Genomic DNA, 112,803 nt, shown 5'->3' with positions numbered 1-112,803 from the left:
GGCAGTGCTGCGGCCCAGGTCACAGCGGTGCCAGCCGCCTCCTCACCCGGGAGCTGCTTCTCAAGCAGGGCCGTCAGAGCAGCACCTGGAAGAGAAACCCCGGTGCGGCTGCGCCCAGGGCTCTCCGGAGCGCTCCGCTCGCCACCCCAGCAGCGGTCACCATGAAGAGGAAGGCACCCGACGCCAGCGAGAAGGGTGAGGGCACCGTGCCCGGCCCAGCGCCCAGCAGGGCCGGACTGAGCGCCTTCGCCCTCTCCCCTGCAGCGTGCGTGCTGGGCCGCCGGGCCGCCGTCGGCGCGGACGTTTGCGGGCCCACGTGCCGCGGGCAGGGGCGGTGCGTGCACGAGTACTGCTGGCGAGCCGCCCCCGGGGCTCCCGCCCGCTGCGCCCAGCGGCGCTGCCTCCGCGCTCCCGCCCGAGCACCTGCACTTCCCGCTTTGCAGTGCCTCGCCAGCGGGCTGGAGCAGCGCGGCACGGAGCAGGAAGGGATCGGCGGGGTCTTTCCTGCGGCCATCAAACAGAAAATAGAGAGCGCAGCCCAGAGGGCGAGCGCTGGGCAGGGCCGTGCGCGGAGAGGCTCGGCAGAGCTGTGCCCGCGGCACGGCACGCAGGTGCCCGTGTTTCCGGGCCGCTCCGGGCAACGCTCCTGCGGCCAGGAGCTGCGCGGCCGCCCCGTCCGTGAGGCAGCTCTGCGGGCCGGCAGCCGGCCGGGCCCAGCTCCCGGGGCCGCGGGGCTCACGCAGGCCCAGTGCACATCGCCCACGGGGCTGCCGGGCTCTTTGCAGAGCTGCTTTGCTTGCGGCGAGCGAAGAGCCACAATCAACTGCCGGGGAAGGGCTGCAGCCGCAGCTTCCACCTCCCCTGCGCCTCTGGCAACGGCTGCGTTCAGGTAAGGGCCGCCGACCCTCGCGCCGCAGCCTCCCGGCCCGACGACCCCGCAGCAACGCCAGCCAGTGGCTGCCAGAGCCGGAGCCGGGGCGCCGAGGGCTCCTTTGGGCCCCTTTTGCCCTCCTCTGCGCACCGCGGCAGCCCTCAGCGCTTCCTGACCTTGCCCCTCTCTCCCACGGTCACCCCAGGTCCTTGTGCTCGGAGCACCACCCGGGGCAGGCGGCGGCAGCGCGGCACGATGTGGAAACCACCTGCATCATCTGCATGGAGCAGCCAGACCAGACGCTCTCCTTCGGCACCATGGTGTGCCCAGCGTGCCAGGGGGCCTGGTTCCACCGGGGCTGCACCCAGGTAGGAGGGCTTCCAGCGCCCCGGGGGCACGGCCAGGGCCCCCCAGCAGCACTGCTGCTCTCTCCCCCACAGGGACAGGCTGTCAGCGCCGGCTGGGAGTGCGTCCGGTGCCCCCACTGCAGGAATAAGAGAAAACTTTTACCACAAATGTTAAAACTGGGGAGCCTGGTCCCATTACGGGGGCTTTCCCGCTGCCCTCGTGCCGGGCTCCCGAGGCCCAAGGGCCCAAGGGCCCCCGAGGCAGTCCTGGCCCGCAGGGCTCCTGCTCCCCCGCGGAGCTGGGAGTGGGGCAGGGCCCAGGAGAGCAGGGACGTCCTGCCGGCGCCCGACGCGGGGCGCGCGGGAGGCTCAGGCCTTCCCCTCCCTTCTCCTGCAGAGCGCCTGCCTGGGAGGAGGCCGGGCGTTACGCGGAGCTCTGCGAGAGGCACAGCCAGTGCGACGCTGGCCGGTGCCTGCGCCGGGAAGGCAGGGAGCGGGCGGAGCAGAGCGGGAAGGTCGCCAAGGCTGCAACCGGGCAGCTGCCGGGGTGGCAGCAGGTGCCGTCCTGGTGGGAGCGGGTGCTTGGCGCGACAGCTCTGCCGGGCACCACCTTGCTCCGCTCCCGCAGCCTCGGGGGCCTTCCTGGCATCTCTGCCAGCCCCGGCTGCCACGAGCACCGAGCCACTTCCTTCCCCAGGCCGCGGCAGCTGCTCTTGTGCTCCTTGTACGCGTCCAAGGGGACGCACCGATGCTGCTCGGCTCTAGCACTGGCCACAGACACCCGGGAGTGCGATGGGTGCGCCGGCGTGGGCCCCAGTAAGAGGCAAAGCACCCGGCTGCCCCCGGGCTCGGGCCAGGGCCAGGCAAGGGCTTGGGGCCGTGCTGCTGACTTTCCCACCTCCCCTTACAGCCCCCAGCGCGCAGCCAGAGCCGTCCGGCCCCAACAGCAGCAGCGAACCAGGAACGGGGGCGTCCTCCGGCCCTGCGGCACCCTCCACCAGCTGAGAGTTGGACCCGGCGAGCTCCAGAACCAGCAGCCAGGACGGATCAACATCATCCTCTGGCTCTGCAATGCCCTCCAGCTCAGAGTTGGACCCGGCGAGCTCCAGCACCAGCAGCCAGGACGGATCAATATCATCCTCTGGCTCTGCAATGCCCTCCAGCTCAGAGTTGGACCCGGCGAGCTCCAGCACCAGCAGCCAGGATGGATCAACATCATCCTCTGGCTTTGCAACGCCCTCCAGCTCAGAGTCCGACCTGGCGAGCACCAGCAGCCAGGAGGAAGCGGAGGCAGCTTCTGGCTCCGTGGCTCCCGAGAGCAACCCCCAGGCAGCAGGGCCAGGGCCAGAGCGACGGCCAGGACGCTCCCGTCTATTCCGCCGGGCGCAACATCCCTACAACCGGCACTGAACGCCCTGCGGGACGAGCCGTGCGCCAGCCCACCCTGGCACCAGCACCCTGCCCCTGCAGAATAAAACCGCCGCCCCCTCTCAGCTGGGCTGGCAGATGACGCTTCTCTTCCTCGGCTTCCTCTTCCGTTGCCTTTCTCGGGGGCTGGTTCGGGGCAGGCACCAGTGGGGCTCTTTCCTCTCCGGCTGTTGGCAAGACCTTCCTCGGGAAGTACAGAGTGCCAGGGGGCTTCCTCCTCTCCAGCCTTGGCCTTCTTGCCTCTGCCCACAGGTTTCTTCTCGGCAGGGCTTTGCGCTTGGAGGCCGTGGCTGAGGATCACCTGCAGGGCCAAGGCAGGGTTCATCTCGGCAGGATGTAGGGGTATAGGGATATTTTTCTAGATCAGTATTTACTAATATCTTATTCCTAATGGTGTATGTACTATCCTTATGGCTCCAGAAGGAAGGCAACTCTTACGACCAAGTGTCAGGATAGGAAAAAAAAAGGAGAAGAAAGAGGGAACTTACCTATTTATGTACTTTCTTTTGCTTATTTCTAACAGCCTGTTTTCACAGAAGGACATTTTGACCAGCTAAAGAGAAAACTGCGGCGGCAGTCCGGCACCCTGCTAGTCTCAGCGCTGCTCCCTGGGCAGCAGCGTGTCGCGCTGAGCACTCCCTGCTTATCTGACCGGGGACACGCGATCGGACGTCGTGGCTGCTGCCTCTGCCCGCTCCCCCACGCAAGTACGACGAGACTCGGTTTGGTCCAGTTGCTGACGCCACCCAGCTGCAGGCAGAGTACAGAAAACACCCTACGCTTCAGCTCCGCGCTGGCGCAGCTCCGGAAACATCCCTCTGCAGGAGCCAGTTAGGGAAAGCTGCCGGACTCTGGCCCTCTTCCTCCAAACCACCGACTACTGCGGACGTGCCCAAGCCTTTGGGATAGCCCTGGTCCCAACGCAGGGACTGTAACCCGCAGCCTGGTTCCCTCCTCGCCACAGGACAGCTGGGTACGGAAATGTCCGTCGGTGGGCGTGGGCTTACCTGGCTGACGGTCAGCAGGCGGCCCTGGCTCTTCACAGTCATCAAAACAGCCTGAAAATGTCCCTGGAGGAAACAAGAAGCTCTTGTCAGTGGAAGAGACTTGCGCAAGGCTCTCAGTAAGCATCGCTTGCTGGCATCTTCTTCCCCAGCTGAGCAGGCCCCCCCTCCTCCAGGCGCAAGACTCCTCTTCAGAAGTTTGGCGAGAGAGCAGGAAGGACGGGGAAGACGCCAACCTTCCCTCGCCGGCCCTCCCATTGAAGGCCTGCCGTCACGGCCGCGCTGCACCAGGGCTAGCGCCGCACCAGGGCTAGTTACAGTGCAGCTGGGGGAGCTGGTTCCTCCGTCCCGGGGCGTCTTGGGCAACTGCGCTGCGACACCAACGTTGACCCAGGTGCCGGCGCAGAGCCCAGCGTTAAGCAGCCCGGGCGGCAGCCGCAGGAGGGCTCCCGGGAGCACCAGCACATCCTCCTTGCCTTCCTTCCCCCACCTTCACTTTTTTGCTCAGGACATCTGGACAGGGTGATAAAAGCTGTGTTTAGGGCGGCATGCGGCATGCGCAGTAGGAGGAACAATCCCCCATGCATGCAGCGCTGCAATAAAGAATGCCTGCTTTCTGAAACTTCAAACTAAGTTTTAGGGAGTTTAATTTGGGCCTGATTTTATGGCAACATTTTGGAAACCCAGATGGGACAGTGTCTCTGAATCTTGACAGATCTGTGGGATTGCAGGACCTCCAGCCGGCACCGAGGATTCTCAGGGAGAGCCTCTGATCCCCGGACCGAGGCATTCAGAACAAGACCCCTGGGAAGGTAAAGGCGTTCTTTCATTGACTTTTTGGATGGGTTTGAGTCCCCATCAGTTGGTTGCCTGCCTGCAAGGCATGGGCAAAAGCCACGCAGGGTTGGGCTATAAAGGTATCTAAGGGGTTCAAGTCCCCTAAGGGGTTCGAGTCCCCATTGGAAGGGGGTCGAGTCCCCAGCAGATTGAAAAAGGGGTTCAAGTCCCCAACAAACTGGGAAAGGGGTTCGAAGCCCCAGTGCCTGTGGTTTGTTAGTTTGGTAAAGGGGCCCAGAGCTGGTATTCTTCTTATGTATCATCTGGTTTGTTTGATTACAGTTTTGTTTATCAGAATCACAGTTCTGTTTCACGTTTTGGATCTGTGATATTGGTTAACTATCGATCCCAAATCAAATAGGTGCCAGATCGTCTAAGGGTGTTAAGGGCAGTATTTTAAAGAAATCACCTTGAGGATGTGTCTTGAAATAATGGAAACAGATTGCCGGAGCCCTGGGTGGGCTGGCGACAAAAGGATATTGCAATCAGCGGTGGCCGCCGCATAAATGAGACGATGGGCAGAAGTGGCCTGTGAGCAGTTCTTTGGATTATAATACGATGTCACAACTGATGCTGTTTTTAAGAAGGGAAAGAAAAAGGAGCTGCAGAGGGGGTTGGAGTCCCTGTTGGGAAAAAGGCGCTGCAGAGGGGGCGGGAATCCCTCTCAGCAGGAAGCAGAGGGGCGAGTCTGAGTCCCTCCCCTGCCGCAGCTTTCGGAAGGTGCAGCCTGACCAGCGTAAGGCGCACGAGCAATGGGAAACGTCCCCGGCGACGCCCTTAGCCGAGGTGCTGGAGAAGGGGAACACGACTGACGGAACGGCCGGCTTGTCAAATGAGCGCACAGTTACGTTACGCCAGCGAGATCGGCAGTTTGCAACAGAAGATGGTACTCCAGCACAACGGTGGCCACTGCAAGGGACTTCTGATCAGGAAAATTAACTTTTCTGCAATATCCTCTAGAACACAGGTTTCCAGCTCAAATGGATTACTGGTATGTTTGGGATAACTGGGCATGAGAGCATCTGAGCCAAGAGGGAGGGAGGAAAGGAACCCCACCAAAGGTAACGCCTGTACAGGCAGAAACTTGTACCTCAGACCATGCTCCAAAACTTTCTGCATATTTCATATGCCTGACAATCTACCCGTCATTCCTTCTCTTCCTCCTCCTAGCTCTACTTTCATGAAGTCCCAGAGTATGCAAGCAGCATAGAGCACAACACAGACCCCCACTTCAGTGAGAGGCATCTAGTTGGGGTTTGCATCAAGCTGGCTACAGGTTTTGCAGTTGCGCTTGTCTGCTCTCTGGCCAGGCTGTTCAGCAGCTCTAAAGGCAGGCTCTACAGCCGCTGCGGCAGCGTTAACTCCTGCCAGGCTGTGGAGCACCGGCTACGCTGGACACTGCCTGCAGGGACACACACCTGCTTCCACCTGGTAACAGGCTCGTGGCCAGAGAGCCATCCTAGCACTGGGAGCAGAGCTTGGGGAGGCCCCAGCTGACCAAGCGTCTCCAGGTCTGCCTTTCCTTGGGACACACAGCAGCAGCAGCTGGTCTAGTCAGCCCTAGACCTGTCAGGCGCTCAGCACTGCTTCATATGAAAGTCTGCAAGTTATACTCCTGGATGGCTTTTGCACTGCAGAACAGAAATGATAATCTGTTCCCAGTGCTTGTAAGAGTTCCAGCAACATGAAGGAGCACTCTCACTTCATCTCCAGTGCCTATTGTGCCAACAGCCCGAGTGGGGAGAGGGGAGAGATCTGGAAGGGGGGAGGGAAATGGGACCAGTTGACTCAGAGAGAAAATGGGAGAAGGATTAGGGGGGAAAGGCAAAGAGCACAGAACCAAGAATCAGCAGGGAGGAAACTGATGAAGACCTCGGTTTTGAGGATTGGGTGTAGACTGAAACAGAGATGAACTCCTCAAGTGTTTGGTACTGGAATTGGCTGGGCACTGCAACTTTCAACTACTCATCCAATTCCATTGTTATTAAGGGAGAGGCAAAAAAGGAAGGGAGTAGAAGGGTCAGCACGACAAAAAGCGTTGTGGAGTCCAGAATACAGTTCAAGATTTCTAGATGTCAGTCTTCATCTTCTGCCGTCAAAGATCTGTGTTGCCACATGGCTGAAATGGAAATGTAAAGGTGGAAAAATGGACTTCTTTACCCAGTGCAGTGGTCACAAAGGTCAGTGATACACAGCTCCCTTGCACTAAACTTCTTGTGAGCGACCAACAATCCTCCTTCACTTTTGTCTGCCTAACTTGACACGCTAAACTTAACTTCCAGATATGCCAAGCTATCTTGCAGCACTGTTTCTGATTGACAGCTGAAAGAAAGAGGAGCTCTGAAGTGAAAAACTGCACCTGATTCACTGATATTTGTGAAACACTTATGCCACTACAGGAAAGCTGCAGGGAGAAACTGATGGTGTTTTTCCCACACCAAGCTCCTGAGGTAACTGGGGCACAAGGCTTTTTCCTCATTTAAATAAACAAACAAAAAAGGCAAAAAATAAATAGGTAAGTAAGTTCCATGGATAGCAAGTACACTTCAGAGGTAGGAGAGTGCTCTAGAAGGCTTGAAAAGCAAAAGCAGATGGAGCCCAATAATTTTCCAAATGCTAACTGTGGCTTTCAACTGATGTGTTTTATGACATGTATTGCTACGTTTGATTTATTCCAGTGCAATGAGCCATGACTGCAAAAGGAAGCTTGTGCGTATGTAGTTCAGCTTGGGCTCAGCCTCAGAACCTAAGTCAAAACCTAGGTTCTTATTAGGGAAAACTTCTGTTTTAGAAGCAAGCAGTTTGCTGTCCATTTAAACTATGCAGAGGCACAGTCGTATCTTCCACATTATGTCCTTCAAAGACAACACAGAAAGCACAATTTTTAAGTTTCCATTTTTAAGCTGAACACCTGCATCAGAGCATCTTTACAATAGCAGTTTTCTCTTTAGCTGGTCAAAATGTCCTTCTGTGAAAAAAGGCTGTTAGAAATTAGCAAAAGAAAAAAAAAAAGCACATAAATAGATAAGTTCCCTCTTTCTTCTTTTTCCCTATCTTGACACTTGGATCATAACAGTTGCCTTCCTACTGGAACCACCAAGACAGTACAAATATACCATTAGGTATAAGAGCAACTGCATTATATACAGTCCTCACTGATGAATACTGTACCAGAGGTAACTTTCAGCCTAGTCACTGACATGCTCCCACAAACTTCAGATCTAATGTTTCACCGTTAAGCAGGCTAGAAAACAAAAAACTCTCCAGGACTTCCCTTCTCCGGTGAGACACTGATCCTGCAAACAGAATCCAGGATTGCTATGACTGCTGTGGCACCTTCCTCCAAACTTGTGTCTGTTAAAAGGTACATGCATCAAAGAAATCTTTCCCTGCAACCCTCATATTGCATAATTGTTAGAGCAGCAGCAAAGAGTAGTAGAGTACCTGTAGACAGCTGAGCCTAAATGCAGAGATGACTTTCCAGATGCAATATGGGTGAGTAAACACTGATCTAGGAAAACCCTGAGCTACTTTGTCCAGTTTATATAATGGAAAGAAAAATCTAAGATGAGAGCAGTTTTTGTTAATCCAAAGCAATCTAATTAAATATGAATGTTTCTATGTGCCAAGAGATTACCTAGGCAATATGTGATTTACTTCTCCCCCACAGGTCCTGTTGTAAGACTGGTGTCTGATAAAGCAGAGAGAAAGTGGTAGCAGGATTTTGTTTGTTCAGTCTAGTTTATTTAGAAGAACTAAACAAACATTAAATAGGTGGCACAAGCCTAAATGCAATGAACTATCCACTGCTGCATATGATTTAAAAAACAAATTATCAAAGAAAAAAACCAAGAACACCTTAAGTGGATGATGAAAGAATATACTGCCAAAATCTCCTTAAACTTTTATCATAAACTTGTGGATCATAACTCATCTTGCAGGGATAAAATCTTGCACCTACCATTCCTGTGGCAGTAATGTTTCTTTGATATGAATATGCCTGAAGAATTCAGGATATTGGCCTTGAAATGTTTCAGCTAAAAGTCATTTTTTTCCATCCTTGCCTCATACTGTCTTTCAGATCGTTTCCTGCGGTAAACATCATCTGCAAAAAAAAAGACTATATTAGCAATTTCCAAGAATATGATGGTATTAAATGTGTCTATTCTCTCAAAATTTTTCAGTGCCAATTTCCTCTTGCAGACACTGACAGGCAACCGAACATTAAAGTCAACATGAATCATTTTAACCGCTTAAAAAAAGCTCATTCTTCCTCTCATCTGCGCTAAAGTTCTTCCCCTGGGTCTTGATGAAATGTTCTTACAAGAAAACTAAGTTTCCAGTGTGATAGTGTCTTTTATTTTTAATTATTCTCTTGGGAAAATAGACAATTGCGAAACTAACTGAAGCCAACAGTAAATTATAGACACAAAGTCCGATGCCTATGGTGTGCTAGCTGCTAGTGTGCTTCACTGTTCTATCTTTTCTTAAAAACAAAGGAATATACCCAACTTCACTCTTCCTAACCATCCTGCTTGCCTCCCTCCCCAGCTCTCCCCTCCCAAATATTCAACCTTAAAGGTGAATTGTGCTAGAGAGGCAGAATCTGGAGTGTCAAACCCTAGACTGGTGGGAGAATTGGTTGACTTCCTGCGTCTTTAAAGTCCTCCAGGTCAGGACATCACATCAGACCCGCCACATCATTCGATGTTTGTCCCCCCCCCCCGCATCTTCTTCAAGCAGAATCCTCTACATTACGTTGACCTCTAGAGGTGCTGTGGGGCACAGGACTGGAGCAGAGCCCGTGGCTGACGCAGGACTGCCAGAGCCTGCGAACGGGGGAGGGCGGTACGTTGTCCGAGTTGTTTCGGCAGTGAGCAGAGCGACGCATGCGAAGGCGCCGCTGCGCTGCGGCCCTCACTTACAAAACGTCTCCTTGCCAATACGGACGTTAATCATGAACCACTCCATCGCTCCCCCGAGGAGGAAGAAGAAAGGCAGGAACCGGTAAACGCCGAAGCGCCGCTTCCCGGGCACCAGCTGCAAGAAGCGCTTCACCTTCGGGCTCACCACCATGACCGGGTCGGGACTTCAGGAGCTGCTCAAAAAACAAAGTGGCAACAAGAAAGCGGGGGCGCGTGGGAAGAGGAACGCAACGTAAAGCAGCCCCCAAGGCGCCGAGGCCGAGCTACGCCCGTGAAAAGGAACCCCGGCGGCCGCGGCGGCGAACAGCGGGGCGCGCAGGGCCGACCCAGCTCCCACCGCGCCGCCGCCGCACCTCCTCAGACTCCCAACGGCCGTAACCGCCCCCGCCTCCCCCCCCCGCCCCGCTCGGCGGGGCGCGCAGCCAATCAGCACAGCCGCCTTCTGCGCGCGCGACACCCCCCCCCCCCCCCCCATCGCGCGCCCCTCACCTCCGGCGAGAGCGGCCGGGCAAGGCAGCGCGAGCCCCGGCAACAGCGCCGCGGAGGGGCGTGCTCGGCGGCCACGTGACGCCGCCTCAGGCTGCCCGCCGCGCTTGATTGGCGGGGAGCCGCGCCGAGGGGCGGGGCACGGCGCGAGGGGGCGGGGCGGGCGGGCGCCCAGCGTGCTCGGGGCTACCGCCGGGGGCACCGCCCCCCCCGCCCCGCCCTCCCCTTCCCTCCGCGCCCGGCGCTGGCGCTGGCGGCGCGTCGGTGACGGGCAGCGGCGCCAGCGGCCCCCCCGGCCCGACGTGGCGCCGCCGCTCCGCCCGCCCCGCCCCGCCCCGCCGCCCGGGCCCGCCCGGCCCGGCCCGGCCCCCTCGCGCGGCGCGGCGCGGCGCGGTGCGGTGCGGCGGGCGGCGAAGACCCGCAGCGCAGCGCCGCGGCCGAGCGCCGGCTGCCCCCGAGCCGGGCCCATGGCGGCGGTCGGCGGAGCTCTGCGGCAGGGCGGCGGCGCTGCGTCGCGGCTCCTCGCCCTGGCCGTCTCCTGCCAGAGCTGCCGCGCCAGGAGCGGCCCGTGCCCCGGGGACGGCGGCCACGGCCAGCCGCCCGCGGCCCCCGGCAGAGCCCGGCGCGCCGCCGAGCCCGGCCCCGCCGCCGGCAGCCAGCCCGTGGCGGCCGAGGGGGCCGACACCAAGACCTACTTGTGGGCCCGCTACCACGAGATGAAGAAGCTGGTGTATGGTAGGAGCCGCCGCTGGGCGCGGGGGCTGCCGCGTCCTTCCCCTCCCTTTCCCTGGGGTTTTTCCCCCCTTTGCCTCTTGGTGCCTCTCGGTCCGCGGCGGTGCCGCCTGCGTGTCCTGGTGGCTCCTGCCTAGCGAGTCTCTCCGGGCTGTTTCTCGTCCTCGGAATCGGGCCCTGGTCTCCCTTTGCCCACCAGGGACTTCCCTGTGGAAAGTCACACGCTTCTGCTGCTCGGTGTTTCAGGACGAGGAGCGCACGGGGGGCTCCTGCACAGCTTCGGGTGTCGCCGGGGTGGATGGCCTCACTGGAGGGCTGGCTGCGTTGTTCTCTAGTTTGCCATTGACTGGCATAGAGAAATTTAGCCGGACTAGGACCAGCAGTTGTGCTGAGGGGTCCCGGGTTCACCCTGAAAGCCAGTGCCTCGAGAGCGAGCGCGGAGAAGACTGATGCTGCAGCTGCTGGGATGTTGTTTGTGCTGCAGGTGTGAAATGGCTTTTTCTCATACACACGTGTTGTTGCTCCTCTCACTGAGATGTTACTTAGATTCATCAGGTGGGGGATCTCTGCCACCTCACTAAGCAGGGAGGAAACACATGCCGCTTGCTGGGTCTGCCCATGTGTAAAAATAGGGTGGTGGTCTTTCAGGCAGCAGCAGATCTTTGCTGTATTGGATTCTCAAGATGTGAGAAGCTGGCTTTGATGTCACGATGACAGGGAGCGTTTTCTTCTTATTTGTCAGTTCTTGCAATGTTGAAGGTAAGCACCGCAGAGAGCTGGCTACCGTGACTTTGCCTCTACTGTTGAACAGTTCTCTGTTAGCTTTTTGCTTGTGTCAGGCCTTGGTAAGGGAAGGCAGGCAGTCATCAGCCTCTAGAGGAACCATCTTGCTATTTGGAGATTGGCATATTTTGTCATTGATTCCTCCCCAGCTCCCAGTACATGAGATTTGACCTAGAGTCTAGAGTACTTTGTGATACACCAGTGTAAAGGAATTGGCTGCTGATCCATTGGGATCTCAGTCTCTGGCTGTTTTCTTCCAGCTTCTGCAGGATGTATGTCCCTTTGCCCGATCCGCTGAAGGAGGTGCAGTGTGTTGGCAGAGTACTGCAGCTTTATGTTAAGTTCCAGCTGTAAGACTGCGTTGTGGTTTTAGCCCTACAACTTGAAAGAAGTTCCAGCTGGCAAGACTTGCAGTGCTGTTTGGACCTTCATAACCTCAAAGCCGTTCTTCTTTTTCAGAGTGGTATAAATGCAGATAGGTTACTATCATCATCTCTTGGCAAAATGCTCGCTTTATTATGCGACAGATTGTAGTGTCTACATTCACACAGTTACAATTTGTTGGGATGGGTATGGTAGAGTTATTTTTATTTCTCTGGATGGGGAATTAATCGGCAGGACTAAATGCAAGATGAAGTTAGATGAAGTAGCCCATTTGCAGACAGGGCAGACTCTTTGCAAGTCTTCAGGTGATTATGTGATGTTACATGATGTTACCTACGGAGGCTCTCATTTGTTTAAGTAATAGCTCCCCAGACCAAACTTTCAAGACTGTGCTGTTATTCAAATTTTGTCAAGAAAAGACAAACAAAGTTGGTCCAAGATGGTTTCAACTGCTGTTTTGACAACTAAACTGAATCGTGCCAAATCTGGCATCAGTCCATTCCTTTGTTATCCTTCCTTTTCTACCTTTGGTGTAAAAGTGAGCCTCTGTGCTTGGAATAGGAATTTGAAAGGTTGGTTGTGTTGAAAACATTGTCGCCCCTTGATCCGTCAATATCGAGTTTAAGAAGATTCCTAAAAAAAAAAAAATCTGTGGTGCCCCTGTCTCTGAAACTCCACCTTTCTGTTTTGTCAGTTACTGCTCTCAGTTTTGGGAAAGATGTCCCTGTCGGTAGAATTTCTTACATATTTTCAAGCCAGGTCTTGCTTAACAGCCTGATTTATAGAGCAATTCTACATTTTTGCACAGAGCAGATTCCAGTGCTAAATCCCGCTTGAGCTGGATAGGGAAAGGTGTGTAGGGAGAGAGCATCCTGGGTGGAGGGTAGAGCTGAGTGGTGGTGCAGGTTTGGCAGCAAGAGCTGACGTGTCAGAAGTTCTCAGCTTTGCAGAAGTGCCCTGCACTGTTCTATTCACTGTTCTATTCGTCTTGAATGTGGTGATACGAAAAACGTAGCTATGCCAAATGTGCTGTTTATCCCCTCTATCTTTTGCAAGACTGACTCTTAAATTATAACAGGAAATGAAAATACAGTCTTAAAAATACTGCTTTCACTTACTGTGATTCTTTTTCTCTGCCAAAAGAGGCAGGGAGATGGCGTAGTTCAAGACTTACCGTATTTTTGTTTGATGATACCCAAAACATCGAGGAAGGGCGTTACATTTTATTAGTAAGCACTGTCAGAAGTTTTGCAGTCTAGGAAATGTACAGCGTTGAAACTCAATGGAACTGGAAAGCAAGTGAAGATTTACCCTGTGGAGAAATGAGTAGTTTTTTTTCCAATGTCTTTTAAACTTGTAACTAGCCACAACAAATCAGATTTCCTGAGAAACCTTTAAAATAATTGTTAACTTCTTACCTCCACGTGGCAAGCTTGAGTGAGGTTGAATGTCAGAACTGCTGAGAACGTTGACAAGTTTGCAGTAAAGATAGTGTGAATTTGGTTAGGCGTTGGTAATCCTGAGGATGTAGGTTAGAGCTGCTTCTTGTTCTTTTTGGTTTACGTGGCTCGAGAGTTATCTTTGCATCTAAATCAAGTTGCAGGCCACCGTCAGTAGCACGTGTCCATCGCATCGGGTACAGCAGCGAGAGAAGACGCTTCCGTGCGGCCGTTCCACTGGCGATTCCAGCGTGGTGGAGAGGTGGCTTTTGCAATCTAGCACATTTTGATTCTGAGCGTGTTCCTTATCTCAAGCAGGCATAACGATAAAGGACGTAGCTCCCTGCCCTGCAAATCGCTTAGTTGCTGAGCACGGTTTACAAGTCATAGCATGCATGGGAGATCAGAAGTAGCAGCCAGTCCTGGAAGTGTGATCAGTTACGTTAACTTCCAAATTCTGCTGCCTTAAACGTAAAGGCCTTTGCTTGTGAAGAGTGGTTGTACAAGCGTTTGTGCAGTGCCTTTGTGAATACAAAACATGTCATTTTTGAATAAAATGGTGGATTTCTTACTATTACTTCTGGTTCACATAGATTTCATTTGAAGGAACCTCCGAAATGTTCAGGCATAATTGTTTGAATCGAAAATGGTACTCCAAAGGAATTTTCAGGGTACTTTTAACACTGTTCCTCTGTCATTTAATGCTCTTTACGTCATACTTCTGTCTGCCTAGGCAAAGCCTGCCCTGCTGGTGGAGGTGTCTGTTTTGGCTCATCAAGATATTCAATAGGCATTGCTGTGAAAAATCACAAAACAACACTTCAAAGGGCTTGGAAGTGAGAAAGAGAAAACTGGCTGTTTGTCTTTAGAAAGCAAGTATGCAAAGGAAGTTTTGGATTTATGAGGGAGACAGAGAATTGTGACCGTGTGCTTTTTAGTATTGCTCTTTTCCAAATGGTAAATGAAAACTAGTTTTACAAAGAAGTTAGTGCAGATTTCTGCTACATTAGACCTCCGGGAGTGCAAAGGGAGTGAGAGATGGTATAAATTGCCTTTTAAATGTGTTATTCTTAACCAGCATGCTGGATCTGAGACTGAGAGAAAAAGAGCATTTCCTGTGTCTGTACCCCTGAGAGCTCAGTAAAGCACAGGAAGCGTTTGGCACCTCCTGGACTGGATCATTTTTTGAATCAGAAAGGGCCATGGAGTCTCTTGAAGTCTCCAACAGTTGTTCACCCTTAATTACCTGCATTTGTTCCCATCTCCGCTGTCAGGCTGGGGATTGAGTGTTATTGCTGTGCAGCAATTGTGGGCTATTGCCTGGAAAGAGGCACTTGGGCTGTCATGAAGAAATGCCGACTTAAGCAGCTGATTCATGCTAGCAAAATGAAGTAAAAGATGTTGTGTGGTTACCTTGCTTTTATGCCCAGGCATAAAAACGATGTGTAATCATACATGCCTTCTTGTGGTCTGGCTTCGTTGTTGGGTTTCATCATGCGTTGTAATTGTGAGGGAGCTGGACATTGCTGAGTGCTATATATCTGCATGCACATGCAGATGCTTCCCTAAAACAACAGCAGAGTTGCAAATGAGAACTAGTTGCAAGCAGGCAAATTCCAGGGGTTTGTATCTGTTGCAATAGCTCTTTTTTTTCCCACTCCTTTCTCAGATGTATGCACATCAGCTCTCTTTTAGATCATACTTCCTGGGTAAAGTGCTGAGTAGACAGTGACTAACTATGTGATTCTGTCTCCCTTTCCAGTTGAGATTCAGATGGAAAGAGTAGTTGGGAATAACACTATTTTGTAAGAACCCAAACTTTTTTTGTTTTTTTTTCCTCTTGCTGTGATTTGTCTTCTCTCTCCAGCAAAGATCTCTTTTGGTGGCTTGGCGGGGCAAAAGCTATCTTTCTTGAAGAATAGCGTCTTTGTTGGGTTTTAGAGGGTGTTGATTTTTTTTTGTTTGACTTGGTGATAGCCATGCAAATTAAGGCAAAGATCCCTGGCAGATTACATGCCGAATCTCTCAGCAGAGCAGCAGTGTCTGAGTCTGAAGCCCAAAACTTCCTTTAGCATTCAGAATTTGTAACCCATAAGGTTTAAAAACATAAAACCATAAGGTTTAAAAACAAAATCTGTATTTGATTATCATTTGAAACCTGGTAAAGAAGTGCTGATGGCTGACTGTCCATCACGGCAGCATTGCACCCAGCTTTTCTGCAGCAGTTTGAGCCTGTGGAAAAGCTGCATAAGAGAGTAAAGAGAAGGCTGAGGGGTGACCACTCTGTTGCCTTCAGAGCTAGACTGTGAAATTTCTGGACAGAGAAGGATTTTGACTCGACTGACTGCGTGAGAGAAGATTTGACAACGGATGAGTTCCAACTGTGTCCATGGCGGAGTGAAATGTTCAGAACTGGCAACTCACCGCGGCACTTGGAACGTGTCCCTTGCGTCTCCCCAAGGTGTTTTTTAATGATCGGTGTGTGCCTGTCACATCTGTAAAAACAGCTAGCCACCTGGATACCTTGTGTTGGTAATGCCATCCTGTGAAAAGAATCCCTATGAGCATCATGATTTGGAAGTAATCCGAGATGGCTGCAAAAGAGGGAGTCGTTTCTAAGGAGATTCAATACGACAGGCCTGCGTCCTGACCAGCTACGTGCTGTGCACGTGTTCTTGCAGATGTTGCAAGCTGATGTTTGTACTCAGCCAAATATATAGCATAAGCTCTGGATTGCAGTGAAGAGAATCTTCTCTCCAGGATATCAGTGACTTTGCAACTGCTGCAAGTTAAGGTGGAGGGTGACTGCGTGGAAAGAATCAGCTCGTAGTAAGCTGTTTGTAAGCAAGTCTGTGAATTTGTAAGAGTTTGGTTCGGTGATGATGATGTGTGTTAGGAAACATAGCAAGGAGACACCTTTGTGCAGTGCTGCAGGAAGGGTACGCAGGGAGCACGTTCTGGTTGAACCAATGACCATAAAGCGTTTTTGCTAGAGCGTGCATCTTCAGCTTTTAGGGAGACCAGAGAGAACATGCTGTGTAAGTTTGTAGCAAAATGTCTGAATGGGATAAAATCAACTGGGTGGGAGGCTGCTGGAGAACAGAGGCTGGGTAGGTTTGTGGCCCTCAGGGAACATGACTTCATCTAGTGGGTCTAAATTTACTCCATAGATCATAACGTGGTGCAAAGTTACTGCTCCTGGTTCTGACCACGGATAAGATTTACTCCATGTGCTTGGCTAATCTCAGACAACCCTTTCCTTATGACAAAATCATTCTGGTTCTCTCAGCTTTTACAGATTGCATTTTTGCAAAAATTGCAGCTGGCACATTGTTGTATCTGGATGTGTTTTGTGTCTTCCGCAGGGAGGGACAGGTTGCAGGCAGTGGTGTTTTGTGCTGCTGGCAGGCTGTCTGAATGTGTTGTCCCAAATCTGTTAGCAAATGGCGAAGGATGGAAGAGGTTGATCTCTTTGGAGAGATACAGAAGCAGCAAGTGGGGTGTAGCTGCCATAATGAAAACTGCTTTCGTTAGGGTAAGAAAGCACTGCACGGTTGCACTGTGGTGTGATTAAGGTTGTGTGTTTTTCCTTGTGAAAAAGAAAAGTGATGCCCTTCAGGCACTCCATTCCAAATCACAACATGCGCTTAGAAAAAGATCTTCTCACAAGTTAACATCAGGAGGTGAGGACAGGAAGTGGAGGTCTATTTGTTTATGGTGTAGAAAGCATTTTTGATGAGAGGAGGAAAGTTGCTATCATCTGAATCCTTTTATGTTTCCTATCTTTTACAAACCCAGTGGAAAGTGCTCTCTCTGACTGTGTTTGCTGTCCTCAGCCCCTTCCAGGAAGTTTGCCACCAGCAGTGTGACTGAAAGAGGGCTCTTGTTCTTGTTGTGTAGGCAGTAAGTCAGTCCTCCTGCCTTAAAATACTACTTTCTGGTCTTACAATTCCTCTCCAGTTGGTGTGGTGAAATGCAGTTGAAGTCCAAAGGAAAGTGAACTAGGAGAGAGGCTTGGATATGTTTTTGTAATGCTGCTTTTCCCTGAAAAATAGGTAATATATATCTGAATCCTCTGTTTCTTTGGTCACCTCTTTGGATTAGTCCTCCCAAATGTACTTTGGATTTTTTATCTAAAATCTGTACTGTTTTTAAGTTCTGTAATAGTTCCAGCCCTTATCTTAATTGAAAATGAGTGCTATTGCTTTCTAATAATGCTTGTTTTGTTGTAGATTCGGATGAAACTTCATTTTATTAGCAAGGAAGTGTTAAAGAAGCTAGTACAAGGCTTCTTGCTAAAAGCCAGAAGTTCAGGAGGGCAGGCAAAAACCCAACCCGCCGACACTATGGAGACTCCAGAGACGTCTGTTCTTTTCCCATGGTTCAAAGACAAAATTACCTGTCTTTGAAGGGGGGTTGGGGGGGATCGCTCCTTCCCTTCGCTCTCCCTTAATGTGGCTGTGAGCAGAGCATCCATGACAGGGATCTATTTTTATTGCTCTGTCTCGTCTTGCAATGGACAGCGCTCTCAGAGCAGGAAGCTTGAGGAGGGGGTCTCTTCCTGCCTTTCCTGTTGTAGTGTGGCTAAAGCTCTGAGCTCCCTAGACCAGCTCTGAGAAAGGATATAAAGGTACTTCAGCTGCTAGGTCACTTAACCCTCATTTTCCCTGCAGTCCAGGGAGCGAAGCATTATTCACGAGCATCCTGAACAGGATAACTCTGTTCTAAAGCGACAAACTGCATGCGTGGACCGAGCTGTTTCCACCCCTGTTTATCAGAGCAAAGCAGATAACTTGTTGCTATCAGTGTTACGTGCTCCAAGAGTGGTTTAATGTTTTTCACATTCGTGGGGCTTTGTACAAAACTTTGCTTTATCCTGCCTGTAAAAAAAAACCAAATACCCAAACTGTAGTTGAAGGATTGCTCGGTGAAGTCTAGCTGCTTCTGTGGGAAACAAATGCCAAAAGGCAAACTTGAAAATTTCTGGTTTGAAGCAGTCTAGGCTTCTTTAAGAGGAGAGATGCTTGTTTGTGTTGTTCAAATTCTAAGAGAAGAGAACGTGTTTTTCTGATGATATGCTTCATATTTTTTCTGATGATATGTTACAGCTGCCTTTCACATAGGTGAGCCTGTTGAATGTGCGGCTGCTGAAAGCTAGAAATCTGACGGTCCAAAAGGCCTGGTCTGCTCTGTTTTATGTAGGCCAGGGGGACCTGGGAGACATTGCTTTGTGTCAGAAGATCAGTCTTAATTAAAGCGGTTAGCACAGTCACCAAGCACAGCCGGAGGTTTCACAGTGCATTTTCTCATGGGGAGGAATATTTGAGCTACTTACGAGCAGCAGACTTCGACAGCAGAACTGTGGTCCTTTGCTGCTGCTGTATGGTACTTCCAGCTGCTGCCAGATTCAGAACGAAAGTTTACATTTCAGTGATCTCTTCCGTTCCTCTAACCTCTCCTGTTCTCCCCTTTAGATCTCCTTCCACCGGGGGTCTGCAATCTCCTCAATCCAGCCGCTATCTACGCTAACAACGAGATCAGCCTGGGAGATGTTGAGATCTATGGCTTTGACTACGATTACACATTAGCACAGTATTCTAATTTACTACACTCTATGATTTTCAACACTGCCAGAGACATCCTGATAGAACAGTTCAAGGTAATGATCTACCGAGAATTTGCTTTCAATCTTATCTTTGTGACTCCCCAGACTCATTTGTAAAGTGCAGCATTATCCATGTGTCGATTACTTGTTTTATTGAGATAAAAGCCATGTTTCACAATCTTTGATTGAAGAAGTTTTTGCCTGTATACAGAATTAATCTCCTTTGGGACGTTTTGCTGTGCTCTATATTTCTGAGGTTTTGTATATATGGAGAAGGAACCTTAGTCTAGAAAGATCTGCTCTATTTTCCCTAACTAGGTGCACAGAATTGTGGGTTTGAAGTATCCAGGCTGGATAAATATGAACTGTGGGCCAGCACTGAAGGACTGGACATGCACAGGTTAATGTGGATGATGCTGTATACCATGTCCTATAATGAATACCCTATTTGCAATAGGTGACTGCTTATGCATTTTCTTCTGGTCGTATCTTTTTTTTTTTTTCGAGAGGCTCTGCAGTGCTATTGCTTTGCCACATATATATATTGAATGGAGCTTACCAGAAGTCTCCTCACTGCCTGATGGTATCTGTTATGTTTTTCCCTTACGTAAGAGGAAGCATTTCTGGTGAAATGTTTCCCTTTTTGCTGTAAAGTTTTTAGCTGATCCTTTACGTCTTTTTCCTTGATCAGTTCATGCTTGTTGTGAGAAAACGTGTAGGCCTAAGTCAGGTCCCCAGGCAAAATATCTGTGTTGATACTCAGTACTTACGTCTCTGATGATATTGTTGTTATGTGTCTTCTCAGTATCCAGAAGGGCTTGGGAAGTATGAGTACATTCCAGGGTTTGCCATACGTGGACTTCACTATGATGTACAAAAGGTAAGATATACTAAGTTCAGCCTCCTGGGCTTTTTCTTCCGTTACGTGCATGTATTTTTAGTAGAAATTCAGTAGAACTGCTTATAGAAACTTTAATCACAAAACTGTCAGTGAAATGCATCGTCTGAGTGCCTGTATCTTTCATTGTGTGGGTCTTATCGCAGCCTTGGGAAGCTCATAAGCAAATGTCTTTTGTGCCCTCCTAGCCTCTAGCACAATGGGGCTCTTCAGTGAGGATCTCTGGTAAACATCTGTGCCCATTTTAAAGCCAGTCAGTTATATGCACAAACTACGTAACCCAGGAGGCTTGCACAAGAAAATCAAGCTTGTTTGTGTGATCATTTCTATTTTAGGGGATATTAAAAAGACAAACCTCAGTCCTGTATTTACAACCAGTGCTTGCTAGGAGAGGCATTATGTCTTACTCTAATGATAGAAATGACTTGTCAGGAGAATGCTTTAGGAAGTTATCTCTTTTTTTTTTTTTTCCTCTCTTCCCCCCCCCCCCCCCCCCCCCCCCCCGCCCTCCCCTTCAAAGAATAGGAGTGCCTAGAAAAAGATCCAGGCTACTTGAGATGCATACCTAGGAGCACAGGCAAGCAAAATGCAAGCATTTGTTTTAACCCTTTTTCAGTTCTTTGAAACAATTCTATAAAAGCTTAATGCCCGGTAATGTCATGCTGTCTGCTGCAGCCAGGCAGTCATCTGGGAGCTGTAGAGCCAGGAGCTTGGTTATGGAGAGCTTTGAGCAAATTCAGGGAAGTAGGCAGTACAGGCTAGAGAGTTTATGCTACTCTCTAGTAAGGAAAAAAAGAGAGAAAGGAAAAACTTTATAGAGATTTCCCATGTCTTCTGTTCTTGCTGAGGTGACAGTAAGGCAGCAAGACCATTCATGAGAGTAGACCTCTGGTTTTGCAAAATAATTTAATCTAAGAGAAACTGAAGTTGTTATTTTTGTGTAAATCTCTGACTAAAATATCAGAGGAACACGAAGGTACTAGCGTAGCCAAGCAAAGTGCCCTTTGAGTGAGTGGAGGATGAGAACCATCTGTTCTCAGGATCAGATTTTCCAAAACGCACAAAAAACTGGCTACTGCCTGGCTACTGCCTATCAAGTAAATCTTTGAGCATTATTTGCTCGCACCCGCTCACAAAGTCGTGGGAAATCTGCTCACAGTGTAACAAACTACGCTTACGTGGTATAGAGATGCAAAAATGTGAGTGCTCGCTCTGTAGAATCAATTACCTTGCACTGTGGTAGGAAAGGGACAAATAGTTTTGATGCTGTGTCCTCATTTGATTTGTAGAGCAATACTAGATCTAGTGTGAAGCTGCTTTCTGTGTGGTACAGAACTTCTATTATGGCTTCTGAATGATGGATGGGGAAAAGGGAAGGGATGACTCATGAATAGAGAGTCTGATACAAAAGCTGTGACAAAGCTCTAATGTTACTGGCCTGGTCTCCTTATGAACTTAGCTTAAATGTGTGTTGAGGAGAGGAAGAAGTAGTGAAGGGGAGGGCTCCTGCATAAAGAAAATGACTAGGCGTAGCTGCACTCAAAGCCAAAACTTGTCTCCTTAGTTGTGCTTAAGATAAACGTGACTGCATATAGATCTCTTGTGCACACAGAAGCTCCTTTGGAATGTTTGTGCTTTTCGAAGGGAGATAACAGAAGATTGTCTGAGTCACAGAAACATTGTCCTATCTGTTTCTTTTTCAACTGCATTCCTGCCCACTTTGGAGTGTAACAGGCAGGGATATTTCAACTCATGGTAAGGTGATTTTTTGGCCAGAGGGCCTTATAAAAACTCACAGTGTGGACAGGCATGTGTAAAGGCAGATAGGGATTTAGGGATAAATGCAGCTTAAAATAGATAGTTGTGTGTTGTTTATGTTGAGTTTTATTTTCTTACTGTCATTTGCTTGGAACTTGAATCTAAAATAAACTTTAAGTGTTAAGCCCACCTAACACTGTCAGTAAATATTTTTCCTTCTTCACAGAGTCTTCTGATGAAGATTGATGCTTTCCATTATGTCCAGTTGGGGACAGCATATAGGTCTGTCAGTTTTGCAAGTCATTTTTTAAATGCCCATATACGAAAGGTGGATTGCTATATTTGAATGTAGGTTCATGACTTCCTTTTCTTTCTTTCTTTCTTTCTTTTTTTTTCTTTTTTTTTTTTTTTTAAGCAGAGTGCAATCTTGTCTGGCTTATCCTGTTTCCACTTGCTTCAAGTGCTTACCTTACATATAATTGCAGAGAGTTACTTTTCTCAACAGTTTCAAGCCAAGTGTGGGTGGAAAGAGCTGAAGCTTTTTGTAATGGTTAATGACACATCCAATCATGCACTCTGCTTGGTGTCAGGGTTGCAGCTACAGCAAGTCTGGGTTAACATCTCTGAGTAAGCTGTAAGCTAGGAAAGAACTCCTCCATCCATGGTCTACGTACGGGCCTGTCTTCTCAAGGCAACAGAGTGTCCCAACAGTGGTATGCTTTGCTGTGTCACAAAGCTAAGAGGAGAGTGATCTCGATGTGCAAATAAAAGTTTAAAGCAGTGCAGATATGTCAGTAAAGTAGTGGCATGTCAGAATCTGGGCTTAGTTTAAGGCCTAGCTTGACCTATTTTTCTTCTCTTCTGTTATTCTGCAAAGAGAACTGGGTGTGGATTGGAATTACTGGCTGGAACAGTGCAAAGCAAAGAGACTGTTTCCACAGACTGTGTCCAAAAAGTTGTGGGACTGGACACTGGGAGAACACCCTGCCCCTATGTGATGTGCAGTTGGTGCATAAGTAGTTATTCATACGTATCTATAGCAAAGCTCCTGAAAAATACTGTGTTGTATTTCCTGAGCATGGAAGCCAGTGGATTTTTTCTTTAACTCTGCCCTTTGCTGTTAAGCTTCAGTTACAGAAAACATCCTAAGAATATTAAAAAGGGAGTTTCATAATCTGAAGGAATTGACTTCTTTGAGTGCTGTTTTTTATGATTCTCTGGTCCTACCACGTATTTCAGTGCAGCTTCATAAAGAGATTATTAGGGAAAACTCATTTAAACCTTTTTTTCCTAAAGTTACATTTTTAAGTGTCCTTCCTGAAGTGTCCTTTTCCTAAAGTGTCCTTTGCTTTCGAGCAAAACTTAGGTAACTTTTAACTTCTCAGTACCTTGATAGAATATAAGTAAGGAGAAAGGGAAAGTTGCTGACTGGTTGAGTAAACAGTTTGCTACATCCAAAAATTGTGCAAGAGGAAAACTGGCAGCTGTCAGAAAACCTAGTGTTCGTGAATGGTATAGCTTGTAGCCATATCATAATTACAGTGTTTTGGATGAAAGAGTGATCTATGTGGAATGATCTGCTAGCAAAGGATTTTTCTTAGGAGAACTGAATAGGAAGGAAAAAACAATTTGTTCATGTATGAAGAATCTTGAGAAAAATTAGGAAGCTCTTTTCCTACATCTTTGGATTTAATAGTAATGTAACTTGTAGAAACAACCTTTCCAAAACTGTAGTTACCCAGTGCTACCAGAATCAGATCATGATTCTGCCTATTTGAGGGGCAGTCCCCTTGAGAGACTGACAGCATGCAGAGGGAAACCTCTGTACTGAACTCTGTGCGGGAATGGAGAAAAAGCTCCTCAATTAACTTGAAGGAACAAACAAGGTATCTGAAAAATGTCTCAGAGAAGATTTTATGTGAACCTTTAGAATGACAGAGCTGAGTCAAACTCTCTTGCACTCTCTCTTGTGCCAGAAGTATCTGAATTTTAGAAAGGATCCTGTTCATCCCATCTGCTCTTTCTCCACAGTTGGTAGCTCTGTGGGGTCTAGTGATTATTGACATACTATTTTTGTGTTTAGAGGGCTTAAACCAGTGCCTGATGAAGAGGTAATTGAACTGTACGGTGGTACACAGCACATCCCCCTGTACCAGATGAGTGACTTCTATGGCAAGGTAAGCCCTTCAATGCTGTGATGCAGCGTCTCTTTTTCCAGCTAGGAAAACAAAGTGAATTGTATGAGCGTGTAAATGACTTCCCTTGACTCAGAAAGGCATAGTACCTAGCGAACTGCAATCTGTGTTTTGTTCTAGTGAGAATTTGCCCCAGAGGTTATTTAGTAGTTTAGCATGTGAAAGCGCTATCCTATGGGTGAAGCATTCCTAAACGACAGGGCTGTTGGCCTAGAGCTGAGCAGCTGGACAGCTTGCAGCTCTGGTGTCTGCAGGGAGAGGTGTGTGTGTGTGTGCTTTTCCTTTATGAAAATGATCTCCCCCACAGTCCTCACTGTTTGTAGGGTTGGCATCCATGAATACTTTTTTGAGGCAGGAAAGTAACTGTCACGGTAAAGGGCTGGAGGAGATGTAGAAGTCATTTGGTTGCCTGGACTGAGGAGGTTCAGGATTTTTCTTCCTCAAGTGCTTAGTGTGGTGTTGTGGGCAAGCAGGGATTCACATCACTTCCCCCCTGGACTTGCTTTGTTTCTAGTCCTTTGTAAGTTTAGTTGCCTTAAAAGAAGCTGGAATGGAAGGAAAAGGGCAGGTTTCCTCTGCTGCTACTCTTTGAGCGGACAGTGTGAAGTCCCCAAAAAGGTCACACTCTGAATTCTGTATTTTTCTTGGGAACAATTAATCTGACCAATTGCCTTCTGGGTACATAAATACACTGTTTATAGATCAGTGTTGTTTGAAGTTTGGGATATTTCTGTTTAGAATTTGATGTCTGTGTGTAAACTGCACTTGATTGGTCCCTGCTGCACAACTCTTCTTACTCCTAGCAAATGTGGGATAACGTAACCTTTCTTTTTTAACAAATGTAAGCATGAAATCTGCTCTGATTTGTGGCCTGTTGTAGGAGCAGAGGCTCGTGCTAAGGTGCCTTTCTGTGCTTATTTTTGGATGTTATAGCAATTACCTCAGGTGTTTTCTTCTGACTTGTAGTTAGTACCTGACAGAGTCATATAAGACTTTGTCAAATGGTTTATATTGGCCTGGTTTTGTTGGAGCAGATGGTGAAAGAGCCAATGGACACTTGCGGTTGAGTGGGATTATCATCTGGAAAATACCCTGCCCTAACTCATGTTCCATAGCCTACTGAGTCGAGCATTTCTTTGCATCCTTATTTAGTGTACTCTCCCTGTGCGAGGACGGGAGGGAGTTTTGTCATGCTTCAGGGGGCCAATTTGGCACTGCAGGTTTCAGGTTTAAAAGTAGTTGTAGAAGGAAAATGGAAGAAAACTGTATTTCAACAGCCTTTTGTGTGCAAGTTGTCTGTTCTCTAGAGAACCGTATTATGAATAGGTCACTTTATAGAGCAAAATAGTACCTACTGAAGTCTATCCACTTCCTTCCTGGATTTGATATCTTTACTCGGTTATTTCAAAATAACCTTGGGTATTGAAAAATGTCACAACATTTGGCCATGGAAGTAAGGATAGCAGTTTATCCTTTGAGAGGGAGTCTGTCTCCGTAAAGACACAATGAAGCCCATGAGCAAACAGGCGGTTCCCGAAGAGAAGGGGGAAGTGTACATCCCCAGACGTCAGGATCCAGCAGTGCCTGCTCGGTCTGTGCCACTGACGCGTGGTGGGAAAGCATCGAAGTTCGGGTGGTTCTTGGTGTGAGCAGTTGCAGTGCAGTCGCTGTGGTGAGGCTTTATTAAGGATCTTTGACCCTTCCCTTGCTAGTCTGAGTGCTGCCTGTGTGTGGGCAGCAGGAGGATCTGCCAAGCCAGTGGTTTCAGGCACCATGGCACAAAACAAGTAGGACTGATGTAGTCAAAGAGTGTAAATATTCTCCCCTAAGGCTTTTCTTGATCCTTTGTTGGCAGGAATGTGTGGACAGCTACTGACATCGAAACACCTGCAGCATGTAGGCGCAGATCTTGCCTAGGATTAGACAATACAGCTAGTGCTTCATCTGCTGGTGTGATTAGTACTGGCCTGTAGTGAAGATGGATAATTTGTGGGTGTTGTGGAAAAACTGTATGAGGCATTCTTTTTAAATTTATGGGTCTGGTTTTCATTGTGATTTGTGCTGATCTGTCTGCTGTAGGGAAGTTGAGGCTGATAATGGGAGGGGGAGAAGCCAGACTTGCCTTGTAGGATGATAGCACAATAATGAAATCAGAGTCTTAACAAACTAGGGGGTAAGTCTTTGCTGTAAGCATCTAACACCTGGCTGTCTTCTCTGCACTTACTGTCTTGAAAGGTGGGAACAGGTCACTGCTCTGCTCTACTAAATCCTATACCTTGTGATTTCAATAGAAACTGCCTTTCTGTGTGCCCCGCTTGCTCCTTTCCCAGAGTCCCTGAACAGGGATGGGGAAAAAACAGTTGGCTGTTTTCTGGAAGTTTTGCACTTTCTGTTGAAAGAAGCATTCCCCCTACCAGTCGTACATCAAAGTAGACAGGAATCTGTTGAAAGGATTTATCAAATATTGCTAAGCAGCCCACCATGGCCCAAACCAGTGGGTGTGCTTTGTATTCTCTTCTGCTGTAAGTCAAGCTGTCCTGTGCGGGATTGATGTAAACTGTATAATCCTCAGGAGAGCAACATCCCTTCTGACAGCATTTTTTGGTGACAGACTGCAGGCAAAATGTTGTTTGTTACTTCTTTGCCTTTTTACATCTTCTTTCTTACCCAAATTTGTGTTGTCCCAGTATTATGTTCGAGTACTACTGCACAAAGAAGGCTAGTCTCTTGTTCTATCCTTGCAAGACCAACTAAATGGGCGATGTTACTGTTGTTACATCCTGATGCAGCAGCTGCGAATATTTGGCATTAGGCAGCATGTGCCCGCTGTCAGCTCAACCATGTGTACCTTCTGTGATTTCTTGGATGCTGCCTTCATGTTTGTTTTTCATGTAGCTATAATAAATGCCTTCTAATATGCCAGTATTATCCTGGGGAGTTGTGACTTTGTCAAAGTCAGTCATGAATTGCCAAGGTTTAGCTCAAAGCTCAAGTGCACAGGCATGACTTGACTGGGTTTGCTTCCTGTAATGGGGTACTTTGAGAGGCCTGAGTATTTCCCAAATTGCTTTTCATGTACCAGGTTTAAATAACTTCCCTTGGCTGATCTGGCACTTGAATGATGAAGGATAAAATGATTGATTTCAGCTTCAGTTCTCCAGCAAGACTCACCACAGTCCTGTAGACAGGTAGTACCTACTGAATAAACAAGTTTTTTTTTATTGGATGGGCAGTCTGGAGCCAAATTTGGCTGAGGATATCCTGAAAGATTTGTGATTGATAGGCAATGAAACTAGAAATGGATGGAGAGCTGCAGCCTTGCCTAATGCAAGGTGAGTTATTACTTGATCAGAGTTTAAATTCTCCATTTCCACTTGATTGCTAGCTAGTTCTAAAGTAGGCTGAAGTCCACACACACACGCGCACACACACGCGTGTGAACTTTCTTACTCGCTCTCTGTTTCTTCTTTTTTGGCATGTGACCACTCAGTGTTTTTCCATAGCGGCCCAGCGTCGGGCAGATTGCTGTTGGTAAACTGCTTGTTGAAGTGATTCTTGCATTACTCTGAAACCTCACTGGAACATGGTTAGGGCAGCTTTGATGTCAGTGCCTCTAAAATCACAGCCTTGTCTGGATGAGCAATGAGGCATCTCCAGCAAGGGATTATGGCTACGTCTGTAGTGGAGCATTGCCTTTTGGCACCCTATAGTAATGGCAGGAGGCTGAGTGGGAAGCAAAAGACGTGGAGCTGGAGTAAAAGTTAGTGTTCTGGGACTGACTCTGCTTCTTCCATCCCTGCCGTATGGTGTTAATAATACTGGATTTGTTTAATGATTTCTGTGAAGGAGAAGCCTCTCTCTTATCAAGAAGTATTAATGCATTAGGTTAGTACTTTGGCAGAGAAGAGAGGGCCACCTGCTGAGTGGCAGGGGTTTCCCACATCAGCCTTGTTCTTTTTGTTAGCCTGGAATGACTTCCCAACAGTCGTGAGTGATGTGGGTTTGTTGTTGTATAGCATTTTTGTTTAATGCATCTTCTTCATTTTTTGCTTTCCAGGGTCCTTCACTTAAGCAATTTATGGACATTTTTTCTCTTCCTGAAATGACGCTGCTCTCTTCAGTCATTGATTACTTCATAACTCACGGCATTGAGTTTGACCAGGTCCATCTTTACAAGGATATATCTGTGAGTAAAATGTCAACTGCCCAGTAGCTCACATCAAATTTGTGAGCTCTTCAACTTGTTAGCACAGGTGAGCTCTGTAGTACTTCAACCTAAGGTGCTGTTCGTGAGTAGTTTAATATGATAACTGTTGTCTCTTTTGATTAGGGCATTATCAGGGAATATTCAAAGCTGTGTTTTCAGGGCGTATTGGGTCTCTGTCTACACTGCAAAGTTGGTGTTTGCTCTACGTATCTCTTGCAGGCCAGTTAGCTCAAAGATCCTTCCCCAGCAAGCATGTCACAAAGCTTGTGTAAACGTTTTCCAGTTCTGTAGACTTCCAAGCACTATGTTTTCCTGCAGGACCATGCATTGACCATGAACCAAGCAGTTTGCTTTCTACAGCGAGTGTAGTGAAGTACTTCCCCTTGCCTACTCTGGGAATTCACTCCTTTCCTTTGTGTTTGGAAAGCAGTCTGGTCCTGTTGGGATGTTTTCCTGTGCATGACTGTGGTTTTCAAAAGGCAGTTATTCCAAGACTAATTGTGCCCTCCAGCCTCCAGGTGTTGAAAGAGTGGTATTGGATTATCAACACTGTTGGGGGTGCTGTTTTATTTCTCAATGTTATAGGCAAGAAGGAAGTACTCAAGATTGCCATCCTGGATGTATTAACGGATGATATATCTTTCCTGGTAGCAAAAGCAAACGACAGCCCTTTCTGTATGGAAAGGGGGTTTTGATATGTACCTTATGGGAATTCAGTGGTCATCCTCTGGTAGTGACCTGTACATATGCAGTCAATCGTCTTGTGACAGAAATGTTGTTACATGTATGCTGCCTTTTTGGTGATAAGGATTCACCCTGTCAGCTTTGCCACAGCCAAGGATTAGAGCTTAGGTTTTGGCCTTCTGTTAGTGCTTGATAAGAGTGTACCAGCTGATTTTCCCTTGGGGGCAGGGGAAAATGGGAAGAGGAGATACAGCTGACTTCAGAGGTCTTGTGTCAAGAGTGTTTCCTCACCTTTCTTTTGAGATCAAAATGGTCTTGATCCTAGATGAAATCTTGAGAGCAGAGGGGTGTTTGCTATTGCCTAGTGTGTACCTCAGTACAGAGCAAACGGTATACTCAAGACCTCAGTCTCCTAAGTGCTAATCCTGGCATTTCTCTTTGCATCCTTTGCTGAGGAATGTAGTTATTCCTGAGGAGTGACTGAGGTAGGCAGAGAAATGAGGTGTGACGGAAAATCCATGCCAATGCTTGAAATCCGTATTGGAGCAGTGGCAGGAGACTGTCCTACACTTTTATCAGAATAGTTCTTGCTTTTTCTGTACAATGAGGATAATGATCATTTTTGCAAACTCATCCCTTTGCAGTGCTCGATAGAGCTATGCCTTCTCAGAATAGCAATGCAAGTGCAGAGAAATGGTTTGTGGACATGAGCACAGATATCCTTCTGTGCCTACACAGACAGGTTTCCCAAGAGGACTCGTGTATGCCAAACTGTTATTACAACACAGACTCCCAGTGGGTAAGTCATGGCTATACTCGATACTGTCTGACACTGTCAGTGGTAATCCTGATTGCTATGTGTTTGAGAGCAGCCTGAGTGTTAGTGACGCGGCACTGAGTCAAAAGCGCGGGCCCTGAGGCAGTGGTGAAGGTTTGAAGCGGACATGTAAACTGTGTCATCCTGTTGCACCAGTTTGGCTGCTTCATATTTGACAGCAAGCACATGCAGTTTACCATGCCTTCCTTCGGGGAAGTTTTTGAGCCCTGTTTGGAGCTCCCTAGGCTATCAAGATTTCGCCTGCAGGAAAGTTAGTTTTCCCCCATTTTCTTTTTTTGTTTGGGGATTTTTTTATTTTTGTTTTTGTGGAGTATTTTGGTTTTTTATTTAGGGAAGGAGCAGACCGGAATCTCTTTCTGTGCTGCAAAGGTAATTTTGACAGAAATCAAAAACATTGCTTGCTTTTAGTGCCAGGGCTGGTCAAAATTAAGTTGTTTTCTTGCTAGTGCTTTTGCTTTTTGTTTGGTAACTTAGCCCAATACAGTAGTCTCTCAGTAAATGAGCTGTGACCTCTGCCTGTTCATCATCCACCAAATGGTGGAAACAGACTCCTAAAACTCTGTTTGTTTTGAAAAGGTCCCTCCTCCATCTTTGTCTCCCATCTAAGCTGTAAATGCTTTTCTCTCAGTTTGGAAGGAAACGATTTTGAGATGATCATGATTTTTTCACCACAGCTATCACCACTGCAGTGAGACTAGGTTACTGTGTTGCACTGGGTGCAAATATAACTGTATGTTGTATGCAATCTCTGGAGCAATGTGAGTGGTGAATGTGTGAGTCTTCTCTGAAAAGGTGACTTTTGAAGGAGTGCACGTAATGTAAAAGTGATTTAATCCTGAGGAAAGGCAGCCATTTGTTCTTCTGTCTAAACTGTCATGGGTGAAAATGGTACCCCTAAAGCATATGTACATACTACAAAACATGTTTCTGTTCTGGAAATGGGTTTCTGTATCTGGCATATCATCTCTTTCGATGGAAACTTGTGAAGAATCCTAGCTGGAGATCTCCAAAAGAGTTTTGGATCTTTGCCTCTTGGATGGAAGACAGAGGATGCTGGATGCCCTTGACAATAATCGGTTTTATTTTGCCTCCTGCTTGAAAAGCGGGCCGTGTTGTTTTCGCAGATAAGCCCGCCAGCACTCCTAATGGAACCTTCTGTTCTGTCCATGTCCATTAGCTATCTCAGGGCCTGCTGTTGCAGCCTGTCTTGGCTAGTGGGAGCTGTAGTGGAATCACAGATGCTCACCTCTCTGCTGCCTTTCACCTCAGCCACACTCCCATTTTCTGAGTCACATTTAGTAGAGCTTCCCCAAGCCTAGAGAGGAAGAAAAGCCAGACAGAAATGTCTGGACCACCAAGGTTTTATGGCAGTAACCAGTTTTGGAATTACACTGTCTTGATTACTGTGACAGCAATGTGTTAACATATCCTGGTTTCCAGGAGTGGGACAGAAATTATTCTTGCTTGGCTAGATTTTGAGGTTTTTTCCTCCCCTTTTACTGCATCAGCTAAGCTAATATAGCCACTGCATTCTTTTTTTTGGCATGGTGGTGAGCCTCATTCTACAAGGTCCTCTGCTTGGTGTTAATGTAGCTTTTCTTCATTCAGCAAGAAGAGGGGATGTGTCGTTACTGTATGTTCCTCAGTGGTTGCAGTAGGCTTGTGTGCTGGGAAGCAGGAATGCTATATGTCAAACTGAAACTTTATTTTTTCCTTCCTTTTCTTCAGGATGCTATTAAAGATGTGCATGTGAAAGGAGTGATGTACAAATGGATTGAAAAAGATCTGGGTGAGTTAAGTGGAGCTCTGGTCCCGAATCCATTTTTATGTCTTGCTGTGCTACATAAGATAGCTATGTAGGTTCTGCACTCAGTCACAGGAGTCAGGTAGACAAAGAAATTAATGAGATACTGGGTCATGTCATGCCTAAAGATAGCTAAGAGGTAGAGTGGCGTTTGGAACCAAATGATACCTAGGTTCTGGTGGAAGATCTTTTTTAATGGAGGAAACAGTTACCTCATTGCTTGTGTTTCTTTTTCCTTCTGCCTGCAAGTGAGAGGTGATGGTCTGTCTTGGCATAATGTGAAGATGCAAAGACATCATCTGGGAAGGTTTCCTGGTCATTGAGAGAAGCGAGAGCTCCTAGTAGCAGTAGAGCCTTGAGTGACTGTGCCTGTCCACTGTGACATTTGGGTATCAACCTCTTTCTTGTCAGCCTTTTTCAGTTACTTAGTCTTTCTCTTCCCTTTAGATGAGTTGATTAGGATGAGGAAGGCTATTTTGTCACAACGATGGTTCACTACCAGTCTGCCTGAAGTGGACTGATGGGAATGGCGTGTAGCTGAGCCTCAAGGCTTTTGCACTGCTGTTACATAGATGCTTAGGTTTGGTTTGGGTTTAACGAAATGTGATCATGACCTACGCCAAAATTTCTTGATCAGTGATGTCTGTTTTATTCCAATACAGAAAAGTATATTCTGCATGGGGATGAAATCTATGCTGTCCTAAACCGATTGGTGAACCACAACAAGAAACTCTTCCTCATTACAAACAGTCCTTTTAGCTTTGTGTGAGTATTGTTATTGTGCATTGATGGGTCACCACGGCACAACAAGTGCATTGCAGTGCAGTCTCTCACATGAGCATTTGAAAGTTGTATACTGGAAGTTCCTGTGGCGGTAATGATGAGACTGCTTTTTGGGAGTTGGTTGTGGTGAATCGTGAGCCCCACAGCTCTCTTTACACCAATGACTCTGGCTGTTTGAGGAAGCTATGAGGCTGTGGCTGGCCACAATATTACTGAGCCACCACTTCATATTACCTCCAGTAGCTTGTGCTGTGTCACAGAAGTACAGGCTTTTCTGGGCTTCCCATGGTAGCAGGAGAAAGGGAGGGACAGCTTGAAATGGTCAGAGTACCACAGCAATCCTCTACACAATCAGTCAGCGTTGGAAGAATTGTTTTAGGGCTGACTGTGGTAAAGATGCAGTGATAGGTCAAGTACATCGAAAAAGATTGCTGGATGTGTTAACTTTTCTGTTTTTTTGCCTGTAGGGACAAAGGAATGAAACACATGGTTGGCAAGAACTGGCGGGATTTATTTGACATGGTCATTGTACAAGCTGACAAGCCCAACTTCTTTACTGATCGGCGGAAGTATGTGTCCCAAGATGATGATACCCTACTGCATATGGGCCTGAGGTTTTAGGCCCTTTCTCTGGATTAAACAGTTCCTTTTACCTTTCAGAAAAGTAGTATTTTTCTAAGCATAATCTAGCTCCACAGCGCATCCAGCTCTGTCAAGGGTACTCTCTGAGGAGATATCTTGGCCAAGACAAACCTACCAGGCTAGGAATAACATGGGCAGTGCCAAGCAGAAATTATGTTTCTAAAATTGGCCATCTCTAGTCTCAACTGTTTTGTCATGGCCTGGGATTAACTTTGATTTTCAGAGGTATTAATTATGTGCTTAAATCTTTAGAAGGAAAATGGAAAAGACCAGAGAAGCGGAATGGTATGTATGAGAGCTGACTGTTTCTTGGCACTAGGTCTGGAGAGCGTGCCAGAATCTTTCCTTTTCCTGTTACCCACAGAAAATAACTGGTTTATTTTAGTTACTGTACATATGCTGTCTTGTAATTAGCAGCTTTGGAAGCCTTTGTACATAATGACTGAGTTTTGTGGTAAGTAGGAGCCGCCAAGAGACTAGCTCATAGGCAAACTGTTGTCTTTGCTTTGTTCTTTGGATTATTGGCTTTGGGGATTTGTGTCTGCTTTGTTACCTCTATTCATGACTGACCAGGAATTATTGTATTCTGTCCTTCTTTGTGTATTTTCTTCCCCCACCTTCAAGGCCACTAGCATAATTAGGAATAAGGCTATGAAATGGCTTATTCTATCTGTGCTGACTGTTGGAAAAGAAACACCCGCTCAGTTCTAGGCATTAGTAATGCAATTGCTCCATTCCTAAGATTGGCCTATGTACGTTGTATGAGACGCACTTAAGTGCCGGTGGTCCTGAACTTCGGAGAGCCCTTGCATCTATGGCCTAGCAGTATTTCAGAACATCGTTACGTAGGGAAGGCCAGATAATATTGGTTATAATGCTCTGGATTTTCTCAGAAAGCGAAGGCAAAGCAGAACACAGTTATGCTATGAGTGCAGTTTGTCTGACTGTTTGTTTGTTATCTGAGCTGTTGTGGAAACTGTCACATATCTGTGTTCACTGACTAGGAGAAGGTGTTTTGCTCTGACATGATTGTAGATGTTAGTCACCAAAGTTGAAGGGGAGAAAAATCAGATATCATTTTGTGCTCTGAGGACAGTTGCTATTTTGTGACTGAAATTTGACAGGAGCATCATAGAAGGGATAGGTAGCCAGCATATGTAATATGACTCTACTATTGCAGATAAAAATATATTGAAGCCACTTCTGGAAAATGTAGAGTTCTGTAAGGGACTAGTTTACCAGCCATTTTCTGCACGATAATCCTGTTGTCCATGCCACAGGGAAGTGGTTTTCCTCACCGAATGGCTTCAACTGCTATCTCAGGTGTTTATTTCCCTCTTACCACCTGCAGTGATGCAGTGGTAATGGAGTTTCATTTCAGCCTGGAAAATGTCAAGAAGAAGAAACCGAGCTTTACTGATCTTGTGGGAACCTCAAGTCTGAGAAGTGGGCTTGGTGCAAAGCAGGGAGAAAGGATGCACTGCCTGTTACAGGGAGCCTTTTGGCTTGTTCTGAAAACTGAGTAAATGTGTGTAGTGTCCCGTGAAGGTCCATTTGAACCTGGTAAAGGTTTTCTGCATGGGATGTGAGGGGAAGTGTCTTCCAAACGTGGCCTGGAGCTATGATGCACCAACCCTGCAGGAGATAAAACTTTATGGCTGCCTGGTACCTAAGGTCCACTCATGTAATGAACCAGTGGAATGACAGGGCACATAGATCCAAGGTGAGGGGCAAACCTTTTGATGGTGAGATGTAGTGAACTGTGGAGTGCTTTTTCTGAGGGAAAATGCAGGTGTGCATTGGAGACCACTCATAATTTAAGAGGTCTCTTGCATAGACTGGTAGACTGTAGAGCTGGTGGGGAAGGCAGAGTTCCCTCTGTCCTATGGCAGCTCAGGATTCTGCAGTATTTCTCCTGGATGAGACCGTCCACTGCCTGCTGCAGGAACAGCTTTTGGTCTTGGAGCTCACAGCTTGGACCTCCTGCCCCACGAGGAAGCAATGGTCCCATCTAGCATAAACCTCTATGGGGATCAGAAATCTTAAGCCTCATTTTTTCTTCTGTCCAAGTGGAAGGTAACAAGGCAAGCCCTCAAGAACAACAGGAGTCAGCTGCCAAGATCATCATGGAGACTGTTCTCCATCTGCTCCATAGGCTGCTCTATTCTACTAAGACATTCCACAACCTGTAGCGCTGGGCAGAAGCCAGACTGAAATGGGACGGAAAGCGTTTCACAGCAAAACCTTCTTCGCCACAGCATTTTCAGAGGGAGTCTTTTTTTTTTTTTTTTTTTTTAACCTGCTATCTGAAAAGCAAGAAAAGTTGTTACAGATATTGTTGTGAAATAGTCAGTGAAAACATACTGAAAATATTTTTTCCTCTCTCTGACTTTCCCTGAGAAAAGAGTGCAGAAGTCACTTCTCACATAATGCTTTTATTATGAGTTGTTACATAGGTGAACAAGTTTTCTGATTTGAGGGTTATAGCTGCTGTAATGATTGCCAAAAATCAAAAGAAGTTGACATCACCCCCTTTTTTTTCCAGACCTTTTCGAAAACTGGATGATAAAGGCTCACTGCAGTGGGACAAAATAAGCCAGCTGGAGAAAGGAAAGATCTACAAAGAGGTAAAGTGAAAATGACCTAGGTGCATAAGGTATATGAAGCAAGAGTCTGAAATGGTGTGTACTTGTAAGATGCATGTTTTGGGAGTCATTGGAAAAGCCTGGAGATAACAGAAAAACAGGAAAATCAGACTGAGGGAACAGTCTGCAGACTGTTTTTTTTTCTGCAGATCACTTGTAGATGTTTGACACTGATGTGTGAAAATTGAAAAACAGAAATCACTGAAAAGAGTGCTTGTGCTGGCCAGTGGGAACAGGAGGTGCCCTCTGCTCGTGGGCAGAAAGTTCATGCTGGCCCAGTGTGATATTATCCCCACAAATATTTTCAGTTTGTCTCTTGGCATTGCTTGGTGGAGCAATAAACTTGGGATTTGTGTGTCTCTGGAAAGTCCTTAAGCTTCTGCTGGGATGTCAGCATTAGGATATCAGGATATCTTTTTGTATATCAGAAAGCCCTGCCAGGGGCTGTGTTGGCTGTCAGCATGTGATGAACTCACCTCCAAGAACAGTCAGATACATCTCAGGCTGGATGTAGAAAAGGCTGCTCTCCTAGAAATCACAGCTTATTACAATCACAGGAGGCAGAGCTGGAATGAGGTATGACAGCTGCCTGGTAGGGAAACCTTTTGTCTGCAGCTCTGAAATGGTTTCCTGTGCAGCCTCATGTGTGGGTGAAGCTGCAGAAAGGTGTGTAGCTGGAGTGATGAATTCCTCCCATCTCAGTTGGGTTTGGCATTAGGGTTGGAGGGTTCTTCGGGTAGGGGCAAGAGGGGAAAGGGCAGGGCGAGGTAGCCTGTGGTGTTGGGTGCTTGCCTTTTTGCCCCAAAAGACCTTTGCAGAGCTGTCTCAGTGAGGCCAGGCTTTTTCCTGCTGCTGCCCTTTGTGTGTGAGAAGCAGCAGCCAGGGAACATCCTCCACGTGTGGAGCAGGGATCAGGCCCAGTGTACCCCATTTGCTCAAGTGTACAGTCAGCTAGAGACCTAAGGAGCTGTATGGCCCAGTATGGCCAATAGCTGCACATTTCCCTTAGCTCTCCGGACATCCCAGACCTGAAACCTTTGTCTTGGACTGGCTGCCAGAGCTGTGCTCATTGAGGGTAAGAAGGCAGGCCCCTCTGAAACGTGATGGGTGTGCAAAGGTCTTTCTTTGACACCTCACTCCAAACCATCCTCTGTAAGGAAGGGAGAAGGGGCAGGGCTTTGTGCTCCATGCTCTTGAGTAGTTGCCTTGACCTCTTTTCACTGTCCCTTTCTATAAAGATGGAGGTTTTTGTACAGGAAAAGATTGTTGGTAGCACGATTTTAGTTTCTTAGAAAGAAATGGTCTTCGTAAGCTAGGAGAGGTTTTGTGCTGGAGTGGCTTGTGGAGGAAGGAATGAAGAAATAAAGGTAATCAAATAGGATAAAAAGCCTCTCATCCCTTCCTGAAAGTGAAGCATGTCCGAAGGATGGGCTGTTATTCTGGGAGCTTGCTGCTTCAGGGTGTTCCTCTTACAGCTGGTCTGTCTGCTGAGTACATGTGCCTCTTGCTTTAGGACGGTTTGTTCTTGGTTATGTGAGCTGTGGGATCCCATGGGAGGAAATTGTTAGTGAGGTCACGGTCAAATAGCTGGGACCTGACCTGCAGTAGAACAGTAGGTCATGTCCTTGAGTAGCACTGCTGGGAAGCCTCTGACCTGTCCAGTGGGTCAGTCAAAGCACTTTATTCATGTCCCACCCTGTGCCAATGGCTAGAAGCTGGGAAACATGCGAGCAGAGCTCAAACAAAGCATCCCTGCCATGGGCAAACTTTACCCAGGGGTTACCAGTTCCGCTGGGGAAGAAGGTGCACCTCAGCCATTGAGTTTAATAGTATGGTGCTGAATTAAATCTTGTTCTTGGCCACCTGCGTCTTGTTGCTCAATCAAACTATGCTGCACTTGGGAAGGGGAAAGACGAGGGAAGGAAAAGGGATGGATGGGATTTTGAGATCCTCTCCAGTTCTTCCTCGTGATCATGTTCCTTCAACTGCATCAAGGCTTTTGCCCAACTGGTTTGTGGGATGTGACAGAGGGTGTATCCTGGTCATAGTCCACCATCTCTTCAGCATTCATAGTCTTGGAGTGCCACATTATGCTTCTTTCTGGCACGCTTTAGAGGCAGTAGACCTTGTGCTAGCTTTGTTGCTACAGGGTCCAGAGCTGACTCATTTCTCTCTCCTGAAGCATAGCTGTTTATCAGTTGTGCTGTGGGTATCCCATATGCATGGGACCTCAGGGATCAGTGTTTTGCACTGAAGACTGGGAAGTTAAGTGATGGTCCTCTAATCTGGAGTGTTTTCTCCCTGCTTCCCGACAGACATAGTGTTTTCTGTGTGTGGCGTGTGTGTACTTCCCTTCCTTCCTAACCTGTGATCTCAGAGGAGAAGATGCAGAAATAGAGATGAAAGGGAGAGCTGGTTCCAGGAGCTCATATAGCAGATCTGAGGCCCAGCTGAGGTCCAAGCATGGGTTTCCTGATCAGCAAGCCCACTGCTGTTCGAGATGACCCAAGTACAGCAAGGGAAGCATCCTCTTCCCAGTGCTGTGGTCCGTTTCCCTGTTCTGCTGGCAGCTTCTTGAGCAACCCTCAAGTGAGCAGCAGCAGTGCTGCTTTCACTGTGTCCTAGATAGGCAAAACCTTGCCTGGCCCTGTGTTTTTGTGCTGTTAAGAAGTCTGTGCAGCCTTGGTCCTGTTGCAGAAATGGGCGGCCCTGCGTCCTGGCTCTGGGCATCCTTTGCAATGCATCCGTGTACGTGGTATGTTGGCAGTTGCCAAATGCAGGGCTGCAATTTGTTGTGGGAGCTGGCTTGCACTGTTGGCCAGGCATCTTCCTGGTGTGGCTTTGAAAGGGGCTCAGAGAGGCAGGTCTTATTACAGAGGTTTTGTACCTGACTGCAGGGTTGGTGCTGTTGCTTAGGCATGCTAGATCTTCCCTGGCACGGAAGGAAACTGTGTGCTGGCTGGATAGCTTGTTGTCGAGTGGCTTGCAGGTTTGCATCAATCGCTTGTGCTGGCACTGTCCAGTCCGTTCGTATTGAAAGGGTGTTTTGCTTTCCTAGTGGGTCTTGTTTCCATCATGACTCATGTGGAAAATTTGTGTGGAGGGTGAAAGGGGGGTTCCTGAAGACTCCTTTGTATGCAGATGGATGTTTGGAAAGCCTTGCAAGCTGCTATTTTGCTGTGCTAATTTAGCTAGGTGCTTTGGGGTTTGGTTTGTTTTACTTGTGAATCTGCCCAAGCCTCCTGGTTTTTTGGCTTGGTTGAGCAATTCCTGGGAATAAGTGAGTATTCGTAATCTTTTGGGTTGGAATGGTAATCAGTGATGTTAGAGCAGTCTTAAGTGTCCTTGAGTGGGAAAACCTTGCATGATGGTGCTCACCTTGTCCGTGATGCATCCTATGAGGTGAAAACATTGTCATCTAGTCCAGAAGCTTCACCCGGGTTTTTTTCTGTCAATTGCTTAGGCTTTTCTGATCGAGATATCTTTCATTTTTGGGCTCTAAACTGTCTTCTTTTGGTGTCCTTTTTAATTCATATAATTCTCCCTTGACTTGCTATGCTGTAGAATACAGAACTCCTTCCCCATTACTTGCTTATTGGGATAACAAGAGTTTTTCCCCTTCTTTTTTGTTTGTGTAGACTCTGCATGTCTGAGGAAGGCTGTGGCATGTACAGGGGAGTTGTCACATGGGAAGAAAGTGGGGAAGGATTAAAAACATGTAGTTTTGAATGGTGGGGGGATGAGCAGGTTGACGTCTCATGAGGGTGCGCGTTTGCATGCAGTATGACAGCGTGCTGTGAACTCAGTTGCACTGACAGTGCTGCTGAGGTGGCTGCCTAGTACCGGCCAGTGAGAACAGAGGCATCTGTCCGGTAACCACATTCCTGTCTGTGTTCCCTTTACTTACAGGGTAATCTCTTTGATTTTCTAAGGCTGACTGGTTGGCGTGGATCAAAGGTACTCTATTTTGGCGACCATCTCTACAGTGACCTTGCAGTAAGTAGTAAAGTCTCTGCTCTCAATGCTGCTTCCATGTGATCCCAACAGGGCTTTAAGTCTTGTGCACCATGGTGCATCAGAAGGATTTGGGAGCCTGTGTCCACTCTGAGGATTTTAGGCAGTTACTCATAGAGGATGTATCGTAATAGCGCATGTTGCCAGACACCTGCATCTTTGTCCTGAGACCTGGAAAGCCTGGATCATCCAGAATGTGTGAAGGGAGAGAGCCTTGTGGGAAAAGCTGAAGGGCAGAAGGAGCAGGGTACCAGCAAGGATGGAGGCAAGCTTGTTAGTGGAAGTGCCAAGTGGGAAGAAGCAGTGTGAGATAGTTAGGTGTTGTGGCAGGAGAGCAGTGTGAGGCAGCGCTGTGGTTCTTCTCAGTTGATGCTGAGGAGCAGGTGTAGCCAGGTAAATGTAATGAGCATGACCCAGGATGTGCCATTAGGATGCCTGTCCCCTGGGAATCTGTAATGTGAACAGACCGCTCTTCTAGGAAATGCAGTTGTGTTTGGCTTTGTTTTTATCTTGAACTCTTGGTTGTTTTCTCCCTCTGACCTCTAGGACCTCATGCTGCGTCATGGCTGGAGGACTGGAGCCATAGTCCCTGAACTGGAGACGGAGATTCGTATCATAAACACCGAACAGTACATGCACTCCCTGACCTGGCAGCAGGCTCTGACGGGACTGCTGGAGAGAATGCAGGTAAACAGCACCTGTCTGAGTGGAGCGGGTAATATGTCTTCCCCTTCTGAGCCTGAGATTTGAGCTTGGCCTGGGAATAAGAGCATGTACCATCTTGCTTATGTTCTCAAAGAGCATCTCATTCTCCTCAAATGGATCCGGTGCTATGGGTATGGGGAGGTTGTGAGTGACAGTGGAATTTGGGGGGAGCTAAGGTATGGCTCGCGGGACTGATGAAACACGGTGTGTTCTGCTGTTGTCTTTGCAGATGTATCAGGATGCAGAGTCAAAGCAGGTATTGCTGGAGTGGATGAAGGAGCGTCAGGAGATCAGGTAACTGCATTTTTCTCCTTGCTTGTGAGGTCTCTCAGGGGCTCCCAGGCCTGCACTAGATCTGTCTTGCAATCTGTCTGTTTTGGGGAAAGTGGTACTGCTGCTGTAGGCATGTGGTCCTCGCTGGCACCCCATGTCTGTGGAGGGAAGCAGCAGTGCCATCTCCTGCTGGGGAAGCTGGATGGGTCATGGGTGGGCCAGGGGAGGTGATGTCAGCTTGTGCTGAGAGGGGTTAATAAGCTGTCTGCAGTGTCCTCCTCCAGCAGTACTCTTTGCAAGTGTGCCCCTGACTGTAACATGAATGTTAACGAGGAAAAGTAAAATAATATGGTGGAAACTGTGTTTGTTCATCATGGTCTCACTCTGCAGGGGCTGGCCTGCTTAGCGGCCTGGATGGGAGGGTACCTGGGGTGATCCCTGACTGTGCTTTTGTGAGTGGGCTGGAGATGCACGGAGTGTTTATCTGAGTTGACTCCGTGCGGGGAACAAGGGGGTTTGGGCTGCAGGTACTGAGGCTGCTGTCCTGCTGCCTTAGGATAAGCTGATGAGCATATCTTAGCAGGGAGTCCCCTCGAGAGCCTGCAAGGCCATGGAGTGCCTGGTGCTGTGCAGAAAGATGGCAGAGCCTGAGCGGTGGGTCATATTGAGCAGAAAGTGGGCATAAGGAGCACCTCAAATCAACAGAGTACCAACTCTCTCTTCTCAGGTCGCTGACAAAGAACCTGTTCAACCCCCAGTTCGGAAGCATCTTCCGCACCTTCCACAACCCCACGTACTTCTCTCGACGGCTGGTGCGGTTCTCCGATATCTACATGGCATCCATCAGCTGCCTGCTGAACTATGATGTGAACTTCACCTTCTACCCCCGCCGCACCCCTCTGCAGCACGAGGCTCCTCTCTGGATGGATCAGCTCTGCACAGGCTGCATGAAAACCCCCTTCCTAGAGGAGATGGTGCATATCCGGTGAAGGGCAGGTACTCTGGGAGACGGCATAGTGAGAGTTTGTATGTGGAGTTGGGCTGCTCAGCTAGCAGCACCTCTCCGTCTACCACTAAAGGCTGTTTCACACTTATGTATGTGTGTAGATCGTGTGTTTATTTTTTCCCCTCACTGGCACCACCCCTTTCCTGAGGTGCTTTGCCAAGACAGGCTGGACAGAGGGTGGATGCTCATTTTGGGCTGTGAGGGAGCTGTGAGGAGTCCTTTGTAGAAGTAGGTAAGAAAGATTGAGAGAGCCAGTATTAGTGGCGAGAAGCTGCTACCCTCTGCTCTGTGCCCAGAGAAGTGGCTCAGGAGTCCTGAGTCTCTTGTACTCGGTGAGTGTGACCCAGACTCCTGCATTAGATGTGACAAAAAGTGTGTTACCCCTGACATCTTTGGGAACTATCGTATCAGTGATTCTGCTCGTCTGGACAGTGAGGGGACAGGGCTGCCAACTGGAATTCCTAGTGAAGTGTGTCAGTGAATGCATCATGGGAGACTGAAGTGTCAGCAGTGGTACTACCCGGAAGTGGGAGCAGAGGCCCTAAGTCCCAGCCCATTCCTGGCCATACTTAGCTGTTGGGCTGGTGCCTCTGGTAGGGGACTGTTGAGTTAAAAATGTTCAGGATGTCTAAGTCCCGATGGGATTGGTGTTAGAAAAAAAAAAAGATCCCAAAAATGTGTTTCCAAAAACAGGCTTTCCTATTTTTTGAGTAGGCTTGGTGCTATGCGTTCTCAGTATATTGTGGACTTGGTGGCACATGTTGTTGGTATTTTGAGAAGGGTCTCTGGGATTGTTTGGCAATTGATGGTGCAGTGTGGCATGTTATGACTAGCAGAGGGACATGTTTAGTCTGTTAGGAAAGGTGCAGAGTTGTCAGCGGAGGTGCTGGCTGTTAACACGTTTCTCCGGAGATATGCCCTAAGGTGTAGGGAGTGGCTGGTGAAGATATATTTGGACTGTGAGTGTGAAGTGCTGCTGTTTGTGATGGGTGGTCAGAGAGGGGAGTGGGGTTATGCAAAGCACTGTCACATATCATCAGCTGGATGAGGAAGAGGAAGGAGGTGCTTAGTAGTGATGCCAGAGTATAGGGGATAGTGGTAAGGCAAGTCAGTAGAGGACAGATCATGGAGCGAAGGGTGTCTTCTGCAGGGGCTGTGAAGGGGCCAGAGCTATTTTGGGACATGAGGTGCTGAGAGCAGGCTCTTCATCTTGCTCCAGGGCCATAGTGCTCTTTGCCAAAAACTGCCCTGAGGAGTAGGCAGGACACTGGGGAGGGAATGAAGGGGCAGGTGCATAGAAATTGTTGAGCATTTTTTGCTAGCCTGACTCGGGTGGGCTGCAGGAAACAGGAGCAATAGTCATGCCATAGGAAGGCTGGGTGGCCTGTCCTTGCTCGGATATGTGCAAAATGGGTAGCAGTGGGCTGAGAGGCGTACTGGGGCGGGGGGGGTGGTCTTTGAGGACCACAAACTGGGCCCAAAGGGAGATTGGTAATGCAGATTTGTCATTGGAGCTAGACATGCATAGACGGTCAGAAGAGGTTCAAAGGCAGACCCAATGGGGGGGCAGGCTCTGGAGATGTCACAGTTGGTTGCCTCTCTTCCCCCCTGTCTCGTCCCTTCATTGCTGCACCATTTGCAGGTGGTGAAAGAGTGAGAGGGTCCCTTGATGTGGGAGGTGAAGCCATCTCCATTTGTCAGAGGGTTCTGTCTGTCTCAGGGCTAGTGCTGAGCTCTCTTTCTATAAAGGTCAAGTGAAAGGAGCAGGCCTGGGCTGTGTGTGTGGTACATTTTGGGGAACCTTCCAAGGTGTGCCAGCACTTGGCAGGAGTGTCAGTGTCACTTATTTAAGGGGGTGCTGCCATCTGGGTGTGTGCCTTCACATACCAGGGCTGCTTGTCCAGCTTAGGGCATGAGATGGTGCGGTGTCAGTGGAGTGCTGCTTGTAGCTCTTGGTCATGCTTCAGCTCTCAGAGTGGCAAGGTGGGCTGTGTTCCTCAGCAGCCTTGGTGAGGTGGTGGGAGAAGAGGCAGCAAGGTAAATGGGTGTGAAGGCAAGGGAGGCACATGCCTGTTGAAGGGCAGGGGGGGGAAGAGAGCTGAGTAGGTGCGTGCTTGCTGTGCATATGGAGGGAAGGCCAGGCCTGCCTAGGATGTCAAGAGTAGGGAGACGAGCTGGAGAATGTCCAGGGTGTCCAGGATGGGAAAGGACAAGAACTCTCGCAGGTGGAATGTCATCAGTGGCAGAAGCAAGGGTGGTTGAGGAGACAGCAGGGGTATGTGTTGATCTGCAGGCTCCGGGTTTGGAAAGTGAGGAGACGTGGTAGCACCGTCCTTGTACATAAGAGGCTGTGACAGTTTCGGTGCCTCAGTTTGTAAGAAAGCTTTGCTGAAGGACAAACAGCTTGCCTGTTTGGTTAATGAGTTCTGAGTGGTCAGGTAGGAAAGGGTTGGAGGGGGGAGGGGAGTGAGCGAGCAAGAAAGAGCGAGAGGGAGGGAGGGAGGAAAACAAAGAGTGAGCGAGCAGTGGGCTGTGACAATTGATATGTGGGAACCCGATCAGTGTGGCTAAGCTCCTCACTGAAAAGTGCAGTAATACAGTGTGTAATGCTAGCAATCCTTACTGACACACACACCCACCCACCCACCCACCCACCCCCCGGCATTCCTCCATGGTGGTGTGCCAGGCTGGCCTGTCAGTCTGTCACTTGGGTCTCCCTGCCTCTGCTTCGTGCTATGTGCCAGGCTGTTGCAGACTTTCAGAATGCCTTGCTCTTGACTCAGCTGCCTGAATGACTGCTATTAATGTTGCTGCTCTGTGTTAGCTTACTGGGTAACAAATTATAGTAGTTGTAGTATGTGCATGTGGCAACTGATGTCTCTGTGCAGTGTGTAGTCTAAAGGCTCAATAAAGGTTGCAGCATGCAGTAACTAACTAACCAACTCACTGCGTAGGTGGTGCTTGTCTTCTTTGCTTGCTCTGGGAGGGCAGCTTTGGGTGCATGTCCAGGAGCCTGTGGTGCTGCTAGAGGGGGGGTGTCTGAGAGGCTAGGTTGGAGGTGTGGGGGGGCAGGGTGAGAGCAGGGAGGAGCCCCTTATGCTCTTTATGGCCATGGTGCAGCAAGGTTGACACATGGCTGGAGCAAAGGTGGGGGGGGGTTCAAGATGGTAACTAACTAACACAGTTATAGCTGAACATGGGTGTGTGTGTGAGTAGCTTGCCTGGGTAACATAAGGGAGGGCTGGCATTCGCAGTGGGAGAGTTGGGTAGGGAAATGTCACCCTAAGACTTTGTGTGGTGTTGGGTGACTGTGCATTTGTGCAGTGGTTTAATTGAGCTTTTGGTGATGGAAGTGAGGGTGTGGGGTATGCGTTGATGGACAGCATGCAGTATAGTGTATGGAGAAGGGCCAGTAAAAAGGTGCAGGCTGGCTGGAGCACCCTTCCATTGTATGTTGGCTCGCAGGGTCCGGGGAGCCGACTGACGTGACAGATGGAGTGATGGAGAGGTGTGAGGAGTGTGAGGCTATTACCTGGGGAGGGTCGAACTGGTTGGGAGGGAGATGGTGCTTGAGCGAAGTGGGCTGACCACAGAGCAGCATGAGGGCAAACGTGCATCTGCTGTGGCCTCCAGTGTTCGCGTAGCGCTTTATTTGTTTCTCTGTGCGCTTCGGGATGCAGCAGCTGCTGCCGCGGAGCTCAGCCGGGGTGGGGGCTGAGGGACCGATGCTCGGTGGCATGAGGGAAGGCCACGGGCAGCAGCGCCTCTGCCAGTGTCAGCCTGCCCGGTGCCTCACTGCAGGAAGTCGTGGCTGTCGGTAAAGCCGTCCGCAAGGAGCGAGTCCTGCCGGGAGAGAGGTGGAGGTGAGCCTGGCTGCCGCACCGGCGGCTGCGTCGGGGGGGGGGGGGGGACACACACACACACACCACCCTGGGCGGGAGCAGGGGTTCGGTGTGTGGAGGGGGGGTGTCTCGCGGCGGCCGTTAAACGGCGCACGCTGGGCGCGCGCACGGTAGCTTGGGGGGGGGCGCGCGCATGCGCGGGCGGCGCCTCGCAGCGGTGCTCACGTGCAGCGGCTCGTAGTCGGGGGCGTGGCCTCCGTAGAGCGGGTTGGGGATGGCGACGAGCGGCCGGCGCGGGCGGGGCGTGGCGCGGCGCGGCCCCGCCTCCTGGCGCGCGCGCCCCTCCTCCTCCTGCTGCTGCTCCTCCTCGTCCGGGCGCAGGTCAGCCTGGAAGGGAAGGCGCGGGATTGGCGGGCCGTGCCCGCCGCGGCGCGGGGCGGGGCAGGCAGCCCGGCGGCCATGTTGGCGCGGCCCGCTCTGCCCGGGCGGGCTGGGGCCTCTCAGTGAGGCCGCAGCCGCTGCCGCGCTGGGAGCCGCACACCGTCTGCGGGAGAGGCTTCCCCGCCTCCCCCCCGACCTCTCCCTCGCTGCGCCACCGTGGCCCTGCTCCCAGAGCGCAGCGGTGACTAAATGGATGCGATGGGCCTGGCTCCGCGTCCTCCTGTGAGCTAAAGCACAAATACTGGAGCCTGTTGCTACCCTCCTTCAGGGCAGCCCCAGAAATCTTGCGCTGGTGTTCACTCCCTCTTGGGGATGGACCTGGCCCTAATGTGGTCACAGTGCCCTAAAGCACCCATGGTATCTCAAGGGAAAGCTCTTTTTTCCTCATCCTACAGCCCCCCTCCACCACACTCGCTCTGGCGTTTGTCCGTGATGAGAAACCAAGCTATGCCTGCCTGCATCTCCCTTGCGTTATAGCAACCACGTCGCCCATTAAAACAGCAGAGGAAAACGCTGGCACCCCACTCATACAGCGTTCCCACCACTGCTGACAAGTTGCTTCATAACAACCACAAACTGCCCCCCCCCAAAAAAATGTAAGCGATAGACACACTGACATAATTGTCCTCACAAGCATTTGTGCATTAATTGCAACCTAGGACATGCTCCTAAAAACAGCTGCAGCTACCCAGCTGTCAATATTCTCCTTCCCCTGCCCCAAACCCCATGCCCCACAGGGTCAGGATATGACAAAAAGGGCTTGGAGGCCAGTGAAAGCTCGTGCTCATAACTGCATGGACCGTAAAGGACCACCAGCCCAGTAGAACCCTCAGCCTACAGCAGTACACCACCATTGCATGCTCTACTACATATCCACTACTTGCTGTATCTCCTACCCACACCAGCACAGGATCATGCAGACAAACCACTTCTCCTATTAAAAAAGAAAAGAAAAGAAAAAAAAACTCCCACCAACACACTCTTGCCAAGACTTGTACCTGCCTAAATTTCTTTTACTGCCCTCTCTCCAGACATGATAGTGCTCTTCTCCATGCCTGTTGGTCTGCACTTACCTGAAAATACCCAAATTGCTCATCCCGACGTTGCTTTTTGATGCAGTAATAGGCAACACCAGCACCAGCAGCTAGCGCTAGAGCAAAGCACAGTGCTGACAATGTGCCTGTGGCCACAGAGCCTGGAGACTGTGCCACGCTGTTAACCTACCGAAAGAAACAGTGGCCCAGTTAGTTATGACACTCCTCTGCCTGAGCACTGGGCTCACGAGTGGGTGCTCTCCTAGCACAACCACCCTGCGTGACCTTGTGCAGCCTGGCCAAAATAATGACACATGCCAGGAGATCATATGCTACAAAGCCAGTTCTTGGGACAACATTAGTGCCTAGTTTCTTCTCCCTTCCCAAGCCTGACTCCATTGAAACAGGACAATCTTTCCTCATTCACACTGTCAAATGCTCACCTTACTGATATGCACTACGGGCGGTGGTATCCTCAGTGGTTCCGCAATTGCATGAATGATACCGTTGAAAGCTATGATGTCCCAATCCACAATCATTGTGTCATTGATCCACTTGGAATCCTAAGCACAAGACAGATGATTTCACCCGACGAGAAAACCTCCACTATAGTCCCTGTCTCAAAGGAGGCACAGTGAAAATCCAGGGATTTTTTTTTAAAAACCTCTTCAGAGGTCAAACTTACTGTGTGCTCTGTGTCATTCTCCACAATGAAGTCTGAGACATGGAGATTGTATCCTGACTGGGAAGGGATGATGGTGCCTGTTGTGAGATTGAAGCTGAACAGCATGACATTGCTGGATGACGCATGGAGCTTCAGTTCTTCTCCTGTCAGTGTCTGAAAAAGAAACAGGGATGGGAGATGGCTGAGACAACTCATCCCTTCCCCTTTGTTCCTCCTCTGTGCATCTCCCATGTGGCCTAAGCCTACACGCTCTCCAAGGCCACAGGACAGCTCAGTACAAGAGCAACACGGCAAAACCCACTACCTAAAGAAGGGGAAGATAATAATCCTTTGAAATACTCAAAGCTCAACTGGACAAAACCTTCAGCAACTTATCTAAATCGCTCTGCTTTGAGTGGAAGGGTGGGGTAGAGTAGTGGCCTAGAGACCTCCAGAGGTCCCTTCTGACCAACATTCCTCAATCCTCCTCTTGCTCCATTTCGCATCATCATAATGCCAACTTTGGCAAACTCCTGCTGCACTCTGGGGCTCTGATAGCTTGTCCCATGCCCCCTCATCCCTGCTTGCTTACCTCATTGTCCGTGAAGCCAGAATTCAATGGGACAAAGAGAGTTTTGGGAGTGGAGTCATCAGACAAATACATGAGAAAGTCCAGTCCTTCTTCTGTGTCATTGGCAAAATCAAGCAGCATCTGGAAAAGATGGCAGATCCTACTCATCAGAATCACAGACTCACAGAACGGTTGAGTTTGGAAGGGACCTCTGGGGATCATCTAGTCCAACCCCCTTGCTCAAGCAGGGTCACCTATAGCATGTTAGACAGGATTGGGTCTAGGCGGGTTTTGAATATCTTCAGAGAAGGAGACTATCTGCATGCTGTGGGCAGCTCAAAGCCATTACCTTCCCACCCAGGAACTGCCCCAAGCCTTGAAAGGAAAACACTTCTGAATTTGCATTTTCCATCTAGCACATAGGCCAAACCACCCACTCCGTCCTGCTGTTATGCTCATCAGTCCCTCCCTCTGCCTTGTTCTTGGCTGCTGGCATATGGAAGAGCCAGGAGAGCATGGCTTACAGAATAGAAGGTGGAGAAATGAGCATGGTCTGCGAGCACATCCAGGAGTCTGCCACTGCAGAAGTACCCATCTCCCACGAACCCGTCACGGCAGGTGCAGATCACATCTGCAAAGAAACATCAAAGTGCAACTTTACTTGCCTGTGGTGGCTACACTCACCACCTCTCCCTTGACTTCCAGGTGCCTCTCAGTATATTCCTTCTCACCACTGGGAAGGGGAGAACAGGATCTCCCTGCTTGCCTGCCCAGCACCTCATTTGCCGCATGCTGTTAGGGCAGTTCTCTTCCACTTGCCCTCAACATGCTTCCTGTGCCCGGCAGGCCTCTGGGAAATGCCTCACCTGATAATAAGACTCTGCATTCTGCCAAGGGTGATACCATAACCATGACATGTCCTGCTTCTCTCTGAGCTTGCCAGGACACTAATCCCTGTAGACAGAACCTGTGCAACATACACTAAGGGACAAGCTGCCCCAGAGAGCCGCATCACTGCCCTGCTGAAACGTGAGACTGTCCGCACATGCTGGCACGCGGCCACTCACCTTTCTCCCGATAGCAGAATGCATCCCAGGTCTCGCTCAGGTTGCTTCGGGAGCCGTAGTCCACAATGCCCACTCGATTAGCTCCACAGCTGGGATTGGGGTAGGCTGTGGGGTATCCAGCTGTGCCGTTGTCCAGCCAACCCACCAAGCACAGATGGAAACCCATCTGGGAAAGGAAAACAGACCGTTAGATTAAAAATAATACCCCCAGCCCAGGTTTTCTGCCCTGATGCACACACCCTGTCAGACCTCTTCATCTCTGCCCTGACCTGTTGTGCTGCTGAGAGCTGCTGGAAAGTGGCCAGGGAAGCCCCTTCTGCTGCGCAAGCCTTCTGAGCCTGCTCGTAAGTGAAGTCGTACTTCTTTCGGAACGACTGCAGATGAAATACGCCCACAGTTTTATCTGCAAAATACCACGGCCAGGGACCATCAGCACAATACATTAAGCGAGCAATCATCCAGCCCGCTCCCTGGAGCAGTAGTGTGGCTAAGCTATCTGCCAGGTCCAAGCACAGACAGCACTGCCAGCTGAAGGGGGTCTGTCCATGCTGCATGGGAGGTGTGGGAGCCCATTACTCAAGGGAGTGTGAGGTGGGGGTACAACACAGCTTTCTCTGATCTTGTTGCCTTCTGGTATCATGAGGAAGTCAGTGCTTACTGACAATATAATCCCACTGGGCTTCATGCCTGCCAAACAGAAGCACAGAAGGACGACTCATCCTCCACCATATGACATGTAGAGGGACCGGGGGAACGTGAAGACCAGACCAAGCTACAGAGATGAGTTTCTGGCCCCTCAGCCCTCCAACAGTTGATCTCCCCTAAGAAGAAATGCCCCAGCCAGAAGGTGAATGATAAGGAACTTGTCAAGGGAACATCTGCATTAGCACCACAGTGTTGAGCGTGCCCACCATGAAAGTGCAGGTCAGTGCAAATGGCCTCCCGATGACACTGCCCATTCTCTTCCAGGCACCGGTCTGTGGGGGGCACAGCCTCTTCCAGGCACTGGATCCCATCGCCAACATAACCCTGTTTGCACTCACAGCGCCGCTCATTCTGTGACACAAAGAAAGGCTGGCATTTGCATGAGTGTACACATGCAAATACGAGTCGGGGAATCTTATATCCATATGAAACTGAGATTAGCCTGGAAAACGCACCCACAGCCCACCAGGACCATGAGAGAACTACAAGAAATCACATGGCTTCTGCCTACCCCCACATTCTACTGCAGATAGACATGAACCAAACAAGGTTGCACTGATTCTATCACACGCTGTTTTTGAAAAATGGCTGAGCTTCAGGGTACATGGTTTGTGTTTCTTGTACTGCAACATGCTCCCAGGTCCACCTCCTGGCCTGTAGTGTGGTGTAGCTCCAGGAATGGGGAGAAACAGCCCCAGCATAACATCAACAGGAGACTGTCACTGCAGCCTGGCAGCAAAACAAGGGCATCAGCCCTGCTGCCTGGCAGCAAGGGCCTGCAGGGTGAGAGCAATAGCTCAGGGGAACTGAGAAGGTGAGAGGTGTGGGCACTGAAATAACAAAGGACGCTATCGCACTGCTGGCCTCCTGCAGCCTGAAACATCCCGTGTCAGCTGCCTATGCTGTTCTCCCAGGCCTGCAGACCTCTCTGCAGGTATGGGATGTACTCACTGGCCCAGTGCTGATGCAGTTGGCATGCTGACTGCAGTCCCCGTTCCTGCCATCCATACATCTGTCTATGGGGTCACAGACGTAGCCGTCACCTTGGTATCCAGGAGTACAGGCACAGGACACGTTGACGCCAACCTGTATGCAGTGTGCGTGCCTGGCACATCCCCCATTGTCTGGGCTGCACATGTCAATCACTGCAGGGGACAGAAGTATCAGCATCAGGACTCTGGGTCACCGGTGAGAGCTGTCCTCTCACCTCCCTTTTCTCCGTCAATCCTTCCCCCCCACCATTGAAAAGGGAGTAACAAGCTCCTGGAGACCAGCTGCCGATGCTTGGAGACCATTTAAAGCTGCATAACCAAAATGCCTTGCCAGGTCTTCTGGTGGTCTGACTGTCTTGCAAAGTATCCCACCAGTATAGCCCTACTCCATGAAGTGTCTGAGGATATGGCCACCCGCAGCCTTGCCGTGCTGTCTGCCTTCCCCTTCGCTCTCTACCCCTCTGCCTTATGGCTCCACACTACCTGAGCACATTCTCCCATCTCCTTCATAGTGCAGGTTGCATTCACACAGGTTGCCGGAGCGGCAGGTGCCCTGGGGATGGCACGGTGGAGAGCAGATGGGCGTTGTGACTGAAAGCAGAACATAAACGAGTCAGTAAACCATATGCACACATTCCAAGGGCTGTAACATGGGAAAGGCCACCACTGCCAGTTTCTGCCCCAAGCCACCATGTTCTTTCCCTCTGTGCTTTTCTGCAGATGTCTTTTCATCTCCCACTCCCAAACCCAGAGCACAGTTAGATATGCCTCAGGCCTTTGCCTCAGCTACTGCCCTCAACTTCCTCCCCAGGAAGTCTACTCTGAGCACCACCTGAGCTCAGGGGACTTAAACATGATCAAATGTAACTTCCATCCTCCTCATGACCCCAAGGCCCCAACCCTTGTGAGGTTCAATGGCATTAGCTAGATCCTAGGATGAGCCCAGCAATTGAGAGCTCATTTTTGGAGACATTTTTGATGGGTTGGCTGAACAACTGAGTTGCTTGGAAAATGGCCACATGGCACTGAGTACTGGGTAACAGTGAGTGTGGTAGCTAGGATTTTGTTCGGTGCAGGAGCTGCCACTCAGCAGTCCCAAAGAACCACTTCCTATCACTGCGGCATGACTGTCATGCTGTCCTACAGCAGGGCTGTGCCTGCTTTCCGCTCCGTCATGTCGGCAACCGTTCCTCAGGGAGACCCTCACTTTTTATCTGGGGTGCCTGGCCATGTCAGGCACAAGGCATGAGCAGCAGCCCAGGAACACGGCTTGCCCCTTGCACAGAAGGAACTGAGAGGCTGGGGCTTAGGCAGTGGTGGGGTTTGGCATCCCTCACTTAGTCTGATTTCGCAGTGTTCTCCAGTCCAGCCTTCAGCACAGAAGCAGAATCCATCGCCATGCAGGCCTCCATTGCACACGCCATTTGCAGTGCAGTTACACTCTGGGAGGAATGGACAAAACCAGTGTTACAGCATCTGCCTCGGTGGCAGTGAAAGATCACACTTAAGAGTGCAGGCCACGGGACAGTCACGTGACGGGAACGCTGCGTGTGTGAGCAGTGCGTGGAAGGCCGCCACAGCACTGTGCACGCATCCCTTCCTACTGCTGCCAGCCCCATTCTTTGTGGCACAGCCTCTTCATACAGGAGGAAAAGTCTCTGCACCCACAAGCCCCCATCGTTTCCCTCCCCTGGGCACTCCTGGAGGTGCTCTCTCTCTCTCTCTCTGAGTCCCTGCAGCTATGAAGTCCTCAGAAATGTTCCCGGAAGCCCAGGGGTCTATCTCATAAGGTCCAGTTCTGGTGGGGTAAGAATCCATTTTCCTTCCCTTTGGCTTTGCCTCACGCAGGCTCAGGTCCCTACCGAGCACATCCCAGGATGGGCAGCTCTTCCAGTAAGGGGTTCATTCCATGACTTACGGACTTGTTCCCCAGCTCAAAATGTGCCATAACGCTTACTGTCAGATTGGAGTTATTTACTGTATGCAGCAAAGGAGAAGGTGGCTTTGACCCTCAGGTCTTGGCAGAGGGGTGAGGCCATTGGCAACATGGCTGCACCAGGCACACAGCTCTCAGCATAGAGCGCTCAGCCTTGAAACTGCAGCTAGAGTGGTTGTCCTGTAGAGAGCCCACATTGAGAGGGACAGTCCTGGAGACCTGACCCAGATGTTGTGGGACTGATGCACACATGACTGCACTGATTCCAGTAACGTAAGCTGAACACCGCAGGATCTTCCCAGAAAAGAAACACGTAGGTCAGTCCAACACCTCCCACTTCTCCAAACAGCACAATTGCCTCACTCACTTCCCTAGAAGCCCTTTGCACTGCTACTACTCCACAGGCTTCCCCCTTACCTCTACAGTGTGGCCCATATCTGCCTGGGGCACACAGCTCGCAGTTGGTCCCAATGAAAGCCTGGGTGCAGTTGCATCTCCCTGAGCCACCAATTTTGTCATCGCAGGTACCACGGTTACTGCATGGCGCCTCCAGCCCTCCTGGGCACACTGCAAATGCGGCACCATAGCGGTTAGGCAGTTAGTGACAAAGCAGTCCTGTGCTGGTGAGGAGCACCAGCTCCCTCTTTCAAGTCCTGGGCACCAGGCACCATATGAGCTGCCAGCTAAGGGGTGCTTAGACCACAGAACTTGCTTGGTGTTCCTTGAAGTAAGTGTAGCTTGGACTCCAAGCCAGGGAGCTCCCAGGACAAGACACCTTTCTTATCCCCTTGGAACAGAGGTAAGAGGGGCAAATTTGGCATAGTATTCCAGCCTGGGATGACTGGAATACTATGCTTTAACATGCTGGGTCAGTGCTGGCTGGGCTCATGCTAACTGGACTAGAGACTCATCCAAGGACACACCTGCCCTAGTAGGAAAGCTGCCCATGTGTGGAGCACAGATGCCGGGGAATGGTTCAGTACCTGAAACAACTGGGGGTGAGGATGTGTCTGAGAGCCACCTGCCTGCAGCCCTATGCCTGGGGCTGTCCACACGGACATGCGTTTCTCAGAGGAAAAGGAATTCCCCACTGCTATACCGTCCATGCGCATGCAAAGCAGGCTGTTCTCTGCACAGTCTACAGACTGGGGCTCCTTGCTAACAGTAGCGTGTGCTAGGAAAGGCCATGACTCTGAGGGCTGTGCCCTCTTCTCCTCAGGAAACAGTCGTGCATGTCAGAAATCAGTGCTAAACCAAAACCACCACCTTCCCATGAAAAAAAAGACCAGGGTGAGAAAGGGTCGGGGCTCTTACCCCGACAGTCGCGGCCATAGTGGTTCGCACAGCACTGAGGGACCCACTGGGGGGAAATACAGCTCCTCCTGCAGCCTCGTTTCAGAGGCCCCCTGGAAGAGAAGTGCCTTCTGAAGCGGTCCCACGGGGAGGACGGCCAGGATGGCCGCAACAAAGAGTTGTGACGGAACAGAAGAGGGTTTCTGAACAGCTGGTTTCCGTAATAGTAGCAGCTCTTGGTTTCCCCCTGTGAGGAAACAGGCAAAATACAGAGTCTGTCACACTGGTACTGGATGTCATGTCCCCGACTCTTTACCTTGGCCTCTTTTGTCTCACTCATTCAGTTTTATGACAATTAAGAAAGGCTTTTAGCTGGCAATGGGGCTGGTGACAAAGAAACCATGAATGTACCTAGGGATATGCCAGAAGGTGGTGAAAGACCGTGGGCTGTGCTACTACAGTGAGAGTGAAGTACAACCACTGCCCCCCAAGTCTGCTCGCTATCTCATCTCTCGATAAGCTACCTCCACTCAAGCAAACAGGCTGAGCTCTCTTGCTGTAAGACAACCAGAAAAATCCCCTGTGCTGCTGCAGGTATGAAATTGGATCCTTGCAGCTCCTGTCACCCATAAGGATGGGCCAACCTTGGAGGCCCCATGTTGTTTAGCCCAGGTCCTGGCCTAAGAGACCACGCAGCTCTTGGCAGGGCACCAACAACATGACCAAGCTGAGGGACCTTCCCACATGTAGACGTTCCTTCATTTTGCTGCTTAAACATGAGAAAGATGTGTGTATTGTTGCTGGCCCCGCACTGGGCCTCCTTGGCTGACAAAGCTATGAGTATTACCCGTTGAACTGAACCAGCAGGGCAGGGTGGCTCAAAGCCACAGAGTCCACAGCGCTCTGAAGATCCCTGCAGAGGGAAGAAAGAGACATCAAAAGAACTCAATATATATTTCTGCTTCTCTCAGCTGCTTGGAGCTTTGCTGAGGAGGAGCAGTGAGCCCTGCCCACATCCCTCTTCCTGGGCACAGCGACTGACAGACGGCACACATCCTCACTGGCAACATCATAAGTGCTTACCTGCAACTCAACAGAGATGAATTCATCACACCGAGATCCCAGATCTGGTGGTTCCAACAGCCTATCAATGCCATAAGCAATGCCCCCGTTGAACTCCATGTGCCTCTGGATGATCATGGCATTGCCATTTCCCACTAGAAGCTCCCCCTACAAGACAAAGCAAGCGACTTGTGATCCTCGCATATCTTACATCCTGGCTGCACAAACCAAAGGTCGTCCTTTCTGGTTGCCATGACTTCTTAATCATCCGAAAAACTCTCCAGAAACTCTGTGCTCTTGTCTACCCTCTCTTGCCTCAACCACCCTTCCCACTTGCTGTCTTTTATGGCTACCTTTCCTAAGAAAGGGCCTCTGTCCATGCAATACATGTTCTATAAAGGTCATCATACCACATGGCTAGCAACCTGGCCCTGCATGGGCAGGTACCACAGTCCTCTGCCCTTTTCTGCCAGCTGGCAGAGTCTTGAACCTCTCTCCAGGCCGGAGGAGTGGTGTGTCTCAGCCTGCAAGCTCCCCAACTCCATGTTCATTTCCCACTGGTGACTGACACAGAGCATCAGTCACCCTATGGCTGCTCCCAGGGACACTCGCTCAGTGGAAAGCAGAGTCCAGCATCACCACCACTCACGATTTGGGTTTTGCTGCAGCTGAATGAGACAGCAGAGCCATGCATGGTCCGTACAGATTCGAGCTGGGGCACATTACCAGCAACAATCTAAGAGGGAAAATAATTGTGAGACCAAGAAGGAAAAGGTACAGGAGGGAAGAGCAAAACTGGCAGTTCGTATTTCTAAAAGGGGATGTTGTCCTGTGAGGACAGGGGTCAGCAGCCACACTGAATGGGGGGTGTGACATGGCTACATGTAAAGCCCATGTGGGTGGAATGACCTAACTCTGTTGGGTTAGTCCAGCTTCCTGAACAGTGGGAGAACCTGTTTTTGCTCAGTTGAACCCTTCCCTTGCTCATCACCTGTACAGACAGAAGGGCTAAGCCCGTTGTGAACTTTGCTACCTGTGGGTGATGTGGTTTCCCCATGCAACCGATGCAGGCAGGTTTTAGATCAACCACACTGCACCAGTGGTTGGTATCCAAATGGCAACTGCTTCATATGCTCAACTTTGGGTCTTCTCAAGACAACTAACATGCTATTTATTAGCATGTCCTATGGGGGCAAAATACTGGGCAAGGTCACTCTAGCATAATCATAGGAATGCAGTGGCACCACATGCCTTCAAGAGGCAAGACTCTGCTTGTTGCCACATTTACCTTTGCATCTCTGATCATGTGTGCTTTGAGGTAGGAGGCCAGTATGTCCCGATGCTCTCTGCGGTACAGCCATTGCTGCCTTTTCTCCGAGAGGGCATTAAATGCAGCATCTGTGGGCCACAGCATGGTGAAGGGTCTATGCAGCGGGTCATTAACCAGTGGCAGCAGCTCTGCATCCTGTCCAAGGTAAGAGGGGAAACAAAGAAAAAGCAACAAGCCAAAACTGAACATGCTCATGTTCAGCCAGGTCCCCATGCAATGGCAGGGATCAGGCAGCTCACCTTTAGCAGCTTGCTATAAATGGTGTACCCAAAGGCCTCTGCCACCTCTGTGATATTTTGCTGTAGAAGGAAGAAAACAAACAACCAACGTCACTAAGAGGCTTCAGGAGAAACCCACTATGTCAGTTTTCCTTGGGTCACAGTCCCTTCCCACAGGTAACTGCAGCAGTTCTGCAGAATATTGAGAAGATCCATCACAGAGTTCAGAGTGTCCAGTATAATTCAGTATTCTGACTGCTGAGTTAGAGGCAAAACTAATTCCTCACAGGAAGTGCAAACCTCCCTTTCCACGCATGGGCAGGCATCAAGTCAAACCGGCTCTAATCTTCATGTGGAAATGAATGTGATTCCCCTGCTGTGCATGGAAGCTGACTTTTGATAGCACCCGTGTTTGACTCCATGCAAGGGATTTGTCTCTACATGGCAGCGGGGAGACGGGTGTCCCTTCTGGGACCCGGAGCAGGAGTGCAAGGCAGAAAACAGCCAATAAACAACTACAACAGTTAAACATGATGACAAATTTCTGTGTCATCATCATGCTCACTGATTTGGCCTGAGAAGTGCTGACATTCAGGAGCCACCACTTTTTGCATTCATTCTGGCTAGACACTATTACAGTGAAAGCTGGGATGACTTTTAGCACTTTTTACACTGTTTAGACTTTGTAGAAAAAGCATGATGGAGATGACCCTCTGCCTACAGCCAGTCCTGTTCCCTGATGATGGATTCTGAATCCTTTTGACCCAAATACACTATGCTGCAAATGCTGTCACTTTCAAAAGTCAGACCCCTGCCCTCAGACACCCCTTATGCAAACAGGAACATGAAAAGTGGAGCATCTCATGCAACCTTACAAAGAGTTTATCAGTGACAGCAATATCAGAGCAGTTAGGGGTGTGAGGAGAAAGATCTTAGTCCTGTCCTCAACATGGTGGTTATTAGGGCACAGCTATTGCTTGACATTTACTTGTGAGATCTTTGAGGAAATGTTACGGTCCACCAGGTCACTTGGAATGAGGATCTTGTTGATGAAGTGGATGACTCCATTCACGCCAATGATGTCGCCAAAAACCACTGTAGCTTCCCCATTGAGATAGATGCTATTCTGAGAGAGAAGGGATGCGATGAGATGCTCTCGTCCAGAGCACCATGCTACAAGCCATCTGCAGGCCAAGGAGCAAGTCACTCGCCATAGTTGTGGTGGCCTTTAAGTGACAGCAAAAATGAGCTCCTGCTAAACAGGACAGGGAAGCAAACTGTGGCAGAGAACTACCTCTTTTACCGCAATCTTTATTTTATGGCCTGATAAAGATGTAATGGACTCCTGGGCTTCCAGGTCGCTGGACAGCAATTTCTGGCAACCCACCATGTGGTAGCGAAGCAGCTCCCGGAGGAGTCCTCTGCTCTTCCACTCCTCAAACTATGGAGAGAAAATAGGACCACTGAGATCACGCTGGGGGCACTTTGCCTTGGAAGAGGTTGGTGGGGGGGAGGGTGGGGATTGGAGAGGGCAAAGTGCTAATGAGGGAGACCTAGACTGCGCTGAGCCCTTTTGCTTGGCCTGTCCCCTCCGACCTATCCCTGCAGGAAAGCCAATCCCCTAAAACATGCCAAATGCAGAAATCCATTTGAGAGCTTTGAGAAATTTCAACGTGACAGCAGAATTCAGACCCTTTGATGGAGGACAAACGTTTACATTGACTCAAGCAAGCAGTGCTCAGGATACGTTGTCCTTAGGAATTGTTTCTTTACTGACTGTAAGGGTGGCCCGTGGGGAAAAGGTTGGGACTAGTGGTATGAAATCACATGACAGGAGTTGCCAGTGATGGTATTAGGAACTTCTGTTACACTGTCAGAAAAAAAGCTATTGGTCAAGGACCTGTTTTATAAGGTCATGAATAAGGATTGCTCCTCCCTCAGGTCTCCATTTGCCCCAAACATCTGCTTGTTGAGACTAGAGGGAAGGGACCAATGGAAGTGGGATGGCAGGGCCTGGGGACACCAAGCAGGCATAAGAGGTCTTCATCACAGATACCCTGAAGTCTCACTGCTACCAGCCCCTAATAACCTTAAGCAATTGTAATCACCATGCATTAGCAGTTTGGCATGGTGCCTCTGAGGACCACGAGACAGGGGCTCCAGAGCCTCCGCTGACAGGTCTCCTTACAACAGGGACCATGTCTGCCCAGAATGCCTCTGCAGCGAGCCAACATGCAAACCTCTGTTCTTACACTGACGGAAAACGGGATGCACTTAATGCTCTTAGCTGAAGCCCCTTTGCCTCATTTCACTTTGCTCTGAGCAGCGCCCAGAGGAGACATTGCCATCACTGCGGCTTGCCAAACACCTGATACTGCTTGCGAGGAGGGGACACTTACCGTTGTGGTGTTTCCTATGAGATCTGTCTGTGGGACAAAGACAGTGAAAGGCCCTGCCCCGCTGAGCTCCTTAATCTTTTCCGCCTATAGCAGAGGAGACATTTGCGGGAATGGAAAAAAAGCACGGTTCCAGTTAGCAAGACCCTTTGCAGAAAACACTAGATGGGATTTACAATGTGCAGACAAGGACAAAGTTGCTTTTCACCAACCAGTATCATCTTAAAGAACATGGAGGCGCCTTCAGTCCTTGCGAGCTCCTTAAACAAAGAGAAACAGCTCATGTTAGCAGAGTCCCATCCACTGAATCCCGGCCAGCCAGCACAGCGACTTGCTCTTTCCATTCTAGGTCTCTCTCCCACCCCAGCAAGACACTGGTTCTCCAGATATATGACAGCGATTTTTCCCTCCCTCCCTTGGAAGAGCCAGCACTATGGGCACAGATGACAAAGCAGGTAGTGACCTCTGCCTGGGCCTTTTACACTGGAGATACTACAAGATGGAGAGGGCAGGAATTGCTAAGAGATGGAAGCTGGCTGCTTCTGCAGTGGCTGCCTCAGAGGTTGAACTGCCTCGGTGTTCAAGGGACATCTCAAGTACTTCACGAAACACCTGCTTTAGCCTCTCCGTGCTGCCACTCTGAGTTCTGGGATGACGATCCCAGACTGGCAGACACAGGCTCAGCAGGGCAAAATCTCTGTTTACCACAACTGACTTTCAGTAAAAGCAGAAACACAAAATTGAGCCCCCCTCTTCAATCCCGGCCATGCTATGGGCATGGCAGCTTTTTGTTTGCCTTTACCACAAAAGTTCACCAGTTTGCCCAAGGACAGCTGTTGAATTGGCAACAGAGCCAGAGACAGACTGCAGCCCTCCAGCCTGGATCCCATGTCCCTGTGTGGCCACAAGTGACACCTGCCTTGAGCCCACATACTGGAAGAAGTGGGTTCCCTTGGGGACAAAAATAACTCCCATTTGCTTGTCGCATTAGCAGTACAGTGTCCTGGAGGAGTGACCAATGCTGCCAACAGAGCAGCTTGTCAGAGCAGTCACATCACAGCTCCCTTTGGGGCAAGGGCACTTTACTGTGAGCTCTCTCTCCCAGTCAGCACTCCAAATACACCTAAAATTTATGGGTAGGTCACTTCAGAATATCTTTCTTCATTCCTCCACCACGTACATGCGTTGATATGGCACTACAGGTTAGCTCACCTGCAGCTTGGGCTTGGAATGGGGAGAATGGTCTGCTGTGGGGCAGGTGGCCTGAAGACAGAAAACACCATGCATGCTTCTCACCTGATACACTTTGCCGTGGCAGGTGAAGCCATCTCCAACACTGTGCCAAAAGCAGGAGCAGTTTCGTGTCCCAGGTCCTGTGTACCTGCAGAGCCCAAAGGGGCTACAGCCTCCGTTGTTCTAGCAAGAAATGTAACGGGCTTGCATGTAGATGCACCACCAGCAATTTGGTGATTTGCATGCAGGAGCTGCTAACTACTTTGAGCCCAGTGAAAATGAAACAATTCCCTCCATCTGTACAGCACCTTAGAATAAATACTGCCCAGTTCCCCAAGGGCATATCACGCAAAATCCTACCACAAAACAAGATTTTGGCACTTCCTTACTTTAGAGGCAACAGTCATGACAAAACCCATGATTCAAAGAGATTTTTTTTTTTAACATGGCAGAGATGGTATGATCTTTAGCTTTTGAGCAGAAAAATATCCACACTCCACACAAAAAGGATGTAAAGGAACAAGTTATATATGAAAAGCCCACGTGCCTCTGTGTCACTGGTTCTGCACTGCTTCTGTCACAAGAGGGGAGCCCCCCCCCCCTCTTAGTGCCAGGTGGTTGAGATATTTGTGGATCAGTGTAGGAGGCAATGGAAATTAAGCACACCTGGAAGCCCCTTAGGTATGTAAAAAGGCAAGATAGCCACCTCTAAAAAATGAGGCTAACCCTGTTCTTGTTAACTCTTGGGAAAAAAGGACACTCCTAGGCTTTGGTTTTCACCCCAAGTAATAGCAAAGTGCAGACAGACCTGTTCACACAAATTGATGGGGTTGCACCGGCTCACACCATCCCCACTGTAACCAGGAAGACAGTTGCAGGCAACCTGGAGGGAGGACAGATATTTAGTTTGAATGCTTGGACCCAAAAAAGAAACTACGAAATGGCTGAGCTGGATGGAAAGCCTGTGGGATAGCATTCACCACACACTCCATTCCCTCATGAATAATCAAGCCTGTGTCAACAACAAAAATAAGCTTAGACTGTCTCCAGCCTCCAGAAAGCAGCCATGCACTTCTGTAGAAACAGCTATCTTTTCATGCCTTTCCCAGGCAGGTTTTCGATGCGGAAGGTAATAAACACAAGGCAGAGCACTGCCATGGAGAGGACTGTCTTTGAGAGAAGCACACAGCTTTGACAGCTTCCATAAAAATGTTGCCCAGGTGTCCCTCTCAGGCACCTACCTTCCTCAGGCCTGTTTTAATGCACTCAGCATTGGTGTGGCACCCCCCATTGCTTTCGAGACAGGGATCAATTTCTGTAAAACAATAACATCACATTACAACTGAGGGATGTCCAAGGCAGCTGGGAACTGGACCCCGAGAAGTATGGGCGAAGGAACAGGGAGGATCTTCCTACCCTAGGAAACATCTTGGTGGCAAAGTGACTTGTTCCTTTTATGACTCGTAACAGGGGAGGAATGAGGAACCATTGCAAGTTCTACTCCTAGGATATCTGGGTCTCTGAGTTGTGATAAATCCACAAGCAGAAAATCCCACATCTGCCTGAAACTGCTCTAAAGGATATGAGAGGACTGAACTCTTCCACACAGCTCCATCCTCATTTCAGGGTACTGCCTTGAGAGACTGTCTTCACCCTCTGTCTCTTGGCCTCCCCATGACATGCACCAGAGCAAGAAACCTCTCAGGATTGTTTTTGGCAGTGCCTTCGTACACTGGTTTGAGGCCATCTAGCAAGATGGTGCTAAGGGCAGCATGGACTCTCTTCCTGGTTTTAGGCAGAGCTATGCCAGAACAGTGATGATCACTTCACTAATCATGACCTGGGGAGAAAGCTGAGCATATATACACAGGTACGTGTGTGCACGCACGTGTCTGTACACACATCTTGACAAAAAGAAGAAACAAGGTTGAATCAAGATCAGCCAACATCTACTGATTTTGAAATAGGCACTGCATGAACAGACTGAAAGGACAACGAGTGATTCAGTGCTTTAACCTGCCTGAAGTTCCTTCATGCATGGATGATGCCCATCACCAAAACAAGCACTGAGAGCTCACCCATGCAGAGTGTCCCATCTCCAGCGTAGCCTTCCTTACAAACACAGGTTCTCTCTCCTGGGGACACTTTAGTACAAACAGCATGTACAGAGCAGCCACCGTGATCAATAGTGCATGGATCTATTTCTGCGATCAGAAACAAGAAAAGTAGAACGAGCTCAGAGCATCTAGGGAAGATGAACAGTACCAGAATGATCGTCCATCTTAACAAAAATCACATCTTATTAAAATCCCTTGGCTTCTCAATAAAATGATGCCTTTAAAGGCATTGTGCCTCATCCAGATCTGAGAGAGGCCAACCCAAATGTCATGCTAAGCTTAGATAACCCCCAAATTGGACTAACAGGTCTTTCTGTCACAGTATTTGCTCACTGACAACTAATGGTTAGACCAGAAAGATACATTTTCCTGCATAATGTAAATGTGTTTTTGCCTTTTTTCCCCCCTCACTCATTTTCAAATACTGACAATACTGAAAACACACTGTGATATCTTCCAGTGTTTTCATTTGGTTTTTATGATATTATTACTTTGAGTGTAACTTTTCTGGGTTAGCTGTTTCTGACATAGACCAGGTTTGTATGTAGCTCTAGAGCAGTATCCTGAAATCCTAACTGGTTTTGGCACAACTGCTGCACTGCTTTTACCTGACTTTGGCATAGGCAACAAATAGGAGTGGGCAGAAAATTCTAGGGAATTAAAACCTCCACATTACACCAGTTTAGGGCCAAAATTATTACATTTGCCACCATTGCCCTGAACTAATACAAAACATACATGTGCCTTCCTCTCCACAAGCAGTAAGAATTGCCCCGCTCCACCTTCCTTACTCTTCTTCCCTCTGTCGTAAGCGTAGCAACATCAAGATCATACTGTATAAGGCTCTGGACTGAGAAACCTCTCTACCAAAGCATGGCAGACTTAATGGCGAATGGCCGGGAGGAAGAAATTTGAATGATCTCTCTCCGAGCAACATCGTGCCATTCATTTCAGAAACAAAACCCTTCCATTTGTGTAACTGTGGCACTTGCAATACATTTGCAAAATCTTGCCCACGCTTTCTGGGCATACCTGTGCAATGGGTCCCATTCCCTGTGTATCCAGCAGAGCAGGAGCAAGTAGGTGGGGAGTCTGCTGAGCCATTCAGGCAGCTGAAACAAGCAAGGGAAAAACAGTCACTGATACCATCTCCTAATTTGCTCTGGTAATGGGCAATGCACACTACACAAGTCCAGCATGTGGAAGTTAAGAGTCCACAGTGAGATCAGAGACTGGAAGAGGAACATATCTGCAGTTACTGAATATTTCTTTACAGCACCAAAGAATCAATCCAAACATGTCACCTGGAGCGCAACAGGCATGCTGGCAAATACACCCAGAATGGGGGCTGTGCGCAGCTGAGGAAGTGTCCTGCCATTTCAAAAGGTCCTAAATACCCACCTAAATATGTAATAGCAGCACTGAAGGAGGACACCACTCTCCATGATGGTTTGCCAGAGGTTTGCCAAAACCAGAGACTGTCTCCTGTAGCGCTCACAGGACACAAGCACCTTGTTTCTAGGTTTGCTCTCTTCTCTCAGCTTTAGCTATCTATGCACCTCCTGGTCACAGAGAGGCATTGGAGGGCTCAAGCAGCTGTGAGTGGTGGCTGAGAGCTCTGTCATACCCAGTGACTATCTGGCAGCACCTCAGAAATGAACCTGTGGCTCTAAAGAGTCACATACAGATCTGTTACACACCATTTGGAGAGCATCACTTGGCCCCACTCAAATCAGCAAGAAGCGAAACAAGCCAGCATAGCTCCAAGCAACTCTTTGCCCATCCATGGGACTCCAGGGAGGATTGCAAGTTGCAATATGCCTGAAGAGATCCCTCTGCTCAGTGGGGCCTGAATGACAACGCAGACCTACTGCCTACAACCTGGGCCAGACAGGTTTGATGAAGGTTCCCGTAAGTCATGTTGAACCACCACCAACAGCTGGCTAAGGAGCTGGCGTCAAGGCACTGGGCAGTGTCTCACACTCTGCACAATGCACCTTCACCATGCCTGGTACAGGGAGATGGCTGGGTCCTGACACCAAAAAACAGGAGAGCAGATAATGGAAAGCAAAGGCAGCAAGAGGAAGTCATCTCAGCCCATGGGCCTGTATAATTTCTTGTCAGAGGCAGGCAAGACAGAGAGGGCTTGTCCGTGGCTGTTTGCTTTGCTCTATGAATGAGGCCAGACTTGGAGTGCTCTGCTTTCTCCTATCCTCCTATGGAGGAGGAGCTGGGAAAGAAATTTTGCTCAAACATACAGAATCCTTGGGCTTTCAGGACCAAAAAGAGTTCTCACAATGGAACGGACACTTACGCATCTTTAATGAGCCTTCTGTGAATCCCCAAACACTAAGTCATCCAGTTGTAAAACAGATACACACACACATTACTTTCTCAGATTTATCCGGTCCCTTGGCTGTACTTACTTGGCCATCTGATGACAAGTGTTATTGCATAAGTCAACCTCGATCACTGCAAGAGAAAACACAAAGGTGACTTGGGATTTTCAGTTTAGCACTTGCTCAATCCATTTCTGTCATCTAGAGTAAGGGACCCTGCAGAATAGCCTCATTACTCTGTTTGTGGTGCCCTGATTGATGACGGGACATCAGCAGTTACGTTAACTCACACGTCCTGTATGGTGGCAAGAGAACCCTTACGGGATTTATGTTCTGGTGCTGTGCAAAGGAGCAAATTCTACTATCTGGGCTACTGGTTCAATTCAATCCTACCTGCATGGCCTCCACATTAGTAGGAATGAAGCAAGGACTGAAACCTCATTAATCCAGAATGACTACAGGGTCATTTGGCTTTGTCTCATTTGAAGTAAAAAGATGCACTTGTTTCACATTTAGACTTTTTACATTTAGACTAGACAGGACAGCTTCCCCCAATTTCCATCTCTAAATGCCTGCAAGACACCTGAGTTTACTACAAACTCAATCTTTGGGTATAATCCTTTAAAATCTCAAAGGAGATGCAGGAGCTTCTGTTCCCCCCACCATGATTGTAACCATACTGCTGAATCCCAGAAACACTCATCTTTGAAATATTACTTTGACACACAATGACAGATATGCAGTGACAACTGCAGCCCCGAGTTTGCCTAAATCAATGAATCTTAGAGCAGAAAAGGGAACTCAGCAGACAAGTTGGGGCACTCTGAAGGCTCCAAATCAAGGTCTGCTACCTTCTTGGTCAAGTAACAGGAACTATAATCAACCCAGTTAGGCTGGGAGCTTCCCTCTCTCTCCCAGGGCTTGAGATGCCTCAGATTCTCTGTGGAGACAGAACCAGGTGATATACTTTTCCCTACATAAGTTTAATTCAAATAACTCCAAAGCCAGGGCTCACATGTTGATGAGAAAGGCACACCACAAAAGCAATTCATGCGCAGGACTGAGTTACTGCAGTCTGATAAACTTTCCATAGGATGCAAGCATTTACCATAGGCCAAGAGCACATGCAGTCATAGTCACCTGGCTCATCTATCACAGAATTGCTCTGGAAACCAAAAGGAATCACTCACATCTCTCTACCAGAAAGGCAATATTACACCACGGGCCCCTTCAGGTTCACATACTTTCTCGGCAGGTAGGGCCCTTCCACCCTGGGAAACACTCGCAGCTCCCATCCCCTTGTAGTCCATCGTTACATACACCATTGTCACAGGCACATTCTGCAGGGGAAAAATAAATGCTCATCACTGTTAAGCCAGGACTGAAAAGCAGAGACAAACTGCTCTCTTGCTGGCTGCTGTATTCCTATGTTCACAGTCCAAGGTGCGTAGCTGCCATAAGGAACACGCTGCAGGAGTATCCACTCTTGCTCCCTTGCTATCAGGCCAAAGAGCCCAGTGCCAGACCCTCTCTACTTTCTGTAGTTTGGGTGGCAGCAGGATGAGTGGCACAGTACATCAGTCACGCCTTGGTTTGCAGATGAAAAACGGAGCCACCACAAGTGCTCACTCCCACTTTCCCCCTCGCAATGACCTGCCAGCTTTTACCATGTCTAGGAGGTCTTGGGACATTTTTTCCCTCCCACAACCTCTCTAGAGAGAGGAGATACAGCCCCTTTTCTCCCCTTGTGAAATAACTGTAGTCACAAGCAGCAAGAGCAATTGCTGTCACCTGCTTTGCAGTCCGCTCCGTATCGGCCCACTTCACACATTTCACAGGCAGTGCCATGGAAACCCTCCAGGCATCGGCACTCTCCACTGCCCTCAATGCCGTCCTGGCATTCCCCGTTCCCAGAGCACCACTGGCCTGGCTTCCCTGGGCACATCTCGCACATATGTCCATAGTAACCTGGGCAGCAGACAGACCTCTAAGAAACCAACAAGAACAGGTTAGAGTGAGCCACTTTGTGCAGCACAGATGAGGTAGCAAAAGCTCCAGGGTCACGTGCTTTCTTCTGGAAGAAGAAGCTAGCAATCAGTTATGACCAGACATGAAGGAACAGATGTGCACAGGCAGGTTTCTTCCTTACATCCACTCACAATGACAGTGCATACACATACACTCATCTGCAAAAAAAAGCTGTTGTGTTTTGGAAAGATGAGAACATGTAGAAAGTCTGCTTACACCAACTCCCAGCAATACCCTTAATGTCTAGAGTGGTAACTACATAGAGAAAATCAAGAGACAGCCCCTAAAAATCACTAGCAAATCAATACAAAAAGGCACCGTCTTTGTTAAGATTAAATAATGCTACCTTCATGGATGTCTTTGATAGGTACCAGTATAAAATATGTAGCAAATGCATGAAAGAGGACCTGTCTCATTCTTCTGTGAGAACAGGTTGTGAAAAGCGATTATAAATGACCATTACTCTGATTCCAGTTAGCACTGCTCCACGGAGCTGCTTTCTGATAGCATCCCCCACGTGGGTTTGCCTCTCTGCCAAGTCCCTGTCAGTCCTCCACACCCCAGAATGGAGCTCTCTGCAGCCCAGAGCCTCATTTAAAGGTCTGCACTGCCAACTGAGCAAAGTTGGCCATTTCCCCTGTAACACAAATGTGTCCAACTGCCTCTCTCTCCTTCTCCTCGCTCTATCATTCCCACAAAACTTCCTAGGGAGATGCTTCAATGTCTAAAAAGGGTCAAATTCACCCAAGCTTTCCCCTTAGCATTCCCTGTTCAAGTGTTTTCTCCTGGCACTTGCACAAAAATGGTGAGAGTATAATAACTGCGAGACCTTCTGCTCCTCCTTTCAGGTTGTCTCCAATTAGTCATCAGGTATTAGGAAAGGCATATGCACAAGCAAAATACCATCATTCATATCTCATTTCCTTAGGAAACCAAGCTGCGAACATTCAACTCCTTTTCTTCCTCTTTGCAACAAAAACCAAAGCAACAATACCAAAGCAGTGGACCTCAATTCATCACTGCGCAGACATTTCCGCACGTTTGTTTTTTCTCTGGTGCCCTCTATCTCCAGGACAGAGACCAGCTTCCTGACAAGCATGGTGTCAGCTACACAATGGCATAGATTCAGCCAGGACTTTAGCACAGGCTGTATTTCAGTGGCTGTATTTCTAACACCCACCTTGCTTGTGTCAAAGTGAACGCAAGGCAAATGTTTTTCTTACCAGAGAAACTTTTGCACAGGTGAAATAGCAGCCGAGTGTTGTCGTATGCCAAGAGCGTAATTCACAGCGAGGGAGATTCTTGCTTCCTGGAAGTTCCTGCAGATAGAATTAACATAGATACCTATATAAAATATTACAATATTTAGACAAACAAATCATACATTATAGTGCATATAACCGATGGCAGTGATCTTGCCAAACAGAGAAATAATGATTTCTGTCCCACAGGAACAGCCCTAAAAATTTGGGCATCCTAGAACTGAAAGCAATTAGGCATCTCTAGGCATGGTGTAAGGTGTGTCACCTTATTATTACGCTCTATTTTTTCACCTGTCCCAAATCCATGGTATACATCTTAATATGAATGCGGAGAAAACTAATAGGTGAATTTTTGGCATGGAGTAAATAACGTCACCTCAGAAGCCAGATGTTGCTGCTATGCAGTTCATGGCCAGCACAGGGAGGAAACGCTTAGTCGTTTTCCTCTCTGGAAATATTTGTCACTTGCAAACAAAGCAGCAAACTGCAGGCACAACCAATCCATCTGTGTGAACACTTCAACGGTCTGGGCTGGGAAAATCACTACTACTCATACCCCTAAACTGGCTTTCCTTAATAATAATCTCAAAAGGGTAAGAGATCAAAATCTCTTCCCCACTGTTTTCCCAAGGAATTTGGCAAAATGGTCCCACGCATCAAAGAGAACAGAATCTGGGTGCAGACGGCGTTGTCATGACCCGCTGTGCCCATCCGCTCTATGGGAGACTCGCCAGCGTTCACTGACGTGTAGCCATCTCCCCGACTGTGCTTTCCCTGAAGACAGACTGCGGAAGACCGGCTCCCTCATACGGGAACGGAGCTGCCCTGGGTTTGTCTCCCAAGAGGCGACTGGCAAGGGAAGGCTTTCTGGGAGGTGAACGTGGTGCTGGCGGGGGGGACCACCCTTCTCTCTCCCTTTATTGAAGTGCTCTAAAGGTCCTTTCTTTTTGGTCTCTGTTGCCCTCCTCTTCTTCAGGTTCAATAACACACACATCACTGCAGTGACAGAGGTGCACTCCCGACACCTCTCTCCCACCTTCCAGAGCTTCCTGGTGCTTTGCTTTGTATCTGTGAAGTGCAGTTACAGATCCCCCTCAGATTGGCTGCTTTTCTAAGACGCTAAATGGATTCACCTCTAAAGGGCTCCTGAAATCCAGGCAAAGCATGGACATCAGTTCTGTAAAAAGCTCCATGATTCACATTTGTCTTTTTACTGCATAAACCTCCTTCACCTTCCCCTGGTTTTGCTTTCTCTTACAAACTTTCATGATGAACAAGCTACAGGACGTATTTTTACAGGTATTGAGATGACATCTATACAGCAACAAAGGAAAATCAAGGCACTATCTGCAAGCAGTATATGAGATACCACGTTAAGCACAGACTCACCACAAGAACTGATCCAGAAGGACACTTGATCCCCTTCTCACACTTGCCACATCTTGACTAGGACACAGAGAACAGACAAGTCACGTGTGTGCCCTCCACCTATGTCACACCAAGAAACTAATCTTGAATTACAAATGCTGCTGCACAGGTTGCTGGCTGAGACAAAGACCCACATATTTATCTCCATGGCTCAAAAAATCAAAAGAAGAAAAACCACAATGCGTATCCCTCAGATCCTGGCTGCAATCAAAGGCTTCACGCGAGGTCTTACTTTTGCACTCTGGTGGTAAGACTGTACCGCAAAGCAAAGCAGAAGAGATTTCAGTTACATCTCCCTAAATCTCTCAGCTGGAGTAGGGCTTGCCATAGGCCCAGAGTTTCTTCATGTAAAACAGCATATATTTGTTGTTTGATCTGTAACAGGATAAGCCTGCCTCGGTCTGACCCTACAATCTTCAAGCGGCCAAGAGCCACAAGACATGCAGGGATTGGACTCTGGCCATTACACACAGGCAGGCCACAGCACTTCCTAGGACTTCTGCAGTCATAGCATGCAAAAACTGGGCTGAATTTGGCTTCCACAGGTGAGCACCTGGGAGTCCCTGCACCTGTCTGAGCTATGGTTGGCACTGTCACAGGAGTCCCAGCAAGTAAATTGAACTTGATCTGCATAGGAGCTATGTACAGCCCAAGAGCTGCAGATCTGCTACGTTCAGAAGTACTGGGTTTGAGGCTAAGTGGTGTCAAGGCTCCATGGTGCCCCACTTCATACAAGACAGGGCTGCTCAGCAGCTCATTTGGGGCCAGGCTACTTTGTCATCCATGTGAAAGAGACAAGGTAGGTCTTCAACTGTTCATCAGTTTGGCTGGTTTGGGAGCTGGAGAAACCCTGTGAGATAGCGCTCATTGGTAAACATCATTACCTTTTGTATGGTGGTGGTATTGGCAGTGCAACGATTCTTCTGTATCTGGAGGACCTGTGAAACCCCAATTAACATGCCATTCTTCGTCTCAAAAAAATTTCCATCCAAAGGAATATTATTGACGAACTTCTGCAAAGGAGAAGGAAAGGGCTGAGACGATGACCCTCAACTTGTACAGGCTGCCATCAGACAGCCACAGTCTAGAGACCTGATGGATGTCCAAAATAGACATGAGTGTCTCCAGCCACCAGCCTTAGAAAGTGGTAAGTCAGTCCTATCATCAAATGGCAGAACAGTCTTCCCTCCTTACCTGGGTACCGTTTTGGTAAAACATTAGCCAGTAGGAGAATCCTAACATGGTGTTCTTATGGATTCCACTTCTCAAGTCCATAGGGAAGAGCTTCTCTCCCAGTACAACATGGTACTGCACTGTCTCGATGTCCTAAATCCATAGAAACCCAAAAGTTAGGCTGCTCTTGACTTCCTAGACTGCAATTAGATAGTCAGAGGTATGTCATGAGAAGAGTTCCTAAGCCATCCTAACCATTAACTAAGTCCACAGAGCCCAATAACTTCTCATCATAACCAATAATAAATTACACTTGATTACTCTGTTACTAGATGAAGCCATAAAGGTTCATGGATCCTTTCAAAAAGTTAAAAACTGCTACTCATTTGTCAGGAGGAGGGGTGCCATACATCCACGTACAAATCTACTCATAAATTTGCATTTGGAGTCCAGCTCCTCTATTCAGCTCCCATCACAACATCCCAGGAAACCTCCTCATTCCCCTCTGCCACGTTTCTCCTACTTTTTTTCATCAGATATGCTCCTCTGCTCCATACTCAAATCTACTGAACTCAAGTTTAGGATTTGACAGTATATATGTCCTTGCAATTACCTCAATACATATTCAGACTGTATGCAAGCAGTGAGCTTACCAACTGTGTCACATTGGCAGCATGGCAGTACTCCTCAATGGAATTATTTCCAGGAACAAATACTGTATATTTTTCAGAGGATTCAATTTTTCCAATGAGTTCATATTGCTATAAAATGTCCAAACAGTCATGTTAGCAATTACACTTATATTCACTAAAGCCAAAATTGCAGGTAAAATCAATTACAAAGACAAGAGCACTGGAAGAACCGCTTGAAAACTGGGTATGACAAAATACAACTCAGTCACATATGTCTAACTGCTTGCTCCTCTCCCTAGGTTGACATTAATGCCGTTTCTTGGTTATAAGCAAACCTTCCTTTTTTATCGGTTTATCTGCTGTATTCAAGCAAGTCAGCCTGCCTGTTGCAGGCTGTCTGCCTGCAGTAGGCTGGTCATTTTCTACTGTAATAACATGCCAAAGACATAAAGAGAGATCTAACTATGAGTATATAACCACTTGGCTGCTCAACAGAACGTTTCTAGAACATGATGTTGGCATGGTAGGAAACACGGATGGTCTCCCCTTTTCTCACCTGGCCGCCCATGTTTAGGCCCATCTATACAAGGTAACTTGGACAAGAGAAGATTGTGACAACCATGATTCAACAGAACTCACACCAGCTACTTACCTGTAACAACTCTTTGAATGTACTGAACGAAGTGACTGTGTCAAGCTGTTTCTGCAGATCTGGGGGACTCGGTGGGATATCTCCTACAGGAGGCAACAAAACCTGTGGGAAAAGTGAATTCATCAATTAGGTCAGGCAAGGGACTTGGGGGGAAATCACACTAGACTCCTGCCCTGCTTGCAAGAAGAATAATTAGAAACGGCCTCACAGCATTATTCTGCACTAGCCTTAACTCTACATCTATCAGCCAAAAGAAGAGGAACTCCCCTGCTGCTTTGGAGACAAATGCTCTAAATGTTAAATGCTGCTGCACAGGAAACATCTGTCAGGACCTCGTGACAGTTAAATGTATTTTTGTCTTTGCCTTCCTAACTGTCTATACACATATTCCTTCTTGCCCCCATGACTGATGATGGAATGCAAATGTGTTGCAATAACCACAACATTTCCCAATATTGCATATACCAACGTACCTTACTGAGGACATGAATAATGCCATTGGTGGCAGGGATGTCACTGACCACTATACTTGCATTCTGAATGGTTAATACCTGCAAAAGTATCAGAGGAAGAGCGTCAGAAATTGCCAGGTAGATGCAAACCAGATATACTGTTCATTCAAGGCCGCACATGATTAATCTGGGTACCGTTTAAAAAAGTTTAAGGAATTTCAGGGCATCAATGTCCCATCTAGGTTCCCCACAGGGTACAGCAGCTCCTGAGCAGTTTGATTTGATACTAGTACCTGCATGTTATATAAGAGACCCTTACATCACTCTTGGTATTTATCTGCCATCTGATCTGTGGGTTGAGGGTGGGTAGTTCTGGTCTCTTGTACTTTCTGAGTTCTTCGCCAGTGAAGACACCTTCGAGAAAGTGGGCCCTGAAGGGAACACAGGCAGGTAAAGAAGAGATTAGGGCACCATTTGTAATGAGAGGAGATAAGACCGTAAAGCCCAACATTCATGCATCTCCTGCATCAAGGAGCTAAGCATGTGGAGAAAGCAACACAGAGAGAGAACTCCTTGCCTTGGTGGAGTCTACTTCTGGGTGGCAGTTAGGAAAAATATCTCTCTGCAAATACATGAAAAATAAATCCACTACCAATTGCCTGACCACTGTTACATTTCAACTGCCAAGTAAACTCTTTCCCTGTTAAATATTTACCTTTGCTTCTATTTTATCTCAAAATAACTCTTTATTGGGCTTGCATGAGCAGAAATAGAGTTCATGGCTTTGTGTTACTGCTGTTTGGAATAGTAAAGCAAAGGCAGGAGTCTTTCATACCTGACTAAAAATGGCAGTACATAAGGGGTCAACCAGGTATCTTTCTCAGCCTTGCTCAAGTTTTTGATAGCTGCCTCCGATGGCACCAGTACAGTGACATTGGTTTCTGCTGGGATGCTGAAGAGAGATTTCTGTTGTCCAAAGCACAAAGATGAACAAATAAGACATGCCAGTGCCACATCTATACCACAAAACATAACCAACAGCTGTAGCTGCCATCTCGCTCTTGCAGTCTCATAGAAAGGGTGTGCAAAAAAACAGTGTAAATTCAGCCACACAGCCCACTCTCCTGACACATGGGAGATGAGTGCTGCCGGCAATCAATGAATGCCACAGATGGTTTAGCCAAACAGCTGACAACAAGCACACGCAAGGGAAAGACTGCTATTCCAAGTCCTATTTCTGTATTTCAACTAATCTTCAAACCCATTCAGTCAAATACATAATTCCTTTCTGAACCCTCAACATCAGTTTTGGGGCAGTGGCCAAGATTATTCCTAGCAAAAGTGGTGTGTGCAGAAGGATAGGTAAACTTAGGTTCGATTAGATGCTGTATTGCCACAGTGTACTTCTACAGACCTGCTGCAGCCTGTGGGCTGCCTCTGTAATTACCACACTCGAAACAGAAACCCACTAAGAGAAAAAGAAACAAATATACAGCCTAACTTCAGCATGCTCTTTTGAGCAATGGCTTTAATCGTGCACCCCTTTCTCTTTTCCTTCTGTGCTACTATATGACAACTAGGAGTCACAGATGATACAACCACAAAAATTAAGTGTAACAGTCCCAGTTTCTTCTTGTGCTAGAAAAAAAGCCCTTAAAGTACACTCATAGCCCAATCTCCATCGCAGTCTCTAGACTTTTCTACACACCTGCACTATAACAATTGAGCCTTTGTTGTTATTTTGCTTTTCTCTAAGGGAAAAGATAAATGGGAATACCCTTCCTCTAACAGCAGCATTCACAGCAACTTCACTTCTACAGAACTTACCTGTGCTGGCATCCCATGGCTGTTCTTACCTTAAGCCAGTCATAGAAGCCTGCAAAGTAGGAACTCCTGGCCAGCTCCTTCCAAACAGAAATGACAGAAGGGTTACCTCTGCTGAGCCCCTGGGGTTGCAGGGCAGGGAGACCCAGGCTGGGGGAAAGGAGCCCTTTGCAATTTCAAATCCAGCAATAATTACAGACACCTTGTATCATGGGGAGGGTTGAGCACTCCTGAAATGAAACTCCAGACATTAAAAAAAAGAAATTCCCCAAATAAACAAATCCTTTTCAATTCTTCTGCAATTGCTCCTGTTTCCCAGGGAAGGGGCTGAGTCCACAATGGTCTTTGATGACAGAAAATGGGCCTTGCTAGCTCTGACCAGGGGAACTTTCCAAATAACAAAGCAGACATGGCTTATTGCACAGCACAGACAGAGGTGAAGCAGCTTACAAATTACTGCCAGTGGTTTCTAGGATACACTGGCATCAGTGCTTCTGCCTTGGTCTTGGACAGATGCACACATATGTGCTGGCAGGCTGGCAATGGCAGAGGTTGTCAGCTCAAGTAACAGAGAAAAGCAAGGTGCAAGCAGACAGCACCATAAGGCTGCTACCTGCAGCATCACTTAACAGGACAAAAGGATAGATAATCTGCCAGAGTAGTTTCCCTCTGCAAGTTGCCACTGATTTACAGCTGTGTAAATGTGAAAGGGTCCCCTTTCAGACTCTTATGGTACTCCACAAGAAGTTTTGCTCTCACTCACTGCATTCGAGCAGGTCGAACATTTGAAGCTGAATGACCTTGAGAGAAAGGTCGGGGAAGTATGTTTCCCAGAGCCTATGGAAAAACCCTCCAAAGTAAAAATGAAACACAACTGACAAAAAGAAAGCAGTTAACTGCTTCTGTTATCACTATTCCAGGGCAGCTTGCCCATTGGGAACATCCGTTCCTCTCTGATCTCAAGAAGACCTCAGACATTTGCACTTTACTCACTTTTAGAATGTCCCCATAGCATGTCATGCCATCCCCCAGGTAGCCTTGAGGGCAAGTGCAGGACCTCTCCTCTCCTCCAAGGGGTTCACAGGTAGCCTGCCAATACAAGGAAAGGAGAGATTACAGATCAAATGCAGGTTATGCAGTACTACACCTATCTAGGAATCAAATTCTGGCCTCCCGTGGCCTGGGCTAGAGGAATAACCTCAGAAGCACCTTCTTCCCGTTACAGCCACCTCTGAGGTGGTACTGCACTTATATCTTACACTGCAAAGCCAACACCTCATACATCAGTTATGTAAATTTGCAAAAGGCGGAGGATCCTCCTGGGTAAATCAGAGACCAAACAGTTCTACATCTCAGTGGCATGCCAGTAGGATGACATAGTGTAAACCCTTGCAGCTCTCCCAATGTCATGTCTGGAAAACCTCTGTCATGGAGCAGAGCAAGGCTGGCATGACTGTCATGCCAACCTTGGGAAAACTCTTTAGCTACTCACCAAGTCATGGCAGCCACCATTGTCCAGGAGGCATGGGTTGATCTCATCGCAATTGTGACCATCACCAGCATAACCCCTCTTGCATACACACTTGCTCTTCAAGAAAGAGAGACATTTCAGTTTTACAGACCTATTAGAGCATCCTCATTTGCTGGTTAAAACACTCCCACCAGTGAAACACTGTGAAAAAAACTACAGGAAGTTCAGTCTGAATCTAAGGGAAATCTTTTTTTACTGTGAGGGTGACTAAACACTGGACCAGGTTACCCAGAGAGGTTGTGGAGTCTCTGTCCTTGGAGATATTCAAAAGCCATCTGGACATTGGGCAGTCTGCTCTAGGTGACCCTACTTGAGCACGGGGTTGGACTAGATCTCTAACAGTTCCTTCCAACCTCAACTGTCTTGTGGATGGTGGAAAAAGAAAAGGAGCTAATTTCCAAGCTTCCCGCTTTTGAAATATCTAGGGGAGTACATGCGACATCTTGCCTTACTCACCTCTTTTACACATTTGGCACTTTTTCTCAGCCTGTTGTCCAATTTTCTGCCTCACTCAATGGGGAGAAATACGCATTGCCTTGAAAGGCCACCTCTCCCACAGACTTCCCTCCTGCCTCAAGATACATGTCTCCCAGCCCAGCTCCCTCCGTTGACTAGAGGAACAGCTGCACATGCTTTTCGGTATGTTTTATCACAGCCCAGAGATAAGCTACACAACATCTGGGCTGTTTGAAGGCAGAACATGCAGGACAGAGGAATCCAGCATATTCAGTGGCAGGATGGGCCCATAGCCTCTGCTCCAGCAGTGGCCTACGTCCAGTGGTTCAGGACAGCTGGCAACCTCCTCTGGGAACCTATGCTTAGGAAATGCATGTCCAACATCAGACTGCTTAGCATAGATCATACCTGCCCGGGGCCAATATAAACACAATCGGCGTTGATGTGACAGTCGCCTCTGCTCTCCAGCATACAGTTGTCTATAGCCACACAGGCCTTCCCGTCCCCAGTCCAGCCCTTGTTACACTGGCAGATGGCAGTGCCAGGGCCTGTACTGGTACACAGAGCCTGCAGGAGAGGGGAGAGAAAAAATATTATGTTAAACGGAAGGAGGGAGGGAGTACAGTAAGAACACAGCAACAAATCTCTTTCATCAGACTGGGAAGGATTTCTGAATGACCAGCTCTGATTCCAGCACTGGGAATCGGGGATGGGAGCAGATTTTACAGAAAAGTTTTAGACAATTTCATAATACAGATAAAGTGATTTTGAAAACATTTAGTGTTTTCAGAGAGGCAGATACTCATACACTCAGATGGCTCAAAACACTCAGGGCATTGCTACTGCCCTGTAAAGCTCTCCCACTACATTCAGAAGAAATATACCCTGGCAAGGAGGAGCACAATCTTCTGCTTAGAGATATGGGAAGCAAATCACTGATGGAGGCTAGTCTCTCCCAGAAATGACCTAATTTGTTCCCAGTCCCATCCTTCTTTCCTTTTACATAGCCCAATGTGTTCCTCATGATGAAGTCCAACTGCTTGACAATCCATTCCATCCTAAAGCACCGCAGTTCTTTACTAAGGATAATTACGGGGCATTGGTGGTTACCGAGAAACATAGCTCACAGATAAGCTACAGCCTGAATACAGCAACAGAGAAACTAACACACGTTAGAAGAGCTTGAGAGGGAAATTGAAACAAAACTATTTGGACAGCTAATCCCTGTGGCTGTCAAAATATATGTACAAACCAGCCAAACCCTCCCCTGGGGTGTTGCATTTTGGCACCAACCTGAATTACTGACATCCTTATGATGACTATGTTGAGGTAACTGCTATTCCAACATGTCACGTAGACGGGGAAAGCTAGGCACAAGACTAGCACAAAACAAATTTGTAACAGTCCTGAGAGTGCTGGATCCCTTCTCTAATCAATAGGTGCTGCTTTTCCACGCTTCAACAATCTAACCCACTTACGTTCTGTGAACAGCCTCCTCGGTCCGGCTGACTGCACAGGTCAATGGGCTGGCAGGAAAACCCATCCCCTTCATACCCATCCATGCAGATGCATCTTCAAAATAAGCACAAAAGAGATGCAGATGGACAGATGAAGAACAGTAACAAGCCCACAGAAGCTGCACAGAGCAGCCCCTTCTGACATGCAGCAGAGAGCAAAAAGGCAGCTTGTACCATTTCAAGCATAGCAAGTTTGCTAGGACTTTGATTCCTAGCATAGCATGCTGGCTGCATTACTCAGATGATCCTGTCCAACAAATACTCAAGAGATATGTACACAATTACAGGGTTGGCAGCCTCACAGCTATTGTGTGACCCCTACAATGACAAAGTGCTCACCTGAAATTGTATACCAGAAAGACTGACCTTGCCGTGTCATTGAGGCTGCAGACAGCGTTCTGGTGGCAGTACTGCGACAGCCCACTTGGGCCACAGTTCTTAGACGTCTTGTCACAGAATTTCCCTGTATAGCCCTCCTTACAGGACCAGGACTGACATACACCCCCACTGCCAGGCCTGTTGTCACAGACACCATGGACACAGCCACAATCTGTCAAGCACATGGAATAAGATCAGTCATCACGCCCAGAAATCCCACAGTGATGGCATCTTGTAGATTCTCATCTTTCCTTCACCATCTCTTGTGACACCAAATGACTATCACATTTATTCTTGCCAGAGGGACACCTGCTGAGAGATATCTGTCTTACCTCAAAACATGGCCAGAGAACAGATCCTGCAACTGCCTGGGTCCATGTGTTTTATGGGCTCTAAGGACAGGCTCAAATTTAGGCCATCTAGCACACGATCTTTGTCAACCAGGAAAGGAAAATGTCTTTTCTTTCCAAGCAGGAGATATCTAAATCAAAATCCTGCATCTAAATTTCGCCAGTGTTTCCAAGACCCACATCATCCCATTGTATCAGTCACATTTTTTTCCACTGCTGTTTGAAAAGACCCCTTGTGATGACATTTCCGTCACTTCCTTCATGATGTTGGTCTTGCCAGAAGGGAATCCAGGCTACAGGAACCTGCACTACCCTTGCCCTACATTGCCCTTGCCCTACATTTTCCTCTAGTCTCTCCATCAGAACTACCAACCTTCGTCACAGTTCTCGCCATGCTTGTTTGGGTTTGAACAGATGTGGCAGGCTATTCCTTTGAAACCATCAAAGCACTGACAGTTGCCATTCCCTTCTATGCCATCACTGCACTGGAAGGAAAACAAAAGAAAACCAAGTCACTGAAACTCAGGGAACAAAAGCAAAGCTGAGGCATTGATATCTTTCAAAGGCACTCTGGCAGTTGCAGCAAAAAGCAGGCCTTTGAAGAGTGGTGGTGGTAATACAAAATTCCATATAGCCAGATCTGACTCCAAAAGCTATGAAATGAGTCACACTAGAGCTTGAGAGAGAAAACCCACTGATGAGGATGTGCTGCTCTCCCTGGATTTTCTGCTGCCACCACCACTGGTTTAGCTCTGGAGCACAAATGCTGAAATATGCTTATCTGTAACCACAGTCATTACTATAAATAAAAATATGACCTACACTGCCATTAAAGGACAGATAAGCTAACAATGCTCTTTAACAATCCTGACTCATTGCAACACAGCAGGTTCTTTGACACCTACATTTCCCCGGCCGTAACAAGGACTGGAAAATCCCCCTGGGCATGGCATGCAGTCTGGACCAAAGAATCCTTTGCAGCATCCAAGTTTCTGAAACAAAAGCAAAAATAGTAAAGAGCCTAGTGACTTAGCAAGCATTGTCTGGAGTCTCTCTGCCCTCACAGATCTGAAATACTGGTCCTCCTTCCTGTGGCCATGGACTACACAGAAAGGGACTGTCTCATTTGGCATTTGCATTTCTAGGAACTCCTGCACTTAGATTATTTTCCAACAATATCCCTATTCTTGCTCACAGTCAATTCTTTTTAGTATAAAACACTATCTTCTGCATTTTCTGTGACATTGTAGGAGCTTACTTGTTCCTACTTTATCCTTGCTGAGGTCTGTGTTCTTCTGAAGGGACTCTGCAGGGGTGAAGGCAGGCCTTGTCATGAATGATCAAAAGAAGAAAAACCAGAATACAAACATCCAGCTGGTATTTAAAGAGACACCCACAAATCATATCATACGGTTGGCACTGTGACAGCTCAGGAGTTGCAGATGAATGTGAGATCTCTAAACCGGGACAAGATCTACTTTCTCAAACCATCCGACAATGTTTAATAAAGAGGATGTAATCACTTTACAGTTTACAGCACTTTCACTGTGCTCTGTTTCCTTTGGGAGACACGCTTAAAATAGGGCTCTTTCAGAGAAATATGCCACAATGAACATCGCATCATTTGTCACATGGCTTCCTCCAGCTTGGCTGGTCACAACTAGGATACTTTACACAGGTTTAACTGAGCTGCTGGTAACGTGATCTTCCCTACTCTGCATCACACTCACCGTGACAGTTTGATTGCAGTACCTGGCACACCCCCTCTTCAGGATATTTGGACCTTGCGGATCATGAACGTAGATACATTCTTTTGGGGAGAGTGTTGGTTCCTGTAGAAACAAAACAAGCCATCAGCATTGTAGCTTTCCTCTTCACTCCTTTTGCAGCAGAGAGCAACTACGCCTATCTCTGAGCTGAGAAGTTCACAAATAAGCCAAGGTGAACAAGATACCATTACGGCATGCCTATCATGAAAGAAGGCACATGGCAGTTTCTTCTTGCTTCCAACAGTCCACAAATCAGAGCCAGATGCCCTTTTGTTCTAATAAAAGTGCTTATGATAAGGAGAAAGATTGAGCAAGGTCATGGGGAAAGAGGAAGAAGAGATGAGGGAAGGGGGAAAAAAGAAAGTGGGAGAGTGACAGAGAAACTGAGAGAGAGGTAGAGAGAGAGAGAGAAGGAGGGGGAGAGAGTGAGGATAAGGAGACAGAGAGAAGAGATGGAGAGGTGGGGATAGAGGGAGGGAGGAAGGAAGCATGAGGTAGAGTAAGTGGAGAGGAAGAGAAGGGAGAACTGCAAGTAATTTCTGAAATAACGTCCAGTGGCCTGTCACAGACTTATACCTAGGCAGAATTGGGCCTGAGATGATTCTGGCACTCAATCAGAGAGAGAAATGAATGACTGGTGATTTTGCAGAGCTCCATTTGCAGACATTCATGCTAGGACAGTATTGGCAAGTCCTCCTGGAAATCAAATCCCTCAGAAGACACTCAACAGTTAACAGTGGCGAACACTTCTCTGGCTTTGACTTCTCTCACAAACAATGATTTGAGCCTGGCCTTCATACTAGGATTTCTTGGATACTGCTGTTCTGCTAAATTTGTGATAACTCAAGCATAAGCCCCCAGCCTCCACCTCCTTACTCCACCTTCACCCAATTCTTCTCATCTCTAATCAACCATCAGCAAAAGCCAAAACCAATTTGTTTCTCACCCCCCACAGGCCAGAAGGTATGCTGCCATTCTGTCTCTGACCACACAACAGGCAGCGGTAGTATTGGATGGGTTGAGTGTGGTCAAACTTGGTTCTGGTGGGTTGCAGGAAGACTCAAGTGTGCATGTAGGAAAGCTCTGCCTGAGGCAGAGCAGAGGTGCTAAAAGCTGAGAATCTGCCATTTTATTTAGCACATAGACTGTCTCACAGCTATCTCCATTGATTCAACAAACTTCAGACTAAGAAATAGCACAAAGCTGTTATTAGGCAACAGAGGCATAGATCTGTGAGGAGTGAGTATACTTGAGTCTTTCCTGCTCTCCATTTGTTTGAAAGTGGCCTGGACTGTCTATCACAATGTGTTTGTGTGTCATCATGCAAGAAGAAATTAAGTAAATAACCACAAATATTTACCATTTCTCTGCTGCCAGGTGGGCAAACACTGTTGTTAAGGGCCTCACAATCCACGCAAGAGCCCTATTAAGAAAACAAGAGAAGAGAATTTAGTCTTCTCAAAGGCACCCACTCCCCATGCCAAGAACACAACAGAGCTACTCTTCCCACATTATATAACCGAAACATCATGTCATGTATCAAAAACATTTCTAAACCCTTTTTCTGAATCAAAGGTAGCACAGATTCAGGCAGAGAACAACTACCTACAAGGAGGTAGCTGACTTGCCAAAAAGCAGTGCAAAGCGCTAGGAGAGGCTCATGGCATTGATGACACTAGCTAACTTCACATTTGGGGACATCCGGGGAAAATACATTTCCCAGATGTAACTTCTATGGACTGCTCTCATCCCTCCAGGAGTGTGTGAGGCCTACAGCAGCCACTAGCAAGAGAACGGGAGAAGTTGACTTACTGTCACAATTTTATGCTGTTCCTCCTTGCATCTTTGAGGCAAAATGGGGACTATTGAAGGAGGGATGAAGATGCCATCCAAGGTATGAATGATACCATTTGATGCCACTATGTTTCTCCTGTTTATGGGGATCCCTGATTCATCCATCAGAATTCTTCCCTGATGCAGAAACACAAATAATTTACCTGCTTTTTTACCCTGTTAGACAGCACCAACTACATAAAACCAATGCAGGAGACGGACAGTACACACCACCAAGTGCAGCCACATAAAATAGTCACACCCCTTAGTGGAGTCACAGATGGGATAAGGAGCAAAAATAATTCAATGATTTTAATGAGTCTAGTTTATTAAGCAGAGGAAGAAGCAGAACTGGGTGCAAAGTACAGTGTTCAGAACCACAGCCACATTTTCTCCTAGCACAAGGGGTTTGCCCAAACGGGTTTTGATTCATACTTACATCTGCACTGATGTTGATGGTCAGTACCTGGTTAGCCATAGTAAAAATGTGTGGCATCATCATCAGTTTCTCTACAGTCACCTGAAGTAAAAACACGAGGTGGCAGTACCATGAAAAAGTGGGCCCGTTTCAGTACAGGTCACAGAATCCTTTTGGGATTCCCCCTCCCCCCAAAATAAACTTTTAAAGGAGATTTGGCTTTATCATTTACATTTCAGGAAATATCTCCAACAACAGGTCAGGGAGAAATCTAGGGCTTGGTGGAACAGTTTGCATTAGCACAAACACAGCAGTGCCTGCAGCAGCAGCCTCAGCATTTGTTCCTTGTCTAAGCTGCAACACAACTGAAACTGAGTCTTTGGCCTTACTAATGGAGCTGCAAGCAGGGTCAGACTAGAAAGGGAGTTCTCCAGGACACAGTTAATAAATAAATAAAAGTGAGCCAGAGACATAATGGATAATTTAGTTTGACTTAATAAGCTTATTTCTTAAGGCAGAAGAAATGTAAACTGCAGCTACTGCACAGACAAATTTAAATATAAGGTTTTAACACTTGAGAAATTCTAAGAACTGAACTAATAGTGTTTTTTTTTTTTTTTTTTTTTTTAATATCTAACAGGTTGTTAAAATAAGTAGCTCAGCTTGTTACCAAGTTATTCAGCAATAGCAAGAAAAAAATACATTTTGCTGTTTTGTCAATGTGCTGCTCGTTTTCTTGATTGGAATTAGGAAAATCATAAAGATTGACATTTGCCTCTCAGTAAAGAATGAGAATATATAGATTATTTTTTAATGAAGGGCATGACATTGTACCATAATGGCTGAGTAATCACTTCTCTTTCCACAGCTTTGTGTATAATTTTAAAGATTTCTTTTATTTATTATATAGGGAAAATGTCTTGCTGATCCACTACATTAATTTTATTTAGCCTGACATTATATTATACAGCAATGTTGGTACAAGAATTGCAGAATCAGGTCAGATGACAGGATCACATGGACCAGTTCTCCATCTCTAACTTTAGCCACTGGTGAAGCCCTAAGAGAGAGGAAAAGGAGCAGGGCGGTTTGGACCAATTCTTCGCTTGGATGTAACTTCTGTGCTGCTGCTATTAGGGAAACTGTGGGCTGGAGAGTCCATAGTTCAGATACACTCTCCTAATTACTAGTTTAAGAAATTAAAGCAATAAAAACAGAGCATTTGTCTGTAGCAAACTCTGTAGACTATGTTTTCATTGTAAAGACCACGTGAATAAGGAGCACTATCACCACCAGGAAACTCAGAGCTTTGGATGGAAGTGCACAAGCTTTCCTTTTTGGCAACTACTTCCATGCTAAAGGCTTTGCCTCATCAGACCCTGGATCGCATTTCTACACCCCTGGGGAAGCTCAAGAAGTAGCAGCTGAAGTCATTGATACTCCAGTCTCTGTGCCAAACAACATTGATGTTCATATGTTGGCCAAAGGTCCCCACTTATCTAAAATTAGACTTGCTTGTCTTACCGCTGCTGAAGTGTAGATGTGATGTTTCACAAGTTCCTGAAGTTTATTTATGCCCTAAGGAAAGAAAGGAACATAATAATTAGACCCTCCATCAATGCTCAGGAATAAGAAAAGACAACTACATTTTCTTTTAACCAATATTGCTGATGTACCATAATAGTAATTTCACTTGGAGGGTGAGTTCCTTCATTTCCCCCTACCCAAAAGAAAAAAAAAAAAGAAAAAAAAACCACACACACAACAAAAATCAGATTAAACAATCTAACTGGATGTATTTCTCATAGCTGCTTCCATCTGCATTCATTTCTCGCCCGAAGTCTTACACAAACAGAGACATGGTTTAGCCAGCTCCAGGTAGAAAAGCTTTCAGCACTGGTAACATATGTTGCACAAGCTATTCCAGCAAAACCTAGTGCAACACACTTTACTTAAGACTTCTTAAGTTATTATGAGCTCTCACCTCTGTGAAAAGATAAATGAGCCTTCCATCTCTCAACTTATCCACAGCATCATTGCTGGGTACAAATACAGTAAAGGGGCCTGGTCCATCCAGTATTGCAGGCAGGCCACAGTTCTGCAAAAATTACACAGCAAGGCAATAAAGATTTCATCATGGATATAGCACAAGTCAGTGAGGGGGATCTATCAGAAAGGGAGAGGAAACTTGAGGTAACCCACTAGAGACACTGCTATTGAAAAGCAAATGTACATGGGAGGCAAATGTACACCAAGGTGAGGCAGGCAATATAACAGAGACATGAAAGCTATAAAAACACACCTTGACCGAGGAAGCCATCGGTGTGAACAGAGCTAATGTGCACAAGGGAGTACTGGCTTAAAGCTCCCATGTATACATAAACAGAGACTAAAACTGTCCCAGCAGAGGAGAAAATCAGGTCTAATATCACCATTTCACTTAGTGAACTTTGCAAACAGCCGATAGCTATGCAACTGAAATACAACACTAGAGCAGAGCCAGATGACTCTGATGAAAATAAAAGGAAAATCCGTCCCTAGTAAAAACATCAACGAAATCAAGCCTATATAGCAGTCTCAATGGATTATAATCTGAGGATTGCTTTTGTATAAAGGGCCACATCAAGCAAACAGGTAGCTTCAACCTAGCTTGGCATAGACAGGCATGCTCAGAAATGAGGCCTTCACTCTTTGTCCTGAGGTCAAGAACTGAATGTGCTTTGGAGAAAAGCTCTGTGCCAGATGAGAGGAGAAGGTGGGAGAACAAGACGGGAAAGAGACCTGCATACTTGTTGTTCATGCCAGAAACCCCTATAGGTGCTGGAACTACTTCCTGTCCATTACATTTGCTTATAAGAAAATAAGAAGTGATGACTCAGAAAAAAGCATCCATAAAGAAAGCCAAATCACTGAAATGCATTTAAATATTATCAAAAATTCCCAGAAAACATTAGCCATCTTTGCAATAGCAGCAGCGCAGCACCTTCCTGGGGCAGACAAAGATGCTTACCTCTAGTATTGTTTCAAATCGACTGAAGATCTCCCCTGAAGCAAGGATCTCACCAATGGTTTTCTGCAAGATACAAAGAGAAAAAAAATGGCTGGATCTGAAGCCAGGTCTGAGCACAAACTGGAATGCCTTTGTCTGAGTGACGTTCATGGGTTGCCCACTAAAGATCTAAAGAAAGTCGTCAGCCTCCGAGTATTCAAAACCACCATTTTGGTCAGTTGACCTAGCAAGGACTGAGCCTGCAGTAGCTTAGGCACAAGCTCATTCCCACGCACAGCAAACCAGCTATTCCAAGGCATCATGCTCTTGAGCACCCTTCTGTATTCCTAATCTGTTTGGCAGAAAATAAATTAAATGAAGAGGCAATCACTTATCATCATTAAAACCAGAGACATACTACTTGCAGTCATATACAAATCAGCTCTGGGCTTATAGGCAGCAGAGCTGCTCTGTCATCTCAAGCCCACCCCATGCTTTGAGGACAAGAGTCTACTCCGCCACCTGCAGACGAGTCCCAGTGCTTGGAAAACACAATCTGTATGCATACACCCGAGAACATGGAGGAAACTGGGGCTTGCCTTTTTGCCAGGTTGCCTGTTAAGATTTTTGTTCCATTAAAGGAACAAGAGGTGCTCTTTAGGCATGCAACACTGGAAGCACAGAAAGACAAAGGTAACCAAGATGAGTGACCTTCCAAGTACCAGAGCCTATGAAAGGATGCTTGCCATCTGCCTGCACTTGCAGAAATCTGCATGTTTTCTGGCAGAAAGTGCTTCTTGCAGAACATGCAGAGGCACAAAACATTTCCAGCGAACACTGATACTAACGGATTTGCTGCCAAAAATAGCTTGTGTGATCACTAGCCTTCATTGCAAAGCCATCATCACAAAGAAAATGAAATGTCTGAAGGGGTCCAGAGAAAGACAAAATCTGCAGGGAGCACTCTCGGATGTCCTGGCACCCCAGAGTAAATTGCCCCTCTCTGGCTCAAAGGCATAAGACACGAGTTGGCATAAGGCTAGCTCAGATCCTGGTAGACAGTTTGCATTGCAGTTGGATCATGACAGTTGCTACCAGTACCCTGCTCACATCCTGCCCCTAAAACAGCTCCTGGAAAACCAAAACCCTTGTGCCTTCCACCCTGACAGCATCCTTCCTGCATTCTCTTTCAGCCACCAACTCACCTCCTACTCCTCCTAGAAGACAGTGGATAAAAATCACTCCGATTGTGGGACACAGAAAACACTCAATGTTGCTTTAAAAGTTTGTATCCACTGACGCTTTTTGAACATGCATATCAGCAGTGCTGTGACAGCCAGTGTTGTACCGGGTACCAAAAATTTATAGGAGCTGGTGGAGGAAAGACTGCTAGGTCACAGCCTCATGACCAGAACAGCTACCAGTTCTTCCCTGCAGCTACCTAAGCCCCAGCTTTCCCACTGGACTGGGCCCAGCTTCCCTCAGATGCACATTTTTGGAAAACATCCACTTGCGCATGTCATAAGACTGAGAGCATCTTAAGTGACAACAATCTTAAATATCATTGACGGGCCCAATCAAACCCACATGAAGACCAAGGACTTACATAGTGGATACACCACAATCAGGACACTTGAAATCAAGAGCTACTAATACTCAACACGTTGTTCCAGCTGCTTTTTAAACATAGAAAATGCAATCATAACACTAAACAATCTTACTGTTTTTATAGTCTAATTAAAATCATGCAAAGTAAGTGCAGATTACTACCAAAATCCTAACAAATCCAAGAGCATGTGTCATTCTATGGGTAACTTTTTACAAGAAAGAAGTTAGGTAATAGGGCTGTTTTTTGCATATGGAAACAAAAATACTCAGGCAGAGTCATGTGGTAGCTATAGCAGAAATACTTCTCACAGCTAACAAAGAAAAGTGCTTAGCAGAGACTGAACTGAAAACTCTTAAATTCCTGACCAGTGTCTTAATTTCAAGACATGACTTCAAAACACAAATGTCTGCAGTGATTATTTGTCCTCATTTCACATTTTTTTAAATACAAGACAACCTTTCCGAGTATAATTTCAAAATAAATAGCCTTTTCCCTGAAAAAAAGACAAGCTTCACTGATTTAAAAAGTTCAACCACTGAAATAGATTTTTTTAAAACGTTTATTCTAGAACAAATAAGAACGTCTGTGTACCTGTGGGTTTCCAGTGTTGTCAGAGTTGGTTTTTTTCCTTAAAGTGTTAACAATATGTATAATGCCATTGGCTGCTGGCATGTTTGACTGCAAAACACTATACAGTTCCCCTGGTAGGTCTTGATAGCGAAATGATCTGCTGTGCACCTGGATAATAATACAAGGTTATTTTCTTGTGGTAAATATATCCATGGTATCACAATATACCTACAAACCAAGGCTCCATTCAGTGCGTTCCACTTATACATCATCAAGCTAAGGACACAGCAGGAGTTGCTGCAGGAAAAAAAAGTCATTTAAGGGATGGTCTCAGTACGTACAATGGACTGCTCACCCCCTTTCAAGCTTGGGTAATATCTGGATCCTAGGGTACTTTTATGTTTTATTACAGAAAGAGGATCCAATCTAGGACAGTCAGTTCTAGACGTAGGTATGCCTGAGTGTGAACAGTGCTTGGTCCCAGCTCTGGATCACAAAAAGGTACATTCACCACCCACAAAATGCAGCCTCAACCTGCCAAACGCAAAGAGAGAGGCACACCGCTTCCTGGGCGCTGGAGTACAGATTTTAGAGGCAATCCTGGAACTACAGCTTTGACTGCTGCTTTATTAGCTCAAGAGTGCTGACAAGAAGTCTTCATAACAAAGCCAGAGTCAGGCTCCCTGAGTTATACGGTACTGCAGCTGATGGCTGGCTCTTCTACATTGTATATAACCATACATTTCTTGAATTGTCCCTCTCTGCTCTGAACTCCGGCTCCTATCACTAAGGACTCTGGCTGACACAAAGGAAGGGGAGGGCACACTTCCCAGATCAAAAGACTCCCGAGTAAACAAACAGGAAAGGGATTTAAAAAGGTCTTGACAAGCCCAGTTCAGATTCCCTGACTCCAAATAGTGCTTTGTCCTTTTGATGTATGCTGGGCACACACACATGTTACACCTCATCTACACATTGCATCTAAACATATTACATCTAAACCTCAAGGACAAGGCTAGATCTTCAGAGAGGAAGCATATGGCTCTCCCCTGACCAGCTGCAAGCATGCATGCAGGAAGAGTGCAGGATGGAGAGAGAACAGTAGATGTTGGAAAACATGAGTCAATTGAAAAAAGAAAAGTGGGGAAACAATCTTCCATATCAGAACAGAATGATGAAAAACTCTTTGCTAAGATGACCACAAAAATTAAAATAAAATGAGGAAAAAAGTGCAACCTAAGGGGAAAATGTTCAGCACATAGCTGTGTCCAAGCATACAATCTCCAAGGAGAAGCATTCAGTAGAAAAGGAGACTTGCTGCCTCTCCCACTCCAGCCACATGAATGCTGCAGTTGCTAACAGTGCAGAGACAAGGTGTCTTTTCCTGAATACATATATAAGCTCAGCTCAGGAAAGACCGTTCCCAAGCTTAGGAGTCACATTCTGGTGAACTGCCTCTCTGTGTGATGGGAGAAGCAGTTGCCTGGGGTGTCTGGCCCTACATCACGCTGCTTTGGATCCCACAAATGAGCTTACTGGGAGGCAATAGCGTCTCTAGTTTGTGTAAGAAGCTGATGAAAGAGAAATCTCTGGAGCTGTGAACATCTCGAATCTGGAAATAACTTCAACCCTCAAAATACCCTGTTATTTGGAAAACATCAATATGACTTTACAGCCTTTTCTTCCCACATACCTTTTCCTTTAGCCCCATGACCACCAGGACACATATCACAGAGTGTCTCTCTGGCGGCACTCCCCATAACTGACTTTGGAATCTACTGCAGCACAGATGCAGTGATGCCAACATCTGTCTTAAATATGCCTGTAATAACAAGACTTTAGCATAAATCTTAGACTTAGCTTCTTAGATCTGAGGAAATGTAAACAACTTAAGAGCAGTGAAAAATAGTTCAATGTCATTTCTGTGTACACATACCACAAGGGGATGGTAAGAACCATGCAGCAGAGAAGTCTTTTGGACTATTTAAAACTAGACATGGTGCTGTAAAATATGTAGCAATCTAATAAATCTGCTACATTTTTAGTTCCTACAACTTAATGATTCTCTTAAAGAAGTGGAAATGAAATCCTGTTCTGATCAGAGGCAAGCTAATTGGAGAAAAAGGTTTTCTAGTTAAGAAAGTGCACCAAGAAAACCGTACTTGAGCCTCAGTTAGCCTTACATGAACGCAGCGATCCAGGGCTTCAGTTTAGTTTAGGGGATCCTTTACCTGGCTACTGAATGTCAGCTGGTGTCCAGACAAGGTCCACAAAGTCTTGATGTTTATCAGGTCTTCTAACAAATGCAGACCAGGAACTATGTGCATTCTGCATAAATGCTCTGCAATGGTATCCTTTGGGGAACAAGGACCAAATAAAGGAGATGAAAGGCACGCTCTTTAAAAACCTCAATTACTAAAATAGCCATAACTGTACCTCTTTCCAACTAATACACACAGACATTCTTAGCATGTACGTTTGACCTTCTCTCTTCATTTTTAGTTCACTGGAGAACCATCGTACCAAATCTTTTTCTTCTGTTTGTATACATACACTCAAACACAGGGAAACTGATTCACCTGGAAGTGGCTTCAGAGGGATCCTCTACAAAGAAATCTATTATATTTGGACAATTTTAAAACTTTCCCCGCATGCCCCCAATTACAAAACTTGCACAAAGTCCTCACAATCTTTGTTTATGTTGGACTATGTAGGCGGTTGGCAAAATGGCTTCTGTACATTCTTATCTTAAGGATGGATGACCTGGTTATGGACTTGGCTATGAGAAACTATGGTGAATAAACACAGTTTAACTAAAAAAAAAAAAAAAGTAGTATGACTCCTAAACTCTTATCTCAGCTTCAACAATAGCTTTCTCTAGCACTGTCATCCTTGCTGATCCCATTAGTAAAGTGAATTCTTCTCAAGAAGCCAACACCAAACCCATATCTGGGGCCCTAACAAGGAACAGCCAAAATTCAGCGCTTGCATGCAGATCTCAACTTCTTTTCAGGATTCAGATTTGTGAGCAGAGCTTTGGACTGACCTCTTGTAAAGATCAGAAGTATTTATAAAATTCACATAAAGGCTAGGGAATCTTAATCCCACATGAAGTTCAGGTCCTACATTTTTGCTCAAGATTCAGGGTAGCTTAATTAAGGGATCAGGAGTCATTTATAATATTGTAGAGAGTGACTTCCAAAAACGTCCATCAGTAGAAGTCAGTAGGAGAAGAATTTAACTACTGCTGCATGCCTTTGAGAACCCCACCCTGAAGCAGTGAAAGCACCTAAAGTTTTGAGAATAGTCATACAGAGGAGGTAGGAGTTTTAAATGAAGAATGTCCAGAAGAACTTAAACTTTCCGAGGTTATATTCCCTGACATTAAAAACAAACAAACTCTGAGCATATTGAAGATAGAGGTTTTCAAAATAATGCCTGAGATGTAACATCCTCTGCCAGACAACGAACAGTCTCCCCAAGAGATTGCTTGTGTAAGTATTGCCTTCCAAAATTTCTCTCTCAGTTGTCAATCAGTTTTTACAGGTTACAGAAGCCAGGCAGGAAGAAATCCTAAGATAGCAAAAATTTGCCAAAAGCAAGAAAACTTACATTAAATTCCATTTTATTGTAAATCAGAACAAGGGCTGGTACGAAGACTGTGAAAGGCCCATACTTCGTCAGCAACAATGAACACCCAGAAGCTGTAAAAAGAGTGGCAACATAAAGTAGTTACTTGGCATATGGTTTAACTCCAGTAATGATTATTCCTCTGATTAACAACATAATCCAGTCTACCTGTCTTCAGCCTGATGCAAGTGACTAGTATATCTTTGCAAGAAGGACTTTGGGATTCCTAAGGTATCAGAGCCCACTGTGGTGGCTATTAGTTTTAAGCAGCTATCCACAAAATTGTTGAAGGATTGCTGATGACTTTGGTGCACTTTGGATCACTGCTGAAGTTTGCAGAATACTCACAGTAATTTAATTCCCACATTCTTACTACTTTATTCTTACGTCTTCAGTCTTGCCCATGACACAACTCATTTCCGGTTGTCATTAGAATTAACTGAGACTAAATGCTTCTTGAGAAGCTGTTCTGAATCCACAGCAGTTAGCCTTCACTCTGTCATCAGTTGCCCATCAACAAAGTCCATGTCAGCAAAGGATGTTAGATATTTAGTTCCACTGCACACTAGTTAGGAACCCGGATACCTTTGGGCAGTTGCTGATAGCACAAACGATTATGCAAAACATACAAAAAATGAATGTTGGTAACACTGGCATGTAGAGGGAAGCGGGATATTCACAAATGCTAATCTGAGTTTTGGGCCTCATCTCTCTATTCCCCTGTCAAGTCAGAGGAGACAGAGAAGACTCTGCAGAGAATAATCTGGAGAACGTGTCTAACAGAAATACGCTTTGTCATGAGCTAAAGGATTCTCATTCTTTCCTTGGATTACAAAGAGGCAAAAATTAACCTCTGCAGACACCACACTTACAGTACACGGGGTCTGAAAGTCTTCTACACTTTGCAAAACAATTCCTCACTTAAAAAGTACAACAGCGCACAGGATAAAGTCCTTTCATCTATATGATGGCCACTCATACATAATATGAACTGGCACAGAGACTTTTTAATGGCTTAGGTGAAAAAGCCAAATAGATGTTCCACCATGATGAGGATGAGGCTCCATGGCACACTAGCCTTGCGTACATAGATACCTCTACTTGAAAACTTAGTCATAGCTGAAAGATTGCTGAACCTTCAGCACAGATCCACACATTGGAGGCATACTGGTGGTTCGATACAAAGGGGTTTGAATCACATCCCTGAGCCATACATTCCCCTTCTTTTGTGGACTGACAAATACCAAATACTCTTCCACATTGATCTTCGCAATGGTTTTCTCAGTTCACAGTCTGAACTGATAATATGAGTTTAGATATGTGACTTACTTGATTTTGCAGCACATAGTCACACACTGTGAAATAAATCTATTATGACTGGCAGCTTCGACTTTTGCCAACACACTCTTATCCCCACCTTTGCTCCATTCCCTAAACAAATTCAGAAGACAGTTACCAAACATTCTCTTGGCGACGTTTAATCTCCTATTAGACCTTCCTGGTAAGTTGTGTTGATTTATTTCACTCATGAGATCTTTATAGCAACTTCTCCCATCTCCAATCTCCCCTTCTTTACAGACACAGCTAAGAGACAAAAATGAAACATAACAATCCATTATGCAGCAGTTCTCAACAGATTTGACAAATTTGAGTAGGACAACATACCAACATCTGCATTTGGAAGATGAATCCCAACTTTAAGGTGCAGGAAAGAATTTAGTAACTTCTGTCTAAACTAAATGACAGAAAATAAGATGGACATTTCTGAAGTGCAAGTAAATTCGAGATTAAATAAAAAGGAGGATGCTTTCTTAGATATAATCAACATAAGGGTTGTCTGCTCTAGAGTAAATTCAGTGCACAGATAGTCACAATATATTCATCAAGACCTCTCTATTTGAGTATTCAGTCAGTAACAGTCAAAAGAGCAACTGAAAACCCAAGGTCAAGTATAAAAACCAAAAGTGTAAGTGAAACATCAGTAAATAAATAGCTCCTCTGTGACGCCTCAACTTCGTAGTATCTCAGTGAAAAGTGTCAGTCCCAGCACAGCAGCTAGTTGTGGTTCATCTCAGACTTAACGAAAGCTTCAGAGAGGCTAATGGCTTTTGCAGAAAAGCTTATCTACATGTGAAAATCTCTGTCCTGATTTGCACAGATTTGTAGTCATTACTCAGAAACTACTCAAAATTGGGGGCCGGTTTAGCTCAGTTGGTTAGAGTGTGGTGCTGCTCATGCCAAGGTCACGGGTTCAATCCCTGTATGTGCTGCTAATGCCAAGGTCACGGGTTCAATCCCCGTATGGGCTACACTGAGGGTTGGACTAGATGACCTCCAGAAGTCCCTTCCAACCTTATGATTCTATGATTACTAGCTGATAACCACGTTTTTTCCGGTTTGGGTTTTGTCCAAGTGTCAGCTCTGCTCCTGCTAGTTCAAAGATGCAAAGATGTGTAGGACTGGGGATATATTTGACATTACTCCAGCCTCAGAGGGTTGAATGCCAGCTGCTAAGGAACAGATATGCTAAAGGCAGGGACTGTGCTGAGCGCAGGGTCCTGCTCTTCACTGGCATACATTCGGAGGAGGAAGTAACTATTCCTTTTCCGGTCGGGGCATATAGTGAGCAAGGGAGTGCTAGAAGTTTTAGCAGCACTGAAGAGGAAGGATCAAGGGGATGGAACTGCCCTTTCTCTCTTCTGACTCTCAGAGAAGCTCCAGTTTTTCTTGGTAACACACAAAATCCTCTGTGAACCTTTGTCTGCCTTTGTCTTTTGTTTGCCAAAATGATCGTAGATCTGGCAGTATTTCCCATCTAAGAAGTATCAACTTGTTAGGTGTTTTTGATAAGGTGTTTTACTCCAAAGAGGACTAAATGAAGTCTAGTGTCTTCCCTCAACTCCCCTTCCCTGTCATTCTAAAACTCTAATTCGTTTCCTGCTTACAGGGTTGAGTGACAGAAGAGCCAAAGACTTAGCCCTCAGAACCAAATGTGGGATTTCTTAGAACAACACACTAACCAAACAGTAGTCACACACACCCACACTTTTTAGTGATGGATCATTAACTGCATAATATCTTACAACTACCACCAACTTGCTGAGTTATTCCTCCAGTTCATGTCACAGAAGACTCTCCTGTCTCAAATTTAAAGCATCTTGTGACCAACATGCCAAGATTTACACTTACTGATGTAAACCTTGAAGTGAGTTTATTACTTTCAGTGGGTTTCTTACAAACAGGCTCTTCTCAAAAGGTAACTCTGGCACATTATTCTCACTTAGGTCTCTGTTCCCTCTGCACAGCAAAACATAACTGCCATTCTAGCTGCAGAATCTGCTTCTTTAATAGCAAACTTTAGACTGACTCACCTAGGATTCCCCTGGGAATTAATTTCACATGTGGAAGTCACATCACAAAATCGCAGATGGCAATTATTGGGAAACACAGAACATTCTGCTGAAGAAGTTCTCCTACTCATACCAGGCTTGCAAACACAAGTTGCCTATGGGAAGACAAAGTTGTGATTATAATTCTGCATTCATCATCACTTACCCAGTAAGTTAAAAAAAAAAAAAAAAAAAAAAAAAGGAAAGAAAAAAGACGGATGATTTCCACTTGCAAAATTTAAAGTGAGGATAGCAGGTTTGACCAATACAATCATGAGTTGCATTGGAAAAAATTCTTGGCTGACTGTTTTCAGATACATGTTGATGACATGCTGTTGCGCTTACTTCTCCTGGACGTTTGTAAACACAGAGTGTAGAGTTTTCTGGGCAGCCGCCATTGTCATCAACACAGGGGTTTATGGGCTGGCATATCTTCCCATCTCCTTGAAACCCTTCTTTGCAGGTACATTCATACTTTCCCGGTCCAAGAACCTTACATACAGCTGAGGGAGAGCATGGTGAAGAAGCACAGGGATCCTTAACTGCAAATAAAGAAATGAAAGGTGAGGGAGTAACCAAATTTTTGTTTTCAAAAAAGTACAGCAGAAAGCCAAGTGCCGAGGAGGAATGAAGGACCAGGAATTTATTCTATTAAACTTCTAAAATTTCCCAGGCAAATATATAATTTCAGAGAGCAGAGAGTTTGGATTTTCTAACTGGAAGAATTTGGAAGAGATATTCCTCATACTACTTCAATAACACAAAGGTCAGTAACAGCAGTAATAGAAAGATGATGCTTGGATTTCCTTCTAATTTTCCATCATGTCTGAGAATACCTGAAACTGCAGTATGGTCAATTTAGCAGCTAAAACTGAAAAAAGTCAGCAAAAATGGAGCTATCCATTGCTAGCTAGTCACATGTACGTTATTGAATTTCTTTTAACAGACACAATCCACAAACTTAAACTTAAATCACTGAAGAAATACACAAATTACATGTCTTTAGGCATCATCTAAACTGGCATAGACTCACCAGTATCCTGCTGTTATGGTTATACGGTACATACATATAGGCAAGTGCTGGATGGATTCCTATTAAAGGGATTCCTAAAAATCAGGTCCTTAAGCCTCCATGGTTAGGTAGACTGTTGTAGGCACAGTCATCAGATTCATGCAGAGCTGCAGAATATTCTTCCAAATGGAGGACCATTTAGGGTCACCACGAAGTTTGTCACCTTGGCAAGTGCTCCCACTTTTTCTGTAGCCTGGCTTGCAGTCACACATTGCTGTCTCATCCTTTACCACACACTGGCTGTCAGCCTCACACATTACGCCTTTGCAAAGGGGAAGTTCTGGAAACACAGTAAAGAGAATTTTCCCTTTGAGCATGAAGGGCACTTTTGGAAGATACATCTTAGAAAAGAGAGAAAAGGAAGACCTACTTCATTTCCAGAGAAAGAAGAGAGGCACAAAGAGATGATACATCTTGGCCACTGTCACTTCGGAGTGGGGGAACAGACCCCAGCTTTTCCTTCTGTCCAGTGTTCCTGTACTCTCATCATCTTCCCTCTATATTCCCAAGCTATTTATCTCTCTGCCACCTCCATATATCAAAGCCTATTTCATAATTTAGCTCAAAAGCCCCTTTTCAGTTACCATTGTATTTACCTTGGTCACATCTGGGGCCAGTGTAGCCTCCATAGCAAGTGCAGCTTCCGTTTCCAGTGACACCGCTGTTGCATTCCCCATGCACACAGTCACATACTGCAAAGAAAGCCAAGACAAATCTGACTTTAAGAGCTACAGGGCAGTGTGTAGGGCTCTGGTTATCCACTGGCCAAATGCCCTGGACTTGGCACCCTGATTTCCCATCAATAATCCACAGCATGCTTCGTTCCCTCTAAAAGAGAAGTTGTGCCAGTTGGAGCTTAGAGAGGCCATACTGCAAGTCCCAGGCTGAAGAGGACAAAGTGTTGCCCTGTAAGAGCACTCTCAAATGCAAAATCTGGACAAACTTTTCAGATGCGTGTTTTAACTTCCCACTCCTCTCAGTCTCCTGCCGTTCTAGAGCAAGGAAGGAGGGACTGTTATGACAGCCTGACAAAACAGAGGCCTGATTTTCACACAAGGCCACTTCATGAGTCATAGGTGATAGCCCTTAAGAAGACAGCTGGCATTTAATGTATTTTGGTGACAACTATATGGTCAAAGTGTAGGCCTCAAATCTCCCATTGTATCAGTCCAGCACACTCATGGGAGACCAGAATCTCAGCTCCTTCCCAATGAATGAACCAAGTATTGCCATATCAGAAGGACAGGAAGACGAAATGCCAAGATATGCACTATTAAACAGTGTCAGATGGCATCTCTCCTTCCTCTTCAGCACCTTTCTTCACTCAGCCTCCCCTTCCTCCTTCCTTGCTCTTAGGTACTTTTGTGATGGCTTCACCGGAATTGCCGATCCTTACCTGACTGACAGTCTGGGCCAAAACGATTTTCATCTCGACAATTCTGGCAGGCAAAACCACTGTATTGTTCCTAGAAGAGGTGCAAAATGTACTAGATGTTATTTTTCCATACTGTTGCATTGTTCCAAACACTGTCATAGCTCAAAGTCTCTCCTCATCTCTAATTTTCTATGATAGCTGAAGCAATACAATAAGGAAAATAGATCTGTCCAATGCTCTAGTAGTAGCAATGAGTCCTCATGGCGAGAGGACCACACAGAAAGCCTACAAGCAGAGGACACGCAAAACACCAGCAAAACTCTGATGGGCACTGAGGAAACAACATCCTGGTCACAAATAGGCAGAAACGTACCAGTGGCTTCTACTATCTCTCTGAGAAAGGGATTTGCTGTACTACCCACACTTTTGCTGTACTAAGTCTGGATCTGTAGTGAAAAAAATAATCCCCTGCCCTCAACCCTCTTTTTGGCATCTCTTGCTTTTCTTGAGAGAGGAAGGATCCAGCTGCCACAGTGCAGGACTGGTTAATTTGGGAAGTATATCATCCAAGTATGCAAAAGGCACAACGGCACCAGACACTGATTATTTCAACTGATCAGAGGATTAAATCCCCACCCCAAGCAGTTCTTCCTTCATTTCTTCCTAGAGATCCTTTGCAACTGCATTCTCTCACCAAATAGTATTTTAGTGCTGTTCCAGACTGCACTAATCTTTCAGGAAAACCACAGATATTAATGCTGGAATGAAAGAACCTTCCATGCGGAAGACCAGTCTTCATCCAAAGCATCTGCACGGACACTGTACAACTCCCTCTTACACAAGCACATCACCTGCAGAATAAATTGTGCACTGACCTTGCAAATGCATGTCCCATTTCGCTGTATACCATCCAAGCACATCCCATGGCCACTGCAAGGATTTTCAGAGCCACCTGGGCACTCTAGGAAACAAGAGACAGGGCAAATAATATCACACTGCAAAATCAGCACTCCCTTCCTCTTTCTATCTCCTCTTCCCGCAGGCATTCCAAAAGTAAAGGGCTCTCAACCAGCAAAGTCCCTGCCTGATTATCCAACACAGCTAACAATGTTCCAGAGCTAGTGAAGATGGCCAGGAGTGGCACCAAGGAGCAATCTGGTTGCCATCTAAACAAGAAGGATAATCAGCATCTATTAAATCACTAATGATTTTATTTTCCTATTGTAGTAGTTGACACACATTATCCACTTAACCTTTAATAAAAAAGCTTAAGAAAGCTTCCAGAAAGTTGTAACTGACTTAATTTCCACAAAACTACTAAACATTTTGGGGGATCCAGCCACTATTTTCAGTCTGCTAGCATCAGTGATAGGCGATATCAAACATATGAGGGTAGTTCTGAACTCAAGACACATGGGAGTCTGCTTTTCAATATCCCGAGCATCTGCAGCTTCTCCTGACTTCATGAAGAGATGAGAATGTGCTAAGAAAAACATGTTCTATGTGTCTTTGAAGTGGAGTACCTCCAAATTCTAGAGACTATTTTGAAAATTTTAGGTGTGGGATTTCTCTGATCAAGCCAATTGTTTATTCAAACTACTTCTATGTGAGAAGAAACTCAAGCAATTCCCCATTTTCTGTAGTACTGGAGAGTTTTCTCCATATTTCCATTATTAGGCAATCATATAAAAACTGTTTTGCTGGGTATGCCTTGGTTTTGGATTATTGAGACAAGAACAAAACAAAACCAAACATTTTCAAATTTTAATTGTTTAGCAAAAAAGTGAATGGGAGTGGTGGAATCGCTAGGTCTTTCCAGTGGCTGACCTGCTGACTAGCTTCAAACTATTCAGAAGCATACATGGCAAACACATTCCAAATTAAAGGGCCATCAGCAAGAAATATCCTCCTCTTCCTTTGGAAACCTTCTTAAAAAGGAACAAAAAAATCCCTTTCCAAAATGTTCTTTTTTGAAGAACAGACAAAAGGAAATTCACCAAAGCAGGTTATGTTGTGTGTTAAATGTAAGAGGATTCAACTCATCTGAAGCAAAAAGGTTTCTTTCCTGATTATCTTCTAACCCTCCTAGATAGATTAGGGAGATCTTATGAGTGTTCAGAAAGCAGGAAGGGGAATAATGAAAATTAATCACCTCAATACCTATCTAATGTCTTATGTTAAAATTGGTTTGAGCTATTCTATAGCTAGAGACCTCTGTAAAGAGACGAAAAACTTACCATAGCACTCTGTACCCCAGAATCCTGGGCAGCATTTTTTCTCTTCAATTTCCTTCTTACATATGTGATGGCACCCTGGCAGGGAAAGCGTATTTTCTCCTAACTTGACAGTGTATCTTAAAAAGAACAAGCCAAGATCTGTGATCACAGCACAAACTTTGGGTCCAGTATAGTTTTTATGAATTCGTATTGACCACACACTTGTTGGAGGGTTTCTAAGCAATCACGCTGCACTACCAATGACTGTGACAGACTGATGCAAGAAATGAAACCATATACGCACAGAGATTCCCCCATGCCGGAGGCTGGATGCTCATTCACTATCTTTCTGTTGCACTTTGGACCCAGCTTAGAATCTTAGTCTTGAGCTACAAAGCCATACGGGCACACAAGAGTTTGCTCCCAGCAGTCTCTGGTTATGTCTTCTCTAAGGAAGCCCATTGGTCTGAGCTCCAAAGACTGCTTACAAGAACTCTGCCAGCAACTGGGCATGAGACAGGACCCTGGACAGTTTGATGGCATCAGGACAGAAAATTTGGATGCTGGAGTTAGACAGCATAGAGGCAGAGTTAGGACCTCCGGGGTAACTCTAATTAGACTTCACTCCTGAAAGAACTTTGAAAGAACAGTTTCCTTGAAGGACTCATCCCTTTCTGCCTTGCACTGAATACTCCAGATTGAGATGCTGGAAATTTGGATTCATCACCCTGTGTTAATCACTGATTCTCCATGTGATCTTGAACAAACCACTTAATTATTCAAGAGGAACATCTTTCTCTTTTTCAACCTTCATCTACCACCTTTCCATGCAATGTAAACCCCTGGCGGCAGAGCATCTCTTGTTCTGCATATATGCAGCTCCATAATGGTATATATCTATTCCTGGGTCTGTACAACCGCCACTACCACAACAGCAGCAGAAAACACTCAGAAAAAGCTGGGACTCGCTTCTTACACTTTATTTTATTTTTTGCATAACTTCCTTTTCAAAAGGAATTTGGAATTTCTCTCAAATAGTGTTGCCTGTTCTGATTCCATCTAACTCCTATCTGTGTCTGTGATTATTGCAAGACTGCTATAGCTATTTTTAAAGTATTTCCACAGAATAGTGAATCACAGAAGAAAACGGAGCTATATATTAGTTGTTAACATTCATTACTGAACAGATTTGCAAACAATAACGTATAGTGGGTTTTTTTTGAGAAACTTCTTGGTAAATTGAAATTTTTCTCACCCTTTTCCTATTAGAGCCAATCTATAGAAATGCATCCAGCTCAACAGATGAGCAAAAAGAAAAAAAAGAAAAAAAAAGCAAAGAACAAAAGAAACAAAAGAACAAGAAATTCTTGGAGAACTAGGAAGGTTAAAAGTTCAGAGGATTATTGCTGGAAGCTGTGAGGATATACAAGGGGAAATATCATTATATTCTTTCCCTAATAATCCACTACCAAATGCTGGATCTGAAACAGGTTACTATGCAAGACAAACCTCTGTTCAGTTGCTACAGCAGCATTAGCTAGCTCAAGTTGTTCAGGGCAAGGTAAAAGTAACTATATAATAGGAAAATTCCATGGAATGGCAAGGAGACAAAAATAACAAGATTAGGACTGCACCTGAAAACAAAATTGTGTGGATCATTACATCAACTCATTCAGACCTGCCATACCTCCATTAACAGCAATGACTCAGGTGCTTCAAAAAAACAGAGGTGGCTGCTGTTCACCTGAAATACTACATTCCTGATTCATAGGTGGAGGCTTGAGGAATGAACACTCATAAACTTCTTTGAGGTTTTTAAATAGCACAGATACAGCAGTATGACTATTAAATATTCATATCATCAAATATATGTGTGTGTGTGTGTGTATGGATGTATGCAGGCACCAAACGTGTGAGGACTGGTTGTCATTTTGTTCCCCAGTCAATAAGAATCAACTGTATTATTTGCTCCCCTAATCTTACAGAAAGTTGTTTCACAAAATCACAGAAGTCTGGGGGCACGGGGATTTCAGGGACTTCTAGAGGTCTCTAGTCCAACTTCCCTCTCAAATTGGGACCATCAACAGCAAATTAGTCATGACTTTGCCTGGGCAAAGTTTTTGCCTGAAAACTTCTGAGTATGGATATTCGACCCCATTCTGTGTCCCGTCCCAATGGTGCACTATCCTCCCGTTGAAAATCTTTTTCTTAATATACAATTTTTCTGCTGTTACATTGTCTGGCACCACCAAGAGGAGTTTGGTCCCACCTCTGAGAGTCTTGCTAGACCATATCAGAAAAGCCTGTGCTGAAATGTTACTCCTCATATTGCAGACTGTAACAAAATCTTAATGTGAATAGGAGGAAAAAGACCTTACCTGCAGTCCCTCACTCCTAATCCCTGGGTGGTCTTTATCCAGCCTCTTGGACAAAACATTTTAGGAGCTGCAGCACAAGAAGTACATGCTGTATTTGAGGTAAATGTCATCTTGACGTTGCATCGCATGGATTTTAACTTAAAAAGAAAAAGCAGAATGGAAATAAGCTCTAAATTACTTTGTTACTTCAGTAATTCATCTGGTCAGCCTTCAGCACCATTCTTGAGATGATGAACAGGGAGGGCCCCGATCAAAATAGCTTCTCTGTGGTTCACCACAGACTCACGCGGGCTAAACCATGATGTTACGTTGATGGACATTACCCCGCGTGGACCTCGGTTAGAAAGCAACAGGGCAGATCACACCTATCTACAAAATTAAATTCAAGTCTTCTGGAGCAGCCAAAGTTGGCACGTATTACACTTGAGGTGCAACAAAGAATAGCTTTTATTTTCTTTGCAAATGATGATGATTGCTTTTTCCCTGTCAGACTCAAACTCTCTCTCTCTTTTTTTTTTTTTTTTTTTTTTTTTTTTTTTTTTTTTTTTGCTGTAAGGAGCCATGTGACTTTAGAAGGAGAGATCTTTGCCATCATTTTCCCTTCTCTTTCCTCTTACCGCACCACAAAAATTCTAAATATTTGTAAAATAATCATAATCCTACTCTGTTAATTTAAGCTGATCTTTTGCAAACATGCTGCAGTGGCATGTGAGAACAAGCCCTAAACATTCTGCAGGGGACACAGAATTAAAATGCAACACAGCATTCCTGCTTTCCATGCCAATGACACAATTCAGTTCAGACCTGTGGAACAGCAATGAAATCACCAGTGAAGAAACGAAGAGGTTGGTTCAGTCTGTTCCCCAGAGACCAGGAGCTGCTCATACGAGTAATGCTTATGGCAGTTGTCTTGGAGGAGGTGCTGGGAGAGATTTAAATGAAAGTTGCTCTGCACCTATCCGACTATCTGAATGGCCCTTGATGTTTTGACCTTAAGTGAAAAGGACCTCATAAACATGGGCAAGAAGATCAGATAGGACACTTACACAGTTGATAGGGCTGGTCATAAATTCAGCATGTCCCTCTATCTAACCAGAAAAATTTCCCTCTAGTGGTTCAAGCTTCCTCACAGGTTTTTTCCATATCCCTCTACCCTCAAAACCTTGCTTCCTCAAATGAAAAGCAGCCAGAACAAAGAAAAATATAGCCTCAGAGAGGATAATCATCATTGCATGCCAGCTTGCAGTTAAAGCTCATGATTTTACCACAAAAAGGTTCCTAAACTCTTGGAATCAAGCAAGTGCAGGGGGCCCTCAGCACTCTCTTTAAAAGGAGAGAACGTTTGCCACTCACGATGGCAGAGAAAAGCTGCGAGGCATAAGCTGTGTTTAGCCCAAAAGGTTACCAACTGGAAAACAAGCACAGCTGACCTCAGCTGTTCCAGGCAATTTATTTTCTAAAAATAAAAACATTAGATCAAATTTTGGGTGGAGACACTGATCTGGGATTTTTTAGGACAACACTGAACAACACAGTTAATGGGGCGTCTCTCACATGCCCAGATCTCCCTATTTTAGACTCCCATCAGCAATCTCAGCTCAGCTTTGCTTTCCCTGAACCTAAGCAAGCCCAAATGCATGCATATGCCTCAGGGAAAGGGAGGAAGTCTGCTGCTTCCCATCCATAATCGACAGCTCAGGAAGGCACTCCCACACGACAGCCAGCAGACCCTGTCAGGAAAACCTCCTGAGAGATAACCTTCAACTCCCAGCTCTGCAGGGATGTCTTCCTGGAACAGTTTCCTGACTCACAGCCATGTCACCTCTGCCTAGAGTTGTTGAGTATTTTCCCATCTTCATGGATTCCATCTTCTGCAGCCATCCATGCAGGAAATGCTGCCTAAAGAACTGCGTCTATGGTGGCCCCTCACAGGGCCATTCATTACCACTTGTGCATCTGTTTCGTAAGAGAAGCTCACAGTCCCAGCTGGGTCCTGCCTCCAACAGGCCTAGCTTTATGACCTATAAGCCAGAATCCTTTCAGTCTCTCTGCACTTCAGGACTTGGGCTCCCACATCTATGATCCCTGTTTGCATTCTGCTCTTTCCTTCTTGGCTGAGCTCCAACCGTTCTGTTCCTTGTGTCAGGAGAAGACTTTCCTTACCCTACAGTAGCCTCCACTTCCTTCAGTGGCAGAATCCTGAAGGAACCTGTTATGTCAAGAACTCTCTTCTCCGCATTATAAACAGCTCAAAATAAATCTGAGATCCACCAACTCCATCCATCCTTGTTCTGTGAGTCTCAGCATTACTAATTTTATGCAGCTGGAAAGAGATCACCTTTGCTGTCCCTTGTGGTTTTTTCCCATTGGCACAAAGTATGGTGAGAAGAGATTTCACCTTTTAATGGAAAAAAATCAGAAAAGATATGTAGCAAAACAGAAAAGACAGGTGATATGGATGGATAAAGGAGGTGCTACCTCCAGAGTACTCTGTCTCAAAAGATCAACAGTGCCATTAATAAAGTAGGGAAGAAGCAGCTCCAACTGGCTGATTTGAGTACAAATTAGGACTCCAGGTTGAAGCTGGGATTTTGAAAGGAGCCAGGTGAAGCCAGGCATGAAGTTCAGGCAGAACTGTACACCTCTTTCCTCTCTGGTCATATCAAATCCCAGCCTTAACCTTCACTGACACAATGCCTCAGAAAAAGAAATGGGAAGATCCTGGAGAAAGAAATACAGAAGTGGATGTCTTCCCATGAACAATGGTGTTAACACTGTCAGAATTACATCAAACCTTTACCAGCTTCCTGAGCTTCTCAATCTGTATGAAATAGACCACACAAACAGTAGAGCACAAAACTCCCCTAAATTAAAGCCCTCCAAAATCTTCAATTTCATCCTCTTTCAAGCCTCAGGAGTTGGCTGCCAGATACAGTTAGGCCATTAAGTGTTTCACTTTGGTGGATGAAGGCATCAACTTACACAATTTTTCCTCTCTTTCCTCCACCTGTGGAGGAAATGAAGATGGACACTGCAGGAAGCGAAAGGCTATCACTCCTCTCTGTTGGCTTTAGTTATTTGCAACTCATCTTCAGCACAAAAAAAGGCCTCTAAGACATGGCAGTTTTTGTGGAATTTCCCCTACCCTATCTTTCCAGGATACTTCTTGAGGTTTAGGCTGCTTTCCAATGACATCTTCCCCTTTTTATAAGTAAATATGCTGTGTCAGCAGCAACAGGCAGGAGAAAAGGGGAAGAAAATAGCTGTGTGGAAGATCTGAAAAAAAAAAAGAAGTAGTATGTTCCTTCTCATCAGAGTGACAGAACTGATGAAATAGCCACTTTCTGGAAAGTTTTGCTTCCTGGAAAAGCAGAAGAAGAGGGAATCAAGAGACTTAAATGTTATGTTTGGATTCTCAAGATTTGGAGAGAACTAAAGTTAGATAGAAAATCAGACGGTTCCTAGGACACAGCATCACTTTAAAAATAGTGATACACTGCTCTTTTGGGCTCATCTGTGACTGTTATTTCTGAGTTTGAAGGTGCTAGAGAGGAAATAGTGAGAAGGAATGTCTGCCTCTCTGATGTACCAAAATTGCCTGGTGGGCTGAAAGTCAGTGAGGTCCAGAGGCCCATTTCTGCACTGCCTCGCATGATGTATGAGGTACACCCTGCATGGTGGCCACAAGTGGTGGCAGGTGAAAAGAGGCTATGTTCTGATTAGATCATGTTGTAAGCCTGGACTGTATTGTATCACACTCTAGGTACAAAGCAAGGAAAAGGAAGCTCTGTAACAGTTCCAAAATCTGAGCATTTTGAAGCAGAAGAGATGTAGCTGCAGCCAACAGCAGTTAAAAGCCAGGTACTTCTACTCACACTGAGGTTTGTCTTGCCAAGGCTAGGCTGTGCTTTCTCCCTGCACCCGTTCACTGCCTTACAGCTGTGTGCATGAGCAGCCACTGCCTTCTGTACTTCAGTATATTCGTATCTGAGCTTCTGGATGCTCTCATGTTTCCTTCCCCTGCCCCTACTCAGGCAAAGATGTTCCTTACTTCACAAGTGTCCATGCTCCTCTTATTCTACCTCAAGAGTGTAAGCTGGGAATTTTTCTAAGGGCTAATGTCATTCTCCTCATTTTCTCCTTTTATCTTTTCCTCTTACACCACAACACAAATCCTTCTGCAAGGCAACACTTAAAGGAAGAAAGAAAAACACATTTGGAGGTCAGTGTTTGGCTCCAACAATCCTGGGAGCCAGTTCTGGAAACAGTCATTATCTAATGAATCACCAAGTTTCCAGTGCATTCACCCTTTACAAAACAGAGCTGTTGGTTGACATGGTTGAGTCACTACAGTCATGTAATCTCTCAAGAAGTTCTCAGTAACCTTTTAGTTGAACAGACTGGTAGTTCCTCAGTACAGAAGCCTTTGAACTTGTGCAACTTTTCAGCACAAGGATGAACAATCTAGCTCAGAGGTCACATTAAGAGCAAGTTCATCTTGCCACCATCACAGTGGTTTTGGTAATCAACTAGCTACAAGAATCCATGGTTGCACTGGGGCATTCCCTATGTCACGTCCCAGCTGCACGGAGTAGTGGATGCACAGGGATGTACAGAGCACTCCCCTCATTCCCAAACCTGACTCGAACCCCTCCTCCAGCGCAGCCCAGGCCTGGTCTCTCCCAGCAGGAAAATCTTTTATAGTTCTCACATCTGGAGCATCTGCCCCAGCCCAGATGGTACAAAGAGGTATAGAAAAAACAAATCAGGCTAACAGATATGATGTCATTTTTGAGCCACAGAATCAGAGCCCGGAGAAAGCCTCTCCAGCAAATACTAGCTCAAAATACCTTTTATTTCTCTCTCAATACCCCCTGCAAGGCTCCTGCAAGCCAATGGAGGTCTCTCATGGAATCACAGTAGTTCTAGTGCAATCAAATCCAACGGCCATCCTAGAATACTAGGGAAGATTTCATTAGGCCCTTGCTTCTCCCTGACCTTCCTTTATATCCTTTTAAATGTTTCTTTTCTTCCTCTCAGAGAGCCTTTTTAGGAAACAACTCTAAAACAGGGTTATTCTTATGGACTAAATAAACTGCTCCAGAGGTGATTCAAAACATTTCCTATCTCTTTGTGTAGATACTCATTACCTGATGTGTTAACTGTTTCATTGCCAGGTCAGACCCCTCAGTGATTATAAAAATCATTTACAGTGATTGCAGAAACACTGGGTCACCAAATCAAAAGATCAAAATTCTCCTTAAACCAGCTGAAGATATGAGCCTATGCCTCTCACAGCATTAGCATATTGGAACCCATTTTTGTTTCCAAACAAACAAAAAATACCAGTAGAGACACTTCTTCAAATCCAATTTGTGCTCATGTCACTTCAGTTATCCTACAAGCCCAGAGGCATTCATGAGATTCTTACTGCCTTTACGGGCATGCTTATAGCCATTTGTGGCCCCTTAAAGGAGGAGTTTATATCAAAAGCATCCACCTTAATTCTGACACTCAAGTGTCTTTTCAGTGCTCTGCTTTTTCTAAATTAAGTCTTTCAAACTCAGTGGCATCCTCCTTAGCAAAGGACTGCCTTCTCCTCTCAAGGCCTGTCTCAAGTGTTGTCAGGGAAAGAAAACCCTTCCATAGCCTAGACAGCTCTAGCGAGTAAGATTTCCAAAGGCCTCACAGAGTTTCTGACTTTGTACGCTAGTTTACTCCTCCAACAGCAGGAAAGAAGGGCAATGGCAGCAGACAATATAATATGAATTAGCATGCATTCCAGCCTACTGAAAGGAGGACATCTCACCAAGAAGCCTAGAGCACAGATCTACAAAGGCATCATATATTCTAGATGTTGCTGCTAAACACAAGAATTGAGGTACAGAAGTTGAAACAAAATCAACCCATGGAAAGTATTCCATATTCCTCATCAGGGAACTGCTGTGAAATGTATGTGAAAAAAAAATGAATTCACCCTGTTGCACAGAAACAATTTGGATGAGATTAAAATTTTTTTTTAACTAATTCTCATGGGACACTTAGGATCTGTCCTGCCAGACACCAAACTCCCATCACGCAAACTCAAGATAGCAGAAGACAAAGATAACCAGCCTTTTCATATTCCTACCTTTGCATTCGGTGCTGATCATCAATGCAAATCTAAATTCAAGCAAGTCTCTCCAACCTTAATTTCAGCTCTTTAGTTTAGACCACACACATATCCACCCATGAGCAGAAAACGTATGTTACAGTCTTAAAAGTTTAACTGCGGATGTTATTCCGCATCTAACTAAATGGAAATGAAAAACAGAGGTTTTAGGAGAAGTATTCTGCAAAATGCAATCATCCAAATACAAACAACTGTTCTATGAACATTAAACTGTGAAACAAAGACTCACAGACTTACCTTCTGACTCTGGCACTCAGCTATGGGAGTGAAACATGCTGCTATGAAGAAAAACAATAACCCAGGAGGATGCATTTTCATAGTTTCTCAGGCAAGACCCTTTTCACAAAAGAGGTGGCGATAGAGGCTGCAATTTCTGTAGGATAAGACCGCCTACTAAGAATCAGATCCAAGACAAACCAGAGGTTAAAAGTAAACAGGGAGAGAACATTTTCACACTATGCTCTTTAGCTGCAAAGCCTTCTTAAGTGGTTCTGCTACTTCTTGTTAAATCTGAATCAATCCCACCTTTTTCTTTCTTTCTATTCTTTTTTTAAACACACAAGTAGAACCCCTCAGTAAAAGGTTTACTCAAAACAGGAACGTCTACGGATTTCCTCTTACATATCAGTTCAAAACAGAAGGAAGGAAATCCTCAGTTTTCAACTAATTAGAATGAAAAGGGGTTAACTGTATGCTTAACTGAAGGCAAATCCAATCGGCGCACTTAAATACCATGAACTCATGAAGAGCAAGTTAATTTCATTTCAGCAACGATGTGAATGGGTTCAAAAATCTGACACAAGGTACACCCAACCATTGCTTATCCCGGCATACGCAGGAGCAAAGCAATGTGAGTGACATGTCCTGTATTTCACAGGAGTAACATAAACTTGTCTTTTCATTCAGTCCAGCTCTTTGGGTAGGGTTTGATATTTATTTAAAATATTTGGGTTTCTCAGTAAGAACAACGTTGCATTTTGTATTTCCTCTCGTAGCAGTAGCATAATGGACCATTTTCCAAACACCTTCCTGACAGTTCCATGAATCCCAGGAGCATTTTCATAGCACTTACAAGTACAAAAGCCTCCAAATGTGATTAAAAGGAGACATGCTAGTCCGAGGTATGGTTTGCAACTGAATTTCTCCTTTTGAACATTGCAAACAACTATGGATTATTGACAGTTTTTACAGAGACTTTTCCCCTTTGTGCTGCCAAGAGGACTTGCAGTATGGAGCAGTCTAAAGACTGCTTCTGTTAGTAGCAAATGCCCTACTGGGCAATGGGTATTTTTTTATTTTTGAGTCATTATTAGTACATGAAGATGCATAAATAAAACCAGGCTAGGAAGCTACTCTTGTGTTTACATAAATGAGAATATTATTTTGTCCCCCCCCCCCAAGATATGTATGCCAATATATAAAGTATCCCATATGTGAGAACTGTTATACTTACCAGTGCTGTCAATCGTTCTTTATCTCTTCCTCCATCCTACAGAGACAGACAGCATGATGAACAGCAAGCACTGTTATATATCCTGCACGAACAGGAAGCAGGTAAGGCACACATCCATCCACTGTGACCAATGTGAGAAGTACCAGCCCACAACTCAACTGGACAATTCAGCCCACTCGTCCTGTTAAAGGCCTGTGCTGTAACGGTAGCCCTGGGACAGTCACCTGCCTGACAGGCAGCCGCTCTGGAGGCCAGGGCCAGAGGGCTTGCAAAGCTCCAGAAACCTTCTCAGACCCTGCAGATGTATAAATTGAGGCAGACACAACATTACTCAGATCAGTTCTGGCAGGACGGCAAAGCAGCAGATAGGCGCTGGGGACGCTCTGTTAGAGACGTTATCACGGAAGCCGACTGTGCTTTATTTACACGCAGTCAAGGTACTTAGACTGGCCAGGTAAACTGAAGAAAAGAGACTGTGTGGCTTCTCCACACTCTGTTACACGTATACGTCTAAAACAGGAAGCCTAGAAGGAAGCTAAGCACTCACTGATAGGTCTTCTGAAGGCTGGCTATGCTATAGGGGTTAAGTTGCAAGAACTGAGTGTTCACCCCCAGCTGACAGGCTTGTAAGGTGGAAATAGCTTACCTTGAAGACCTTGAAAATAGGTGGGTTTCCTTTAACGAATCCTCAGCACTCAGCAAATTCTAAAGGCACGGTAACGTCTGCCTTTTCTAAAGGGCTCAGGTGAAATGCTACAGGTGAAAAAGCGCATGCAAAGACTGATTCCAAGGTTTTTCACTGCTGCTTATCATCACTGTGTCTGATCTACTGCAAGGAAACTAGGAAAGGAAGGGAGAGAAAGGGTTTTGTGAAATTCCTGTCTGAATTACATAAATCAGATTCACAGCAACATCAGAAGGCTCACAGCTAGCTTCCTTATTTGACCAATCTTTAGTTAAAGGCAAACAACACAACAGCAACATACAGGCTAAAATTGCAAGCACTGAGTATTGCCATTTTGCAGTAAACTGAGAAAGCAAAAGGCCGACTTTGTCATCAGATGCTGCTTTCTTGATTAAGTGGCATATGCAGCATGTTCCAGCCACAACACACAAAATGCTCTGCTAGGTAGCACAAAAAGTTACTTTGCTGGTCATTGCTGCTAAACATGGAACACCAAAAAACATGGAACAGAAGCTGGCATCAGCTTCTGATCAGAGCAATTCCAAGCATTAGTGACAAGGTGAAGCACCATCCATCTCCAAATTACTAGGAGGCTCCCAGCTTTCCCAGAGGAGTGTAGTAAGAGTGTCTGATTTTCTCTATTGATGTAGACAGAAGTCAGCCCCCACAGACACTATGCAGTGTGAGAGACTGGATAGTAAATCATTTGTCTTGGCTCTGTAAATTCAGTAAAGATTGCTTAAATAAAAGATTTCAATAGCAGGAAATTGCCCAAGCTAACCAGAGCTGCACACACTTCACAGAAAAGGACTGGTGACCCATCATTTTAGAATGAGGCTTGTGACACAGGCATGGGAGGATGGGTAGGTTCACAGCAGTATACTTTGCCTTTACCCAGGCATTTTTTTTTCCCCTGCAGAACAGGTTCAGTAGCAGAATTGAACTCTACACGTTTATATACTCATGGAAGAAATATCAGCTTTTAGTAGACAAGCTGTTTGAGATGACCCATCAATGCATAAGACAGAGCCAAGGAGTGGTGAAACCCCCCCCAACTCTTACTACACTCTTGTGGGAAAGCTAGGAAAAAGCATTAAGTCTTTTTGCTCTGAATCATAAGTGTTAGAAGGCTGCAAACCTAAAAAGGTACTATTAAGAGATTAAACCAACCAAGCCACAAGTGCTTATAAAAACAGAGGTAAGTTGTTGAATGAACAAAGCTCTGATGCTGTTGGTGCAGAGGCTAGGATGTAATCCTGATTTTTTGCTTTCTTTTCTTGACAAGTTGGAAGGAACAGAAATTTTAAAGTTTGCTGATGAAAGCAAAAATGGAAGGGTCGTGCACCAAGTACAAGACTCTTTCTCAGTTTCTCTATCACACATCCACATAGGCAATAGTCTAATTCCAAGTAGACAGGGAGAGCCTGAGTGCAATGTTGCTCTGTGATTCAAGAAGAAATTATCAAGACTGCTCACACCCTGTTAGTTCAAAGCCTAGAAGAGCACCAATACAAGTATCAGTAAATGTTATGAATCCCAGTCTACTTATTACTAATTGCTCCCAATTCCTTTATGCTCCTGCGGGGAAAGCCAGTGACAAATTCCCACCTCCCCAGTTTCACTTTGCCATCTTTTCAATCTATTAAGGAGTATCCTGGGTTTCTCCTGGGGAGTTGGGCACTAAATTCTCAGATATTCCATAGGAATTAGATGCTTAATTCAGTTACACTTGAAGAAATAGGCAGAGCCATTCAAACTCATCACCTGCCCACATTAGCATTAGCAAGGAAGCAGTGTATTTCCCCACGCTGGTGCTGCTTCTCCTTCATGCACTGTTAAATAACGAGAGGAGACAGAAACGGCTTTAGCGAAACATGTTACAGGCCCCAGCAGTTGGCTAAGGATGTTACCGAAACAAAGCTAACCCATGGGTTAAAGATTCAGCTTTTTGGTTCATGACAATACAAAACGAAGCAGCACCTCTAAACAGAATAAACATCCTAACCTCCAGGTTGAGATCAGTAAAGTTCTAAAACCTTTTGCCAAATCCTCAGCACATGATACTGAGCATCAGTATCATCGGTGCCCCCACTCACCTACGTTTTGGTCTTCTCATAGCTTTATTTACTTGGATAGTGTTTGAAGCTGTAATAGATTTGAATGTGAAAGACTATTCACAGAACGAGAAACCAGTGCGCAAAACTGCGTTACACTGTGCCAGCTGCAGAAAGAGGAGGAAATCAGGACAGTTTTAGGTGACCACAATGACTTACAAAGCAACTTAATTTTGCAGAACTTTCTGTACCAGCTGTTTGTGGAAAGCTCTAAGAAATCTTTATGAAATGAAACAATGAACCAAATTACAAAGTTAGAAGCGAAGGACTGTACACTTTTAAGGAAAGTTTAAATAGTGTCATTTAAATAAATTCTTACACTCAGCAACAAAAGGAAATTGTTTCTATAATGGAGATGTTAGAAATGAAGCACAACAGGCTAGTGCTAAGGGTTAAGTGAGCAAAATCGATTTTTGAGCTTAAAATTGCACTTAAATAGGCAGAAATTTGCACTCACAAAGCACCATAACTTCAGCAGGTTTTAACATGGGGAAAAAGTCAGGGATCCAACAGCAGAATTATGCAGACAGAGGAGCTTTTTTCTTTCTTTCTTTTCTTTTTTAAGAAACAACAACAAACTGGAATCAAGGTGAAGTAAGAGCTGGCTAAGATGTCAGAGAAGATAGTTTACACCTACTTTGCATAGCCCACGCTTCATCTGGCAGAATATAAAAGATTATTATTGAAAAATGCTCTGAAAATAAACAATTCTCATAGCACTATAAATGACATGTAACAGAAGAATCAAGACATACTGTGAGGTATCTAATTATTGAATATTTTTTTCATCTTAAAACATGATTAGTGCTTACAAAAATCTCAAGGGGGATTTTGCATGTTTCCTCGATGAATTATCTGAATAAAAGAGATAGATTTAAAGTTTTGAACAGCAATGGACTTAAAGAATTTAAAGTT

At 46.4% G+C, this 112,803-nt stretch overlaps 3 protein-coding genes and 1 long non-coding RNA gene across 6 annotated transcripts; 1 reads left to right on the top strand and 3 right to left on the bottom strand.

Annotated features, from left to right (window-relative positions):
- Window positions 1–3,130: 3,130 nt before the first annotated feature.
- LOC134145705 (uncharacterized) lies at window positions 3,131–3,717 on the bottom strand. The gene is made up of 2 exons (XR_009959666.1): window positions 3,654–3,717; window positions 3,131–3,396 (listed from the first exon to the last, which is right to left on the bottom strand). It is a non-coding gene; the product is annotated as an uncharacterized LOC134145705 (long non-coding RNA).
- A 4,492-nt stretch (window positions 3,718–8,209) lies between these two features.
- Window positions 8,210–9,991, bottom strand: LOC134145728 (ubiquinol-cytochrome c reductase complex assembly factor 5). 2 transcript variants are annotated; one of them, XM_062585557.1, is made up of 3 exons: window positions 9,902–9,991; window positions 9,413–9,585; window positions 8,210–8,592 (listed from the first exon to the last, which is right to left on the bottom strand). In XM_062585557.1, exons 2-3 carry the CDS (start codon window positions 9,561–9,563, stop codon window positions 8,525–8,527), a joined length of 219 nt encoding a protein of 72 aa, XP_062441541.1. In that variant the 5' UTR covers window positions 9,564–9,585; window positions 9,902–9,991; the 3' UTR covers window positions 8,210–8,524. The 2 variants fall into 2 exon arrangements, with proteins under 2 accessions (XP_062441541.1, XP_062441542.1); XM_062585558.1 differs by lacking the exon at window positions 9,902–9,991 and having other exon boundaries at window positions 9,413–9,787.
- Window positions 9,992–10,324: 333 nt separating this feature from the next.
- On the top strand, window positions 10,325–41,381 carry NT5DC2 (5'-nucleotidase domain containing 2). The gene is made up of 14 exons (XM_062585126.1): window positions 10,325–10,633; window positions 18,711–18,895; window positions 19,647–19,721; window positions 21,724–21,779; window positions 23,581–23,674; window positions 27,750–27,878; window positions 31,150–31,210; window positions 31,888–31,990; window positions 32,476–32,577; window positions 35,196–35,277; window positions 39,205–39,291; window positions 39,856–39,996; window positions 40,244–40,308; window positions 41,015–41,381. Exons 1-14 carry the CDS (start codon window positions 10,366–10,368, stop codon window positions 41,274–41,276), a joined length of 1,710 nt encoding a protein of 569 aa, XP_062441110.1. The 5' UTR covers window positions 10,325–10,365; the 3' UTR covers window positions 41,277–41,381.
- Window positions 41,382–44,909: 3,528 nt separating this feature from the next.
- On the bottom strand, window positions 44,910–108,175 carry STAB1 (stabilin 1). Of its 2 annotated transcripts, XM_062585187.1 has the most exons (69): window positions 107,874–108,175; window positions 101,465–101,601; window positions 99,108–99,223; window positions 97,746–97,831; window positions 96,892–96,961; window positions 96,092–96,187; window positions 95,659–95,775; window positions 94,769–94,965; window positions 94,406–94,539; window positions 92,491–92,618; window positions 91,017–91,108; window positions 89,636–89,758; window positions 87,426–87,572; window positions 85,247–85,309; window positions 84,221–84,334; window positions 83,761–83,814; window positions 82,258–82,338; window positions 81,798–81,956; window positions 81,346–81,408; window positions 79,947–80,048; window positions 79,122–79,208; window positions 78,590–78,701; window positions 77,855–78,038; window positions 77,450–77,543; window positions 76,380–76,538; window positions 75,477–75,572; window positions 74,978–75,073; window positions 74,017–74,064; window positions 72,996–73,126; window positions 72,480–72,591; window positions 72,182–72,259; window positions 71,709–71,810; window positions 71,078–71,185; window positions 70,446–70,577; window positions 70,136–70,264; window positions 69,213–69,269; window positions 67,785–67,880; window positions 66,325–66,520; window positions 65,778–65,873; window positions 64,621–64,666; window positions 63,227–63,306; window positions 62,156–62,281; window positions 61,319–61,392; window positions 60,886–60,960; window positions 60,141–60,260; window positions 59,057–59,104; window positions 58,848–58,931; window positions 57,743–57,889; window positions 57,437–57,574; window positions 56,470–56,529; window positions 56,189–56,365; window positions 55,550–55,636; window positions 54,922–55,068; window positions 54,686–54,751; window positions 53,860–54,085; window positions 52,963–53,112; window positions 51,947–52,051; window positions 51,093–51,200; window positions 50,569–50,762; window positions 49,824–49,968; window positions 49,182–49,315; window positions 48,913–49,078; window positions 48,370–48,476; window positions 47,867–47,986; window positions 47,296–47,448; window positions 47,054–47,173; window positions 46,650–46,796; window positions 45,361–45,522; window positions 44,910–45,136 (listed from the first exon to the last, which is right to left on the bottom strand). In XM_062585187.1, exons 1-69 carry the CDS (start codon window positions 107,952–107,954, stop codon window positions 45,086–45,088), a joined length of 7,836 nt encoding a protein of 2,611 aa, XP_062441171.1. In that variant the 5' UTR covers window positions 107,955–108,175; the 3' UTR covers window positions 44,910–45,085. The 2 variants fall into 2 exon arrangements, with proteins under 2 accessions (XP_062441171.1, XP_062441172.1); XM_062585188.1 differs by lacking the exon at window positions 95,659–95,775.
- Window positions 108,176–112,803: the final 4,628 nt, after the last annotated feature.

Source organism: Rhea pennata, chromosome 12 (genome assembly GCF_028389875.1).
Source record: "Rhea pennata isolate bPtePen1 chromosome 12, bPtePen1.pri, whole genome shotgun sequence".
Classification (NCBI taxonomy): domain Eukaryota; kingdom Metazoa; phylum Chordata; class Aves; order Rheiformes; family Rheidae; genus Rhea; species Rhea pennata.
The sequence above is the reverse complement of the archived record's forward strand: the minus strand, read 5'-3'. Positions and strand labels throughout refer to the sequence as shown.

Coding starts and splice junctions, on each gene's coding strand:
- LOC134145728 (XM_062585557.1), bottom strand. CDS start 9,563: ATGGTGGTGAGCCCGAAGGTGAAGCGCTTCTTGCAGCTGGTGCCCGGG. Junction 8,593..9,412: donor TATTGGCAAGGAGACGTTTT/GTAAGTGAGGGC, acceptor TTTTTTTTGCAG/ATGATGTTTACCGCAGGAAA.
- NT5DC2 (XM_062585126.1), top strand. CDS start 10,366: ATGGCGGCGGTCGGCGGAGCTCTGCGGCAGGGCGGCGGCGCTGCGTCG. Junction 23,675..27,749: donor TGAGTGACTTCTATGGCAAG/GTAAGCCCTTCA, acceptor TTTGCTTTCCAG/GGTCCTTCACTTAAGCAATT. Junction 39,997..40,243: donor GACTGCTGGAGAGAATGCAG/GTAAACAGCACC, acceptor TTGTCTTTGCAG/ATGTATCAGGATGCAGAGTC.
- STAB1 (XM_062585187.1), bottom strand. CDS start 107,954: ATGAAAATGCATCCTCCTGGGTTATTGTTTTTCTTCATAGCAGCATGT. Junction 94,966..95,658: donor AAGTGGGAGCACTTGCCAAG/GTGACAAACTTC, acceptor CTTTATTTGCAG/TTAAGGATCCCTGTGCTTCT. Junction 47,174..47,295: donor AGAATGACACAGAGCACACA/GTAAGTTTGACC, acceptor TCTTGTGCTTAG/GATTCCAAGTGGATCAATGA.